Source organism: Diospyros lotus, chromosome 7 (genome assembly GCF_014633365.1).
Source record: "Diospyros lotus cultivar Yz01 chromosome 7, ASM1463336v1, whole genome shotgun sequence".
Taxonomy (NCBI): Eukaryota; Viridiplantae; Streptophyta; class Magnoliopsida; order Ericales; family Ebenaceae; genus Diospyros; species Diospyros lotus.
The window spans coordinates 23,038,504-23,158,665 of record NC_068344.1 but is presented as its reverse complement, the minus strand read 5'-3'; the positions used below and the strand labels follow the sequence as shown (position 1 = coordinate 23,158,665).

General features: G+C 34.7%; 3 protein-coding genes and 1 non-coding gene across 8 annotated transcripts; 2 read left to right on the top strand and 2 right to left on the bottom strand.

Moving 5' to 3' along the window:
• Positions 1 to 9,673: 9,673 nt before the first annotated feature.
• LOC127806382 (protein IQ-DOMAIN 2-like) lies at positions 9,674 to 15,890 on the bottom strand. Of its 2 annotated transcripts, none has more exons than XM_052343626.1 (6): positions 15,689 to 15,890; positions 15,156 to 15,236; positions 14,083 to 15,072; positions 13,269 to 13,496; positions 12,763 to 12,882; positions 9,674 to 10,484 (listed from the first exon to the last, which is right to left on the bottom strand). In XM_052343626.1, exons 2-6 carry the CDS (start codon positions 15,219 to 15,221, stop codon positions 9,858 to 9,860), a joined length of 2,031 nt encoding a protein of 676 aa, XP_052199586.1. In that variant the 5' UTR covers positions 15,222 to 15,236; positions 15,689 to 15,890; the 3' UTR covers positions 9,674 to 9,857. The 2 variants fall into 2 exon arrangements, with proteins under 2 accessions (XP_052199586.1, XP_052199587.1); XM_052343627.1 differs by having other exon boundaries at positions 14,083 to 15,069; positions 15,689 to 15,888.
• Positions 15,891 to 33,567: 17,677 nt separating this feature from the next.
• On the top strand, positions 33,568 to 68,114 carry LOC127806381 (protein REBELOTE). 4 transcript variants are annotated; one of them, XM_052343623.1, is made up of 14 exons: positions 33,568 to 33,898; positions 34,155 to 34,280; positions 39,861 to 39,921; positions 40,434 to 40,542; positions 40,638 to 40,692; positions 40,805 to 40,899; positions 53,336 to 53,404; positions 54,782 to 55,312; positions 62,597 to 62,899; positions 63,032 to 63,355; positions 63,482 to 63,688; positions 65,454 to 65,543; positions 65,669 to 65,766; positions 67,645 to 68,114. In XM_052343623.1, the coding sequence occupies exons 2-13, from the start codon at positions 34,172 to 34,174 to the stop codon at positions 65,762 to 65,764; spliced, it is 2,049 nt and encodes a 682-aa protein (XP_052199583.1). In that variant the 5' UTR covers positions 33,568 to 33,898; positions 34,155 to 34,171; the 3' UTR covers positions 65,765 to 65,766; positions 67,645 to 68,114. The 4 variants fall into 4 exon arrangements, with proteins under 4 accessions (XP_052199583.1, XP_052199582.1, XP_052199584.1 ...); XM_052343622.1 differs by having other exon boundaries at positions 34,143 to 34,280; XM_052343624.1 differs by lacking the exon at positions 33,568 to 33,898 and having other exon boundaries at positions 34,181 to 34,308.
• A 1,121-nt stretch (positions 68,115 to 69,235) lies between these two features.
• Positions 69,236 to 69,342, bottom strand: LOC127807035 (small nucleolar RNA R71). The gene has a single exon (XR_008024572.1). It is a non-coding gene; the product is annotated as a small nucleolar RNA R71 (small nucleolar RNA).
• A 22,114-nt stretch (positions 69,343 to 91,456) lies between these two features.
• On the top strand, positions 91,457 to 118,487 carry LOC127805507 (uncharacterized). Its single transcript, XM_052342268.1, has 2 exons — positions 91,457 to 91,977; positions 117,907 to 118,487. The coding sequence occupies exons 1-2, from the start codon at positions 91,663 to 91,665 to the stop codon at positions 118,315 to 118,317; spliced, it is 726 nt and encodes a 241-aa protein (XP_052198228.1). The 5' UTR covers positions 91,457 to 91,662; the 3' UTR covers positions 118,318 to 118,487.
• Positions 118,488 to 120,162: the final 1,675 nt, after the last annotated feature.

Here is a 120,162-nt window from a genome sequence, read left to right as displayed (position 1 = left end):
AGAAGCTAAAGGGCTATAGATTGTACAGGAAAAAAATGTGTTGCACAATGTTGTGTATGAATCTTTGGAGAAGGCATAATTTGAAGAAAAGTGGGAGCAGTTCATTAATGAATTCAATCTTCATGAAAATGAGTGGTTAGATAATTTGTACAAAGAGAGACATAGTTGGATTCCTACATTTGTAAAGGACACATTTTGGGCTAGTATGTCAACCACCCAATGTAATGAAAGTATGAATGCATTCTTTGATAGCTACGTAAACTCAAAGGCAACATTAAAGCAATTTGTGGAGCAGTATAATAATGCTTTAAGAAGCAAGGTCAAAAAGGAAAACTGTGATGATTTCCAATCTTTTAATTCATAGATTCCTTATGTAACACATTTTGAAATAGAAATGTAATTTCAAAGTGTATACACTAATTCGAAGTTTAAAGAATTTCAAAAAGAGTTGACTGAAAAGTTATACTATAAAGTTTCATGTCTTGAAAAGAGAAATTGATTATTTGATGTGGTCGAGGATAGAATGGTTGAAGATAGACATAAAAAGTTTCATTTTACTGCTTATTGCGACAATGGGAAAAGTTAGGTTAAATGTGCTTGTCGATTGTTTAAATTTAGAGGGATTTTATGCAAGCATACTTTGTCAAATCTTATTAAACTAAACATTGAGAAAGTTCCTGAAAAGTATATATTTGCACGGTGGAGGAAGGATTTGAAAAGGTCTCACACAAAGGTGAATGTTGTTTATGATGATTGGAAATGTGACATTGAGTCTCAACGCTATCACAAGTTTAAAAAAAAATTAGATGATGTTGTTGAGTTGGATGTCATTTATGATAAGAACTATGCATTATTCTCAAACATGATGGATGAGTTTCAATCAAAATTAAACAAAAATGAATCAATCTTGAGGAGTTGTTCTTTGACAAATACTAATGCCACTAGTGACCTTTGTAAGGCTTATAGTGAAAACAATGGACTTCATAGTCCTCTAGCTATTTGAAAACAATGGACTTATTAGCTTTTTATAACTTGAATTAGGTCATGGTAATTGAATCAAGTTACATATATATATAACTTATTAGCTTTTTATACTCTACTTGTACCAATGTATTTTTATTTTTGCAAATGGGAGGACAAGCAAACAAGAAGTTTGCTTGTTTAATTGAATCAAGTTACATATATAAGTAGTTTTTTATTTATATATCAGATTTTTTCTCTGTAAAGTATATATAGAAGTCTTTTAGTATATACCAGTTATATTTGTGATGATGAGAACCAAAAAAATGAAATATTGAAACAAAGATGAATCCACCTTGTTCAATGCCAATGAAACAACTCTAAGGCCACACTTTAGCTATCACTTCCCTTTGTTTGTTTCAAGTCTTTTTCCAATTAATGGCAGATGCAATATTGTTAGTTTACATAGATGTTATCGTATGTGAAGCGCAATAAAATTTAATTTACAGATATTATGATTTTCAAAAATTATGATTTACAAAAATTGAAAGTAAAAACAAAAGAGTACATCTTGATGAAATTCAATTTTACCGTTAAATTCATCAACATATAATCCTTCAAGTGTAGAATGTCAAGTCGGTCCATCCGAAATTAATTAGATCCAATAATCTCAAAAGAAGAAGTAGAAATTTTCTCAAAATTTCTAACTCGCTTTTAGATTCACACACACACACTTCTCCGAGAGTTTTCTCAACTCTCAAGTGTTCCAATAAGATTTAAATGAATGGTTAATTAAATTATTTATAAAGTTCCAACATAACCTTATTCCCTTAATGGGTTGGACTTCTTAAACCCATTTCATTTAATGCTATTGGACTAAACATAATCCAATGGAGTTTAATTATGTTAAGTCCAATCAAATAATGTCATTAGATCAAGTTTAATGTGCTAGCAAACAACCCAACCCAATTAATAATTATAATTATTTAATTATTCTTATTTATTTAATAAATAAATACATAATTATTAGTAATTTTAAAATTATTAATTTATCTTTCTTTTTTTTTTAAGTGATTTCTTTTGGGTAAGACTTTTTAGATTCACAAATAAATTGACAACGAAAATAATTAACTATTAATTATCGTAACTCATGAGTGACATAACAAGATGCATAATTACCCAATTTATTGTGAAGCGGGTATTGTGAACATTTTACTACGATGTCATGTAATACGGTGCTTCTATCATCTTATCCTGACAAAATATGAGATCATGGTCAGTAAGTCAAATCTCTCAATCTCGTCATATGACCAGATCCAAAATCAATATTAACTAATGTAACATAATCTTATGGAACACATTATATTGTCATATTACTTTGATCAAGGATTTATCATCAAATGATTATTGGATCGCATAGGATATTCTCCTCATATATATCGAGATGATAGATTCCATGTCTGACGCACACATATCTCATGGATCACCAAACTAGGCACATCGATATCTATGATCATTCATAACTAGAACAACCATATAATATCGTTAATATCATAATCTACTAATACATAGATATTTATATCATCTCAGGTCTAAGGACTAGTTGCACATCAGTAACTAACATTGAATCATTGACCCGTGTGAGATAAAACTCATATGATTCAATGTTAACAGTTCCATTCAGTGAACTTGTTCCTGTAATAAACACCCACTCATCTTGGGATGACATCACCTTACGGATGCCTCGCCACGGTACCCCTTTTCGTGAACACCCACTCATCTTTCTTCCATAACTCATACAAAATGGCACGAAACTCACCAATCTTATCTTTCAGTATCTCACACTAAATAAGGAGAAAGATAATGTGATAACCTTTATGAGTTGTTATTATCCAAATTAAGAACTCCATGGCCAACAACATATTTATAGTATAACGAATTGTGAATTATCCGTAACTCATATTCTTAACTCTTAATAATAATATCCACTCATTATGAATATATATTTTCAATTTAAATCATATTACAATTTAAATAAAAAATATAAACTTGTCATTTAAATAATATTTAAAGAATTACAAGATCGAGGTTACTTATATCACTAGAATTGATTTTTAGAACTCATATCTAACAAATATATAAGCAAAAAGAATGATGAAAGTGATGCTTTAGTTGATTCTACGCAACTTAATTCCACGGGAGAATGAATTGATTCAATGAAACCAAAACCATAATCTATGCCCGTCACAAGGGTCTTTCAACAGCCAAAACCTAATTTGTAAATTCTTGATCGAGCTGATGTCTGGATATTTGGCGCTCAAAATTACATAGGTTGAAGTATTATTAAATTTAAAAAAAAAAAAAACAGCCACATTTAGTCCATTAGTAGCCATATTTAAAAATTGCTTAGTAGCAGAACATGAACATGTACAGTGATTAAAAAAAAAAAAATGGCCTAAAGTCTAAATTACATACACAAAGCTTGCGAATCCACGCAACTCTCATCACATCTACAGCCACCAAGTCGTAAAACCATTCATCCACTTCTAAATGATTCCAATTCAATTTCTTGGCAAGTTGAATCCATGGGGTGGACCCACTCGGGCTGTCCGCTTCAAAATTGAAAATCCAAAGCATGAAAAGGATGCTGATGATGCCAGCTTCTCGACAATCTGTGACTGGCAATTCTTAGCCTTTGCTTGAAGTCAACTGAAATTTCTAATAAAATCTCGAAATTAAGAACTAAATTTCAAACTCAAAAAACATTGTTTTCAAGATTTTTTTCCTATTTTCCTTTTGTTAAAATAAGAACCCTAGATTTTTTTCCTATTTTCCTTTTGTTAAAATCTAAATTTTGATTAAAAAGAAAATTATACACTTCCCAAACGTAAAGAGAGCTATTCGTGAAGTTACAAGTTCAAAAAAGCTCTTATTTGAGGAGTTTTAGTTATCTAAAATTGTTCTTCATAATTGATTTTTAATTCTTAAAATATTTTAAATATTTTTAATGGCAACTTTATCAAACCCTTTTATTAATCTTTGGAAAATGTATTTGTTATCTTCGCAAAATTTTTCTTCACAAAAATTTAAGCCTTAGGTAAATTTTTATTAGGTTAAAAAAGTCCAAATATGTTTAATAATAAATTTAATAAAAAAAGTATATATTATAACAAACCTCACAATTATTTCTGTAATTTTCTCATAAAGATATGTAATGGTTTTTCTTTTTATAGAGAAGATTGTAAGTAAACAAATTCAGACAAATTATAAATAGAATGGATAGTCTGATGAATTTGAGCTTAAATTAAAAAACAAAAAATAGTTTATTGTCTCTTGTATACATAATAAAATGACTTATGAATTTTAAAGGGACGAGTTGTTTTACATCCTTTAGTGTAAAATATTTGTATTTAAAATGTTTTTTTATCCTTTTTATTAACCCAACACCAAAAACTAAGTAAATATTTTCCTAAAAAAAACATTTTAAATCTAAATAAACACAATCCTAATTTTTCATAACTATATATGTATTATTATCCATAAAACATATATGTATGTATATACATATAACTATGGACTACTAACTATCAAGACAAAATGTTGGCACGAGTGCTCCCATTTTTGTGTTGAAACCAAATAGATGGATGGCCTATTTATTATTTGCTTTTGAAACAATTAATGGGCAAAAGCTCCCTTGGGTGGCACCCTAAACCAAATGGAGATGGCCTATTTAATACTGGCCCTTAAAACAATTAAAAGTTATATTACAAGGTTAGACCGCCTCACAGAGAGGCTTACAGAACATGGTCGAAAATACCAAAATATCCTCACCCCAAATACAAATTTTCAATGGATGCCACTGCCAGCCCTCGTCTCTCTCTTCTCTCGCTTCTCCCATGGCTGCCCGACCGTCGCACCGCACCTCGCATTTTTGCACCGCCTTGCTGCCAACATCGTCGCCTCGCAGTTCCTGGCCGCTTGTCGCTGGATGCAACGGCGAGGCAATGAGAGGTGAGGCAGTGTGGCGATGCGAGGCGAGGCACGGCAATCGGTGGTCGCGTGGCCATGGAAGAAGGAGAAAAGCAGAGAAATGAAGGCTGGGTGGGGGCAACTTCATCTTTTTGCCCTCTTTCGATAACCCTATCGATCACCCTCTTTGACTCTCCAGATTTATCCAACAATTAATGGGAAAAAGCTTTCTTAAGTGTCCTTAAGTGACACCCAACTATTTGCTTCAATTGAACTTGTTACCATTGATTTTCTCTCAATTTTTTCCCGCCATCTCCACCTAGACCTAAATCCACCTCCTACATGCCTCTCTATCGTAGCCCACCTTCTTGCTTTAGCAATGGCTGTTGCCTCGTTTCTATCATCTTTTGTATATTTTTCAAAAAGCTCTACAAATTTCTTATATTTGGAGTTTGTCTAATATTGTTTAATTAATCTTAATTATCTTTTATGGGGTTCTTAATTAAGCTCTCAATATCACAACCAAAATTAATAATTTTTATACCATTAGAATCCCTTTTTTATTTATATATGCTTAATAACATATTTAAAACAATTGCTAAATATGTCTTTCTTATAATCCTCAAATAAAATGTGAGATGTTATAATTACAAAAACACCTTTATAGTTTCAGATAATAGTCACATTCCATTACATTTCAACCTTATGAAAATTTACCTAGACTTTTTTTACCAAACAAAGATTTACTTGAGATCTAGATTTTCGTGGAAATTTTTTTAATTAAATAATCAATACGCTTTCCGAATGAAGGAAAAAGTGTTGAAAGTCCCCAAAAAAAATAAAAAAAAAATCATTTATTGAGTTTTACTTATCTAACTCAATCCCCCATAGTTGGCCTTTGACAGCTAAAACTTCTCAAATGATTTTTTTAACTTAATTTTTTTTTGCCAATAGTCCTTTCTACCTGTGTTGAGTATTTTTACAAATATTCTTCATATGAAAAATTAATACAACACCATACTTTATCCCAAGGTATCCAAAGAGCAACAACTCATTTATCTGAGGAGAACACTCAGTTGGGAACTAAGGAATAAAGGTAATTTGGTTAAATTAGTGACAATTTTTTCACCCACCAAACAATGAAAAAGATTCAACGGAAATGTAAAAGTCATACCTAGTGAGTACTCTATTTGCATGCATCATTTAGGCAAATGTGAGGTTTTCATGTTTTACACTTATAAAAGAATTTAAGATTTTAGCCTAACCATGCACATCACATGTAACATCCTGTTTGAGCGATAGGAAGAACCGGAACAACTTACCCTGATGGGCCTACACGAACTTCCCAGGGGGGTCACCCATCCCTGAATTACCCCAGGTTAAGCATGCTTAACTTGTGAGTTCTTTGCCAACATTCAGCCCAAAAGGTATCTAACTGGTGTTGTTTCCTTCCTTACACTATCCTCGATATATACTAACTTCTCTGGATTCTCGGGATATTACATCACAACACTTAAACTTGTTGATTGACCAAATCAATTACATTAGAGGCAAGCACGTAACATCAGGGTTCAGACCTTGCATTCATTGTTTACAAACTTAAACTTAATTTACAACTATGACTAGAGTTTCGCAATCCCAAAATTTTTCACACAACTTAACGTTCATCTTCTGAACAAGTCATTTGCTCGACTCGTTGAAGCTTGACAATACCCATGAGTTAGCCTACTAGGTTTGTTGGTAACCACCTCATTGCCCTTTAAGATTCTTGCATTTGCTATTTAGAGAAAAAAAATAAAAAAGAAACAAACATGAGTACGTTTAGCTTAGTAAGACATACCAAAGGTGTACAGGCATAAAAGATGTGCAACAAAAATGCATCAATGGCAAGAAAAACATTTTCTTTCTACCACAAGCCATGTCCAATCTAGCAAGTGTAAACATACAATTCTTGAAATCAAGGTAAACATAGAGGCCAATGCACTTATATCCCAATCTTGGATATTCATACCCTTTCAAACCAAATATTTATGCAACAATAGCACGTATGCATGTCAAAATAGTTCAAATGCAAATGCAATACAGCACGCCAACTAGAGTTTACCCTCGATAGTCCTTACCTATCTCCTCAATCCCTTGTCATCTTGTATTTTTTTGTCAAGGTGGTTCTATGAAATAACACATATTAATATTAACGAAATAGGTCTCAATTTTGTTATTTATCTTGTCCACACAACTTGTGTCTTTAATCAAAACATTTCGAGTGGGTTTTCATGCCTCCACATTTCATAAATTTACATCAAACGCCTTGAATCATTCGAATTATTCACAAGATCCCAAATATTTTAACAATTTACCCTTTGACCTACTAGTTTTAAAAAAAAATCACTAATACTCGAATCTTTCATAAATTTACAAGTCCCATATGCAATTTATGTTAGTGGAGTATGTCATAATATTATATTTAGATGACGGCTAGTGGGTTTGTAATAAATACATTTATTATATCTTTGTATATATATTAATAAAATGCAAGTTTATTTTCATTTATAAATTCTCCAGTTTATTATATGAATAAGTCCTTATATCTTTTGTTTGAGATTTTTATTTTTAACATGTTAAGAATATGTAATGAAATTCTCTAGTGACAAGACTTCTTAAATGATTTATGGTCTTTAGATTAATTAGATGAGGACTCTAATTAGTCAAGTATGGACTAGAATAGAGTTTATCAAAAGTACTCTAGGTGTGGACAAATTAGGACTACCATAACATAAGATAGATTCGCTCTCGATACAAAAACAATTTTTGTATCAAACCTAACATCAAACTTCAAGTATTTATTTATTGCATTTCATATGATGAAATAACGTGTTGCTTAAATATATAAATTGTGTATGGTGTGTGAATTTATTATTTTCATTGTACATGTCTAATGCACATAAAATTTGTAATTCTACCCGTACCACCATACGTGAATAACTTCAATCTCACTAGGACCCATAACTTTCACAAATTTTAGTTTATGGGAAATCTTTCACAAGTTTTTGGGACTATATGGGAGGTTTTGAAGTTTAGTTTATTGCAATCAAACCCAAAACTTTCAAAAATGATAATTTTATTCTTAACCTCACACATTTTCTATTTAAACCTTAGTTTATAGTTCATTTTGACTTGGACTAACACATGCAAGGCCTCGCCAGCATACTAGAGATTCCATAGAATCATATTATAGCCTCAAATCGATGAAATCATGAAATAAGGCTTATCAAATCATCTTGGAAGGTAAAAGTATACTAGACAAACAAGTTGTCCAATTTTTGTTTTGATTTCTTCAACACCTCTTGCTCCTAAAACACATGTAAAACTAACCCAAGAATCTTAAAAGTGTAAGAAATAAAGTAAAAGAAAAATGCAGAAATTAAAAGTTTAAACTTACCAATGAAGCCTCCTAGCAATTTCTCTAACAAATTTAGTGACAAATTTAGTAACTTCCAACGATGCCTTTCTCTCTCATTCTTTTTTTCTCTAGGTCTTTCTTTTTCTTTCGTTATTTCTTCCTTTCTTTTATTTCTTTTCACATAAATTACCTAAAAGATTGCACAAGTTTTAGACACACACACATAATTTTTGAGTAACTATTCATTTACCCCACTTTTGAACTTATTTGGCTTAACTTCAAGAAACCTCGTATAAACCCCTCTTTGTTCTATATATTTCACTTGGACTCCCATTTTACTTCTAAAATTCCATAAATGTCTTTATTACATTTTCTAATATTTATTAATTTTATTATTTGGACCCTATACTTTACTTCTTTAAGTTCTTCAAGTCTTCGAGAATTCTAAAATTATTTTTGAGTTCACCTTCTACAGTCTATTCAAACTCTTTGAATTTCACCTTTTTACCTTCATGCCTCTATGATTGAGAGGAGACTATGGTACAGTGTATTACAGCTAGACTGTAGTTAGGTATTTTTTTAGGGTTTTAGGAATAAAAATCATCTAAATAAAATTCTATAATATTAACAACAAATTTAATAAAAAGTGAATACTACGTGGAACTCCAACTATGTTTCTATAATTATTGGTTTACGTTCCCATACAAAAAAGTAATTGTAATGCTTTAAATTGTTTCTAAGATCTATTTTTTTTTATCAATCTTTAATCAAATTCACATTGTATTAACAAGTATTTAGGGGTTATTTAGTTGTGAAATATTTTTTAGTTTTTATCTCTATTTTTTAATAAAATATTTGGTCTTTTTAGTTCTATAAAAAATTTAATTTTCTAATATTTCAAATTTATACTATGAATTTAAAAATATTTTGTACATTTTCTAAATATAAATGTTATTGATTATCGAAACACAAAATATTAGAGTTTATTTAGTTCTAAAATTAAGTTAAAAAATATTTTCTACCTCTTCTCAAATAATATGCAATTATTGTATCTCCTTTTTAACATTCAAACAATTCTATTGATTGATGATAAATAAATCATGTTTTGAACTATTTAATTAATTAATAAAATTATTTAAATATTAAAATTAAGATATAATAAATGATAAACAATGTACATTTGTTATTGTTTAACTATTACCTTCATAACAACAGTTAACATTATCTTAGATAAATAATAACTTTATTCACAATTTTTTTTTTTCTTTTTAAACACAAAGCATCATATTAATTTGCATCTTCAACAATAGACTTAGACCTAGAAGCTCTAAGTTCGCATCTCCATTCTTTTCATCAAAGAAAATATTTTGTGCTTTTGAGCATTATATTAATAAAATTTTGAATATTTCAAATCAATATAATATATTGAGATGTTTCAGTAATAATACAATATTTAAAAATAATAACTATCAATTCCGATGCTGCCCGAAAACACAAAATACTTTCTCCCTCCGTTATTAGCGTCCTCTTACGAACTCACATTGATATCCTTCGCAGAGCCAACCGCCAACTTAGCCGGACCAGAGTGCCTCCTCGTTCCGGCCACCGGAGGAGATGGAAAGGAGAACCGCTTCTTAGCCGATCCCTTTTCCGGCGTTCCACTGCCCAATTGGCCTGGCTGCTTCGATTTGCCTTTTACTGAAGGTGAATTTACTGGGCTCTCGCCGTTTCCCACCGATAAACCGGCAACGCTGTGCCTCCTGAGCTGATCGGACCGCGAACTACGGTTGCTCCTCGCTTCATCTTCTCCGCTAGAAACAGTACCCCTGGAGCTCGGCGACCTTGTTTTTTTAGCGATCGGAGATGGCGCCTTGGAGCGGGGAGCGGAAGCTGATTTCCGGGCCGGAATGCAGTTCGGTTTTGGCGATTTTGGAGAGAGTTTGTTGCCGAGGTTGAGTTCATGAAGAGAATTAGCCCTTTTGAGTCCGCCCGAAGATATGGTAGGGTTTCTAGTGTTAAATTCTGTGTTGTCTTCGGCTGTATTTTCCCATGGACGGGCATCCATCCATCGATCTAACCAGCTCCATCCCCATTGGGAACTGTTTATGTCCATTACTGGAGGATTTGCAGATTTCGAATTCTTCTTCTGTGCTTTCTGTTGCAGAAAATGTACACCATCCTTTTTAGAAATTTACCCAATTCAAAATTAGTTGACGGACACCATTCTGCCAAACTTTAGCGAGCTTTGCAAATTTATTCCAAACTTTAAATTTTATCGAATCGCTACCATAATTTTAAATTTTTGTTTCAATTTTGTTATGCGGTCTCTTGCGATTTTCAGCGAGAAATTTTAATTAGTTTTAAAGATTATTTCTTATTCTTAATTAGTTTCTTATTTAATTTGTAATCCTATTTTATAGTTAGTTGGAAATTGTTGTTAAGTTAGAAAACGTTAATCTTGGTGAATAAAAAAACCTTAATCTTGTTATACAAGGAAACTAATCTATAAATAGAATGGTTGATTTGTTAGTTAAGGTGAACAGATCACTTGTGAGAAATCAGGAATAGTTAGGAATTGGGTGTAATTGGGACTTAGCTTTAGAGAAATAATATTGGGCTTTGTAGTTGTAATTTTTTTTACTATATAGTAATATTTTTTCTCTGTTGTCTTGATGACCGTGATTTTTTCCTATTAGGGTATTTCACGTAAATTTTCTTGTATTTGATTGTGATTGGATCATCTTGTGTTTTTTCTCATCTTATTTTTTTCCTTCAACAAGTAATATCAAAGTTTTGGTTATCGATCGCCTAGTACGCAAAGGATATACCAAGTATGATGAAGTTTGATTTTGAAAAATTCAATGGCAAGATCAATTTTGGCTTGTGGCAAATACAAGTCAAGGATATCTTGATCCAATGCGAGTTACACAAGGTATTGAAAGGCAAACCAACTCCTGAAGGCTCTAGAAAATCTGGTATAGCAAGTTTGGCAAATGGCTCCAAAGATTGTGACGCTAGAAATTCGTCTTTCAATTTTGTGGGAGATGAAAATATTCTCTAAAGAGATGGATACATCCTCATAGCATGCTGCTAGACCACCAAAGTTTCCATGAAAGAGGATGTGATACTTCTAGTGGATTCACAAAGTTTTCACGCGGGCATTAGCTTGAAGGTGATGCAAGGTGTGTGGTGGAAAGGATGTCGATGGCTGAAGAGCTCCCAAGGAAACCAACCATTGGGGTTGCACCATAGTTTTTCAGTAAGGTATTTTTCAACATTATGCTGTGAAAATCGTAGAGCAGTATGTGCCTAAGTGGTTGTACCTTTTATGGTGAGATACGGTGATCTTAGTGATTGAGATCATGATGATTATCGATAATAAAAAGTCATGGTTGTCGTCGGAGAATGGATGTATGTTTTTAGGAATTCTCGCTGAGGTGGTGGATTGTTAAGATTTTCAGCGAGAAATCCTAATTAGTCTTGAAGATTATTTCTTATTCCTAATTAGTTTCTTGTTTAGTTTGTAATCTTATTTTATAGTCAATTGAAAATTGTTGTTAGATAAGGAAACCTTAGTCTTGGTGGACAAAGAAACCTTAACCTTGTTGAACAAGAAAACTAGTTTATAAATAGGATGGTTGGCTTGTTAGTCACGATAAGCAAATCACTTGTAAGAGACCAATGAGAGTTAGGAATTGGGTGTAATTGAGACTTGGGTTTAGAGAGAAAATATTGAGCTTTATAGTTGTAAACTTTACTATATAGTGATATTTTTTCTCTATCGTCTTGACGGCCGTGATTTTTCCCTACTAAGGTTTTCCATGTAAAATCTCTTGTGTTTGATTATGATTGGATCATCTTGTGTTTTTTCTCATCTTATTTTTTTCCTTTAACATTGTCAACCAACATTAGAAAAAATATAACATGCATGTTTATTTGAAACAGATTCATTAATGACAGAATTTGAAGAATGCATTTTTTTTAAACATTGGCTTGACGACAAAGCCACTTGCCCTAATTTGATTAGGATAAAGTATAGTATATGAGCAATGATGATGGATTGACGGCAAAATATAATTGAAACAAAGATTAAAGTTTTAGTAGTTATTATCTTTTAAGGGTAGCTAAGGTGGTGACCCATCATCTCTTGTGGTAACCATGAAGTTATAGGTTTGAATCTTCTTATGACCTTCAGTACGTGAATATTTTTTATATTTTTTTGTACTGAAAGAAAACAGTTTTGGTAGTTATTTGATAAAATTTAAACTTTGAAATAAATTTAAAAAAGGGGTCAAAGTTAGGTGAATTTTCAAGTCATTTACCCTATTCTGAGAGCAATTTTCATCTTCATGATGATTGGCAGACAAGATAGTGGGAAGAAGGGCAATTACATTGAATTACTGAGAAAGGTTCATAAAGAAAGAGTAGAATACCTGGCTTAGGGATGCATATGCCAGCGCCTTTTCCCTTCTCATGGCAGCCTCCTTCCTGTGCTGTAGCTTAGCTTTGATCTGCTCCTTAGATTGTGTGCTATCATTCCAAGTTCCTCCCAACTGTTACAAAATTACCCACTTTATGAGCATACAGATTACAGATTTCCTAGCTGACTGTTAGAAGAAACAAGGGGCTCAAAACCTACACAAAAATAATAAAATACACCTGAGGGATAATATAATCAAGAGTTGAACTCAAAATATTCTGGAGAGAGATCAATCTAATTCGAAATTGATATGATTCTAGTATTAACAGTGACAAACATTTATATTATCCTTTTGTGTTATCATTTCAATTCACAATTTGACCTCAATTTTCACAAACATTTGAGGATATTCTATATCTGTTCACCAACAAACTAGGAACACTTCTACTGAAAATGTTTACGACAACGTTGTCAAGGAAACAAACAAAATCACAGATTAGTGTTTTAAAGAGAACTCACAGGTTCTCTTGACTTCTCAAGCTCTTTCTCATGTTTCTGTTGGATCTGTCGCTGGAGAGCCTGGTTCTCCTCTGACATTCTGATCCTCCTGGCACGAATCTGGGACTGCACACGGGTTAGATTTTGCATGCATCGCAAGGCATTTGCAGCCTGACGTTTGACGGAGTGCCCCTGTGTCAAAGACTTCAACCTTGCCAGCCCTCTCAAGAGCCTCACTTTCTTCCTTGCCTAGGAATAATGGGACACAATTCCCTGTCAGTAAGCATTAAACAGTAATCATGTTTGTTCTTAACACAACGTCAATTCATATGACTTGCATTCAGATCTTATGCAGGGAGTTAATGATTATGAGTCATCGTTTACTCCTTTTTTAGCTGACCATTCTTTTGAAGTTAATAAAATTGTAATTGATGATTTTGTATTTATTAGTAAAATTTTAAGACGTCAAAGCAAGAAACTGAACAAAAATAATTAATTTACAGGTTACAACATGAATTAGATGTAGTCAGAGCAAGATGTTAACAATCTAGTGAGAAAAAAAGTTCAGTACAAAAAAAGGCAAATGAAAAACCAAATTCAACTAGTCATTATGAATTGAGATTTGGACATGATGGCTTGGGGCATTTGTTTTCATCTATGTACTAGTGTGGACAAGTCTCCAAAGCTAAAAAGGTAAATTCAAGTACCAAAAATTGCATATTGTGCTGGGACAGAAGTTTTCAAGTCTAGTGACAGGAACAGAAGAGAACAGTCAACTTACACAAACATAGGTATTTCAAGAAATAGCTTTTCTTAAAAAGGGTGAGATTAATACCAAATATCCTTGGAATACTGCCTGAATCTTGATTGCTGCTGATTCCTCCTTTGATTTACCCGAGTAACTAGCTACTGTTATGACTCGAACAACCTCTGCATCTGTCTGACCACAAGCAACTGCTGTCTCTGCAGCTACGCCAGTAGCCAAGACAAGAGAACAAGCAGGCTCGATCTGCTCATTTTCATCTTCTATTGAGTTTGCATCACCAATAGAAAAATCATGCTTGTTCAACTCATTTTCATCTTCTTTAGATTTTACATCGACGTCACAAAAGCCATGCTTGCCTTGCTCATTGTCATCCACCCTAGATTCTACATTGGTAACAGGATAAACATGCCTGGTCTGCTCTTTTTCTCCTTCTGTAGATTCTGCATTGGCAACAAGATAAGCAAGCTTGCCCTCCCCATTTTCATCTACCATAGGTTCCACATTGGCAACAGAATAAGCATGACTACTCCCCCCACTTTCATCTATTGTAGGTTCCACATTGGCAACAGGATAAGTATGCTTGCTCTTGTCATTTTCATCATCCATGGATTTCATGTCTGCTATGTAACAAGCATACTTGCTCTGATCATTTTCATCTACTTTAGATTCTGAATTGGCAACATAATCAACATCCTTGCCCTCCTCATTTTTATTGGATGTAGATTTTGCATAAAAAATGGAACAACCATGCTTGCAGTGCTCATTTTCATCTTCTGCAAATTTTGCATCAGCAATAGAACAGGCATATTTTTCATCTTCTGTAAATTTTACATCAGCAATAGAACAGGCATACTTGCAGTGCTCATGTTCATCAATTGCAGATTTTACATTTGCAATAGAACAAGCATGCTTGCTCTGCTCATTATCGTCTTCTACAAGTTTTTCGTCCTGTGTGGGAGGAATTTCTGGAACAGGCACGGCAATCTCGGCAGGTGAAGAGGCTGAATCGAGGCTCGTGTTTCTCCCAAACCATTTTCTGTTTGATCCACCATTGCTCTGCTAAATAAATTGCATAATGTTCAAATACAATTCCACATAAAGGTATCAAAAGATATGAAAGTTGAAATCATCTAAAACCTTACTTTCTTCTCGGGATCAGAAGTGAGAGCTTTCTTCACTGCAACAATCCAACTCCCTCTCTTCCCCATTCCCAATCAAGTCATCTTGGAAAACACGAAATTTTTTTGACGAATTAGATTCCTAGACTGTATATACAAACAAAGTTTGCCATGTGTACTGCAAGCTAAATCTTAAATCTGTAGCAATAAAAACTCCTAATGGAGAATTAAAATTCAAAAATTAGATCCACAAATGGTGAAAATCAATTGTTCCTTTGGTTGACGCTTTCGAGTAAAAAAAAAAATCGATAGAGAACTAATAACTATAACCAATCAGACAATCAAAGAAAATGCAATTAAACCAAATCAATTTCCATATGCCAAATTGCAAGATAATCAAAATAAAAATGGCGCCAACATCAGAATTCACGCGCCAATTATCCAGCCTTTGTTCAATTAACAGACGTAGCATTATATTCGTAGATAAAGAGACACAGAACAAGAACGAGAAGAAAGGTTCACGCAATTGTCGGGAAAGTGATCCAAAGATTTGGTACCTGCAAACCGCAGAATATTTCTGCAAATTTGGGTTCCCGTTCTTCCTCCCCCGCTCTCTCCCTCCCTCCCTCCCTCTTCCCCTCTCTCTCCTACACAAACCACCACCGCCACAAGAATATCAAAGAGAAAAGGTGTCCAAAAGAGAGAGACATAGAAAGAGATGGAGATCTTTTTTAGGGTCAAGAACAGAGAGAGGAGCCTGAGCCTGAGCCTAAGCCTGAGCGAACAAAAATGTACGGTGCTGGTAAGTACCATTCGGTAACGATAACCGTTAGTTTTCTTTCCTCGGTAACAATAGAAAACTCAGATGATAAGGATAAAGTATTTTGTGGTTGCAATATAAATGTTTTATTCCAAAAAGAAATTTATCTCATTTTCTAAGTGTTTAATTTTCCTTATAAAATATTTTACATGTATATATTTAGATATACTAGAGAGGTGATCCATGTTACTCAAGTATAAAATAAATAAATAAATAATTATGATGTATGACCTAGCCTATTTTTTAAATTTTTAAATAAATATATTTATTTATAGTTACAATTTATTTAAAAATATATCTTTCATTTAACAAGTTAATAGGCTAGGTCATACATCACAATTATTGGAGTTATTATTATTTCAAATCCCTCTTTCTCTATGATTGATGAGTATTTGTACTCAAGTGTCAATATATCTTTGTCTCGTGTGATTCGAACTTGACTTGTACTATAAATGTATTTGTATAAATGATGTTAGATTATTATTTATTTTCACTTGTCCTTATTGTATTGGAGATGATGATGCAGAGGGGATCACCATTCTTCTGTCTCGGACCAAGTATCTACAAACGGAGGCGGAAACTCATTCTCTCGTGATCATTCCGATGCTCAAGTCAATTCACAGAGTTATGAAAATTGGAGTATTTAGTAGAAGCTATAGAAGAAGATCCACTCTACTTGTCTTGGTCATTTGAATTTATAGGGTAATTCTCTCCATTCTTATCAAGATAAGACATCTCCTTTCGAACTTTCGGGATAAGGATTTCGCTCCTTGTGGAGCTATGATCTTTGTGAAGTGGATATAGCAATCGGTTTTTGAGGGGCTTAAGATAATCCTTGCCCCCCATGAACTTCGGAGTGGTGGTTGAAATCATGGAATTCGAAAAATCCTCGTTGAGCAAAGGTAGGATTGTTAATTATTCTGTCAAAACAAGTCAGCCACGTGTCCCTCCCATATTTGGGCTAAATGGCAACTTCAACTTGATTTTCTGTCAAACACGCATCCTTGTTGTCATTGGCTGATTTGCAGGGGTATTGGGATAATTACGCGCTCGAGGGCATTTCTCTCGTCAGGAGATTATCTAAGATAGTGGCGATGACCATTTTTCTAATTTCAATGTCAAGGGATTATTTTACAATTGACAAGGTGATTACAAGATTACTTATATGAGTTATATAAAATTAAAATATATCATTTTATGAGATTGATAAGATATTTTGAGGTCTAAGACATTCAATATGAAATGTTTGTTACTTAAGCGCCAGTATTTGAGGGACTTTCCCCTTTCAATATAATAAAGATTATTATATCGTAAGATTTCCGGTATGGAGTCAAGTGAATCTAAATTCATCAATTATGTTTATTTTGAGTCTAATTTGGTGGTCAGGTAAGTGAAATGCTCTTCATGTTAGATATTTAGTTAGTTTATTAGTGTGCATAATTTGAGAGCAATTACATACATTCAAAATTTATTCAATCAACTTCAAAATAGTGATTGTGAATTCCTCAACATAAAAATAAATCAATTTAAAGAGAATTCATGTTAAATTTGGCATGTTCTATAATATGTGATCAGAAAGGTTAAACTTACTTACAGTACTATTTTTTTATTTTTATTTTGTGTGAATTGATATTTAATATAATTATGACTTTTGAATGGACAAAAATAAAGTCAAACAAATTAACATCTAATAATTAATCAAAAATTGTTTACTTTGTTAAGAGAATAGAAATAAATAATTTATTTTATTTAAATCTTAAAAAAAAAAAGATCTAAATATTTCTCGTAAATTTATTTTAATCCAACATATTCCTTGAATAAAATTATTTCAAAAGTTTAATTTTACTTTCAACTATGTGGCAATCATTCCGAAATATGTTATGGGAGTTGAACTCGAAATAAGATAAACTTTAAATTGAACGTCTAACATCAATAGTAGAAAAAAATAAATTAATGCATATCTAAATTTCAAAACAATTTTTTGATAAAATTATTAATGAATTGGATATTACTGAAACACTATTCATTCTCCCTATAAACTACGGACTAGACCCACATGAACAAACGGGTTGGGCCAAGTAAGTTCGAGTCAAAACCCGTGCTCTGGCCTCTCAGTTAACAACAACTGATATATAATCACACTGTTCAAAATTCGAATGCGCAACCTTAATATACCTAGCATCTAAATCCTATGCGAAGAACCACTTAGACTACCCCCAAACAATTCTAAAATATTTCTAACAAAATTTGAATCAATTTATCTCAACCTGTTAAATTCAATTCCATTAAAACTGTTTATTAAATAAAACGGGGCTAGACAAATCTATTAAATTAAAAGATTAGGCCACACCTATTACCCATTGCCGGACCCTAACTCTCAAACCCATTACCCAACTGTTCTCTCAATGTTCAACCTTCTCAAACGCCAACCGCCCCCTGGTATCTCTGTCACCGCCTTGGCCACCGTCTCCTGATTTCTTAACAATTTTATCCATAGCGAGCGACAACCACCATCATCTTCCCCTCTCGATTCTTTGCTCAACTTGGTGTCACAGTCCCCGACATCACGAACCTCCGCCTGCCACTGTACCATTCCCTATCTCTGACATCCGAGGTTTGCAGCTTCCTTTGCTTTTCATACACACACACACACACACTTTTTTGCTATTACAGCCCTCTAACAGTGTTTAATTTTCATTTACCATTGAGTGATGATGTGCCCTATGCTTCTTTTACATTGTGTTTTTTCATGTGATTCCAAAAAATTGTAAACCCAATATCCTATATTCAAGTTGTTTCACAGGAATACATTATTAAAGGATGTTCAGCTTGGTTATTTGGCCGCTTATAAACTATCCCTTTTAACTTATATGCTACATAGTTTATTTAATTACATGTTTATTAAAAATTAAATAGCTTAAATGCAATTGACCTTAAACACTGTTTCAACAACATTTTAGAAAATATACCCTTAACTTTTCTCAAAACGTTGTTGAAAGCTTATTTTATTAACCAAGTTAATTACAATTTTGCCCAAAAAACTCATCTATTTTCAACTCTTAGCCCTTAAACATTACTCTCTCATCCCTTTGCCCCTCATCATCGCAGCTTCTTCCATTGTCGACCTTCATTATCGCAGTTTCCATCTCCGATTGCCGCCTCTATTGCTACTTCCTTCATCATCTGTTGTTGTCGCCTCCTCCATCGTCTGTCATTGTCGCCTTCATCGTCGCCCGCTGCCTCCTTCATCTTCCACTGCTCGCTTCCTCCTCTATCTCTATATATATATTTAACACATATATTTTAATGTCTATTGTATTAATATATTAAATATTTTTATAAACTAAACTTAAATTTAAACATAAAGCATTATATTAATATATTTTTTAATAATTGTGTATAATTTATTAACATGTAATTATAACAATTTTATCAGTTGGACATCAATTTATAATTTATTTTATTAAAAATTAACATTTTTTATGAATTTTATTTGTATTATTCACCAACATATATATTTTAGTCTATTTGTTAAGTGTTTGGGGTATTATTGTAAACTTTTTGTGGCGGGAATGTTTTTGATTTAGTATTTTTGTTTAGATCATTATTAAGTTTGTGGTGGATTTTTATAGTTTTTTAAATGGATCGGGTCTGGTTTTGGGCTAAACCTATATCTATACGCATAACAGTAAGACCTGACCCATTTTTAAATGGGTCTGGGTTGGGTTTGATGGGTTTTGTTATGACTTAGGGATATGTTAGTGAATGTAATGTCAGAACAACTTGTATTAACTGCAAGTGGTTAATTAGCTGAGGGGTTAAGTAGTTAGGGGGTTAGAACTGTACAATAAGTTGTTAGGTTACTATTATGTGGATATAGGCTCTATATATAGAGACCTATTGTTGTGAGAATAAGACCATTGAATGATAGTGAAATTTCTTTCCTATATTCTATCTCTCTTATTTATCTTTCTTTGATCTTGTTTTTTCTCTCTCTCTCATTTTATATATTTTCTTCCTAAAATTCAATTCTTCTTTATTGAATTTAATTTGAATTTCTTCAATTGTCCAACCCACAATTTGAGGGCTTAACAAGTGATATCAGAGCCAATGTTTATTGACTGTGGTAGTACTTCTGACAATTCCAACGACAAAGAATTCAATGGAGAACCCAAAATTCAGACAAAGAATTTGAGAGCTTGACAAGTAAGTTCGAGTCGAAACCTGTACTCTGCCCTTTCAATTAACAACAACTGATACATAGTCGCACTGTTTAGAATTCAAACATGCAACCTTGATATACCCAACATCTAAATCCTATGCAAATAATCACTTGCGCTATCCCAAACAGTTATAAAATATTTCCAACAAAATTTGAATCGATTTATCTCAACTTGTTAAATTCAACTCCATTAAAACTATTTATTAAATAAAACGAGTCTAGACAAATCTATTAAATTAAAAGATTGGGCCACACCCATTTCCTATTGTCGAACCCTAACTCTCAAACCCATTGCCGAACTACTCTCTCAACTTTCGACCTTCTCAAACAGCAACCGCCCTGGTATCTCTGCGACCGTTGGCCACCAACCGCCTTGGTCACCGCCTCCTGGTTTCTTAACAATTTTATCCACTGCGAGCGACAACCACTGTCATCTTCCCCTCTTCGTTCTTTGCTCAACCTGGCGTCATCGTCTCCGACCTCACAAACATCTACCGACCATTACACCGTTCCACATATTCGACATCCAAGGTTTGTAGCTTTCTTTGCTTTTAATATATGTACATAATGTATTGTTTTTCTAATTTATGATTATTTGTACATAGTCTATATATATATATATATTAAGGGTTTCTGATTTATGATATTTTTATACAGTACATATATATATACATATTTTTATGATATTTTTACACAGTACATATATATATACACATATTGAGGATTTTCAATATGTATATATATATGTATAATGTGCTGTTTTTCTGGCTATCACAGCCATATGATGATGTTCAATTTCCATTTAGCGTTGAGGTGATGATGTGCCCTGTGCTTCTCTTACATTATGTTCTTTCATGTGATTCCACAAAATTGTAAGCCCAATATCCCATATTCAACTTGTTTCACAGTAATACATGATTAAGTGTTTGTGGTATTATTGTAAAATTTTTGCTGTGAGAATGTTTTTGATTTAGAGTTTGTTTGGTTTACCTTTTTTTTTTTTTTTTTGTAGGCTTATAACCTTTATACTTATAAATTGTGTAAAACTTTTAAGTTGAGTGGCATTTAAATTGATAACGTATTTGAATAAATGTGTTTTAAATTGTTATTTATATATTTATTAGTGTATGCCTGTGCTTAAAGACACGATATAAATAATATTAAGATTAAAATATAATTATAATTTATACGTATTATGTCAAAATTTGTGAAAAACTTGTAACAATTTTTCATGTAATAAATGCTCTACAAAACTTAAATAAGAAATAAACGTATAAGATTTATAATGCTCACAAATATTGCAAATTAAAATATAAGACTAAGTAAAAAAAAAATTGTAAACATTGAATAAAAAATAGAAATGAAAAAAAATTACTAATCTATTTAATAAAACACATCGGTAAGTACTCTACCAGCTTGTATTTTACATACCAGCCTGTATTCTACAATTCCAAACAAATCAAATATAAAAAAAATTAAATATCAAATAATGTACAACAGTTAGTACTCTACAATCTAAAAGAAATTAAAATTAAAATACATACCAATTAGTACTACTGATATCAAATTATAACTACATAAGAAAAATAAATATTATATTGTCATACACCAAAAGAGTGAGTTAAAACTTTATAAAAAATCGGTTAAAGTTTTCTAAAATATGTATGATTTACAAAAGATGTGTCAATAACATATCTTCAAACATGTTTTCCCAAATTTTCTCCTCATTACATCCTAAAAAGTCTTTGTATCAACTTGTATGTATACCAAATGAGGAACATACACAACAATATGGTAATTTGTGAAAATGAACACACATGGTTGCGGTCATGGTGGTCGCGACCATCAACAGGGGAACCTTGATTCGGGGTCGGAGAACCTTGGGTTCTCGACCGTGAGTGATTGGGAACCCTTGTGTTCCCCGACCCTCACAAGTCGGAGAACCTTGGGTTCCCTAACCATGTACGGTTGGGGAAGCCTTGGGTTCTCGACCATGAGTGGTTGGGAACCCTTGTGTTAGGGTCGAGGAATTGACGTCAAGAATTTTTTGATTTTTATATTATTTTAATTATAAAAGATAATACAAATAAATCAATTTTACATTTCTTTAAATATAAAAAATTCAACACCTAATAAAATAAAATATTAAATTTTGAATATCGTTTCCTACTTTGATATCATTATTTGAATAAAGACTTAAAAACTGCATGTGATCATTATCAAATAAAAAAAAATTATTTATTTTTTTGGGATTGAATCATTCATGATTTTAAAAAAAACAATTCTAAATATTAAATTCTTAAATTATACATATTCAAAAAAATTAAAACTTACACTACTGGTTTTTTTATTTAAAAATATTCAAATGTTGTAGTCGAATTAATTTTTTTTTTAAATTAAGTATTGATATTTAAAATTAAGTATTAATTTTTTAAAAATTGAATTTAAAAAAATAAAATTTTAAAAAGAATTGAAACCCCGACAGTAGCTAGTCAGGGGCTCCAAGGGTCCTCGACCGCGCTTTCCCAAAATTATAATTAATGTCTCTTTTTCCAAACCCTGTCGATACTCAAATTATAGTGATCCGATCAGCGACAGATTGTTTAACTGCCAATGCAGTTATACACAAAACCCAAAGCACACACAACCCTTCATAGTGAGTACGACATCATTCCCAAGGAAATAAAGGTAATAGAAAGCCCTGTGGCGGTTAAAAATAAATATCACCAGGGGTCACATATTTATTTTAAGTCCACAGTCCATAGACTCAACAACAACTCGAATATTAAAAAATAGTTACCACACGTATTTATATAATTAATGCGTAGAACCGAATTATGGTAAGGGAATGATTAAAATATGTAAAATGACATAGACTTGGATAGGGGTTGAAGAACACGATAAGAGGGTTAGAAACTTGTCTTGAAACGATTTCTCAACTTGCACGCACTCTCGCTAGCTTAAAGCCTTCTTGGCTACCACCATGCGCCCATATTTCATTTTTGAGCCTCTGACACGGTCCTCAAGCGCCAAATTAATTTTTAAAATTTTCTACATTTTTTTATGAAATTTTTTGGTTTTTTTTTTCTCATTTTTCATTTTTTTTATTCTTCAAATATTCTTTATTTCTTTTCTTTTTTTTCTTTCTTTTTATTTTTGCTTCATTTCTTTTCTTCTTAACGCGCACAACCTTCTTATGTGCAAAACCGCTGCTAGTTAGCGCTGCTTGGGCCACCACTGTAGCTAGCTTGCTTACGCCAGCCGCCTCAGATTGTCGCTGCTGGTTCAGCCATTGCTAGCCACCGACGCTTCTGGCCGCTTCGCCATGACTATCTTTCATCGCCATTGAGACCCTGACCAGTCTCCATAACCAGCTACCGCTGCTGCACGGCTATCCCTACTGCTGGCTGCTGCTTCACTGCACAACCGTGGCCGATCGGCCGCCATCGGCCACCCCCAGCAGGCCACTACCGCTACTTCAGGCTAGCTAAACAGTGTATGTGAATATGTATATATATATGTGTGTGTGTGTGTGTGTGTGTGTGTATGTATGTGTGTGTTTGTGAGTGGGAAGATTATTAATTTCAGCCATTGGAATGTCTCTCTTATACATTTGATACATTTCAAAAACTCTCTTACCTTATTATATAAATGTTTTTGGTTTAAAAAAATTGATGAATTATTAGAATTTAACAAAAAGACGAAAATTGATATCTTGCTGAATAATACAAATTCAATTCATAAAAATATTAATTTTTAATAAAAATAAATTATAAATTGATGTCAAACTGATAAAATAATTATAATTACATGATGATAAATTACACACAATTATTAGGAAATATATTAATACAATATATATTAAATATATATATATACACACACAGAGATGGGAGGAAGATGTCGACGATGTCGAGGCCCACTCTTGGATTACCTGCTAGCATAGGAAATCCATGAGAAAGTTCATTCAAGATGGATACAGATACAAGACATCAATAAAAAAAATTGTCAAAAATTATTTTCATCTCCATATTTGCTTACTATCAAAAGGAGTCATAACACATATTACATCATTCGTCTAGGGCTTACCATTCATACACTATCAAAATGAAAGGCTCCAATACTACAAATACAAAAAGAAGCCCTCTATCGAAGCCCTCCAAATTACACCCTTAGATATTTGAGGCCGGGACATCTTTGTACACATCTAACTAGAACTCGCCCCACTTACTTATCTTCCACTTACCTGGAATGACAAAAAAAATCGGGGTAAGCCACAAGGTTCGGCAAGCATATAACAAAAGGGAAGTATCAACAAGTTCATATATGAAGGCATGAACAACTCGAAGCCAAAAGGAAATCATTACTCGACATATAACACTGACTGGTGGCTGCACTCTCACCCTACAATTAAAACACAATAAAAAAAAATACAATAAAACTTTTATATTTTTTTCTTTATTTTGGTGAGGTTTAAACTCATCAGTATATGAGTGCAGTTGTAGTCCAAATTTAAATTTGTATTTTCTGGATGAGTCCAGCTCGTCCACTGAGAGATTTATTTATACAAAAAAAAAAATGTCACACACACGCACACTCATTTGGATGAATTGGCAACAAGATTTTTTTATGGATTTTTAGATAATAGATACTAGGAAATAAAGCAAGACAGAAGTTGAAATAAACGTTAAATGTGATAATATGAAATTGGATAGCACTTGAGTTAAGACAATTTCAGCACCAACCCGTTGATCCCCAATTTTTTGCAGAAAAGATTAGCAACATTAATTTAATTTCAGATATGAATGTTTGTTATTAAATACAATTAGAAATGATGATAGTTCTAGTTTAATCAATCCCCATACATGATATGCGGGATTCTAATTTAAGCAACTACCATAAATCCAATTGTAATTAATACACAAACAACTAAATTAATCATCCGAGTTTGGGTATGATAGCGTTTCTAGTTCTAGTAACTTTCATGCGTGACATGAAAGCTCTAAAATAATCTTACGCTCCAATCCAAACCTAGTGATTTCTCAATAATTAATACACACTCATATTGAAATTTAAATTAATGTCACTCATTTAAAACGCCGCTTTCTTTGGGAATCATTGATGTTGGACATTGTCTTTGCTTTAACCCAATATTGGATTTAGCTATTCATCTTCATTTGAAAGTTAATTGACAGGAATTTAAATGGCGTAATTTAAATAACAAAATTTAAATGACAGAAATAAAAATAGCAGAAATTAACCGGTCATTTAGGCGGTGGATAATAAAGTAACAATAAATGACATAAAAATTCAAGAGAAGAAAGAAAGAAAGAAAGAAAGATCACAAGAGAAGACAATAGAGAAAAGAAGAGAGAACAAGAGGTTTTTTCAAAGAAAAATCTAAAAAAATAACTAAATTTTGATTCAAGAATAATAATCACCCTTACAATTGCAATCAAGTGAATTATTTATAGACCACAAGATGCAATACAAATCATACAATTTCAATTATTCAACTAGACATAATTATATCTAATGGGCACTCACACACCTAAAGTTAAATAGATTTTAGCTAAAATACACATCTAAAGTTAAATAGATTTTAGTTAAAAGACACACCTAAGGAAGCACTCATAAAATAAATATTTAAAAAGAAAAATAAAAATAAAAAAATAGATTTTTACAAGTTGGGTTTTCGGCCTTCTTTATGTTGGATTTGGGCCTTCCTTGGGATTAAAATGCTTGGGCTTCTTTGGAATTAAAATGCTTGGGCTTTCTTTGGTTGGACTCCATTGAATAGTTGACCCAATTACACTAGATTTTGAGTAGTAACGTTGGCCATCTGATTGACTCTTTAACATCTTCAATTACTCGGTAAATGTCAATTTCTTTATCATCCTGACAATAGTACATAATGTGCATAATTATTCAAATTAAACATTAATATAAAATAAAAATAGGGATATAATTTATTAAGATTTAAAAAAATTAACTCCTCATCAACTGGGTTCATGCATTCTACACTTAACAACAACCTCACAGAAATACCATTTCTTATTTTTGTTTATCAAACATATTTTTCAAGGTAAGCCATAAGGCTCAACAAGTGTATTAAAACAATAAAAACTGAATATGACTAGATTTCCCTGAACATCATTTATATCATGCCACATATGGACACATACCAGCCTCAAAAGCATAGATGACACAGAATCCATGCCATGTAATTATATCTCACATTACCCAGCCATAACATCAATGTATGGATGCACACATATGGTCATTGGGGCCTACATAAGAAAATGCACATAATGGCGCCCAAGACCTTGTAAACAAACCTTTTGTAGCCAATGGTAGACTACCAAAATAAGAATGTGAGCCCAAGGCTCTTATCTCACATCCATCACCATCGTCATCATATGCCACATCACTCGTAATCTCATCAATGTCACAAGCTGTTGTGGGCCTCCACTCATAGTCTTACGTATCACAAGATCCAATTGCTGCGGACCTCCACCCACAGTCTTACGCATCACAGGATCTAGTTGTTGTAGGCATCCACCCACAATCTTATGCACCACAAGCATAAGCCAATTTCCACCACCATCACCACCGCGTGCAAATGAACCATACAATGCAACATATAAGAAATGCAATGGCTCTTACAGCATTAACGTGACGACCAGGCCCTCATAAGCCAAGCATCAGGCCATGCTACGCCCACGTAAGAATCCACACACACGAATGCTCTAATGCATATGCTTGTCTAACATACACAAGTCAGCACTCACAAGCCAACCGTGTCATGCCAATGCTCATGCTCCTGTCACATACAAAGCATGACCCCCCAATGAATGCAACCCATGATCCAACATCACTAAGTGAGGCAATATAGAAACACAATGCCATGCAACACAACCATAAGCAATGCTATGATAAATGGCATTCACACATCCTTACTTTGATTTCCCATTAGAGCTCTTGGCTCTTCCACACATTTCACATTGCACAAATTTCACCACATCAATGGAGGGCAATTATCCATATAATAATAGTCATGCAACACACATAAGTTACCATGGACACGCCAACCAAGAACATTTCCAATTAACTTCCCAAATGATTATCATGTTTCCTCATGCAACTCATTTACGCTATTATCACATGAATCCCATGTATATACGTATAGGTGTCTTCAACCACATACTATCATTTTAGAGGATTTATGGATATGAAAGGAAGCATTTAAAAATAATTTACTTTAACAATCTTACTTGATATGGATTAAGACAAGCCTTAATCAACTCAAATCATATCCAAAATACATGATATCATATATAAAATTGAATCTCTCGAAGTCTAGTTTATGATGCTTTAAACGGATTGCAATTCCGAGTTCTACATCAAAACTTATGACCAAAATAGTGAAGCACGCGTAATGCAGTCAAGTTGCGGCTGAGTTGACTCGGCGGAAATCCGAGCTGACTCGCCCAAAATTGAGTCGACTTGGGCCGAGTTGACTTGATCTCCTGGACGAGTCGACTTGGCCGAGAACGAAGAAAAATGGCCAAAAACCCACCAAAAACCCACAAAATGGACTCCAAACACCCAAAAACTCTCATTCTAACTTCCCAACCCACAAATGTCATTCCATGAACAAAATATGGGATGAAATATACCCCATGAAGACTCTCAAAGAGACCCAAAACCATCTCAAACTAAGAAATTAATATAACACTTACAACCAAAAGAGAGTAACCATTATACCAAGAATGATTTCAACACAGTGGAAAAGACAACATCTTGTATCAGATGGAAAAATAGAGAAAAAAACTTGCACAAAATAAGATTTAAAGTGCAAGTTGAACTTACCTTTGATGATGAAAATTGAAGAGACGAAGAAGAATAAACCCCTTCCAACTACATCCTTCAAGCCTCTAGTAACAAAAAGAAGAAGACTGGAGAAGAAGGAGAAAGAGAGCCACGAGAGAGAGAGAGGAACATGAGGGTTTGGGGGGAAAGTGTTAGACATGGAGGTGCTATGGCACACACCAAGAGGGGGGGTGAATTGGTATATTAAAAATAATTTTGAAACCTTATGAATGAATAATGAATTAAGTAAGAACAAAAATGCCAACTGAGACAAATAAAAACATAAAGCATTGGAGACCAAGATTTATAGTGGTTCGGCTTTACAAGCCTAGTCCACTACCTTAGCTACCCATTAAGAATTTTGAAAATAATTCACTAAAACCCCTTACTTAAACTAAGTAGGTCCTCTAGTCTGTGACTAGAAAAATTACCAAGCCTCCCACTCAAAATGGGCCATCTAGCTACACAAGCTAGGAAAATAAAAATGATACAATGAAATAGAGAAGTTAAGAGTTAACATTCTTAGTTATAAGTTTTCTCACAATGAACACAAGGCTTATTAATGAATTTACAATGATAGAATGAAGCCTTGAAGAGGAAAATACAACAATGAATGCATAGACTCTTGTAAAGCTCGAATAAAATGATTTGTAATATTTAGATCATCTCGTTTCCGTCCATTAGCTTTCTCTTGATCATCCTTGATGTGTATATATAAGCATCCCAAGAGCCTTGCCCGAAACTAACCGTTAAGATTTGAAAAACTAACTGTTGGAAGCTTTCTGCGAAAAGAGATGGTCAACAGAAGATAATGGATAGTCGACTATATTTTTAAATAAAACAAAGGCATAGTCGATAGACAAGAAAGCATAGTCGACTATTGTCCAACAAAAACTATTGATAGTCGACAGATACATTCACATAGTTAACAGATCAAAAAATACAAAAAAAAATTATAACATTATATACATACATAATCGACAAAACAAAATACATAGTCGACTATCCTTGCATAATAGTCGACAGAACATCAAGTATAGTCGACTATCGTGGCACATAGTTGACTATTGATAGGCATAGTCGACTGCACTAACACACATAGTCGACTATTCATTTGAAAAAATAAACGCTTAATAGATAACATGTAAAAGAATACTTAACAAGTAAATGTTCTCATTTTGTTTAATTTATATTTTACCTTCCATTTACTATAATACATAAATGTAAATAAGAAAATACCCCATATTTGGATTTAATAAAAATATCCAAAAAATCAAAATCCATAACGATAAAAAAATAGAATTTTGGTTTTAGTACAAATTCAGGATTTAACAAGTTTACCACTCTCAAAAAACATACATTCTATTTATTGAAAAATTCATTAAAAATCATTTTATCACCAATGGATATTAGATATCAAAATACCGGAAGATAGTTTCCTAAAAAGAAAACATTTTCATATATGTCTCCTTATATGGTGCTAACCTTCCAGACTTAGAAAAATATGACTTTGAAATCTCGATATTTGAAATTCATTTGATTTACATTCTCACAAAGTAATACTTGATATTGAAATTAATTTATGTTGAAAACCACTACCTTGATTCATGACTTAGGGATTTAATAAAATATTATTTTTCATCATCAAAACTAAGTATACAAAAATAAAACAACATTCTCCCCTTTTTGAGAATGACAAAACTTAAAATCAATTTCAACAAATCTCTCCCCCTTTTTGTCTTAAATCAAAAAGATAAGGCTTTTAAAAAAAATAGACTCCTCCTTCCTTAAACCAGAAGATAATCTCTCTCCCCCTTTTTAACTCTCCCCCAACGATAGTTTGAAAAACTTCATTTTTAAATAAAAACATTTCAAACGATTTCACAAATCACAAGACTTTTTTAATGTTTCTTTTATAAAACTAGAGATAGCTCTCCCTTAAGATGGCATAATTAATATCATATAAGATTTTTGAGCACATGCCATATACAAAAACCTTATTCATGAGATGCCAAAATTGAAAAAAAATCATACCATATTGCATATTTATGATCATATTAGAGTCGATCTATATCTTTTCTAGAAATCACTCATATTTGAACAATCAATATGCTTGATCAAATGCATAGCCATTCATCATGAAGAGGCATATACATCAAATGAGCAATATAATAGTGAAATATATCATTTCAAGCGAATATAAAGACTCTCTTTGAAAAAACTCTCTCTTAAACTCACACGGAAGGTTTTAACCATAGAGACATTTTTCATAAAAAATAGTAATTGTCTCAATTCAAAAGATTTTCACAAACATATCAATGGCCATAAATTTGATGAATAAACCACATGAACTTACTTTTCATATATTCAAAAATAAGTGGTCATCCAAAAGTATAACTCTAAACAAGTTATGACAGATTTCATATAAGAGACATTAAAGATAGGCTTTAAGAACATATATTTGTCTTTTTATGATTATAGCCATACTTGTAATCACATGGGATCATTACATATAGATGTCTTCAAGAAGCAAGATGATCATTTAATTAGTTAAAAAGAAAAAAAAACGTAATTTCTTACTCAAGTATTCACTCGCCATATAACAATAAGCAAGCTATTTCATACAAGAACAAAATTATTCATGACATGAATACAAGATGCCATCAAAATATACCATTTATCAACTTTTAAAGATCTAAGAGTTTGACGGCGTAGCTCTTTGATTTAACCAATGATAGATTTGAGAGAAATGAAAGGTCTAATCTTCTCTAAATTTGATATAGAGATTTCGAAACTTCTTCAAATAAACACTCCAAGATGATATTCTATTTTTGAGCATGATCCTTTGAATTTTTGCTACGACTATAGCACTTGTATTATCATATTTGATTAGAATATTGTGGGGTTTTATGTCATAGTCTTGATGTTCCATCCATAGGATTTGAGCAACTACACATTCACCTTTAGTGAAAGAGAATGGAATGGAATTTTACTTCCTTCTAAACAATGACACTAGGAAATTTTTTATAAATTTGCATGAGCCACTAATATTCTTTCTAGCTATTTTGCCTCCAAGATGGGATTTCTTAGAATTGGATTGAAATCTAGCATATAGGTAAACACTAAATACAATGTTCATCCTATTAGGTATAAAATATAGCAATAGTCCAATCATATTTCTGTATAGCTCATTTTCCACCATTTGACATTTTTCATATTTGTCTAGGCTTGATGTACTACTAATCTAGATTTAATTCTAATTTTGTTTATAAGCACCATTTTGGTTACTATGATTAGGTGATCCTTAGGTCTTGGAACCAATTGCATACATCACTTCTTTCAAATTTATTTAGCTCTTACTGCATAGCCATAAACCAATTTTCATCCATTAAAACTTCTTTAATATTTGTGGGTTCTATTTGAGAAAGGACAAGCTACATATTTTCTCTATTGAAAATGATGATTTTCTCTTTTCATGAGCTACATTTTCTTCATTAAGCATTTAAACATAATATCATTTGGTAGATTTGATTCTTTTGATCTAATGAGAATTTTTTCAAATCTTTATCCTAATTCTTTATCACCACTTTGCTTGGGTTTTGGAACTTCAACTCTCACATAATTAACTATAATTATAATAAATTTTTCTATAGAGTTCTTTTATTAAATACTCTTTCTACTTTACTTTGAATAAAATACCCTAAGAAAATTTCTTCATCAAATTAGAATAATTCACACAAAGTCTTTACTACTGTTAAGGATAAAACATGTACTACTAAAAATATGAAGATATAAAATTTTGTTTTCCTATCTTTATATAACTCATAGGGGTTTTCTTTAAAATAGGCTTTATAGAAATCATATTCAACAGATAACATGAGGTGTTAATGGCTTAGACCAAAAAGAAATTTTGTCACATAGCACAATTCTAGCCATTTCTTGTAAAGATTTATTTTTTCTTTTCAATTACCTTATTTTGTTCTAGCACTAGAAAATTATAATCAATACCATTTTCCTCACAATAGTGTTTGAATTGTTCATTTCAAAATATCTCCCATGATCACTTGAAATTTTTGAAATATATATATATTCATTAATCAAAAGATTTCAAATTTGTCTAAACGTTCGACTCTTAGAAGCAAGAAATATTAACCAAATGATCATAGAATAATCATTTGCAATGATGAGACCATAATGCTTTTCACTTAGTCTTTAGATTCTCATAGGACCAAAAATATCTAAATAAAATAAAGTTAGATACCTAACAAAATAAGCTATGTAGCTTTTAAGTTAAAAGAGTAACTTATAAGCGATATAATTGATAAGCCAAACAGTTTTTATTTATTATCAAGTTTGTGGTGGATTTTTATAGTTTTTTTAAATGAATTGGGTTTGGTTTTGGGTAGGGGTGGCAAAACGGGTTGGCGGGTCATAATTGTGTCGTGTCGAGATACACATATAACACAATTATGACAAACATGAACACGATATGATTAACTAATCGTGTCAAAACCCTCAACTCTAATATGAACATGTTTATTAAATGAGTTATATGACATGACACGCGTAACCCATTTAACAAACAAGTTAAACAAATTACACATGACACGATATGATAACCCACTTGTTAAATAGATATGACATGACACGTTAACACGAATAAAAACCTATTAACACGAATAAAAAATGTTTAACCAGTTAAAATAGAAAGATTCTCGATAATCAACACATAATAAAAGTCATATAACATGTAAAATAAAATACAATAATCCCAACAATTTATATATTAAATCTACTAATTATAAATATTAAATTATAATTATCAAAATTTTAAAAACATAATAATTTTTTTTATATTATAATTATTTTTAATTTATTTTTGTAAATTGGTCTTAAACATGTTATTTCGTATATATTCGTGTTAATGTGTTTAGATCAACCCACTAACATTTTTAATTAAATGTGTCATTTTGTATATAATTGTGTTAACATGTTCTGGTCAACCTGTTTAATTAAACGGATTATTACGTGTCTAAACGGGTTAACTCTCATAAGACACGAAAATAACCGTGTTATAAACGGGTTGACCTGTTTATGACTCGAACCTGATTAGCCCCAACCCTAACCTGCTTAACTCTATGTCGTTTCATGTCGTTTAATCAAGTCGTGTAAAAAATTGCTAACCCTAGTTTTAGGCCATACCTATACTTATATTTATAGAAGTAAAACCTAACCTAATTTTAAATGGGTCTGGGTTGGGTTTGATAGGTTTAACTCAGACCCAACTTATTGACAGGACTAGATGCAGATAATTGGAGTCCATGTTGTATGGAAACAGAAATAGAAAACGTTTTTAATATGAAACGAAAATATGGAAATGGTAGTTTTCAAAAAAGTTAGGGAACTGAAATTTAGGGTAAACTGTAATTTTAAAAAATATAAGAGTGTATGTAAAATTAATTTATAATTTATATACTATAAATAATATTAACTGGTAAACCTAGCTTAGAATTGAATCTCAGTGTTCACTGTTCTCTGCCCAGAGCAGAGAGACCCACGCCGCCGCTCGCCTCTCGCCGCCGACCTGTCTCGCCGTCGACGGTGACCGCCGCTGCTTCCTCCGTCTCTGCCACCGTCGCCGCCTCTCGCCGTCGACGCGCCTCTTGCCGTCTCCCTCGCCGCCGATCTCTCCTCTCTCACCGTCGACGCTTCTCCGCCACCGTCGCTCGCCTCTCGCCCTCGCCGCCGACCGCCGCTGCACACTCCATCTCTCGCCTCTCCGCCGACCGCCACCGCCTCGCCTCTCGGTGGCCCAAGTTGCGGATCTGGCGACCATTGTCTTCCCCGCTGCAGGTGACCATTGTCTTCCCCACTGCAGGCGACCGTGGTCGCCGGAAACGCGTTTCCAGCGGGAAACTCGTTTCCCACAATTTTCTGTAAATTGCGAAACCGCCCCGAAGCGTTTCGCAATTTACAGAAACGGCTCGGAAACGCCGAAACGGCGCCTCCGAGCCGTTTCCGTGCTTCATAGATTGGAGTATGCTTACTGTAAAAATGTGTATCAATTCATGGTTGTTCGATATTTGATTTTGTTCAGGATTGTTGCCAGCAAATTACTGCTAAGCAATGGGGAAGCTTGGGAAGAAGGCAAGGAAGTTTGCGAAGAAGAATCTTCAGTCCGTGCTCAGAAAGAAACGGAAGACAAATGCTTTGTTCAAAAAGAAATCTTATTCCAGTTCGTGCTTCTCTGCTTTCAATACAATGTATTTATGTAATACATATTTTGGGTGATTATTTTCGTTTAAACTGCGGTAGTTGATACATACTTGCATTTTTATCTAATATATTGATACATATGTCTGTATGTAATTCATACAGTTGGAGTTGGGGGGCAAAATTTTCTAGTTTGACTTGCAATAATTTAGCATAAGCTTAATAGTTTGATGCATTTGGAGCGTTTTTATTGAAAACTCTGTCAAAGATATAATTAGCCTGAATATTTACTTCATATAATATGTGGGGTTGTTGAAGATGGAATAAGTGTACATCATCAATACTTATAAAGGGAGAGTGCGCTTTGGTGCTACCATTCTTTTGCAGCTGTCACATTTTTGAAGTTCAAAAAAGATATCCGTTGTTCCTTTTTGATTATAAATTTATAATCTCAGTAATCCTTCATTTTACAAACTGTAAGGACCATTTTGGAAAACAGAAAACTCTCTCTTAATACTCATGTCCTAAAAGTTTTTTACAGGCTGTTTCTACCTTTATTTTACTTTTGTTGTAGATGTGGTCTTTCAGCCTTCTACTTCTTCATCTTCATCCCATCCTTCCCTTGGCTTGCTGTTACAGCAGGTTCCTTCTACCTTTTGCCAGGTCCTTCAGGACTTTTCAATTAACTGCTTTTAGTCCCCTATATTTGTTGTCCGCATTAAAATAGTGTTTTTTTCCTTTCCTTTGATTCATTTTGTTCAACCTTGATTTCATAGTCTGTTTATCTATATGTCTTGGTAAGTTATTTGGGCTTTAATACTTTAATACTTTGGTTTGCCTATTTAATTAAGGGTACTGCAGGTCAAACTTTGAGTAACCAATCATTATTCTATAAAGTTGTTTATTTGTTACTTGGTTGCATGCATTGGGACCTAGTATTGCATTACTCACTCATGGAGATCTAATAATATTAAGTTCACCTCCTGAATGCCATGGATCAGCCCAAAAGGATCTGACATTTGATAGTCCCTCCTGCATACTCCTTTCATCCTCATAAAAAGGTAAATACATTCTAGTAAAATTTCAAGTGGGCCTGTCTTCAGCAAGCCTCAACTTACAAAAGGTTGATAAACAACCTTCCTTTTCCTCTAATTTCTATAGGGTTCCCTTTTTCTACATTAATTTTCTGAAAACTGGACTGGGCTGGCCAGTCCGACTGTAAAAAGGAAACCAGCTGGCAGTCTGGTCTGGTCACTGACACAAACCGGCTGGTTTTTTGTTGAACTGGCCTAAAAACTGCCCAGTTTTCCAATAAAATAATAAAAATAAGACCACACAAATACAGCTGATCTGAAGCTTTTCTCAAACCATTTTCCACTGCCAAAATGTTTACCAACCAACTACCAACAACAAAAGAACTAAAGAAATTGAGAGAAAAAACCAAAGGAGAGAGAGGAGAAGAGGGTTATAGAAAGGATCTGAAAACTGAGATGCTCTTCACCACAGCAATGGCAGCAGCGTGAACTTGGTCTTGGCAAGTTGTTCTTTACAGTTTGTCTCTTCCTATGGTCTTCATATTAGTCAATGCAAACCCTTCCTTGAACAGAGAGCAGAGGGGTGGGTTTGAACCTTGAACATTCTAGAACATTGGTATAATTGTGTATATCTTCACGTTTGGGGGGAGAGAGAGACATAATTCTTTTGGGCTGCTTTTTCTATTTTGCAGAATGAAACCTTGTAGTAATAAATTAGAGAGAGAGAGAGAGAGAAGGGGGACGATTTCTGAAGGTTCTTGGACCGTGGAAAATTTTGTGTTTTAAGTTATAACTTTTTGTTACATGTTTTTTATTTGTTCTTATAATGTTATAACTGTGTGATATAATTTCATTTTATTTTTATTTAAATTTGTGTTATTATAGTATTTGGTGTTATTTTTCTTTTTTTTTTTGAGATGTTAGTTTTAATTATTATTTATTTTATAAAATTACATCCCCGTCCAAGCTCAGTCTGATCATTGACCCTTGACCCTCTCCCCTTTTTGGTTTGATGCTTGATCCTATTTTTAAAACATTGCTTGATACCTCCTGCTGCCACTCTAGCAGAAATGAAAGTCCAGTCCTGCCACTGACAGTACCAGAGACTTCTGAGACACTGGATAATCCTGTACTTTGGTCTTCTGAAGGCAAACAAATCTGCTTTTTGCTTTCTCAAAAGTGACTTAACTACTTGTTTTTGTTTTGGTTGTTGACACATCTAATGGTCCAAGACATCAATTTCAATCTTACTATACATAGGGAATAAAGTCTTTTCTATACATAGGGAATAAAGTCACTCCCTACGTCTACTGAAGGGGGATTCTGCATTAGGTCTGTTGGTTACTGCTACACAAAAGGCTTTTATGTGCTGTTCAGTTGTGAAAAACTACTCCAGTTTTCCAGAAAATTACTCCACAGAAAACAGAAAATTAGAGAACTTGCTCAAATACAAAAATTTTCCAAATGAAAGATGGAGATTCTGAAAATGTGGTTTCCAAAATTGAACTAAACTTGGAAAACGACTAAAATGAGTTTTCTATATTTTCCTTGTTAATTTAGAGATTTGGAAAACTGCGTTTTTCAAAAATTTTTCACAAATCATCTTCATCTCATTCTCTAACACAAGTTAGATAAAAAAAAATAAAAACATCTCTCTATTTTTGAATATATGTTTATAATTTTGTGAAGTGAAAATCAGTTTCTATAATTCTAATATTTTAACGCATTCTCCAAATTTTCTATAGAAAATGAAAATTAGAGATTTTATAGTAAACCGGAGATAGAAAACTGGAAATCATTTTCTACAGCTAAACAGCCTCTCAAGTTCTCGGTTGGTTCTAAAGTTCCTTGGAGTTAACATTTTCTTTGCCTTCTTCTCACTTTTAAACTTTAACCTACTATCTATTTGCAAATAGTTTCATCACTTCTAATTCTCATCCACGTAAAGGCAATTCCATAATTCAATGTAATTCTTTGATTCTTCTAGCTGCCCTTGTTGAAGTTTGCTTTCCATTCTCATACTCCAAGGATAAACAATCCGCCCTACGAATTTCATTACTGACAGTTAAATATAGGCTACTTATTTAGACTTAACACAGCCAAAAGAAGACAAGCTAATGACCTAACTAATGGTTCATTCGAAGAGATTAAAATGACCTCCACTTTTCCAGCAAGAAGACCATGACCCTTCTAGTACCTGTCTGGTGGACACTCTGGAAAAGAAACTTGCTCCCCTCCCCTCCTCCATGTAAGCCTGCCAACCTCATTCAAACTAGAGTCCTCACCAAGATGAGGAAGGTAACAACCAACCAAAATGGCTTGTTTTCTCAAACTTTTCAGACTCACCTCATTACCCCAAAGAGAACAGGAAGGAAAAAGACAGCTAGGATTGGCTGAAAGAAAAAAACACTCCAGGTTGTCAATAACAGAAAGGAAAGGCTACTTACCTCATTCCAGCTCTGATCTGATATATTGGCCAGCCGAAATGCACAAAAGAGGTTGTGTGGTTATGAAAAGTCTAGCACTAGGCCTGAAGTGCCTTTGTTCAGCGACCCAACCTCATGCATATCTGGGAATTCTATGCAGCTTCTGCAGTCTCTCCCGTCAAAGTTTCTCTTGTGAGAGGTTAACCTTGTAGCCTGCTGTCACTGTAATGGTAGCCAGTTTGTTACCCACCAATTCAAGTATCTAGCAGATACTGTGAAGGTCCCTGAACTGGTTGTGAAAGAAATGCTCAGGTTAGAAGGAGGCCTTAATGAAGCTAAGTTTTGCCCATTACTATATTATCGGCCCATTACTATTATTATTGGCACGTTTAGAATTAGAGAAGCCCTCATGTGTGTCATCAAAAAACCATTACTCAAATGTCACACTGCGCTTGCATGCTCAGGCAGCTTCTGGTGGCAATAAGAAAAAGTAAAAACAGCTCCATTTATGTTTTGAAAAAAGAGAAACACTTTGGATGATACCTTCTAGTTTTGATTCACCAAAGCTTGAACCAACATTGTGTTTGGCACCTCCATTGCCAAAACTTCCAGCTAGCTGGTCAATCAAGCCTCCAAAATAGTCTTATTACTGGTACCTGATAAAACCAACAATCAAGCCTCCAGGCAACTAGAGGGTTGCATTGCGTGAATAAATGGCCTACTGCTGACAGCATGTGAAGGTTTTCCCTGGGAGGAGGAGGCCCCTCATCATCAGGCCCAACCATCGGTGGAATCAGACTCAGGTATCTTTCACGGTCTAGGGAACTAGGCTTGACACCCTTACCTTCATAAAGGCTCCACCATTATTACTTGGGGGTTTGCTTGCCCAGATCTATCCACTTCCTTGAAGAAATCCAAATCGCTACCTTTGGATTGGGATAAATCTCCAATAGTGGGTCTGTGAGCCCTTGTAGGTTCATTGTGCCAAAGAGCAATATCAATTCTGACACCCCTGCTTCTCTTGATTATGCAAACGGTATTCTTCTGTTCATAAAATTCCCAACAAGTTGAAAGATTGCCCCCTAGTTGCAGAATCTTCCTTTCTTCTTTCATCTCTTTCCCTATGTTAATTGAAGGATATGGACCTCCCCCCTTCCCTCTCTCTCTCTCTCTGTTTCTCTCTGTGGAAGCCCTAATTCTGTCCCCATTGGTGTTATGTGGAGACAGATGCCGATAATCACACTGTGAGCAACATTCTTTACAAATTATTGTAGGCATGACGATTTATAATTGGATTGTCAGGCTTTAATGCTTGATTGTTTCACACATGTTCATATAGTTTATCCCTTGTGTGTTCATTTAGATTCAGATTAAAAAGGCATTTTCCTGACGATGCCTATACTAAAAAACATTTTACTTAAAACAAGTAGCATCCTTGATTGGTTTTAAAATGTTTGGGACGTGTAGTGTGGAGACTTGCCCTTTGTGTCACCCTGAGTTCCAATGGCATAAACTGTTAGGAAACACTCTCATCACTGTGTATCAAGTCCTCTAACACTCTCCTTCACATTTGATCTCAACTTGCATGTGATCTAGAGAGGCAAATAGCAGATCTAAATAGTGTGCACCAACACATGTAAAAATAGTGTAGAATATTGAACATACTGGGAAATAAACAGTTCACAGCAATTTTCTCTGAGATCTCTTTACCTAGAGATGTGGTACATTGTTAAGTCACCATCAGTTCCAAAAAGTTTAAAATGCTAGGAAAGGGACTCAACTAATCATCAAAATTCCAATGCATGAAATGTTGGGGGGAGCAAAATTTTGGTTACACCAAACCGTAGCTACCTCTGGCAAATTGAACCACATGGACCTACGAATAGATAATTGAATACCTAGATATTTGACACTTTCCTTGTCTGGACTGCAGCCATCTGGATTATTTTGTTAAAAGATTTTACAGTTAGGATGGTTATCAAAATTTTCATTTTACTTTTTCCTCTGCAATTTCATGCCCTTGTTTGATATTCAAGCAGTAATTGATTATTTGAGCTTGACAGTTATTGGCATCCTCTTCTTTATAAAGTTTTATAACTCGGTTCAAATTTTATTAGCTAGAGTTCAATTTTTTTGCTGCAGAAGGCCAGCAGGATGCTATTGAAGACCAAATTGGGAATATGACGAGGCTCCCAGGTGGAAGGTATGAGGTGAACCAAAACATCATTTTGTGTCCTATCTGTTAAAAGTTAAAGCCACTTGAAGTTGTTCCTTCTCTTTATAGATTTTCAATATGTCCTGTTTTCCTTTCTGTTTAAGATGGTTACTTCCTCATTTAAAATCCCATTTGAGTTTACTGATTAGTCGTCTATGAAATCATGCCTACCACCGGTTCACTAGAAAATAAATGCTCACTCAGCATCACTTTACTAGGCATCCCCTTGTGAGAGAATATAAGAATGTAATGTATAATTCCTCGTTTTCTCTGTAAGTTTCTGTGTTTGGTTGGCAAGGAGGTTTTAAAATGGTATTGTTTGATAGTAGAAATTTAGAGTCAAAATAAATACTTATATCATTGCCAAACTTCTTCTTTTTAATACTATCATCATTGTTGTTGTGCATATGACATGCCATCTGAGGCTTTAGAGGACTGTTTAACCATAATGTATATACTGGTCTTAAGTTAGTTCTTAAGAAAATCATTATTCTTCCCAGGGAACCTGCAGATGAAGTGTCTGAGGATGTTTCTCTTGATGTGATATTCAATGAAGATGACAGTGATGTGGCTGAAGATGCTTCAGACAGTGATGGGTTTCTCTATGAGGTTTGAACTGTATTTTGCTTGAATATCACATATTTTATATTGCCTTTCCCCTTCTATTAGGGTTTTTTGCATTGATTATATGCTTCTGCAAGCAGGAGTCCAGCTGCCCACCTGTTGCAGAAAGTAAAAGTGAGATCAATTTAGAAGATGGTAAATTTTTTTCCGGTGTTTTGAACTCTTTATTAAGCTTTTCCTTTCCTTCCATCTATCAATTGATCTGCTGCTCCTTTTTCATCTGAATTGATCAGTATTTATTTTGCAGACAACAGTGGTATTATTGGCATGTCAATGCACAACAGTAAAATTTATGAGGAGCTTGCTGCTAAAAAGAAAACATTGGATAAATTAAAGAAGAAGGTAAATCTTGCTTTGTCAATTTATGTACTGTTGAAGGATGGTATTTCTGTACTTATATCTTCTCCTCAAAATCACATGTGATGCTTTCTAATCCTTGCTGAGAATTCTGGATGAATTTGTCTGTTCAAGGATGCACCAATAAAGTGAATCAAGTGAAAGCCACATTAACTTCACTGTGACACCGTACAAGTTGACCCAGAAAAATGTTAAAAAGGCCCTAGCCCTTGGTTTATCATGACTCTTGACAAATAGTGGTTGACACGGTGTTGATTATCCACACACACAAACATGATTATCAAACAAATATCAAAGACTATCTTTCTTTTGTGATACTCAATAAATTATCAGGATGTGTGCCCACTTATTTGAATTTGTGGTAATTGTATGGAATTAGGATGCTTTGTTGGTATTGTTATGGAGTGTTGAACCTAAAGCTTATTGGTGCACAGTGTTTTTCCAGGATTTGTATCAGAAGGTGGGTGTGAATAACTTAAAGCTCCTTATGCCTTGAATGATCACTCATTATGTGGACTTGATTATTCCTCTAACGAGCAGCCAGTTGTCATGACTAATTAAGAGCATTTAGGTTATGTTTTGTTCACATTCGTATGTGTTTAAATTTTTAGGATATCTAGGATGTTTCCCCAATGATGTTCAAGGATTCATATGTTATAAACTTAAATTGACTTGAGGTGAGAATGTCATAACATGATTGAACAAATAACTTGCATACTTAGGCTAGAATTGATTTGAGTTTGATTTTGAAGAGTATTAACTTGTGTTGGTAGACCGAAAACATTTTGGGTGAGCTTTTGAGCTTTTTGAGATTGAAACATACATGACAATCTCATGTAAAATTGCTATAAATCTTGCTTCTAATACTAGTCAAAGTTACTGATTCAGGTGTACACATAAAGATGAAAATGGCATGTAGGATTGATAGCCACTTGACTTAAAAAGCCAACCTTACATAATTGACTTTAGTATACCTATTTTGAGCTTATGGTCATTTTCTTTGCTCAACAACCCTTATTTATCAACCGTAAACCGTTTTCATTTGTTATCCTTATGTTTTACCTACCTTTGGATTAGTAGAGCATTTGGAATTATTTTATGGTTTTTAAAAAGGACGATGAATTGAATGAGTGTGGAGATGCTATTGTTGATTTGATATGGTTGTGTTATTGATGAAGTGGAATGTATTTGGGGAATGATTATGATATTATATCTAAAAAAAAAAAAAGACATACAAAAATACATATAAAAAAAATTATGTGAAAAAAAGAAAAGAAAAAGTGCAAGGACATAACTTATGACTTTTGAATTGAATAAAGGAAGGAATAAGGAAGAAAGATGAAGTGGAGTGTTTGGATATTGGTTGTGGTTTTGGGTCCTTAATGCTTAATTATTAACCCAAGCTATTTCTAAATGCTCTATTAATTTCTTAGGCCTTAACTTTTTTCCCTTTATATCCTACCTTTACCTTAGCCCCGTTACAACCTTATTAAAGACCATTTGATTTGTGTATGGCATGTGATTTTGGTAATAAAGATTGAATGAACAAGCCAGTTTATAGTAGCAATTGAGCATGGATTGAATTTTGAGTGAAATCTTTCCAACCTTTAAACACTTGAGTGACGTGTGAGGGTCTACCATACTTGTTGATTGCTTTTTGAATGAAAATCTCTTGTTTATTTTAGTTTGAGTTTGATAAGTGTGTTTAGTTCATGATGTGTTATAATGTTTGATTTTTTGGGTTGTCTTTGATTATGATATGTGATGTTTTTGTGTCATTGGGGGAATTAGTGTGTGTCATGTTTTATAATTTTGCCCAAGGATGTGCAAAAGCTAACTGTGGGGGAATTTGATAAATTCATAATTTTATAATTTTATTCTCCTTGCATTTAGTCTATTTAACATGTTTTATGTTTTATAACGCTTATTTGTGATAATCTTTTATGCACAAGACATTAGTGATAAAGTTTTAGTAAGTTATGTTTAAAAGCCAAAAATTCCAGCATTTTTAATAATGACGTTCTAAGCTTCTTGCAGGTTTTTGATTTGAAAGAAATTCTAGGATGAAAAAGTGTTATTCGGTGAACTTGAAGTAGATGTTCTAATCTTTCCATAACGGTATTATGGGCCAAAATCCAATTTTGTTTGAGTTTTCAAACGTTACTTTCAAAAATAGTGCAAAAAATCGAAACTACAAGGCAGAATTCTTGCTTGAACTAGAAATTTAAAAAGCACGTATCTAAGGCTTCTGATGTCCAATTGAGGTGATTCAAAAATTCAAATTCATTTACAAATCTCAATCTACAATTCTTATTGAGGGACCAATGTCAAGAAAAAAATTTTTCCTATCCGAAAATGGTCTGGAATATATGCTGGAATTCAGGAGCTGTAAAATCAAATTATTTCTGCATGGCCTGTAAAGTCTTGTTCCAACTTCTTGAAGAAGTTAAACATTATGTGCCAAGCAGCTAAAACATGTGCTCAGCTGGAATTCTAGGAAAGACTTTGAGTTAGGTAGCCTAATTAAGTTAGGTTGCCTAATTTGATAAAGTTAGGTAGCCTAATTAAGTTTGACGACCTAATTGGATTGAAAATTGGAGCCATGCACTATGAAAGGGAGATGGATTGAGAAGAAGAGATATGTAGAGAGAAAGGAAGATAGATATAGATTTTTGCACTTCTTTCATCATGTCTGGTTAAGATCTGTAAGTCGATTCAAGAAAATTTCAATACGGTTTGCAAGTTTGTGAGATCTTGTTCTTAATCTTATTTATTTTTCTATTCAAATATCTGTGCTCCTTTATATTTCATGTTAATGATTGCGTGATTTAATTAATTAAAAAATGCCTATTAATTGATTCAATTATGTGGTCTATAGCTAAACTGAATCCATAATCCGTAATTGTTATGATGTTCAGTTGAAGTAGCAATTAAGAAAAACAATTATGATCCAAGTTTTTGTTGCTTACTTAAGAGAAACATAGAATGAATTAAATAATTTGACGCTTGTCAATTATTATTCATCTTTAACTCCTTAGCTCGTAATGACATCGATAAATTCATAAGGATTACTTAATACCAATCGGTTTATTGATAAGGATTAATTAAGGTGTTGGGCTGAGATTAATTAAATTAGAGAAGGTAAAGCTTGTCTCGCTTGTTGACAATCTTTGGTTAAATATTTGATTATAGAAAAATATATTTATTAGAAATCAGTGATCAATTTGCAACCGTGAGTAATTTTTCTTGAATTGATATTGTCTTCAATTAAAGTTTGTTACTCAATTCAGTTTCTTTTGAATTATTTTATAACATTAAAATCCCCCCCCATTTTCCTTTTTTGAATTAATTGTGATATTAGGTTGGGACATCTTAGTAACTCCGAAGGGAACGTGAGCTATATATTTTATCGATGCATAAGTTCAAATGAAATAAGGCAAGCATTAAAAAAGATGAAAAATCACGAAGGCAGTGGAACCGGATAATTTACCAATAGAAGCGTGGAAATGCATGGGAGAAAAGGGTATTTCCTGGCTAACGAAATTATTTAACGCGATCCTTAAATCAAAAAAGATGTCAGATGAGTGGAGGAAGAGTATTTTGGTTCCTATATACAAGAACAAATGAGATGTTCAAAACTGCAAAAATTACAGATGAATTAAGTTAATGAGTCATACCATGAAACACTAAGAGAGAATAATAGAGCAGATACTTAGAAAAGAAACAGATGTCTCGGAAAATCAGTTTGGTTTCATATCTGGTAGGTCAACAATGGAAGCTATATACCTACTGAGGCGCTTAATAGAAAGATATCGGGATCATCGGAAGGACCTACATATGGTGTTTATAGATCTAGAAAAGGCTTATGATAGGGTCCCTAGAGAAGTATTATGGAGGGTTTTAGAGAAGAAAGGAGTCCGAATAGTCTATATACAAGCTCTTAAGGACATGTATCACGGTGCAGAGACAAGGGTCAGAACATGCGGAGGGGATGCTGAATCGTTTAAAATTATAATGAGACTGCACCAAAGTTTTGCATTAAGTCCATACTTATTTGTTTTAGTAATGGATGAACTCACTAAACACATTCAGATAAAGGTGCCATGGTGTATGCTATTTGCAGATGATGACATAGTGTTGGTGGATGAAACAAAAGAGGGAGTGAATACTAAGCTTGAGTTGTGGAAAAACAGAATATATGGAATATAAATTTAGTAAGAATGCAAGAGTAGAGAATGTTATAATAAAAATTGGAAGACCAAATCTTACAAAGAAAAGACCATTTTTGATATTTGGGATTAGTGATTAAAAAAGATGGAGAAATTCACGAGGATGTTACGCATAGAATTAAGGCAGGTTGGCTAAAATGGAGAAATGCATCGGGGGGTGTTATGTGATGGTAAAATTCCATTAAAACTGAAAGGAAAATTTTATAGAATAGCCATATGAGCAGTTTTGTTGTATGGCTCAGAATGTTGGGCAGTCAAATACCAGCATGAGCAAAAGACGAGCGTAGCGGAGATGAGGATTCTAAGATGGATGTGCGGTCATACAGGAAAAGATAAAATTAGAAATGAGATTATTCGTAATAAGGTAGGAATAGTGCCAATCGAGGAGAAGATGAGAGAGACTAGACTAAGATGGTTTGATCATGTGAGAAGGAGATCAAGAGACACTCTTGTGAGGAGAGTTGATGAAATGGAACAACTAGTAATAAAAAAAGGTAGAGGCAAACCCAAGAAAACTTTGGGAGAGACATTAAAGTTTGATATAAAGTGTATGGGCCTAAATGAAGATATGACAAAAGACAAAAGACAAAAATACATGGAAGTTTAGAATTTATGTAACCGACTCCACATAGTGAGATAAAGACTAAATATATTGTTGTTGCTGTTATGTTTCTCTTAAGCAAGCAACAAAAACTGAGATCATAATTGTTTTGCTTAATTGCTACTTCAATTGAACATCATAACAATTACGAATTATGGATTTAGTTTAGCTATAGACCACATAATTTAATCAATTAATAGGCATTTTTTATTTAATTAAATCATGCAATCATTAACATGAAATATAAAGAATCACAGATATTTGAATAGAAAAATAAATAAGATTAAGAATAAGATCTTGCAAACCGTATTGAAATTTCCTTGAATCGACTTACAGATCTTAAACCAAACATGATGAAAGAAGTGCAAAAATCTATATCTATCTTCCTTTCTCTCTACATATCTCTTCTTCTCAATCCATCTCCCTTTTACAGTGCATGGCTACAATTTTCAATCCAATTAGGTTGTCAAACTTAATTATGCTACCTAACTTTATCAAATTAGGCTACCTAACTCAAAGTCTTTCCTAGAATTCCAGCTGAGCACATGTTTTAGCTGCTTGGCACATAGTATTTAACTTCTTCAAGAAGTTGGAACAAGACTTTACAGGCCATGCAGAAATAATTTGATTTTATAGCTCCTGAATTCCAGCATATATTCCAGATCGTTTTCGGATAGGAAAACAATTTTTCTTGACTTTGGTCCCTTCATAAGAATTGTAGATGAATTTGAACTTTTGAATCACCTCAATTGGACATTGGAACCCTTAGATACACGCTTTTTAAGTTTCTGGTTCGAGCAGGAATTTTGCCTTGTAGTTTCGGTTTTCTGCACTGTTTTTGAAAGTAACGTTTGAAAACTCAAGCGAAATTGGATTTTGGCCCATAATACCGTTCTGGAAAGATCAGAACGTCTACTTCAAGTTCACTAAAGAACACTTTTTCATTCTAGAATTTCTTTCAAAACAAAAACCTGCAAGAAGCTTAGAATGTCATTATTAAAAATGCTGGAATTCTTGGCTTTTAAACATAACTTACTAAAACTTTATCACTAATGTCTTGTACATAAAAGATTATCACAAATAAGCATTATAAGACATAAAACATATTAAATAGATTAAATGTAAGGAGAATAAAATTATGAGTTTATCAATGACCTCAAGGGCATTAGTTGTAATTTCCCTTCGTGTGTAGTGTGTATTGGAGTTGTTAGTTGGTTGATAACTGAATGGGTGTAAACAGCTTATAAATAGGTTGTAGGTTAGAGAATAAGGGATATGAATTGATTGAATAAACCATTCTGTTTCCTCTTCACTCTTATCTCCCCCTCTGCTCGTCTGACCCTTCCCCTTTCCTTCTCAATTTCTCCCTATCTGTTCTGTTTTCGCCCTCCATTCTGTCTTTTCTTCTTCAAATCCCCCCAAAATCCCATTCTAAACCCTAGGGTTGTGTCACCAAGTTCATCTATGGTCTGATGACTAATTTTACTCTAATATATATGTTTTGTGTGCCCACCGATAATGCTTTAGATATTGATAGGAAACAAACTGTAAACTTCTATTGCTTTCACCTGCCTAGACTGGAATCATGTTTGTAGCAGCTTAGGAACATCTTTTATGGAACAGGAAATGGATATTTGAATAGTGCAAAACTATCTCTGTTTAATGGGTTAAACTTTATGATGCTCACACGACAACTAATCAATATAAAATTTGTGCATTATGCATTAATCGTCTTTTGCTTCCTGATGAGTTCTAAGATGTTCTGGATCAGCAAATTGCCTATGCTTTTGTTGGACGAGATCAGTTTTCTGTTAGAAGTATAAGTGGAGAAGGACTCTAGAAGCATGATAATACAGGTTGGAACTCAAGATTATCTTCAAATTATTTAAATTTATGTTTGTTAGTTGTAGATAATTGTTGTAATCTTTTGTATTTTACAGCTTCTTTATCTCCTAAGTTTTAGGAGATAGTTATCCCTATTTTTTAGGAGTAGAGTACCCAATCCTTTCCTACTTTCTAGGAAAGTGATATAGCAGTAGTTTGTATATATATATTTCTGTTACTCTCGGATTTAATTTAAGCAAGCTATTGGATTATTTCAAAGTCTTGTTTCATGGTATCAGAGCATTGTTCGATCAAGAAGAATGACAGTGACTTCTCTCGGTTTCATTCATGGCCGACGCCACTGTCAACCCAACCCTAACCGAAGCCTTAGCCGTTTCATGTCCAAGTGCTTCTCTTTCATCTCCGTCTCCCTCACACCTCTCTACAACACCTATTGATAACCATCCCCTACAAATTACTCAACACAAACTTAATGGGAGTAATTTTAGGGAATGGTCTCAATCGATGATGTTAGTGATAAAAGGCAAAGGAAAATCCTGGTATTTAACCGGATCCCTTCTTGCTCCGCTTGCTACAGCAGCCAATTGTGGCCTTTGGGAGGCAGAAAATTCTACCATCATGGCTTGGTTAATCAACTCCATGGAGCCAAAAATAGGGAGAACATACCTGTTTTACAAAACGACCAAAGAAGTTTGAGAATCAGTCCAAGAGATGTATTCAGATTTAGAAGATTTCTCTCAATGTTTTGAAGTCTGATCAGCCATCAGGAACACTAAACAAGGTATGAACAGTGTGACCGAGTACTTTAATGTTTTGGTTGGATTATGGCATGAGATGGATATGTTCTATGCAATAACATGGGAGTCTCCAACTGATAGCACACAATATAATAAAATGATATAAAGAGAGCGAATTTTTGACTTCCTATATGGTCTTAACCCTGGTTTGGATGAAGTTTGGGGTAGGATTTTGGGTACAAAGTCTCTTCTATCACTCAAGGAAGTTTTTTCAGAGGTAAGAAGGGAAGAAAGCAAGAGAAAAGTGATGCTCCAAAACTTGTCAGATTCAGTCTTACCTCACCAGCATTCGGCTCTTGCCTTTGTTAAACAAGGGGATGTTTTTGCAAAAGAGTCCAGCAAGGGAGAAGTTATGGTGTGACCATTGCAAGTGGCCCAACCATACTAAGGAAAATTGCTGGAAAATCCATGGCAAACCAGTAAATTGGAAGCCACGATCGAGGAGATATAATCCGAAAGTAGTAGCCTATAATGCTGAGGCTTCAACAGAAAATAAGTCCAATCTGAATCTATAAGAAGAGCAAGTTCAAGCCTTGTATAGGCTTTCTAAACCAAGGTACAGACCAGTCCGTGCAAACTAATCCTCAGCCCTCTGCTTCTCTAGCACTGTAAGGCAATTTCCAGCCCTACTCCTTGGTTTCTAAATGTCTTTCTAAGAATATATGGGTGATTGACATGGGAGCATCAGGCCATATGACAAATTCAACATGGTCTTTGACTAATTATACCTTATGTGACTCATCTCTCAATATATCTATGGCTGATGGAACCACTTCACCGATTTTGGGTATGGGGACTGCATATATTTCTAATCTAAAGCTGAATTCTGTGTTACATGTTCCTAGACTGCAACATAATTTATTATCAGTGAGATGGATCACTAAAGATATGAACTGCATTGTAATGTTCTACCCTTCTTATTGTGTTTTTTAGGATCGAGGCTCGGAGAGGATGATTGGCAATGCTAAAGTAATGGATGGCCTTTATTGTCTTGTAGTAGATCTTTTTTTTCCCTTCTAGTTTTTCTTCTAATAAAGTTGTTCTAAGTGTAAAAACCAATACCAATGTCATGTTATGGTATAAATGCTTAGGACATCCTATCTTTTCTTACCTTAGATCTTTATATCCTGATATGTTTGGTAATAAATAACAGTTTCTTTCATGTAAACAGTGTACTCTTGCTAAGCAACCTAGATCTCATCATCCTACTCAAATGTATAAGCCTTCTACTCTCTTCCAATTAATTCATAGTGATATTTGGGGACCCTCTAAATGCCCTAACATCATTGGTTCTAGATGGTTTATTACATTTTTCGATGATCATTCTAAGGCTTGTTGGGTGTACTTGATGAAGGAAAAATCTGAAGCTGGTAACATATTCAAACGATTCCACAAATTAATTTTGAATATGTTCCAAACTTCCATCAAAATAATTTGCACTAATAATGGCCGAGAATATTTTTCAAATGATCTCTCTCATTACTTGGCCGAGCATAGTATTTTTATTTTTCACCAAAGCTCTTGCCCATATATACACCCCAACAAAATAGAGTAGCTGAACGAAAAAATCGACACCTGCTAGAAGTGGCTAGAGCTATGATGATCACTATGAATGTGCCTCATTCTTATTGGGGAGAAGCAATCCTCACTATTGCCTACCTAATTAACCATCTCCCATCCAAAACCTTGCAATTCCAAACTCCTCTCAGCATTCTATGTACTATGTATCCAACCATTTCTACCATCTTGTCTATTGCTCCTAAGGTTTTTGGCTGCATCGTCTATGTTTACAACAATGCCCCTTCTCGGACCAAGTTGGATCCTAAAGCCACCAAGTGCATTTTTGTGGGATATTCCCCCTCCCAAAAGGGTTACAAATGCTATTGTCCTACCAATCACAAATTTTTGGTTTCCACCGATGTGACATTCTATGAAGATCTTCCCTATTATTCCCTCACAAGCCACCAAAACAGTTCCAATGAGCCTATTTCTCCCATATTTTCCTTCGATCCAAATCTACCAGCGTGTTCTCAAGAGGGAGAATTCTTAGTGCCTCATGACAACATATTGTTTGGTGCTAGAAATTCTGAACCTACTGGAAATTTTGAACCTGACACCAAAAATCCTTCAAATTCGGAGTCCTCTCATCATTCTGAGCAGGAAAAACCTAGTCCTATAGCAGCCAAAAATCCTCCTCTATTTGTCTACTCAAGAAAATCTAAAGGTCATACAGAATTGAAGCAAAACCAGCCATCTCCAGAGACCGATCCTTCAACAAAAAAGGGTAGCAATGAGGGGACAACTGCACTAGAAAGTGACAGCAATACTAAAGAAGAAGATGGCTTAGATTGGGTTGTTCCAATAGCATTGAGAAAATGGGTAAGATCATGTGTTAATACCCAATATCTAATCATCTAACCCATGTGAAATTGGCTCCACAGTTCAGAGGGTATTTGGCCCAGATTGACCGCATTAATATTCCCAAAAATATTCAGGCTGCTATCGAAGATCCTAAGTGGAGAATGGCTGTAATGGAAGAAATGAATACATTAGTGGGAAATAAGACATGGGAGATAGTTTCATTACCTCCTAACAAGAAAGTGGTTGGATGTAGGTGGGTATTTACAGTCAAACACAGGGCTGATGGGAGCATTGGGCGATACAAAGCTAGGTTGGTTGCACAAGGTTTTACCCAAATCTTTGGAATCGACTATGAGCAGACATTTGCCTTGGTTGCCAAACTAAATTCCATTCGAGTACTATTATCTATTGCTGTGAATTTTGATTGGCCTCTCTTCCAATTCGACTTTAAGAATGCTTTTCTTAATAGTGATTTGGAAGAAGAGATTTATATGAGGGTTCCCCTTGGTTTTGAGCAAAAGGTTGGAAGTGGCAGTGTGTGTAAGCTGAAAAAGTCACTCTATAGTTTAAAATAGTCACCAAGGGCTTGGTTTCACAAATTCAGCATGACCCTCAGACAACTAGGGTATAGACAAGGCCAATCCAAGCATACTTTGTTCATTAAACTCAACAAAAATGGAAAAAGGGCTATATTGATTGTTTAAATTGATGATATTATTGTAACAGGTGATGATTTGCAATAAATTGATAATCTAAAGCAATAATTGAAGGCTAAGTTTGAAGTTAAAGACCTAGGAACTATGAGATATTTCCTAGGCATAGAGGTAGTTCGAAGCAAAGAGAGTTTGTCCATCTCACAACGGAAGTATACCTTGGATTTGCTGAAAGATACTGGAATGACAGCTTGCAAACCAGCTGGAACACCCTTGGAAAAGGGTCGGAAACTTGAAGAAAAAGGTGATGATGCTCCCGTGAACAAAGAAAAGTATCAAAGGTTAGTAGGGAGGTTGATTTACTTGTCATTAACTAGGCTAGACATAGTCTATTCAGTGAGTGTAATTAGCCAATATATGCATTCACCCACAGAAACACATATGAGGGCAGTTCAACATATTCTAAGATACCTAAAGGGAACTCCTGGAAAAGGATTAATGTTCAAGAAAGTTGAAAACAGGAACATTGAAGGCTATGTAGATGCAGACTGAGCTGGTTTTGGAGAAGAGAGTCGTTCAACTTCAGGGTATTGCACTAAGGTATTTGGGAATATTGTTACATGGAGAAGCAATAAGCAGTCAGTTGTGGCTCGTAGCAGTGCTGAAGCCGAGTTTCGAGCAATTGCTCATGGGATATGTGAAGTAATCTGGTTGGAAAAGCTCATGGAGGACTTGAAGATTCCCGTATCTTAACCAACAAAAGTATTTAGTGATAGCAAATCAGCTATCAGCATTGTTAAAAATCCAGTGCAACATGACCGGATGAAGCATGTGAGGATTGATAGGAATTTTATAAAAAGAGTAATTGAGGAAGAAGGAATAATCTTGACCTATATACCGTCTAATGATCAAGTGGTTGATGTTTTAACAAAGGCAATTGCAAGACTAGTTTTTGAGGCTCTAATTAGCAAGCTGGGAATGACTTCCATCTATTTTCCAGCTTGAAGGGGAGTGTTGGACGAGATCAGTTTTCTGTTAGAAGTATAAGTGGAGAAGGACTCTAGAAGCATGATAATACACGTTGGAACTCAAGATTATCTTCAGATTATTTAAATTTATGTTTGTTAGTAGTAGATAATTGTTGTAATCTTATGTATTTTATAGCTTCTTTATCTCCTAAGTTTTAGGTGATAGTTATCCCTATTTTTTAGGAGTAGAGTACCCAATCTTTTCCTACTTCTTAGGAAAGTGATATAGCAGTAGTTTGTATATATATATTTCTGCTACTCTTGGATTTAATTTAAGCAAGCAAGCTTTGGATTGTTGGTCTCTAAAATGCCTCTGTTTTAAGAACTGCTATGCATTTATCTTGTCAAATATAACTTTGCGATGTGTAGTTCAACCTATTAATGAAATAATCAGCATGGGTCAACTTCTCATGTCAAATCTATTGATACGCATCAGGGACTGATATAAGGAGGTTGTGTGTCAGCTTCTTATTCTTTATTTTTGGCTAGGTGTGTGTTAACTTTTGAAGTACATAGGATTAATGTTGTTCGTTCAAACTACAAGGTGAAAAAAATACCTTAAATTAAACTGAAAATTCACTCATAATATTTCCCTCAAGTTTTAGTTGAGACCATTTTGCTTACTCTCTGTTTTTATTTGATAGATAGAAAAAGAACTGCAACAAGGGCGGAAACCCTCACAACCAGGCCTACTGTGACAACCAATTTACTTAATTTTTTTGAATTAGGAATATAGTTGTGCAAAAAGGTGATGGATCTTAAGGACTGTTATAATCCTTTCTCATGTTCTCATTAGTTGGTTGATTGTCTTTTAATTATTTCCTTTTGATATCGTTATTGCCCTATTATTATGGCTAACAAAAAGTTGCTTTTTATTTATTAAAGTAATTCTAATTGGAAATTTCAGGATCCAGAGTTCGATAAGTTTTTAGCAAGCTACAAGAAGGGCCTTGAGATGTCCCAAGATGAACACATGGTAAGCTACCTATTGGATCTGCACATTCTATTTAGGTAATGTTTGTCAACCAAGATATGTGCTAGAAAAAATGGGATATGAAAAACATTCCGGACAAAAGTGTTTTCCATTGTGTTTGTTAAATTTATCTGACAACCCTTGGAAAAGAAGTTATGTGACTTCTTATCTAGAATTGTTTAGATAAATTTATCTCTCCCCCCCCTTCAGATAAATTTATCTTGGATCTTACAAATAAGAAAAAATGACCTATATGTTCCCCAATGCACTTTAAAAAATTTAATAAATAATTTTATAAAAATCTTGCAATGCTTCATAACCTTATCTTGATAATTCCATATCTTAGTCCGGGAAGTATTCCAACATTTTCTTGCTCATTTTAACAAACGATACCTTAAGGCAAACCATACAAAAATTGGCAGTAGTGAATTATAGCAATTGCTTAATGTTAATATTAAATGGTCTGCAGCAGTATCAATTAAGTATCATACAGAAAGCAGCAGTAGTGAATTATAGGAATGAAATATTGCTCTATATGTTTTTGAACCTAAAGCCCTAGCTGGGATGTCATGTAATTCTACATAGCATTCTGTGCCTCCCTTCTAGTCTTGTTTTGTCTTTCTCCTCTTTTCCATGTCGCCATGATTCTCAAGTGACCACACCAATTATAAAATTCGTAGACCAGCAGTTTCATATACCCACAACTTGAAACAGATACCAAAGCCAAATGAGAGGCCAAGTGGTTATGGTTACCTTTTAATGTAAAATTATTCTGGGAAAAAAATGACCTTATAGGCTAAGTGTGCGAAGCTTAGTCTTGGAGCTTTTTTTAGTGCTAAGTAGCTGCCATGCTCATGACATGACAGCATATATTCACTCTAGTGTAGTGTCAGGCTGACTTGAACCCCACTGGGCCTGGTCCAAGCTCCCTCTTAATCTCCACTGCTCGCCCTATCACATGTTTCTGCATAATGATAGATGTCTTTAGTAACCTGTATATAAACAATCTGAACTCTCTTTTTTTCTAAAGCTCTCAATGAGACTTCTCTGGGAACTCTATCATAAGTTTTTTCAAGTCTCCAAACATCATCATATCTAATCCCTCTATTTGTCACTAGATGTTACCATCAAATGTCTTAATGAGACCAATAATGAAAAATCTGTGCTTAGAAGAATGAGATTTTTTTGCAATACAGTATGTCAAAGTTGTTAAGAACCTTGTCTTCTTCACCATGCATCACAAGATAAAAATGAACCCTAATATTTTCTTTCTCACAAGTTTGTTTAATAAACAAAGATATAATCTCTAAACTTACTGTAATATATTACTTAGTTTTCTAGTGATAAGTTGTGATTTCAGTATGGGCATCTGTCTGACAGGATTCTGATGAAGATGAAACTGGTGATCATGGCATGCAGCTCATGGATGAAGATAGCTCTGTTATGAACAAAGGCAATGTTTTGACAAATTCTATCATCAATTCTTGGTCCCAGCTGGTTAAGGAGGAGCATAATGAGTTTGCTCTTACCAGTCTTTTAAATGCATATCGTGCTGCATGCCATTATGGAGCTGAATCAATTAGCGTCCCCTATGCTGCATCATGCCAAAGAATTCAGAACAGCGAGACTTTCTGCAGCATTTTATTGTTCATGCTTAATGAGGCTGACAATGTGTTCCGAAGTCTTCTGAAAATACATTCTTCTAGTTTCAAGAAAGAGATCCTTTTGGATTTGAAGAACACTTCTAAGTGGAAAAGTTTACAGCCACTTGTCAAGTCTTACCTGAGGAGTACATTATTTCTCTTGAATCAGGTCACTGATTTGGAGATATTGGTTTTCTCCTTAAATCGACTGAGAGCTTCAATAATATTTTTTGCTCCTTTTCAATCTTTACTTCACAGGCTTATCAAGGTATTTTAATCTTACTTGTGAGTAAACAGCACTGTCATATTAGCAGAGTTTGAATGTCTAATCTATCTTTTCTTCAGGACATTTGGTTTTGTTACAAATTTTTGCATCATCTGGTCTCTCATTTTTGTTCTGCACATGTATGCATTGCTAGTTTTGGTTCCAATTACTTGTCAGACTTGGATCTGACAGTAGGGTTCCTTTTGTAAATGGGAAGGAGATATTGTAGGAGGGAAAGATTGAGAGAAAGAGAGAGAGAAATCAAGAATTAGAACAGAAGAGAGAGAGAGAGAGAAATCAAGAATTAGAACGGAAGAGAGAGAGAGCGAATTGAGAAAGGGAGGGAAAGGAATTTGTGGAATAATCCTCACATAATTCCCCATCTTCTACCAGCTGGTATTTATAGGGGAATTACAAGTTGGCGCAGCAGTAACTAACTGCCCAGCGCGCGCCCACTTGAAGGAATTTGAATTATTCCTTTACATAGTTATTACAATACTGCCATCTACTGCTCTAATTACCCCCACACCCTTGGTCTATGACAATTTTTCCCCCCTTAAAATATTTCTTGTCCCTAAGAAATTAAAGGAGGCTGGAACTTCTTGGAAATCGTTGTAGGAGGTCGGGAAGATACTCCCATGTCGTGTTGTCTGGATGGAGGTGTGACCATTGTAGCAGGACTTGAGTCAATGGAGCAGTTTGGTTGTATATCACGCGTTTGTCCAACACTGCCAAGGGTTCACCTGTCTCTGCTATGGCTTCCAGTGGGGCTGGCAGCGTTCTATTGGTGAGCTCCGTAGGGCCGATCGATTTCTTTAAGAGCGAAACATGGAATACGGGGTGCATACCCACTCCGTCTGGGAGTTGTAGGCGGTAAGCTATTGGTCCCACCATAGCTAGAATTTTGAATGGCCCGTAGAACTTGGGGCTGAGCTTAGATATGGGCCCTTCGCAAAACAAATGCTGTTGGAACCTTTTGACTTTCAAATAAACCTCCTCTCCTTCTTCAAACTGCCTTTCTGTTCTATACTTATCTGCCAGCTGCTTCATTCGTTGACTAGCTAAGGTCAGTTCGTGCTTAATGATGTGGAGAGCTTCTTGCCGGTCCTTCAGGTACAGGTTAGCAGACGTTTCGGTGGGGGAGTACTGCATTACCGCCGGAATAATGGGGGGTAAATACCCAAACAGAGCTTCAAAAGGGGTACGTTTGTGTGTGGTATGGTAGTTGGTGTTATACCACCATTGTGCCAAAGCCACCCACTGACTCCAGCTTCTGGGTTTGGAGATACATAGGCATCTTAGATAGGTTTTGAGGCACTGATTAACTCTTTCCGTCTGCCCATCCGTTTCGGGATGGTATGCTGAAGAGAGGTGCAGCTTGATGCCTAGCCCTTGGAATAAGGTCTTCCAGAATTGGCTGGTAAAGACCTTGTCACAATCGGATACAACCGCCTTAGGTAAGCCATGAATCTTAAAGACTGTATCCATCAACTTCCTAGCTACTTCAGCCACTGTGAACGGATGAGCCAATGTGAGGAAATGACTGAATTTGCTTAGTTTGTCTACCACCACCAAAAGAGTGTCGGCTCCCTCAGATTTTGGTAACCCTTTCACAAAGTCCATTGAAATCAATTCCCAAGCTTGCGAAGGTATTTCCAACGGTTGTAGGAGGCCCGGGTAGGGTATTTGCTCATGTTTGCACCTTTGACATGTACTGTATGCCAGGACTAATCGGTTCACATCTCTTTTTAATCCCTTCCAGTAGAAGAGTTGTCTGACCCGCTGGTAAGTGACGTTGAGTTCGGAATGACCCCCAATGGGAGAGTCATGTAGGCTCTGTAGGATCTTCTGTTTCAGCTGGTTGTCATCCCCAATAATGACCCTGTTGTGGAACCTTAACAGTCCTCCTTTTAACTGATAGTTTGGGTCAGCAGTGGTACTTATTGCTATCTTGGTGATTAAATCTCGAATCCAAGGAGTTTGATCATAGCTGTGGGCTATATCCTGCACTCAGTCCGGAACTAATGTTGAAATGGCAAGGCAAGATGCTAAGCCATCCCTCCTAGATAGGGCATCGACTGCTTTGTTCTCTTTTCCTTGTCGATAGAGGATAACGAAGTCAAAGCCCATGAGCTTAGTGATTCCCCTTCTTTGTAATTGATTATGCACTCTTTGGTGGGTTAAGAATTTGAGGCTCTCGTGGTCGGTCTTAATGGTGAATTTCTTGCCCTCTAAATAGTATCTCCATTTTTCCACCACCATTAGAACTGCCAGTAGCTCTTTGTCATAGATGTTGAGTCCTAGGTGGCGTGGAGCCAATGATTGGCTTAGATACGCCACAGGGCGCCCTTCTGGGCTGAGCATAGCCCCTATTCTAGTATCACATGCATCCGTTTCTAGGACAAACTCCTTGGAGAAATTCGGGAGGGCTAAAGTTGGGGCCTGAGTCATGGCTGCCTTGAGAGATTCAAATGATTTCTATGCTTCTGGACCCCAATTGAAACTGTTCTTCTTCAAGAGATGTGTCAGCACCTTGCTAATCACCCCATTGCCTCTTATAAACCTTCTATAATATCTAGTCAGGCCTAGGAAACCCCGCAGCTCCTTCAGTGTTCTTGGCCGTGGCCAACTCTTCATCGCTTTAGTTTTGTGTGGATCGGTGCTCACTCCTTGTCCGGATATAATATGGCCCAAGTACTCCACCTTTTCTTCTGCAAATGAACATTTAGACCTTCTTCACATATAGTTTATGGAATCTAAGGATCTGAAATGCCAGCTTGAGGTGGGTTAGGTGTTAGGCTAGGGTGGAGCTGTATATGAGGATATCGTCAAAGAATACCAAGACAAATTTGCGCAAGTATGGAGCAAAAATGTGATTCATCAATGCTTGGAACGTAGCGGGAGCATTGGTTAGGCCAAAGGGCATTACCAAGAATTCGTAATGTCCTTGATGGGTTCTAAAAGCAGTCTTTGGATAGTCAAGGGGGTTCATGCGAATTTGATGGTATCTGGAGGTTAAATCTAGTTTAGAAAAAATGGATGCTTCGGTTAATTCGTCCAACAGGTCTTCAATATTAGGAATAGGGAATTGGTTCTTGATGGTTAGTGAGTTAAGTTGCTTATAGTCCACACAAAACCTCCACGACCCATCTTTCTTCTTAACTAGGAGGATTGGTGAAGCATAGGGGCTTTGGCTTGGTTGTACAAGGTTTTTGGTCAGCATTTCTCGTATAAGTTTCTCTATTTCTGCCTTTTGTATGGGAGAGTATCGATAGGCTTTCAAATTAATCGGTTCACTGTTGGGTTTGAGGTGGATGGAGTGATCAAGGATTCGGTGGGGTGGAAGGGACTGGGGAACGGCAAACAGATCCTCAAATTCCATTAATAAATCATGAATAGGTCTAAGAGAATGTACCTGGCCGTTCATGGTTAATGACTTGTCTCTATAAGGGGCATGTTATTGATCTCCAGCAAGCCTTCCTCCAACCTCCATTGCATAAATGGAGTGTAGTTATCCCAGGGTGGTACTCCCCTGATCCAGCAACTTTTGAATTCTCTTGCCAGACACCACCTTACATTCTCCCACTTCTTGACTGCCATGGAGGGTTACTTGTTGGCCTTCCCAGTTAAATGTGATCTCCAATGTATTGAAATCAAACACCAATGGACTTACGGTCTTCATTCAATCTACCCCTAACACCACATGACACCCTCCCAGTTTGAGTATTCTTAGATCAGTCGAGAACTCTTGCCCACTGATTAACCACTTGAATTCCTTGCACCTTAGTTGGCTTACCATCTTAGCTCCATTGGCTATCAGTACTAATAGGGGAGGTGTTTCTTGAAGATTGCACTGCAGGCTGTGGGCAGTTGTTTCATCAAGGAAGCTATGGGTGCTGCCACTGTTAATCAGCACCACTAGACTTCTTTTGCGGACCATCCCTTTCACCTTAATGACTCTACTAGCTGCCTGACCTTGAAGAGCATGCATGGAGATTTCACCTCCTTCATTCCCTTCAAGCTTCTCATCCTCCTCCTTTGTCCTTGTTTCCTCGTCCTCTCCTTCCTCCTATCCTTCCATAGTTAGGAGAAGTTTCTTACACTGATGGCCCTGCCCATACTTCTCTCCACAACGAAAACATAGGCCTAATTGTCTCTTTTGATCTATCGATAGATTCTTGGGCTGTAAGATAGGCTGACTGGTCTTTCCCATGGATCCTCCCCTCTGCCATTGGGAAGTATTACCCTTGGGATACGCCCCAAGGTTGTGCTCCTCTCGGTTGTTTTTGGATGATAGCCTATGCCTCCTCGCAAAGGTTTCCATCAATAGCTCGTGTAGGCGAGCTTGTTCAGCTACTTGGGCCACTGTGGTGGGAAACAACATCTTAACTGTAGGCCTAATTAACTCCTCCAACCCATTGATAAAACTTGAAACAAAATACTCCTCATCTAGATATGGATGAGACAATGAGAGTAAGGCCCTTAACTCAAATCTAGTTTGATATTCCTTCACCGTGCCCTTTTGTTTCAATTTGTTAAACTCCTCTATGACATCAGATCGGTTTTTCTCCCCAAATCTTCAGCACAATTAGCTAACGAACTCCAGCCAACTCAAATCCCCTCTCCTGTGGCTCCAAGTTTGGAACCAAGCATCCGCCACGTCATCTAAGTATGATGCAGCCAAACATACCTTATCTCCTTCGGCGACGCGATGCTAGTAGAATAACTGTTCACATCTGCGTACCCACCACCTCGGCTTATCCCGATCAAAAACTAGGATCTCCATTCGTGGACCCGGATGGGGTGGATTGGTCCCTTCTTGGTTCCGGTAATTCATACCTTCTCGAATTCAGCTGGATCTCCACCACCTCTTGGATCTGGGTGTCGCGGACGGTATGCTGGTGAAGTCAGGATGGGTGCGGATGGCGGTCTTGGGGGAAAATCCGTTGGCAAACTGACGTTTGGCTGCCTCACAAACATGCTCAAAGTTGCCGTCAATTGCTGACTGAGTCCTGCGAATTCTTCTCGAATGCCATTCACTGCGCGATCCAGCGATTCCGTGTATTCGGATCTACTCCTGTGGATCTCCTCCTGCGTGTGCCTCATTCCCAACTCCATCGTCTCCAACCTCTCATCCACCTGTTCCTGATGGTGTCGCAATCCAATTTCGATTGCATCCAATCTGTTCTCCAACTGTTTAGCGTGCGTTCCATCAGCCATTACCAACTCCAGGTCTTGGCTCTGATACCAAATGTCAGACTTGGATCTGGCAGTAGGGTTCCTTTCGTAAATGGGAAGGAGATATTGTAGGAGGGAAAGATTGAGAGAAAGAGAGAGAGAGATCAAGAATTAGAACGGAAGAGAGAGAGAGAGCGAGAGCGAATTGAGAAAGGGAGGGAAAGGAATTTGTGGAATAATCCTCACATAATTCCCCATCCTCTACCAACTGGTATTTATAGGTGAATTACAAGTTGGCGTGGCAGTAACTAACTGCCCAGCGCGCACCCGCTTGAAGGAATTTGAATTATTCCTTTACATAGTTATTACAATACTCCATCTACTGCTCTAATTACCCCCACACCCTTGGTCTATGACATTACTGTCCTTTATTATCTGATTTTACACATTTTGCAGTTGTTTCAGAATATAAGGGTACTTGCCTTGTGTAGGTATTATCCTATACTGTATGGTGAAGAAAAAAAAGATAGAATGTCATGGTGCACATGCTATAGAAGCATGCTTATTCCACATTGGCATCTTTAAGAAGAAGAATTACATTAGATAGAGTTTATATAATATATATATATATATATGCTTACATCTTTCAATAAATCTATCTTTCAAGTTTCTTTACAATAATGTATAAAAAGTCGATTCATGCAATTGTGGAAGTCACGAGTAACTAATTGAAATGAAATACTTTAAACTTCAATTTCTCCATGGATTGCAATAGGACCAATGTTTTGTGGTCTTGCTACCTGTTTATGTCCCGTAGTCATTCCAAACCAGCCCAGCAGTTTTACTTTTATACCGCCCTCAGCATTCCCCTCTCTAATGAAGAAATGGGATGGGATATTAAACCAAGTGTTCCTCTGCATGAGCTTATGCAAATAGGGAAGCTCAAAGATCAGCACTTTTTAGTCTATACCTTTCCTTTCAGGGGGAAAATATTAATGTCTTTTGTTCTTTTCTGAATCCCTTAAAGTTTGTGCTCCTGGAGCATATGCTGAAGGCTTTGCCTGATTTTGTTTGTGCATGATGAAAAACTGATGACCACCTAGTGGGTTAAGGCTTGTGATGTTATTGTATAATGGAAAACTGATGCAGTTTTATTCTTCATATGAGTACAAAAAATTTTCCAAGTTTCATTTATATACTGATTAGGAGTGAATATCCTATAGTTGAGAAAAGAGAAAAAAATTCTATAGTGAAAGACAATCTTTTTGTCCTGAATCATATTCTAATTAATGCATGAATGATATAAAAGCATCCCTTGATTGTAAATTTGGCTAGTTCCAGAGTTGGGGGTTATTGGGGGTTATCAAGTGGAAGTTAAGATTAAAAGGGTACCTGGGAAACTTTGAATGTTAAAGTATCTCACACCATGAAATAATAAAGTCATGAGGTCTAGCTGTGTAACTTCATTCGACTAGCTGAGAAGAGTGAGAGGATGATTTGTGATATTCAGGATTTTTATAACTTTGAAGTAATTGGATGTTCGCCATTCGGGATATGTAAAGTGTAGAAGCAATTTGCGAATTATCAAAACATATCATTACAGAACAGGGTTTGCTTGTTTAATTGAAGTATTGAATATATTTTAGTGTTTGAAGAAAATCCAGATAGTTGCTGCTAGATTTTAGTGCAAAGTTGCTGCTAGATTTTAGCACAAGCTATGTCTGGACTCTGGTAATTATCCTTTCAATATCTGTTTGGATCACTTCATCCTTGAATTTTTGTTTAGTATTGTTTTTTGGCTGCTTCTATATAATAAACATATTTAATACTGGATTTGTATGTACTTTATCAAGAATGTGATATTAATCAAATGCCACATTGCTTATCCGAAGAGAATTTGTTTGTTTAGCTCTATCTATAGAGATGGGGGAGAGAGAGGGTGGGGTGATGGGAGAAAGAGGGGAGTTATTAGTTTCAATTGCACATCCGGCAAACTAAGTAATTTCTTACTAATCCCTATAGTAAAGAAAATCTCAACCATAAACTTTTGGACTTCCTGCTACCCTTTGCCAATAATGTGGTTGGTAAAACAATATTGTTATGATGCAGGTTTCTGTTCATCTGTGGGCTACTGGTCAAGGTGTTCTATCTTCATGTTCCTTCCTTGTCTTACGGGATCTGGCTGTCGCATTTAGCTTGGAATGCTTTGACATCTGCTTTACAAAGACATATAAAGCCTACATTTCTCGGTGCAAAGTTGTAGACTCTGTCAATTCTAGACATATACAGTTCTTGAGGAACTCTTTGGTTGAGCTATGCTCCCTAGATGTGCATAAATCATGTAATAAAGCTTTTGTGTCTATTCAGCATCTGGCCAAGATATTGAAGCAGGGTCTAAGAACAAAGAAAAAGGTTTGCAGTAAACATATCTGTTGTTTTTTTTTTATGCGTTGCTTTTTTGGTTTAATGCTTGTAGTAATCTGTTTGTCCAATCATGTTATGAGGTGTTTTTCTCGTGCGCTTATCTTTTCCTATTATTGGCAGGATGCACTCAAGAAGATATGCAGTTGGCAATGTGCAAATTGTATTGATCTCTGGGTTACATTTATTGCTGCCAATATATGTGATTATGACCTCCATCATGTATTTTATGCGATTGTTCAACTTATAAATGGAGTAGCTTGCCTGTTTCCTGGACCAAGATATTTCCCTTTAAGAATAAAGTGCATTCAGTGGCTAAATCTTCTCTCCAGTTCGAGTGGAATCTTCATCCCTGTTGCATCATTTGTGTTAGATGTGTTAGAATATAAAACGGGCAAGGATGGTGGAAAACAAGGAAAATCCTTCAACTTTTCATCAGTTTTAAAGGTCTCAAAATTCATTGAGCATAGTTCTTGATTGTCCGTCTCCTTCACTTTAAGAATCACTTATAGAAATGCACAATTATCTTGATTAGATGACTATAATTAGTTAATTTGAGTTGATATGGTGCAGCTGCCAAAACATTTGTTAAAATCTCAAGACTTCCAAAAGGAATGTGTTACATCTGCTGTTGAACTACTCTCTGTGCACTTCTCTCAGTGGAGCTGCCATATCTCTTTTCCCGAGTTAGCTACTGTCCCAATAATCCGCCTGAGAAAGTTTCATGAAACAGCAAGAACTGAAAGTTTGAAGCGAGGGGTGAAGCGCCTGATTGATCAGGTATGTACTCTTGAACAGATTTTAATTAATGAACCGGTTCCTTCATATTTCCATTCCTGGGGGCATCCTGAGGCAGCTTAACTATATAAGCAAATTTTCTCATCACTGACTCTCTATGTAGCATTCATGTAAGGATTTAAAGCATCAATTCCTGGTTTGTAGGCTTGCAAAGCTAAAACTCCTTGTAGTGTATATTGCAAAAGAGAGTACGTCAAAACCCTCCGAATAAAAATGCGAGCCTTATTATATCTTGAGGTGGCACAGCAGAAGCTTATGAGTCTGTTAATAAGCTATGGAGATTATGAATCTCCCTGACTAGCTTGTTCTGTTTTACTGAGCTACATTGTAGTTATTGATTGGGAGCTTGTTACAGGTGTTAATAAGCTATGGAGATTATGAACCTCCCTGACTAGCTTGTTCTTACTGAGCTACATTGTAGTTATTGATTGGGAGCTTGTTACAGGTTGTGGTCTGTTGAAGCCAGTCCTAGAATCCAACTCCTACCACCAAGAGTTGCAGTAAACTAGCTCAGTGCAATCCTTTGGTTATTTCTGAGCTCAGTTTGATGAGTAACTCGGCTTTATTTTAATCAACCTACTAGTCCAGATGTGTTTGGCCTGAAATGATGCAATCAGATTATTTCTCAGTGGCTAGTCTTACAGTTACCCAATGTTATGAAACTCGAATCAGGGTATCAAACTGGAAATGGGAGTGTCAAAGACTTGGACTGCGGTTGAACTAAGATTTAATTTTTCTAAATAAATAAATACATAATAATTAGAACTTAGATATGACAAATAATAATAGTAAAATTCATCATAGAATACTATAATAGTCTTAAAAATGTATTAAGTAATATTATACTACAATTAGAAAAAGTCCATACAACAATAGTAACACAAGTTTAGGAAGAAAATAAAATAATATCAAAGATCAAATGTCCATATTACAAGTCAACAATTACAAAAATTTTATATGCATCAACAGTCCTAATTCCATATCATTATAAATTTATTCATTCTGTTGTCCTGTATTTTAAATAAGATTTGAACCACAGAACTTATTAAGAGTTGTGACATAAATTCCTTTGAAGATCTTTTTTTTTTTTTTTTTTGTGAACTATTCCTTTAAGATCTTACAAATCATAGTTATCTTCGCCATTTACAAATAAAATAGAGAGATAAAAAAAGGTTGGTTGGAAGGGACTGGTCCATTGGTTACTTGGAACCAGACTGTTCCCTGCTCCAACTGAACTGGTTGGTCCAGTCTGTTTCTCTTAACATTGGCTTTACCTAATTCTGGGCTCTAATTTACAATAGAAGTTCAACAAATTATATTTTGGCAGTTTTTTTTATGTTAATGCATGTTTTTTGTTATGCTATTAAATGGCATTAAATGCTTTGTGCGAGTGAAATATGAGTTAGGAGAAAACACATACTTGATAGCCTACAAGATTACAGATATTGTTGATTTTGTTTTCCTGTTGAACCTGGTTCTGCTATGATTCTCTTAACATTGATCTTACCAAATTCTGGGTGTAACTGGCAACAGAAGTTAAACAAATTAGATTTTGGCAGCTTCTTGATTGTTGTTAATGCATGTTTGTTTTTTATCCTATTAAAATGGATTGAAATGCTTTGTGCGAGTGAAAAATGAATTAGGAGAAAACACATACTTGATAGCCTACTAGATTTGACACATCTGTTGATTTGGTTTTCAATAGTTTAATGATTGTTAGTTTTGTAACAATTTTGTGGTGCTGCAGGTGGAGCAGAATGTTGAGTTCGTGCAGAGAAAAAGAGATGAGGTGGCCTTTTCACCAAAGGATCAGCAATCTGTTGAATTATTTCTTCAGGTCTGGCCTTTTTTTTTCCTTTATTTTCTTTATTTTTCTTTGTTTTTTTGACTCTAGCTAATGATTCTCTCTTGGGATTTAACAACTTTAACATTTGCTGAGTTCAATAAATGGTGTATGCACAGCTTGAAAAGTGCAGTCTCAATGCCCCATTTATGCAGTATTATAGAAGTGTCATCCAAAAGGCAGCTTCAAAGAACCTGGGCTCCAATTCCATTTGAAGGTTCTTTGTTTTGTTACTATTGTTTTCTACTCTTTTATTATTTCCTTTTCACTTGATTGAAGATCTCTTTGAAATCAACTATGTGATACACAATCATAGCAATTATCTTTCATTCACCACCACCTTATGAAACTTCTTTTTATGAACATGGTGTTAGAACTTTATTTTATTATTCCTTAGCTAGAGGGCAACAATAAGGCCATCCGGAGTAAAATTCTTCCAAATTGTTCTTTTGCATGGATTTGTATTGGCAATGTGACTTAGATGTCAGTTGACATTATAAATTTCATGATGCTGATGACGATGATGCTGATGCCCTATCCTTTGCTGCCTTAAAGCGTTTGCCATGAGAACTATCCTGATTAGTATTCTAAAACGTGCTAGGCACTAGTCGGGTGCTAGATTGGGGCCTAGCGCCTAGACTGTCTAGGAAAACTGTTTTTTTTTTTTTTTTTTTGATGTAATTTGATGTTATTTTTAAAATAAATCAAAGTTAGAAAGACAAGTGAAATAATGGAATTAGGATTGAGAAAATAAACTATTGTAGATCAATTCTGGGTTCAAGAAGGCAGAAGCAGCAATAATGCAACATAAACCTACAATGCATTATGTGTAAACTGTGTCAGCTCACAAGTTTGTCCAACAACTAAAAGGCAACAAAGTAAAATTATTTAAATAAAATTCATATTATCCCAAATGCACATACATACCATATCTGAAGAATCTAACTATCTAATTTGACTTCTTCCTCTCCATATTCTTCCAACACATGATTTTCATCGGACTCAAAATCAAATTCATTGATTTTTTGCTCTTCTTTTTCTTCTGATTGAAAATCATTTTCATGAAGCTCATCTCGTTTGCTTCACCAACCACTTCCCAAGTGAGCCCTGTACCAGGCTCAACTTCATATGGTAAGAGATGGCGGCTGTAGCGGCAACGGCGAAGGGGGAAGACTGGAAGAGTGAGGAGAATTAGAGATTTAGGATTTTTTTTGAGCACTGTTGAAGTATCACGCAAAGGGGGGAGAGGGGGGAGGGGGGGGGGGGGGGGTGGATTTCTTTGGGGATTTTACTGATTAGGCCAAATGGCGTCATTTTGTGCTTTGGCCAAAACGACTTCGTTTTGGCTAGTGAATCGCAAAAAAAGTTAGGCGGCGCCGCCAATTGGCATGAATTCGCAGTGGCCAGGCGGCGCCTAACGCCTCAGCGGCCGCCTAGGCAACTTTTCTGAACACTGGTCCTGATGCCTTAATCATGATTCAGGTCTTTCCTGCCATGCCAACCAAGAAATGAACGATGGGCTGATTGTTGTAACTGAATATTCATCCCTCGCTCCCTTGGATGTTGCATTTTGTTTAACATATTTGGGGCAGAATTGCTGTTAAACTTGAAGAACCTGTTCTAGTGTCTGCTAATCGTTGGTGCTGAGTATGTTTGGAAGTATAGCCAATTTTAGTGGGAAAAAAACTTGTAATTGGGAAGCTACTGTTTAAAGGTACTACTGATGTAGACAATATGTTACAACACCTATTCCAAATGATGCTTCAAGAAAGACAATTGCTTATACTAGGACACAATTTGAAAAGTGCCATGTAGTTCAAATTGGAGTTGACCCCCTTTCCACCATGAAGGGGATTATTAGCTTGGGCTTATCGACTTCTACTAATTGCAGAAGAGAATATTGTTGGATTGAGATGATATACTTATTCTTGCATATCCAAATGGAGTTAAAAGAGGATATTGCCATCGATAAAGATGGTTGAAAGTCTTGAATTCATGTAGCTAACCCTACTTAGAAGGATGGAGACTTGTGATTTTTGTTCTTTTATGGAAATGATGAACTTGAATGTTTTGTCTTAAAAATTCCTTTTTTCAGGTTGATGTCAGATTTTGCGACTTCTCAAACATTTTGCCAAGAAAAAGAAAAGTGAATTTCAAGGCTGGAGGTGATCAAGAGTGCAAGAAGCAGAAACCGAGTTGGAGAGGCTCTAAAATCTGAAAATGAAAATCTCTAGCGCTTTTACTGGGATTTTCCGAATGGAAAACCAAATATTGCAGATGCACCCAATTGAAGACAACGTTCCATCAAATATGCCCTTGTTCCAGGGCTAATAATGAAAAGTTGATTTTGTTGTATCTGCCCAATTTTGACCCGGAAGTCTACTTTAGTTGTGTAACATTTCAAGGGTAGTATTTGTAATTTTGATTTTATTTTTTATTTTTTTAATTTCTATTAGCACTATTTGTTTTGTAACTAAAAGTTGGTAAGATATTTTTCTCTTTTTGTCTTGTAGCTAAAGTGGTTATAACATTTATCTTATAGCTAAAATGGTTGCTCTGAGCCTATATATTAAGCCTAATGTTGGATTTCATGATTGGAAGTGATAAATATTTTGTAATTTTTCATAATTCTGTCTTTCTGTGATCTCTTTCTCTCTAGAGTATTATTTTCTTCTTGTTTCTGTTCTTTCCATCTGATATCTCCCTTTCAATTGTTCTATTAATTTTTTCAAATTCTTTTTCACGCCATAGCTCGTCCTTAGGGGTGTGACAACTGCTATTAGTGCCTATTGTCCTCGGTTGTAAATTCAATTGTTCTTTGGAAGTTGTAAGTGAGTTGGTTGATTTTTTTTCTATACATGATTTTATGTAACTCATGACTAACATACAAGTAAGATGGTGAGTATATTTAGACAATTGATTATTTAAAGAAATTAATCCTTAAATTGTGCAATCAGAAAAAAATTAAACAACTAAAATTCAATTGATTAATAAGTAGGGTTTTCTAAATTCACTAGAAAATCCACTTTATTGAATTATTTTAATTTTAAATGGTTAGGTTAGGAATTATGTCAATTAATTATTTTAATTTATTTATTAGCATATATTTAGATTTAAAAGATTATTCAATTAATTTAACTCACTATGTATATGTATGGAGAACATATTAAGTATATATATTCAACATAAAAATATTTATCACAAATATAATTAAAGATTGTACATGTAATTAAGTGAATATCTTCTCTAATTAATACATGTTATTTTGTTGAAGATTCTATTCCTTATTTAGTTATGTCTAGTATTATAAGAAATCTCAAATAATGTAATTGGTGAGTATGTAGTACCTTTGATCAATAGGATAACAAGAAGTATTTTGAGGCCACCTATTCAAGCCAACAATTTTGAATCAAACTGATTATAATACAAATGATCCAGTAAATGGTGCAATTTTTTGGGTTGCCTAGTGATGATCCAAATACACACGTTGCCAACTTTTGGAGATATGTGACACTTTCAAGCATAATGATGTTACTGATGTTGCCATTCATTTGTGGTTGTTTCCTTTCTCACTAAAGGATAAGGCTAAGGCTTGGCTTAATTCACTGCCCATTGGATCTATAACAACTTGGTTCATGATGGCGCAAAAATTCTTAAGTAAATTCTTCCCCCCATGTAAGACTACAAAGCTTCGGAATGACATCACAAATTTTATGCAGTTTGATATGGAATCTTTGTATGAAGCTTGGGAGATGTACAAGGAATTGCTTCGGAGATGCCCACACCATGGTTTGCCAATATGGTTGCAAGTTCAGACATTTTATAATGGTCTTAATGCCACTACCCGTACCGTGATTGATGCAGCAGCTGGTGGCACCATTATGAGTAAGATGCCTGAGGCAGCTTATGAATTGTTGGAAAAGATGGTTGCTAACAATTATTAGCGGACTACTGAGAGGTTACAACAGAAAAGAATTGCTGGGATCCATGAGGTAGATCCATCCACAGCTTTATCAGCACAGATTCAAGCACTTAACCGAAAGATGGATTCTTTGAATGTTGCAGCAACGCAATCACAAATCCTTTGTGAGTTATGTGGGGGAACACATCATAGTACTGAGTTCCAAAAGGTAATCTTTTTGTTCCATCTTATATGGCTGAATTTATAAGTTATGTAGGGGAACTCCAATTGGCCACAGTATAATCCTTATGCACCTACATACAACCCTACGTGGAGGAATCGCCCCTATTTCTCTTTGGCGCAACAATATTAACAATTCGGCGAGGACACTTCCTAGATTTAATCAGCCATAAGAGAAGAAGTCTAGTCTAGAAGAAATGATGGCCAAGTTTATAGCTAGCACTGAAGCCAGAATGCAAAATCAACACGCTAACATTCGTAATTTAGAGACACAAGTTGGTCAGCTTGCCAACTTACTGTCAGCTAGACAACAAGGGGCTTTGCCAAGTAACACAGAAATAAATCCAAGAGAGGTAAAAGCAATAACCCTCAGGAGTGGAGAACAACTTGAGGAACCACAAGTTCACCAAGGAATCGAGGAACAACAACTTGAGGAACCAATGTTAGATACGCAAAAGCAAGATCAAGGCATAACACAGAAAAATCAAGACGACCATGCCGAGAACTCATCTCAACAAGCCATTTTGCAAAATAAGCTTCTACCAAAACTAAAGGATCCGTGGAGTTTTTATGTTCCTTGTTTTTGATGTGCCTAAAATGCAATGGCAAGTGCACCAGTCGATCAAATAATAAAGTGAATGAGTAAAGTATCGTTCCCACGGGGACTGCCGAAACAAGTATCAAAACGGAGCAACCCTATTCTTTATCTAGAAAAATCGAATTAAAGATAATATCAACAAACTACAAAATAAAGTAAGAAGAATACGGCGTATCGAAAATAGCAAAATAAAGAGCAATCGAGCAGGTTAAAACAGAGAGATAAGATAGCTAAGGTATTCGATTCACCTACGATAATGTTGTAATCCTTACCAAATAAGCTAATTAGATGGATTTTACTTACATGTGACGGCGTAATTTCATAACTTATTTATTATCCTTTGCTCCAAGTATAATAAAATTATCGCTAATTACTAATTCTACACTTGGTCCATGTAAAATCAATTAATTAACGACGCATTAAGTTTTGTAAAATTCACTAACTCAAATTACTAATTCAAGCAAATCGCAAAGATGAATATTCATACTTGGTCCGTTTCAATATCCAATACAAGTTATGTGATATGCAAAGCTTAACATAGAATTACTTGGCATGTATATCTATGTTCATAAAATCATTTAACAGGTGATCAGACTATCAAAGTAGTAATAGCTATATCACATAATCACATAAAATAAACATCAATCAAATTAACCCACAATAATATTAATCACAACATTATCTCGCGATTATCACGTTACCTTAGCTAACAAGAAATTTAGTCAATCATAATAATAGAAATCATCATAATTAAACTCCAAAAAAACATAATTAAAATTCAAGAACAAAAAAATTAAAAAAATTAATTCAAAATTAAAATCTCCAATCTTCTTCACTATTTAATTGGTCGCGGCACTACAAAAAAACGGGTTTATTGCGGCAGTTTTCAAAATTGCCGCAAAACATGGTATTTTGCGGCACTTTATTCAACATTTTGGGACGGTTTTGAAAAATCGTCGTCAAATTAATTAATTTAAAATTATAAAATTAAATTTAGCAGCGATTTTAAACAACCGTCGCAAAATTCAGAAGTAAAAAAATAAAAAATTAAATTTAGCGGCCGTTTTGACAAAATCGCCGACAAATTCATAAATCAAAAAATCAAAAAAATTGAATTTAGCGACCGCCAAAAATTAATTAATAATAAAATTAAAAAATAAATTTTGCTGCGGTTTTGATTAAAACCGTCACCCAATTTATTAATAAAAAAATTCAAAAAAATTGAATTTAATAGCGATTTTGTCAAAACCATCGCAAAATTCATTAATAATAAAATTAAAAAATAAATTTTGCAGTGGTTTAATCAACCGTCGCAAAATTCAGAAATTAAAAAATAAAAATTAAATTTGGCGATGGTTTGGTCAAAATCGCCGCCAAATTCAGCAATTAAAAAAATCAAAAAATAAATTTTAAAAAAATTTAATAATTTAAAAATTAAATTAAATTTTACAATATAATCTAATTTTTTTTATTTTTTTAATCAATTAATTTATTTATATCAATTAATTTATTTAATTTAATTCAATTAAATTAAATAATTTATTTATTTTAAATTTATCAATTAATTTATTTAATATATAAAATGTAAATTTATCAATTAAAATTTTAATTTATCAATTAATTTTTTTCCCTCTCAAATTTATAAAATGTAAAATTTTAAAATATTAATTTATAAAATGTAAATTTTTTATCTATAGATATAGAAATTAAATTCTAAATATATAAATTATTATATTTCATGTGCATAAAATATAAAATAAAATATATATACATGTAAACTAATTTATATAAAAATTTATAAATTTAAATATATATTAAATGTATAATAATTAACTATTTTTAATAGTTATTAAATATATACAAAATGAAAAAAAAGAGAGGAGAGAGAGAAAGGGGCACTTTCAAATTTTAAAAAGAAGTAGTATATGAATTATTTTTTTTAATGTGAAAAAGTATATTAAAACTGAATTGAATAATATTTAAAGAATATATAAATACTATTCTTATATTGAAAAAATGATATAAATATTTTTAGATTGAGGATAGAGTCAAGAAAAACACATCAAATCTCAAAAAACTTGTTATATCACACAATTTTATAATAACTTTTTGAATTAAAAATAACAATACATCTAATATGATCAGAATGTACATTTCTCTATATAATATACAAGAATCTCTCTATATATAGTATACATCAAACATGACTTTGATTAATAATATATTTAGTATTATCTTTATCTACATTGTGTTTGATTAATCAATAAATGCAATGCATTGTGTTCTGTTTGATTTATTAAGCATTACAATGTTTGATTAATCATAAATATATGAATTAACTTAAATTCATAATTCATATGGTCGAGACATGAAATTTAAAAAAACACCAACAGTGTCAATGGTTGAGATCAAATACTCAATATATTCTCCCAAAAACCATCTCATCCCCCATCACCTCACAGGTATCATAACCACTGTCAGAGAAACAGGCGGCGAGACAGACAGTCGGTCACTTCCCCAAATCCATGGCATGGTCACTTCATTTTCGGTTTTTTCTTTTAACTCCCTCTTCACTTCAAACGTCTCTTGCCACAATCATAGCCACAGCCATCGAATTCTCTATAGGCAACAATTAGATGGTTTGCAATAGTGTAAGTTTTAAAAAAACTCAATTGGGCTTAATCCAAAAGAACCCGACCAGGCTTAATCCGTGAATTAAGCCCGATCGAGTTACTTCGCTTATTCATTTGTTGTGTCTTGGAGGTTATAAAATCAAATTAGGAATTAGCTTATTCATTTGTTATATTTTCTTAAAAAAATAAATAAATTAATAAATAGATGATATTTTAAAAAATTAAAAATCTAATATTACATCGTAATGCCAAATTTGATGTTTACTTTAGGAGTATTCATTCGATTTAAACTAGTCCAATTTGATCTTAACTAGTCCAAACTATTTTATTTTTTTTGGAAAATATTTCCCTTAGGTTGCCGAGTTGTTAGTTGGTAAGAGAATTGCCTTCACTTGCTTTCGTTACTTGAAAGTTTAATTATGTTGTCTTAGCATAGTATTCTTTAAGAAATTAGAAGTTTTATGGTTGTGACAATATGTTCCAATTATTCAAATACAATCACTGCATCAATAAGCATGGTGTAAGCTACTAAGTAATTTGCATACATGGAACATATAGATATAGATTTCCAGATATAGATATATAGCAGACTTATGTTTACACGGACAAAGTTATTAACATTGAGACAATTTTATTTATCATGTCATGCCACCTTCTATGCCTAATTCCACTAGAGGAAAGTCTCTTAAGAGGCAATCCTAATGAGATTTGTTCTTTTATCTCTATCCATATTCTTATCCGTTACTAAATTTGTTGTTGGTAAGATTTAACAATAACTTCTTCTTTTTTTATAGAGCATATCAGCAACTTGTTCTATATATGTTATACTTTGGATTATCTATAAATGTACACGAGAGAATCTCTCTAACTCTTGAAATACCGTGTTAATGCAGTTGTATATTCTTGATTGTATTATGAATTGATATGAACTGCATTTAAGTGATTGGTGGGTCCATTGTGGGCTTTGTGAATTTATTTGGGATAAATGATTTGCTTTAGTGATGTCTAAATTTAAAAGGAGTATTGAAATTTTGTAGAATTCGAAAACAAGTATGAGAAAGCAAAGAAAAATTAGGTCTCAAATGTCGGAGGCAATATGCTTGCTTGTAGTTCTATTCCCATGTCAGAGTATAAGAAAAAATTGGTAATATTTAATATTTTTTATCATTTTTATTTTACTTAATTATTTTTTAAGAAATAACAATTTTTGTATGAACATTTTTTTTTCCTTGCTGTCGAAGCAATTTGTAAGTATATATTACTTATGTCTTTTTATATTATTCTATTATGGTTAACAGACTTTTTGATAATACAACTTATTTCATGTATTTATGATGCTTACAAGCTAATTTTCAGACGCGATAACAGCAGGCATCATCACACCATTAAAGGTAGGTTGCCACCATCGTCGAGCTTTGGTAGAACAGATTCAAGAAACTATTAAGACAGCTATGAAATCCTTTCACAATCACCTATCAGCCATTCAAGGTAAATTGCCTCATCTGTCGCCGTCTTTATCATCACCACCCCTAGATCTTTCGGATTATTAAGAGGATTCGTTATTTGTATGGATGATAGAATTTATTATGCATTTTACTATTTATAAATGTGTAATTAGTATAGATAGATTTTACAATGTATTTTTAATATTTATGGATGATGTGTATTACTTTATGGATTTATTGTATTGTATGAATGATTTTTTTTAGTTCGTATATTGTGTTTATTAGGTTGAATTTTGAAATTTTTTAAAAATTATTATTTTTTAATTATATTTATATTTGAGACAGATTTAGAGATGAAAAAATCCATCACAAAATCTCTATTAAATTACGGGAAAATCATTTTGTGAAAAAATTCGTCTCAAATTTGAGACGGATTTAGAGACGGAAATAGCAGCGGTTTCAAAACTACTGCAAAAAACTACCAAAATTGTCGTTAAATTATTTTTATAATTAAATTTAATATTAAATTAAATAATTTAATATTAAATTCAATTAATTTTAGCGGCGGTTTCCAAACCACCGTTAAAAATATCACTTAGCGGTGGTTATACCAGTAGTTGTTAAAAATCATCGTTAAATACTGTGCGATGGCTGTATCTGCGATGGAAAAACCGCCACTAAATACAAAAAGAATTACTGCTAAATGTCAATTTTTTTGTAAAAACCGCCACTAAATACAAAAAGAATTACTGCTAAATGTCAATTTTTTTGTAATGCAGTTTGTTGCTGCGCTGCTTCCAATTCCTCCAATTGTTCTGTCCGCTGCTTCACCAATGTGCGGCAAGCCTCTGTTATCAAACTCCTTAATTACCTTCGGCCCGTGCGTCGCCCAGCCTTCTCCAATCTCTGTGCGCCGCTGCCCAACTCCCCTCTTACTATTTCATCACATTATTATATATATATAAATGTATGTGCAGCTCTACCCTAACCCACACATTCACGCCACCTTCATTCATAAATTAATATAATATATATATTTATATATATATATATATATATCACACATAGGACACACAGCCCATGTTCACGTTATATAAATAGTATAATATATAATATACTACTAATTATATTAACTTTAATTATATTATAATACTTATTAATTATAATATTTATTTTTTATTTAAATTATAATATTAATTTATAGTATTAATTTTAAAATTAATTTTATAATTTTTTTTCTTTCTTTTTATTTTTATTTTTTATTTTATTTTCTTTTAAACCAAATACCAAACAGTATTTTTATAAAATAACAAGAAATACTAAAACTTAAATATATGCAAAGAAAACTCAAAATATTAGACAATTCTAAATCAAACATATATAAAATATTAAAAATATTATTTAATTATGATCAATAAATATGTGAATAAATTTTTACATGAAACTCTTGTTTTGATGAAGTAAACAATTCCATTAGAGGCATGCATTATGCAATTTGGTCGCACTAAATTTGAAAATGAAAATCTTAAAGAGTGCGTCGGCCACTTGGAGGTATATCTACCATTTAAAAGGACAAGACCACCATTTCGCCACAAAATCAATTAAGCTCCACAAGAAAGTTAAGCTAAAGACTATAAATTAGAACTACTATTCAGTTTGTTTATTTTTCATATTTTTCTTTTTATTTGCTTTTTTTTTTTTTTTTTTTGCGTTATGTCTGTGTTTGTTCTTTGCCAAGTCCAGGTCTCCCACTACTTTGGGGATAGCAAGCTTACTGCTACTAAGAGTGTGAAATTTGAGAATCTACGCCAACCCGAACCACTATTGAATCTTGGCCAACCATTAGGGGAGTATTCATTTTATTTCCCTTCTTTTCTTACTTTTAAACATTAAGGATAATGTTTAATTTAAGTGTGCGGGTGAGAAGTCCAATATTTCCCATATCTTGTTTGATTGCTTGAAAAAAAGAAAAAAGAATAATTTACATGAAAGATGAATTTTGTTTTAAACAAATATTTTATTTTCATGTATAAGCCGAATTCATGTTTGCTATATTAAAATTGGTTTAATGCATAGTTAATTCAATATTGAGAATTGTTTTATTTGATTATTGATTCTAAATTTAACAGTATTAAAGAAAATGAATTGATTATGTCGAATTATCATATTTGTTGAAATATATACTTCTTGACTAAAATCATGAGATTTTGTTATTATGCATGATTGATTATGTGAGAATAATATTGTGAAAATAATATTGTGATTATTTCTCAAAACTAAGCCTAACTAGAATTCAAGTAAAAAAAGATGATGAAAAAAAGAAAAAAGAAAAAAAATATGTTATTGTTATATATCTACTTCTACTTTTGAGCTGTTTAGTAGTAATTGGGGGTTGACAATATGATTCTGGTCATTATTCACGTCAAACGATAGTTCAAAATATGAGTATACATATGCATCCTAAACAATTATTTAAGGGAATAATTAGGTGTTTTCATCACAAAATATTGACATTCGTGTCAAAATCCAAGTAATGTCTAGGATAGAAAAAAAAAAACTCATCCTTATTACTCCTTATATTTGTAGTAGTGAAGAAAAGTGATTATAAGAAAACTATTGCATGATTTAATTGTGTTAATTGTAAGATTTCATAAATCAATTTTAAAGCATGGATGGAAGCAAAAGTGGTGATTTTGCAAGATTAAGTCTTTCAATTTCTAATGTTGGACCTAGAATTGATATGATAATATGAATGGTAACAAAATTTTGTGATTAATTATGCGTTGATACGTTGTTGGCGGAAAAATGAAATGTTTATTTTTAATTTCTTCTTTGCTTTGCTTAAGGACAAGCAAAATATTAAGTGTGGGGGTATTTAATAGGATTTAATTGTATATATATTTTTATTTAATTTTCATCCAAGACATTACTTATTTCTTCTTCCTTAGATTGTGTCTCCTTAATACGATCCATCTTACTTTGGATCGATTCTCTAGGCTCCTAATCTTGATCGACAAACTAGTGGCACACTTCGCATCCTAAACCATTAGAACTTGGACCCCATACAAGGTACAAACCCTACTGTGTTGCCCCAGATCTTCAACATCTGATCGTCTCCCATATAGTCTGCTATGATGTCTCGGTCGATGGGTCTCCTATACATTATCGTAAACCATCCCTCAGCTCTCTACATATGGGTCCCTAGATCCAGATCCATCACTACGAACATCGAACCAGTAGTGCTGCCATGCTACTAGGTTTCCTTGTCCTGTCTCTGCGAGTCATATTGGTTGCACCACTATAGCCTAATTGACGTAATTCACACATCATCATTTTGACCATCTTCGGTATCTCGCTTGATCCAATCCCTTGGATTTCTTATCTTATTTTTTGAGCCACTAAATGAACCTCAAAAATACTTATCATCTAATCCTAACTCATCGTCTAGGCTATGTCATATCAGACTAATCATTTGATTATCTTTGATAACCATAAGTTATCTTATCTTTCATTATAAAGATTTCGACTAATGACCTCAAATCAATAGTCTCTAAATCTCCTGAATCCATAGTCATGATTATTGAGTCAACCTTACACCTGAATCATATGAACGAATCCTAACTTTAATGGTTAAGTCAATCCGACCAATTGTTCTATTACTTAACAAGGTTAGATCTTCAAATCAATAACCTCTAAGAGTTCAACTACCAATCCACAGATCTCTAAATAGGGATTTCTTTCTCTACGACCCATCAGTCTCTTTTCCCTTTAAGTCTCCACATGGGGTTCCTACTAATTGGTCCAAACAATATCGGATCCCTTTAAGTCCCCAAGTTGTTATTCCTTAAATCTCCAATTAGGGTTTAGCTATGAAAATCCTCAATTGAAATAATAGTTAATCTCAAAGTCAGACTTTTCTAAGTCTCTAAATAAAAATTTGCTCTGATACCAACTGTAATGCCCCGCTTTTTCGGCATTAAATAACTCATGGAATTTCGAGGATATATATATATATATATATTTTCAACATAACTTAATATAAATCATTCACCGACAATTCCGTTCTATTTTTTCAGCATACCAAAATACGAATCAATAAGCTAAAACAAGTAATCATCATAAATGCAGAAGCAATAATTGATACCTAATATGGTACATACCGAATTCACTTTATTTATAACATGGGAAATCATACCATAGTTTAACGTCATGTCATCAATATTTAAATACATGGAGACTAATTTATCAGAGATAACAACTAAATACCTCAAATAATAATGCATAACTTACTTACATCTTACAAGACTAATCCTCAACAGAACATAAGACTAAAGAATATCCATCTCTTCATGATGAATCAATATAGCGAAACCACATGCTGAATCCATCAGACATGTTACCTCGTGCGATCACAACTCAACCACTTCCTTACCTATACTGCAAGTTTCAACTGGAACGCTTGAATGTTTCAGCGACATAACCCAATTAGAAGATGAATCTTCTAGTGAGGGTTTAAAAACAGATACATAAATGCATGATACAAATACACGAACAACATATGTCCTAGTGTAACTTCTCTGACCCACCAATCCAACATGGAACCCTGGGCAGAATCCGACCTACTTTCAGGATAATTCTAACGTTGTTCCATCAATTGTTCTTGGGGAACTACGGCTACACTATCATGGTGATATCCCAATCACATACACGAGTATCAATATGTCAATAATATTGTGTCACGTAAAAATCACGACTTTCCATGCAATAGTATAAGAGCAAATATGACAAAATGATCATAACTTTCATAAGTATCATGCATAATATAAGCAATCATATCATATACAAGCTTTTGGAGAGAACCACTCAGCTGATGCCCAAAACTCAGTACGCCTTGAAAAATATGCATCGCATCGATTTACGTGCCCGGCCTCAATTTTTATGCCAAGCTCAAAATTCGCACAAGTTACTTCACCTTAAGCCTCAAAGCACCTTAATCATCATATTTTTTTAAATAAGTATCAAAACCTATTTTTTCTCATAATTTCTTCATATTTCTCTTTTTTTTTTCTTCCATTTTCCTCTTTAATATTCCAAATAAATACCTCATTAACTAATTTCTCCAATCTTTTTCCACAACAATTTATAATATTCTAAGAACTTTGAAAGAAAAATTCAGAATTTACCCTGAATCTTCGTTTGCAAGCATAAAGAGGCTGGTCGACGTTGCAGAAATCGAGAAACTGGAACTGCAAACACGAAAACTTTTTGCACAACCCTTTAGATCTCATTTTTCTTTTTTTTTTTTCTAACATTTTATGCAGAATTTTTCAAGCCCGAACGTGCCCTCACGCGCCCATTTTTTTTTCTCCACAAGCCCCCATACGTTGGGGCTGGTTGGCGCGTGCACTGCACGCGTCGGTCGTCTTTTTCCTCCAGCACGCCGACAACTGCATTCCGCTATGGTTTTTGGCTTTATCTCCTTTGTTCGAGCTCTGTTTCACCTTTCGTTTGAACCTATGCCTTCCTTTCTTCATACTTTACATTATTATAACTTCAAATCGCTCGATTGGAGCCATTTTTTGACTGCTTAAACCTATTTTTTGGTGAAACCCATTTTTTCGACGAAGTTTTATATCTGTATCATCTCTCAACAAAAATTGCTCAAATTTTTCAGAAATGATCATCTAGACATGGGGAAAAAAAGCCCCTTATCTGATTCCTCAATTTTTCCTTGAACTCTCAGATCTGAGAGTTTAATTTTTGTCTTTTCTCGACGATCTCCAAACACTTATATTTATAAGAGATTTCGAGCCTTCAAATGCTCATGGCTAGTTAATTCAACCTCCCTGAGGCTTCTACCTGCCCCAGATTAGTCCAAAAACACTACCAAACACGGAGCATCAAAATTTTGGCCAAGATACGACCGAAAATCATGCAAAATTGGTCACCCTCGTGGCCAATGTCGGCCTATGCTCGACCCAAGAGCATGCTAGACCACTTTCCTCGAGTCTTTCTCCACCGAATTTGGTGATGGAAGGTGGTGGTGGAAGCTTGGTCGGCCATGGCAGATTTGCTTTTGTGCAATTTTGCAAAATTACACTTTGACCCCAGCCTCTTTTCATTTTGCACTTTGGTCATTTCTTTGAAGCCTCTGAGCTTCCCAATAGTGCCATTACGACCTACAAGTTTTATAATTTCCATTTCATCTCCAAAAAATTCCAAAAAAAATGCCATTTTGACCTCCCTCAAGCAAAATTAAGAAATTACACTTAGACCCGAATCTACGTTTTGACCGTAATCACTTTTGTTTCTTCCCAAAACTACTGAAGGGTTGTTCTGCATACTAAATATGAACTTTCTTGGGGTTCCGTTGACATCCCGGAGGTTTCTTACGATAATTCGATTTTTTAGCCTAAATCATAGTTGTATTTTAGCTATTCTGAACATTGTTTCTGATCCAATTTCTTTCGATGCTATAAATCACGTCTCGAAATGGTCGTTAATACCATATCATTTTTCTTAGAAAATTTGATTCTAGGGCACTCTCTACGGTAAATTCGGTCACTCATAAATGTATCAAAAATTACATTTACAGCCCTGATCTTTTGAAAATTTCATTTTCACCTCAAGATAAATTACTCTTGAGCCATTTGCAAATTCTCGAGTATTACAGAAATGGGTCGATCAGTGAGCATGCTATAAGGCGATGTGAACGAATGGTCGTTTGCGATAGGCAACAGTTAATCGAAGTTGACGTGAATGGCCAAGATGTCGCAACTGGAGTAAGTGACGTGGTTTGGTTGGGTGACTAAAGGTTGATGTGGATGACCAAGAGGTCATGACTAGAATGGGCGACGTAATTTGGTCAGGCAACTATAGTGGGTGACTGGAGGTTAACGCGAACAACAAGGAGGTCGTAACTGGTGTAGGAGTTTCGAGTGATCGTGATTGTGCAGTGGGTTTCTAGTGATTGCGGTTTGGTCGGGCGAGGAAGTGGGTGTCGCAGCTAAGTCAATTGTAGTGGGTTTCTCATGGTGGTACAATGGGTGTTGCAACCCGTGTCAAACACATTTGGTGATCAACCATTATCAAATAAGGAAGGATTTGAGGTAAGGATGGCTGAAAGCATAAGGACCAAACAATTGGAGTCGAGGTTGGACGCCTTGGAAGCAAGCCTCTAATAGAACCATGAGCAGGTAAACGAGAGGCTAGAGACGGTGGAAGTTGGGGTTCGACACACCCAGGAGGAAGTTAGCCTCATCCAAGTAGATGTGTTGATGATAGAGAGGAAAATTTGAGAAGAGATTTAGAGTTTGAGCCAGTAGCTAAGTGTTGCCCTTGCCATCTTTTCCAGACAACCCAACGCGAGCTTGCCATTGGATTTCCCTCCTCGAGCCATGGCAGCACCAATCTTTCCTGGACTGAGAGCTCGACTAGAAATGGATGAGAGGACGGAGTATGCTACTGAAGGGTTTCGTCAAGAATCCCTAGCAAACCAGAATAATCCAATTACATCGAGACTCAAAATCCTGATGTTTGAAGGGGATAAACCCTGGTGGTGGGTTAGACGATGTGAGCTTTTTTTTTACCACTACCAAATAGTCGAAGAGAACAAGGTAAACATGGAAGATGCTTATCTAAATGATGTGGCAGATTCATGGTTTCAAGGGTGGAGCGAACATAGAGCATAATGAATGTGGCCTAAATTCGTAGAGGAATTTTGCGCTTGTTTCAAGGAGCGGAACCTAACTGATGTGGTGAAGAATTCAACAAACTGAAGCAGGGAGGAATAGTAGAAGGATATCAAGTAAGGTTTGAGGCTCTTAGATCTATAATAAGACAAGCTCACCCAACTCTAGATGAAAATTATTTCGTGTCTAGCTTTCTCAGTGGACTAAGTGATAGTCAAAATGCTACAACCTAGTTCGATAAGACAAGTAAAGAAAATGACCTGTTTGCATGAGTTATCATTGGAAATGTTTGTTAAGAAGCACGAGACTGTAACAAAAGGGTATCTTCAAAACAATAAGGAGGTGGAAGAAAATACGGCCTTAGATCGGACTCAAGGAAAAAAGCATCCTCAAGCAACCAAATCTCTTATTATGGAGTCTCGGAGAAGATTTAGACTATGATTTAAATGCGAGGACAAATTCAGTCTTGACCACCAATGCAGAAGGCAGTTGCTGCATGTTGAGGGTTTAGAGGAAGATGATTAAGAAATAAGGCCAATTGGAGTTGGATAAAGGAACAATAAGATCGACAGTAATAAGTTCTTTGGGGATAAGAAACATTTCAATGGGGGAAAATTTGTCACATTTTAAAGGTAATATTTGTAATTTTAGTTTTATTTTCTATTTTTTAATTTCTGTAAGGTATTTATCTTATACCTAGAGATTGTTAGGATATTTTCCTTTTCCTTTTCCTTTTTGTCCTATAGCTAAGGCGATTACAAACTTTGTCTTGTAGCTAAAGTGGTTGCATCTATGAACCTATATATTGAGGCACGGCCTAACGTTGGATTTCATAAATGGAATCGATGAATATTCTGTAATTCTCCTTAATCTTCTTCTTCTTTCTGTGATCTCTTCTTCATTTCTTTTGAATACGCTCATCTTTTTGTTGTTTCTCTTCCTTTCATATGATATCTCCCTTTAAATTTTTTTATTAATCTTTCCAAATTCCTTTTCACACCATAGCTCAACTCTATGGGTGTGACAAGATGTTAAATTAACGAACAAATAATCCCTTATTGATACATATACTGAACTTCCTTTGCATGCATAAAGTTATAAACTTATAGCATTGTTTTTTCTTCTTTTTGTTTTTTAAATTGTTATATGTTTAGGATAATTTTCACACATCATCCCTAAGGTTCAATAAAATTTCATGAACTATTCTTATATTTTCAAAAATGACACAGCTTCCCTTGGACTATTTCACCATTGTATTTAAGTTATATCTCTCTTCTCTAGTCTCATTTTTCCTCCATCTCTCTATCTCTATCATCTTCACCACCTTGCCAATGGCCCGATCCTACATGGAATGTCTATTGTTTATATTCTCTCTTTTTCTCTCCTTAACTCTCTTATTGTTTTTTTTCTTTTCCATTCTTCTTAGTTCGCAAAAGCCATTTGGAACCATGCCTTATTTGTGATGTGATTGCCCATTTTGACATGGTTGTAGTGTGACAAAATAAGGAAAAAGAGATACACGAAAGAGAGAAAGAGGACGACAATAGGGATTCGACTTTAAATGAGTCTCCTTTCTTCTCTTTTGGTTCGAATCTTTCTTGCTATCTTTACTTCTGCGTAGGAAGTTAGCATCCCAAACGGATGGATTTGTGTTTTCTAATCGAATAATAGTCAAGGAAATTGCTAATATTTTGGAAAAAAAAATAAAGATTTAACCATATAGTTAACTTGCCTTTTGATTTCATTACAACATTTTTGGCATAGCATTTGAGATGATGTTTCCCCGGTGAAAAAGAAACGCAAGCCTCTTTTGTGGTCATAGGCATTGACTTCTTTTTTTTCTTTTTTCGCCAATTAAAATTGGCTCACATCTCACTAATGAAGACCAATAATGTAATATCCCAAAAATAATAGGGATAATTATATAATTAAAATAATAATAAACTAATAAATTAAATTAATTAAATTAATGTTTTAAATTTGAGGCGGTGCGCGTGTGTTAGTGTGCTGTGCATCAAAAGAAATTGAAGCTTCTTGAAGCTTCTGGCTGAGTGAAGAAGAAACAGAGAGTGAGCAGAGGAGTAGAGAGTGAGAGGTGGAGATTGGGAGAAGGCAAGAGAGCTGATGCGAGTGAGAGAGCTCGGCCAAGAGGGAGCGATCGAGACCGAGAGAGAGAGAGAGAGAGAGAGAGAAGGAGAGAGAGATGAGTTGCAGGGAGGCCATGGAAGCTGCCGAGTGAAGCTCGGCCATGGCCGCCCAGCGAAGCACAGTAGCCGAGAGGGGGCGACGCAAGCAGCAGCGGCGAAGCGAGGCAGCAGCAACGGTGGTGCGCGGCCGTGGGAAGCGAAGCTGGAGGCAGCGGCAGTTGGTGGCGACGAGCTGGTGCGGCGGCCATGGCCGCGACTGACGCAGGGGAGGCGGCGCACGGAAGAAAAGAAGAAGAAAGAAGAAAGGAAGAAGAGGAAGAAAAGAAGAAAGAGAAGAGGGAAGGAAAGAAGAAGAAAAGAAGGAGAAGAAGAAGGCGGCAGCCGCGGGAAGAAGAAGAGAAGAAGAAGAAGAAGAAGGAGAAGAAGAAGAAGAAGAAGATGAGAAGAAAAAAAGAAAAGGAAAGAAAAGAAAATAAGTGAAATAAAATGATTTTGGAATTTTTCAGCGTGGGAAGTGATCAGGTACGTGGGTAAAAATTAATAGAAGCATGTTATGTTTAAATTATAAATTTTACGCAATTAAAATTAATTAATTTGAGTCCCGGTGGTGTTATTTGCCAGGAAATGATTTAATTTACCTCGGGAGCTTGAGAGAGGTCGGAATTAGCTAATTTCAGGCAAGTTCCAATCCCTTTCCTCGTATTCTTTAATTCCCGTGAGAAACCCTGTGATTTCTCGTATTTTATACCCTCCCTTCGTCTGTTTCGGCTTGTTTATTAATTATGAAATTTTGAGTCATCCGATTTAAATTTAATTTATTAAGCTGGCTTCGAGGATTTTATTAACATGATTTAATTTAAAATAAATATGAGACTCGTTGAGATTTTAATTGTGGTGCGCTTACGTGGGATTTTAAACGGCTAAACTAATTATATTACACGGTAGATTTATTTAATTAAAGCCGCAATTTTATTTATTGCCAGCGAACGTTTTATTTCGCAGCGGGTGCGTAAGAAAAGCAAGGAACGGCCGTGTAAAGGCAAGCTCTTAACCCCCTCTTCTTGATCTTTAATTCCCGTGAAACACCCCGTGTTTTCCTGTACTTTATTCTCTCCCTTACTTTAATTCGGCTCCTAACCTTATTTGTTAAATTATTATTCATTTGTTCTAATTTAAATTAAATTCGAGGCTTCTATAATTTTATCCGTTGTGAGCCTACGGGGGTTTGTACCGCCCCCATTCCTTTCGGGAATGATGCTGAACCAGTTTGGGGACTAGGTTCCTAGACGTGAGGGTTTAATTACGATTTTATTGGATTTACTTACAGTTTTTCTCAAATTTATTTATGGTTCGGTTAGAGCTATTGAGCAGTGGGGCAAGGGTCGGTTGTTGGTGACGTTGGGGTAGACTATGGTACGGCCCTGATGTGGACCGTCGGGTGGACACCCCTAGTCACTGGCCGTTGACCGGTGCCGGGCACTGCTGACTAGCTCTGCCGGTATGTGATTTACTGCATGATTAGATACATTGTATTACTATTCATGATTTGATATGCACATGGGTACGGGATGCATATTGGGATATCCATTTATTAAGAATGCTTGGACACAGACATTCTAGTTTGGTTAGGTTGCATCCAGCGCGAGCATATGCATGGCGTGTGGTTTACTATGTGGGCGGAGCATGGCCTGATGCCTGGATGTATGGGCGCCTTGTATCACGTTGATGCTCACTACGCCATTGCATTTCTATGTGCATTGCATGGATACTGGTAGTATTTAGTTCTCGGACGGGAGTACCGTTCCGAGGGAGCCTATGGCTCGGTTGTCGGGAGTACCGACGGATACAGGTGACGGGAGTACCGGCCTGGGACAGCGCGCGCAGGTTTGTGGAGACATTTGTTGCCTTTCAGGGCAACGGCAGGTTGGTATGGGACTTGGGTGCCAAGTGTCTTATGTGGGCCCCAAGGACCGGTATGTGCTTTTATTATGCTATTGAGCTATTGTGTTGTAACGTCTCATGGCTTGTGTGTACCTGGGGATTTATTCTGGGGTGAGACTTCTGGTTTTGTGTAGCTTTATGCCTTTTCTTCCTTATGCTTGCTGAGTCTCTCGACTCACCTTGCTTTCCATCATTCCAGGTAGTGGCGGTGTGGGCCATAGGAAGGGAGTCAGCTTTAACTGCAGAGTCGATGTGGTGTACAGGCAGTCTCGTCAATCCCTATCCACTCTGATGTCTAGGTAGAATTTACTCTATTATTTCGTACTGTGCCAGGTCTTTTCTCGAGTCTTGTTTATGTCGGCACAGGAGTTTGTGTTTATTTATTTATCCTGTGACCGCTGTGTTAGCGGGGTACCCATAGTGCATGCATGTCTTGAGCTTTGCTTCCGCTGTTCTTATTTTTTGTGTATGCATGCCGGGGTGGTCTTTGTCTGGTGTCTCATTCTTTTCTCCTCCCGTAGGCGCTCCCGTTCGGGTAGTCCGGGTGGCTGGGATATTCGGGCGAGGGTGCTTACAAATAATATTTTTTTTCCTAATAAGCTCTGCGTAATTCACTTTTTACGTATATATATTTAAAATAATTTATTTAAATGAAATGCGTCTCATTTAAAATAAACCATTTCATTTAAAGAGGTCGTAGGTGTAGTTGGAATTTTCATCTGGTTGGTTGATGTATTAATATGATGATGATGATGATGGAAGCTTCTGAAAGCTTTTGCTTGTCAAGAAAGGAAAAGTAGACTTTTGATTTGGGTCTGGATCTGGATCTGGATCTGTATCTAGAGTTGAAGAAATAAAAATTGATTAGGATATAAAATTAAGAGTAAGGTAGGGATTAGGAAATATCCATTAGGTTCCATTCCAAGTTTCAAAAATCATGAAAATTGCTTTTGGTTTTTTGTTTTTCTTCGATGGAAAACATTTGGAAAAGGATGCTACAACAGACCAAATTATAAAGATTATTCTCTTAAAAAAAAAATGATAATAGTTAGAATTTTGAATGAGAAATCTTAATTAGTCTTGAAGATTATTTCTTATTTTTAATTGATTTTTTGTTTAATTTGTAATCCTGTTTTATAGTTAGTTGGAAATTATTATTATTAGGTAAGAGAACCTTAATCTTGGTAGATAAAGAAACATTAAATTGTTGAACAAGAAAATTAGTCTATAAATAGGATGGTTGACTTGTTAGTCACAATAAGCAAATCACTTGTGAGAAATCAGCGAAAGTTAAGAATTAAGTATAATTGAGATTTGGATTTAGAGAAAAAATATTAGGTTTTGTAATTGTAAATTTTACTACATAGTGATATTTTTCCTTTGTCGTCCTGACGATCGTGATTTTTTTCTTTTAGGATTTTTCATGTAAAATTTATTGTGTTTGAATGTGATTAGATCATCTTGCATTTTTTGTTATCTTATTTTTTTCCCTTTCAACAATAATAAAGAGAGATTTTAACACAGGTGATATGGTAGAGCAAATTAGGGATGATATGATCTCATATTACTAATTTTATATTTGTTATGCTCCGATGCATCATGCAACATAAGTTGATCAATCAATTACGGAGCTATATTTACAGTAAGAAAAATAATATATTTAAAAGACAAGGCTTTACACTTTATGAAAACAAAGTAAGTCATTTTTATATAAAGTAAAAGTCATTTTTATATAATTTAATAAAAATATATTTATAATTTTATTAATTAATCCATTGAAGGGTGGTTCGCCTAATTTAAGTCAAAATTGAATGGGTGGTGTTTTATAAGTTGGACGGTGTTTTGGGCAGACTCATTCAACTGGGTCCGGCTTCTGGATCCGGGTCCCACATGGCCCATTACATGTCATTTCGTGCTCACCCGCTCTTTGACAATTTCAACGCTGTTTTTAATTTTTGTTACCAGAAAATAACTCAATTTTCATTTGCGTTATTAAGAAAATACTAAATAATAGTTTAATATTCATTCAACCAATTAAACACTCCACAACCAAACAGCATCCCAATCTTTAGTTTCTTTTTTTTTAATCAATACAAAATAATTTTTATTTATATTTAGTAATTTTTATATATGACTAGTTGTTAATAAAATGCACATTTTTTTTATTAAACATGATGTCAGTTATATTTTCAAAAATATTAAAAATTAATGACATTATCAAACACAATAATTTAATTTTTATTTCTAATAGAAAGTGAAGAAAAAAATAATACATAAAAATTGTCGGAAAATATAATTTAATATGTACAAGCTATAAAAATATAATTTATAATACGTACAATTGACTTTTGTTATAAAATATTAATAATTTATATTAATTCTACAATATATAATTAATTGTAGATAGTTATATAATAATAGCTTACAAAAAATAAAATCTATTCTTCATTTCAATTATTATAAACAATTGTTAAAATTATTATTATTATTATTATCTCATTGTTGTTAAATTTTGTCAATTATGATCTAACTCTAACTTCAAATCATTATCACATACCAAACAATTATTATTCTATCTACAATTACCCCCCAAAAAATCAACTTTTTTGATAAATTTATATTAAGAAGGATGATATATAATTATAGATTGTCATATAATAATAATGGCAAAGATAATTTTTAGAAATATTTATTTTTTTGGTCTGTTGGAAATTAATTTTTTTGTGTTGACTATATATATATATATATTAGTATTTTTATGTTGTATAATTTATGTTACAGAATAACAAGTGGGAGACTATATATAGTTTTAACATTAAAATTAATTTTCAAATATGGTTAACAATTAATTAATGTTACACTTGTCGTTCCAATATAGACTCAATCACAAAATAGAACCCAACTAACCAACCTAATTGAATTTGGATATATTTGATTGAATATTGGCATATATATTAATTAATATTTAAAAAAATTGTTTTTAAATAAATGTTAAAAAATAGTAAGCACAGACAACATAGAGAAACATAAAAAAATATTAAGAGTCTGTTTAGCATCGATGTAGTTTTTAAACACAACTGCTTTTTGATCAATATTTTGAGATGTTTTTAACATCAAAAACTCAAGTTAAGTTGCTCAAGCAAAAGGCAAAGATCTCATGCATTAATTGGAGTTTTGTCGTTAATTAAAACTCTGTATATATTTTATTAAAATAAAATATATATATATATTTATATATATATTTCTTAGACCCCCGGCAGTCCTTTACATTAGCATGCATCAGCTCGGTTGAGAGCTTCTATCTCTTCCTCTTGAATAATGTTATTGGTATATCTTTGTGTATACATTGAACTACACAAAGGTGTATCAATAATAAAAATGTTTCTCATGAGACGTATAGAGGCGCGTGACGCGCATGAAGACGAGGTGTATTTTAGTCATAATACCTCTTTGTGTAGCTCAAGATGTACATCTAGTATGATTTCTTCCTCTTTTGACTGATTTATTTACTATCTAATTGACTAATTTTCTAGATTTTCAGGTATTGATTGGTTTGGAAGGTTGCATATACGTCCCAACCCAAACCCTTGGGTCATCCCTTGTCCTCCTTCAAAATGCAAAATTAATTAAATTAAGTAATGTTATTTATTTATATTGAAAATTTATTTTCAATATAATTAATTAGTACTTTTTTATTAAAAAATGAGGAGATGTACATGTAAATATGGACATCTACATTTCTTCAGTTTTTAATAAGAGAATGTTAATTAGATTGGAGATTCAATCTAAATAAATAGTATTACTCAATTAAATTAGGTGAAGAGATTAATGAACACATTATCTATAAAATTAAGGTATGTTGCTCAAAATAGAAAGGAGATTTATTATTATTTGTATTAATAAATCGCAGTAGAACACAATTAAAATGATTTAAGTTATACAATATCAAGAATCAGATAAGCAAATGGGATTGAGCAAGCATTTAGAGAAGAAGGAAATATAAATAAAGATTTGTAGTTGTTAGAATACAATAATTTATTTTTAATCATAGGAGAATACAATGCGTGTGGTTGATCACGAGAATCTCGAGAGTGTAGAGTCTTATGAGTCTCAGGGTTTCTAGGAGTTTTGAGAGTATTGTCACCAAGTGTCTTAAGAGTTCAAAGAGTCTTGTGTAGGTTGAGTGACAAGAAACTCTTAGGATCTTCTGAACATGTGACTTGATGAACGAGAAACTCCTTTAGATCTGGTGAGAGACTTTTTGATGATTGAGTGACCTTTGATAGCTAAGAGAGTCTTAATGATCGATAAACCTATAAGATGAACGCACGGTTAGGGGAGCAAGTGGGTGTCCCTGCGCAAACCCTCCAATACTTAAGTCAGTTCTCGGGAGTAAAAGCGTACAAATTTACTTAGAGTACCAGAGTGCCAGAGAAAGCGTACCTGAGGTCAGAGGCGTGGCGTCCTCTTTATAGAGGAGAGAGAATGGGACACGTGGTGGCCATCTCGAGGGTCTTACGGCCCATCCTGAGAGTTTTGCAACCGTCTTGAAAGTTTTGGGACCCACCTCGAAAGTTTCACAACCATGATGGTGTGTCCGATGGATGAAATGTGAGTGAGTGACACCTACTCAATCATTTGACCGAGTGGCCTGGCTTTTGCATGCCTTCGAGGGTAGAAGAGATAGATGGATGAAGACCTCCTACTCATTCGATCATATACTCGGCCATATGATCGAGAGAGTCATGTTCTTGTGGGGGAGAAATGCCCCCAACTCACTCGGTCAAATGACGGAGTGATTCACACCCACTCGGTCTCGGTCATATGATCGAGTGGGTCTTCACTCGCTTGGTGTTGAATATCTCCCTTGCCTTTTCATCCCGATTAAAACTCATTTTTACTCCATTACTTGGATGTGCTTCCTAATCGAATGCATGTGTAATTTTTAGGGTATATCAAGGCTGAAAGAGTCAGACATACTTATGATATTTGTTTAAAAAATTATGAATGATTATATATGTATATATTAATTACTAATACTTAAATATATATGATAGACGTGCCATTACTCTCAATTCATTGACCAGTGGCCGCAATTCTTCTAGTAACGTACGCTTCCTTCACCAAAAATAGATTTCCCGCGTCTCCTTCTCCTCCAACTCCTTCCTCCGGAGTACTCCGTCAAAATATGGGTCCGTCGTCACATCAACTTCTCCATCCACAATTCAAAGCCAAAATAAAAAAATCTTCCCATCTAGAAGCCTTCTAGTAGAGCCCATTTTGAAGCTTCACTGTCGAAGGAGCCTTCTGCCTTCCTCTTCCTCTCTCTCTCTCTCTCTCTCTCTCTCTCTATATATATATATATATATATGACTGTGCAGCCACATTTCCATCGCAAATCTCATGATCATTACTTCACTTTCTTAGTATCTCTCTTCAAAAACTCAGATTATATATATATATATATATTGGCTTTTCGATTGCTCTCACAGGCTGATCAAGGTAATCGAAGCATCTATGGAAGATCAGACGCAGAAGACAGATTCTGAAAACTACTCTCATGACTTTGGAGACACAGATGACGCTCTCTCTCTGTGCGACCTCCCAATCCCCGGCTACGGATACCAGGACTCCTCTCGTCACGGCACTCCCCGTCCAAGCGTTTCCTCCGATCAAGAACTCTTCGAGTTCTTCCCCGATTTCAGATCCGTACTGAGCCGAAGCAACAGCCACTTCTTCTCCCCCAACAAGTTCTCCGAGGATGAGACCGATCAAGTGAACGAGTTCCAGAAGCGAGACTACTTCTCCGTCAAATCGGCGTCGTTTCACAAGGTTTCCAGTTACGATGAAGATCTGAGGGGAGAGGAGAGGGAGCCGCGGTCTAGCTCGCTCCAGTTGGCGAAATCCGATCCCTTCCACTCGAAGAAGTACAATCCGGTTCCGAAGGTCAACATCACAGCACTCACGGCGATGTCGGCGAAGTCGCGGAGGAGAATGTTCATGTTCGGGCCGGTCAAGTTCAAGCCGGAGATGGACGTGACGGCAATCAGGAGGAGGCAGGGCCGCCATCCTCTTCAGATTCCTCCGATGCCGGAGGAGAGCGAGATCGCGGAGGAGAGATGCGGACGGCGGAACAGCAGCTGCGGGGAGGGTGTACCGGGGAGGCCACCGCTGGCGTGTAGGTCTCACATCGCAGCCGTGTTGGTTAGGTCCTTCGGTTGCATGTCAGCGTCAATGGTTTGACGATTCGTCCCGTCCAATAATGCTTTTGTTTGTGAGGAGGCGTGTGGTTGGGCTGTACCTTTGTTTCGTGCATGTCTCTTACGAATACTGTAATTACTTTGTGGTGTGAAAATATATTTATAAAAGTTCCGTAAAAAATATATATATTATTCCTATGATACAACAAATGACATTTTTTATAGTTATATAACTTATTTTGATGTTTAAAAAATTATATATATTTTTAAAAATATATATATATATATATTCTTTTATAATTAGGCTTTGCTAGTTATATAAGAATATAATTTACTAATTGACGGAAGGGATCGCGTTGGTTAGCAAGGAAATCTTTTGTCCTACCTACCTTATAATAATTCAAACACTTTTGGCTGGAAATTGTCTTGGCCTAAAATCATATAACTCATTTGAAAATTTAAACATGTATAATAAATTTATATTAAGTAATTTATTTATAAACAATTAAAAAATATCATGTCCTCCGCTTAACAACATCATAGAATTGAATATTATTAAGTGTTCTGGGGCAGGAGGTTTTGTCATACAACTTCAATGTGTCAAGAATGTGGAATCCTTCTGACAAGAAACAAACATAATGAACTTTGAAAAGGGGTAACTCGGAGTATAGAAAGATACTAATGATAGAGGAGCAAGAGTATGGGTGGTCTAGAGCCATTGTTGACGGCTAACATCTGCGTCTTCGTCAACCCACTCATTGTGCTACTCGTGCTATTGGTTGCTGGTTAACTCAGCAAATTGGTCCTGGAGCTATCGAATGATTCGAATGAAGGTCTCCATCATTGCCGGATTCTCCAGTTGATGTTTGTTTGTTTTTGATCTTCCTGATTTGGGGCCATATTGTTGTAATATTTGGTTTTGACCATGGATAGTTTGCATAGAAGACTATAGCGATTCGACGTGTGAGATAGGTAAGTTTTTACGGTGGGTGCTAAATGTTCTTTCTGACCCAACGAGGTTGATTGGACTAGTTGTGATGGCAGTGGAATGCCACGATCCAGCGACGATCTCGTGGTGGGGTGGTTAACACCTGCAAACACTTAACTTGGTAAATTGATTTTGTTAAAAAAAAAAAAAAGTACCTCATAAAATATGAATACACCAACTCTCTATAGTTATGATCCAATTCTACCAAGGAATCATTATCACAAACCAAATAATTGTCATTTACTAAAAAATCAACTTGATAAATTTAACATTTCTCTTTCAAGTGATTTTTTGAAAAACAAACCAAGTTTGCTATGGGACACAAATTAGCCTTATCCTAGTAATTTTCTGGTAATATCCTTCACATTTTGAAAGAACTTGTCATATCTTGTGTCAAACAATTCTGTTACTAGACCGCCTGAGCCCAATCTTAGCCCATTTCTCACGGTCCAATCTCGGCCTATTCCTTATGGTCCAATCTGGCCCATTTCTCATGGCCCAATCTAGACCCCATCTTAGCCTTGCACTAACCTGCAACAACATCATTGCAGTCTCTATTGGGTATTCGTCCGCCCCAAATCTCATCCTCATTAATGGCGGATCCCATCCACATTAATGAGAGTCACGTCAACATCATGCTATCACTTGGGAACCCTCACCGGGGCCAGATACTTAGTCCCATCACTTGCAAACGCATAATGCATGCATGTAAGATGATGTCTCATCCTCCTATATCAACTAGCTCCTTTTAGAACTAAAGTATGTTCTGCTCTCTGACCTACCGATATACTGCCATTTCTTTACTCTCTCACTCACTCGAGCGTCGAAGTGTTTGCAGGTGCCAGCTGCCCCCTGGATAGACTTGTCGTCGGAGCCCGCTCCCTACTGTTGCAATCCTCTCTTCGACCCGCTCCCTTTGGCCAGGAAAGAACAGTTACGATTGTTGAAATTACTCATGGATTTTTTATTTTAAATTTAGAAATTGCTTTAGTTTAGAAATCTATCTATTTAATTATGTATTTCTTTTTATTTATTTTTCCCTAGATTGATACTTTTCTTACAATTAGAATTCTGTTCATATTTAGTATAGATTGATACTTTCCTTATAATTAGATTTTTTTTCTATATTTAGAGTAGTTTTTTTTTTTTTATAATGTATAGCTCTCTTGCCAATAAATGAGAAAGAAATTTTACTAAGAAATTCTTTATGTTATCAAAGCCTTTCTTTTCTTCTGGGCTTCTTTTTGTTGGCCTTAATTGCCCTACATTCCCTCTACTTGTAATAGAATTAAACCGTCGAAACCTTCCTCAAGGGCCGAGAGAAGATGGATCACCTAACTGGCACTGGCACTGGCACTAGCCCAAGCATCGAATACTCAGGATTCAAGACATGGGATGAAGAGGATTCTACGATTATTTAATGGCTATGAAACTCCATAAAACTAGAAGTTAGCTAAAATATGATATTCCTCTCAACTGCAAGAGTCATATGAGAAACACTGCAACAAGCCTACTCTAAGAAGAAAGATATTACTCTAGTTTAGAGTTAAAAGTTTTAAGTAACTTCCACTAAACAAGAAAGCATGTCTATCACTAACTATTATAATAAAATGATAGGTTTATGGTTGGAAATTGATCACTGTTGAGACTTAAAATAATGTAAGACTAAGTCTAGCTAAGATTTCACACCTACATATAATTATGATCTAACTCTTAACTTCCAATCATCATCACATTCCAAACAATTATGATTCTATCTACAATTACCAAAAAAATCATTTTTTTTTTTATAAATTTAACATATATGCATAATGTTATAATCCCATATCACTTAGATTTTGGTGTAGAAACTATTGTGGGGAGAGAGAGAGAGAGAGGGGTTACGACGATGATGTGACAGAAGGATGGTATGGAGGAGATGTTGGACATATAATAAAGAGAGGTACGCGTGGCAATTAAGTGAAAGAATTGAGTTGTTCTACAGGGTCAGACAGCCTTACCGGCAACCTTACTGAATGGGGTAAAATGACGAAATTGTCCTTGCTCATTTTACAAATTTGTAAAGTGAAAATGCAACTGTTATATGTATTTCCCGTATCACCCCGCATGGGCCAGACTCGGTCCGATAGACCGGCCCAATCACCCAAGGCCAAGAAGGCCCGGACGACCTCGTCAAGTAAGGTCCAGCCTCCACCAAAGATCCGGAACTCGTAAAGTGAGCATATGGCGAGCTCCCGGTAATCCCCCAACGAGCTCGGAGCAATCGACTAACAAGCTCCTGAAATATCCTTCAGATCGCTAGCCCATCCAGGTCGCTGGCCTAAAACCTCCAGCTCGCATGAGCGGCAAAGCTGCTGAGAAGTCAGAGGTAGGGTCCGATCACTTTATCTGTAACAGCCCATGCCCCTCGTAATGAGGATCCCACTCCCGGTCTTGCGAAGGCGGTAAGAACTGTTTGTCCCCCATTATACAAACACTGTATTTTTATATATTATCTAGATTGTAAAAGCCCCTCAAGATAAATGAGAATAAAAGAGACCATGAGGGGCAAGGAGGACAAGAAAAAATAATAATCAGATACCGCCACTCTGGGAGAATAATCGGATGGCGGCCGTGGACTAGGCATCGTTCTGGCCGAACCACGTAAAAGATTCTGGTGTACACGCTTGGAACTTTAGGGGGGGAGGGGTTTTCTTCCTTCCTTCTCGGTATTTTTGGATTGACTCACCGCGGCCCAAAATGAATCACGGTCGGCCGAAATCAAACGTCGACAGCAACGATGATCGACTAGACAAAGTGGTGATGGCAACGAGGTGATGGAGACAAGGCGAGGCGGTGGCAGCATGGTAGTAAGACAAGGCGAAGGCAACAACCATGGGAAGAGAGACGAGGGAGCAGGGCGGTGGCTCACTTTGCAAATTTGCAAAGTGAATGGGATAGTTTCATCATTTTATCCCCATTCAGTAAGCCAGTTGGTAAGACTATCTAGCTCTCAAGACTTTTTCAAAAGAGTTATGGCCACCTAACTTCCCACATTGACAATTGATGGTATGGTAAACTTAAACGAGGACTAACAACATTTCATAATTAAAATGAAACTAGTTAGTAGAGTATTTTTTTAATAATTTACTTGATTTATTAATATTAAGAAGGATGATATATATAATTATAGATAGTTATATAATAACGGCAAAGATAATTTTTAGAAATATTTATTTTTCTGGTCTGTTGGAAATTTTTTGTTATGACTATATATATATATATTACTATTGTTATGTTTATAATAATAATTTATGTTACAGAATAACAAGAGGGAGGGAGACTATATATATATAGTTTTAACATTAAAATTAATTTTCAAATATGGATGGTTAACAACGTTACTCGTGTCGTTCCAATATAGACGATCAATCACAAAATAGAACCCAACTAACCAACCTAATTGAAATAATTAAGCCACTTTTTTAAATAATTATTTAATATTATACTTCTTTAGCTATTTTATAGATATGCAGCATAATAATAATAATAAAATATCAATCAAGTATATATATAGAATGTGTTTTAACGAATACAAGCATAATTAACATTACATTTAGATATCAAATATTATATACTTTATAAATATTATTTTTAGAATACAACACAATAAAATATAATACACCAAATATTAAACAGGCGCTATAAAAACAATGGACTTACACAAATCGTATTTGTAAACTCGACCATCTAATTCATATATATGATCATATATATGTCAATCAAATTTAAAAATAGAACCAAAATAGAAGTAGACGAAAAAAAAAAAAAAAAAATTGGACTTGAGCCAACCAACCACACCGATCATGAAAGGATCATTTTCATATTGATTGTCACTAACATTAATACTAGTGATCTTTCCATCAACTTTTATACCCGTTCGTTTATCACCAAGATCAAACCATTTACACTTAAATAGAACACACTTCATTTCCTTGATGTAATCTAACTCAATAATTTCAGAAACTACACCATAAAAGTCAATAAAATCATCCTTATGGTTTCTTTCAACGACGACCCCACTATTTTAACTTCTAAGGCGACTGTCTATGTCTTTTGTATGAAATCTAACTCCATTAACAATGCATCATGTATACTTTTTTCCAGAAATGTGAAGCCCACATGCTAAGGAACACAATGCTTCAGTTGCTTCAAGAGATTTACGATTATACAATTAAACTATCTGCAACATAAAAAATGCAAAAAAAAAAAAAAACCAATCAACCATGAACTTTAGACATTCTTATAACATTGAGAATGTGAGTCACTTACTCGTTTTCTAAACCATAGAGGAAAAGTTTCGTTATGCCTTTGTTCCAAGTTTGTTATACTTTCCTTTTTAAGTTCCTCTTTGTACTCCCTAAATAAGAAAAACATGATTATTGTTGACTATTAGTTGGAGACTGAAGCAAACTAGAACATATGGATATACACTTACTCAACATATGGGTATATTTCCTCGCAATTGTTCAAAATGTACCAATGATCCATCTCAAGCTCCTCATGAGTTAACTCCACATATTTGCATACTCCAAGTGGTCTAAATTTTTGTGAAAATACTGACTGATGAGGGAATATTTACAGAGGGCAATTTTACTGTACTACCCCTGGGAGGTTACCATTAACTCGGAGCCATGTATGCCAGTAAAGACCAATATGCGATCGCCACGTGTCAAGACTTAGGAGCTCCGCTTATCTTTATAATCTTTATTATGATTTTGAACTGGAAAGAGATAAAGAAGAAGATTAAGTCAACCAATGATATCTTTAAATATCCCAAGAATTATCTCTATTAGGGAATATTATCTTTTCTCCCCATGGAAAGGGGATCAACCTCTCCTTTTGAAATATATCTTATCTCCTAAGGGAAAGGCCACGGGACATCTATAAATAGAGGGCAACCTCTACAGGTAGGAGGAGCTGACTCCTAAGGGACTCATATATTATTTTTCCATTACTATTATACTCCTCAAAAACCCTATGAACTGACTTGAGCGTCGGAGGGATCATAGGGAGCAAGTCCCCACCCTTTTTGCAGGTACTTGGTTCGAGACAGAAGAAGGTGATCGGCTCCGCATCATCACTGACAATCCACCATTTTGGTCAATATCAAAGTTACACTCTTCTCTATTAAATTGTGTTTCAATTTTACGTAAATACATTATACAAAATGTCAAACATTCACTTGACACATGTTTCTACAATCGAACCTTCAGGCCAAGCTTTATTGCGCACATAATGCTTTAAAGTACCCAAAAAACCTATAGAAGAATATACGTAAATCAAAAGTTAAGTTTATATATTAGTTACCAGTAAATATTATCATTACAACAAATTTTAGTTTTCTCTATGAAATTTTTTTTAGTTAAAAATTCAATTTTCGTAACAAAAATCAATCAGCTACAAAATTTTATTCATAGCGTGAATCATAACCAAAGTCTCGTAACTAATAGTATTTAGCTACGATTTAAGGTTTCATAGAGAATAATACATTTTTCGCTACAGTCAGGTAAACGTAGAAAAAGCATTAGTTTTATACTACGATATATATTGTAGCTAATTATACCGATTTTCGTAGGTGATGATGTTAATTTTCATAACAAATAACATAGCTTTTACTATGAATGTCAAATCATAGAGAAAACACTTATTTTTAACTACAACAAATTGTAGTTAATCGCGCCAATTTTTGTAGTAAATTGATTTTCATATACCAATTTTCGTAATAAATTTTCGTAGCAAATTAATTTTCACATACCAATTTTCGTAGCAACTTGATATTCACATACCAATTTTTGTAGCAAATTAATTTTCTCTACCAATATTTTTGTAATCAAAAATTAAATTTTCATAGTTAATTCTATATACAACTAATAAACTATTATGATATCACTAAATTCAATTTCGTAGCCCAAAATAAAAAATAAAAATCTCTATTTTTGGGAATAATATTTTTTTCTAAACCTACACCAACCCTTACAATTTAGATAAAATTTAAAATACAATACATAACTTCAAAATCTTTCAATTAAACACATAAAATTAAATTAAATTAATGCCAGCCACAATCTTCAACTATTTTGAATGTGACTAGTACATAAAACCAATACATGTAATATTGATAGCAACATTAAATTCTAAAATGAAAATAGTTAAAAATTAGACACTTTAAAAATTTATCTCCAAACGTCTTTCTTTCTTACTTTCTTTTTTTGCTGCTTACGCTTTCTTCCTCTACTACTTATGCACAGCAAGAACCTGGAAAATAAAAGTCAACACAAATCAAAAAAATAAATAAATAAAATGCATTTGTACTGAGAGATTAGTTTAGTAATTCTAATAGAATTAAGATCCCAAAGCAGGAAACTTGAAAAATTTTAGTCCAGAATATTTTAGAGTTGTAGATCAGAAGTAAAAGCCAAAAATAACTTCATCTATTGGGTACATCACATCAAAGGTCACAAAACTTTGGTGTCTTTTGTAATTTGATCACTAAATTTCAATTCTTTGCGAAGTGATTATAAAACTTTAAAATATTTTGCAATATGGTCAGTAAAGTGATTTTTCAACAATTTGTCGCCAAAATTGCTAATGTGGCAATGGCCATATCATCGCCATGTCAGCGCCACATTATCGCCATGTCAACAATTTCGGCTAGGAGCCATCAAAAAATTACTTTAGTGACCACATTACAAAACATTTTAAAATTTTGTTATTACTTTGCAAGAAATTGAAATTTAGTGATCAAATTGAAAAGAAGACCAAATTTTCATACTTTTTGAAATAATTATTTAATATTATACTTCTTTAGCTATTTTATAGATATGCAGCATAATAATAATAATAAAATATCGACCAAGTATATATATAGAATGTGTTTTAACGAATACAAGCATAATTAACATTACATTTAGATATCAAATATTATATACTTTATAAATATTATTTTTAGAATACAACACGATAAAATATAATACACCAAATATTAAACAGGCACTATAAAAACAATGGACTTACACAAATCGTATTTGTAAACTCGACCATCTAATTCATATATGATCATATGTCAATTAAATTGAAAAATAGAACCAAAATTGAAGTAGATAACTTGAGCCATCCAAGACAGTCCGTCCTCAGGGCAAATTTTTTCAAAGTGTATTTTTTTATATAAATTAAATAAAAAAATAAAAATTATCAACTAATTAATTTTATTAAAATTATAAGAATTTATAGAAGATAAGAAAGAATATTTTGGGGTCTCATTAATCTTCCTTTTATTCTTGACAATTAATTGAAACTGTAAGCACCCCCGCCCGGATATCCACAACCACCCGGACTACCCGAACGGGAGCACCTACGGAAGAGAAAAAGAATGAAACACAAGACCAAAACCACCCTGTCATGCATACACAAAAGTAAGAACAACGGAAGCGAAGCTAAACACATGCATGTACTACGGGTATCTCGCTAGCCCAGCGGTCACATGATAAATAAATAAACATAGACTCTTGTACCGACATACACGAGACTCGAGAAAAGACCTGGCACAGTACAAAATAATAGAGTAAACCCTACTCAGACATCAAAGTTGATAGGGATTGACAAGACTGCATGTACACCATACCGACTCTACCGCTAGAAGATGACTCCTTGCGATGGCCCACGTTGCCACTACCTGGAATAATGGAAACAAAGTGAGTCGAGAGACTCAACAAGCATAAGGAAAGAAATGCTGAAGGTTGAACATATCCAGAAAACTCTCTCTAGAATACACCCCCATGTACACACAAGCCATGAGACGTTACAACACAATAGTATAGTATAATAAAAGCACATACTGGTCATTGGGGCTCACACAAGACATACAACACCTAAGTCCCATACGAATCTGTCGCTGTCCTGGACGGTATCAAATACCTCCAGCAAATCTGTGCGCGTCATCCCGGGTCGGTACTCCCGTCACCCGTCCATGTCGGTACTCCCGACACCTGAGCCATAGGCTCCCTCAGAACGGTACTCCCGTCCGAGAACTAATATCTACCGGTAACCATGCAATGCACATAATAATGCAATGGCGTAGTGAGCATCAACGTGATACACCGGCGCCCATACATCCAGGCATCAGGTTATGCTCCGCCCACATAGTAAACCACACGCGATGCATATGCTTATGCCAGATGCAACCTAACCAAACTAGAATGTCTGTGTCCAGGCATATTCAATAAATGAATACCCTAACATGCAACCCGCACCCATGTGCATATCAAATCATGAACAATAATATAATAAATCTAAACGTGCAGTAAATCACATACTGGTAGAGCTAGTTAGCAGTGCCCGGCACCGGTCAACGTCCAATGACTAAGAGTGTCCACCCGACGGTCCACTTCAGGGCCGTACAATAGTATACCCAATGTCACCAACAACCGACCCCTGCCCTACTGCTCGATAACTCTAACCGAACTATAAATAAATCCGAGAAAAACTGTAAATAAACCCGATAAAATCGTAAATAAACCCGCACGTCTAGGAACCTAGTTCCCAGGCTGGTTCAACATTATTTCCAAAAGGAGTGGGGGCGATACAAACCCCCGTAAGCAATCAACGAATAAAATTCTAGAAGTCTCAGATTTATTTAAATTAAAATAAATGAATAATAATTCAAGAAATAAGGCTAGGTGCCGAATTAGAGTAAGGGAGATGATAAAATATGAGAAATTACGAAATCTCTCACGCGAATTAAAGAACACGAGGAGAGGGTTAGGAACTTGTCTTTACACGGCCTTTTCTTGCACTCCTGCTGCGAAGTAAAACGTTTCCTAGCAATTAATAAAATTATGTCTTACATTAATTAAATCTAACCGTGTAATATAAATAATTTAATCGTCTATAATCTCACGTAAGCGCACTGCAAATAAAATCCCAATAAATCTCATATTTATTTTAAATTAAATCACGCCAATAAAATCATTAATTTATATAATTAATACGCGAAATCGAAATGAATTGAGGGAAGACAAGGGGTTCCCCCAATGGAAAGAGATCGCAAGGGTAGAGGAGAACTTGCCTGGATTTAGTTATTTACAGCGTTTCCAAGCTTGAATATCACCAAATTAATACACGCTGTAAAATAGAATAACTTCCAAAATTAATAAAATTGGACTCAAAATTAAATTCCAACTGTACAGATTAATTAACACGCATTTGTACCTGGCTAATTAAAACTTGATTAAACGCTTAAGTTGCGTTCTCTTTACTATTTTCAAGTTATTTTTAGTTTTCAATTTTCTAAAATAATGAAAACGCGTTCTTTTTGCTATTTTTAAAAATATATTTTTGAAAATAAAAAATATATATATAAAGAAAATTCAAAACAACAAAAAGTTATTTTGAATGTTTTCATCCAAAACAAGCTCTAAACTCAAAATATATTTATTTATTTATTGATTTATATTTTATTATTGTAATGGAAAAAAATATTACAAAATTCATTAACTTTAAAATGTATATATTTTTTAATAATATATTAACATTAAATATTTATAATTTATTGAATAATCAAATTTATTGAATAAAATATTATTAAAAAAATATTTTCAAAATTTGAAAGAAAACGCGTTTTCTAATTTCTTATTTTGAGAAATAATTTTTTAAAATGACAAAGAGAACACTTTTTTAATTTTTTAAAAATAAACTATCAAAATAAAAAATTAAAAATAAATTCAAAACTCAAAACTAAAAAATAAAGAGAATGAATCTTTAATTTCTCCCAAAATTCCCTCTCATGCGCCTTCTTCTCTCTGTTTTTCTTTCTCTGCTCCCTGCCAAATTCCTTGGCCGAATGCCTTTAAAATCGGGCTTTAAAAAGCCAAAAGAGAGAGGCCACCAGCGGCTGCCGCGTTGCAGCACCGGCACACCTCCTTTAATTGCCCATATGCCCGATTTTCTATTTCCTTCTTATTTCCCGGACATTTTCAAAATTCCACCAATTTAATTTATTCTCCTATTTCATAAATACTCCCAATTAAATTAATTAAACCTAAATTTCCTATTTCCTCAAAATTACATAATTAAACATTTTTCTTAATTCACCAAATACCCAAATAAATTAATATTTCCTTTTAACCCACACATATTCAATAATTACCACAAATACATTAATTAATAATTATCAACCAAATAATTTAATTAATTAACTTTAATTCCTTATTTTCCTCAAACCACGTAAATAAATACCTCCTATTAAATTCTCAAATATTCAATAATGTCCTCAAACACCGGTTGAATAATTATTATTTATTTTCAAATTTTGAGATATTGCAGAAACAAAAACAATCATCACATGTACCTACGCATATATACAAAGACTTTAAAAAAAACTTGGGCTCCCCTTAGTTGTGGGCCCTAGGCTGTAGCCCTAGCCCAATGTCAGCTCTACCAACCACACCAATTTATTTAGCTTTGTTGGGTTGAGAGCTTCTCTCTCTTCCTCTTTTGACTGATTTATTTACTATCTAGTTGGCTTGTTTTCTAGGTTTTTAGGTATTGGTTGGTTTAGAAGGTTGCATACGTCACTACAAAAAATATGACATTTGGTTAAATTTTGTTTTTTGCTACGTTTATAAAAACGTAGCTAATAGTCCACATTTTGCTACATTTTTAAGTTGACGTAGTTAAATCTTTCAAATATTGGATGCAAAATTTTATGTGATGAAAAGTTTTTATTAGCTACGTTTTAAAACGTCGTTGATACCTAAATGAGAAGGCAACGTTTGGAAAATCGTAGGTAATTCTAGAACAACCAAGAAAAAACGTAGCTAATTCTATCATTAGTATTAGCTAAGATTCTTGAAACGTAGCCTATAATTTCATATGAATTATCTGCGGTTTAATTCTTTTTTTAACTACATTTTAGAAAACGTAACTATAGTCATGTCGATTAATTTTCTTTTTTTTTTACTACGTTTTCGAAAACGTAGCTAATAGTCAGTTTATTGTATTTTTTTTTTTTTAGAGGAAATATGGGTAGGGGCATTGAAAATAAATGCAAACTTTGCTCATTTTTTTTAGCTATATATTTTTTAAAACGTGGCCAACAGTTAACATGTAGCTATGTTTTTTTGCGTAATGTAGCGAATAGTTCTATTATTTTCTTATTTTTAATTTTTTTAGAAAAGATGGGCGGGATAATTGAAATTAAAATGTTAATGTAGCTATGTTTTGAAACGTAATCTATACTTTCATAACTAATAGTTCAAATTTTGCTACGTTTTTAAGTTAACCTAGTTAAATCTTTCAAATATTAGAGACAACTTTATGTGATGAAAAGTTTTTATTAGCTACGTTTTAAAATGTCGGCAATACCTAAATGATAAGGTAACATTTAGAAAATCGTAGGTAATTGAAAGTAAAAAAATTCCAATGAAGAGAACGAAGAGCATTATAGTGAAGGAAAATAATACCTGTCTTTAAAAATAAATGACATAAGAAAGAGATGACAAATTCAGCATATCTTCTATCAACAACATTCAGCTATCATCTTTCTAACAAATAAATAACATAATCACCAATGTTAGGGGTAAACAATGAATGAAAAAATGTTTAAATACGATGCGCTAACAGGCTACAGATTCTAAATAGGCTAGACCTTACAGAATAGGCTCAAAATAAAAGCATAACCTAAACGTAAAATAAAGAAATCGTAAAAAATTATAAAAGGCAATTTCAAATGTATAAAACACGATAATAATAGCAGGAAAGCTATTAGGTCAATTTGGCTCGTTGAGCTACCCCAAAAGAATATATTATGGGCTGAAGACGGATACCGTATGCGAATTCTATGCCCATAAAACCAAGTATCGATCACCTTCAATATAGATTTGTAGAAAATTATTTAAATGAAAAATAATACTATTAAAAATAAATACACTATTAAAAATATTTAATAAGTTAATTTTAAAAATATTTTTTTAATAGAAAATAATATTATTAATTAATTAAAAAATAATTAAAGAGGTGGGAGATGCCCCGCCTCTTTCCCTTGGCATATTCCCTTCATCTTCCTTTTTCCCTCTGTTGAATCTCCTTTGCCGCCTCCTAGATTAGCTCGATTGTAGCCTCCTTACCTCTTCTGTTGCATCCTCCACCGCTTGTCTCAACCGCCTTTGTTGGTAAGTTTATGAACAAAAACCTATATATGTATGTTGTGTGGGCTTTGCTTAGATCCCCCAAACTCTCTGTCTCTAGATCCGCCCAGATCAACGCCCAAATCCCCAAACACATCGCCTAGATCCCCCAAACTCTCTATCTCTAGATCCGTCTAGATCAACACCCAAATCACCATAACCCATCGCCTAAATCCCCCAAACTCTCTGTCTCTAGATCCGCCCAGATCAGCGCCCCCAAACTCTCTGTCTCTAGATCCGCCCAGATCAGCGCCCAAATCCCCCAAACCAATTGCCTAGATCCTCCAAACTCTCTGTCTCTAGATCTACCCAGATCAGCGCCCAAATTCGCCAAACTGAAAGGGAACTTAACTTGTCCAGAGTGATAATTGGTCTGCTTAAGCCAGTGTGGTCTAAGTTCTAAGGCTACTGTTGGAATCTACCATGACAATATAATGATAGTAGTTACATTCTTTGTCCGGAGTCATGATGACGGATTTGGTCATCATGATTTCAGATATGACAATCCACAATTAGAATATATGAGTTGAAACTAAAAGATGTGGCTAAAGCTACATCACACTCACTCAAATCACAGCTATATACAAGACAATATTAAGGTGTTATGTTATCTCAGATTGTCAGCGGATGTGTATCCCTTCTTATAAGGTTCACATGTGAATGACAATCTTTGTACCTTGATTAGAAAGCTAATGTCATGTGGCATGCAAGAAGGAGATACCTGCATATATCAAGTCACTTTGTCATACAGCCTTGAAAGCATATGGAATCATAAGTGATCAAATTTATAATTATGATAACATAATGGAAGAGATACCAACACCTATCAAGTCACTTCGTCATTGGGTTTGCCAAAAATTAATCGACGTGACTATAGCTACATTTTCTAAAATGTAGCTAAAAGAAAAATCAAACCGCAGATAATTCATATGAAAGTATAGGCTACGTTTCAAGAATCGTAACTAATACTAATGATAGAATTAGCTACGTTTTTGGTTGGTCGCTCTAGAATTACCTTCGATTTTCCAAACGTTGCCTTATCATTTAGGCATCGGCGACATTTTAAAACATAGCTAATAAAAACTTTTCATCACATAAAGTTTTGCATCCAATATTTGAAAGATTTAGCTACGTTAACTTAAAAACGTAGCAAAATGTGGGCTATAGCTACGTTTTCATAAACATAGCAAAAAAAAAAAAATGTAGCCAAATGTCATATTTTTTAGTGCATTGTGGGAGAGACTTACTTCCTTGTAGGTGAGCCAAGCGGGAGGCTGGCCATATCGGCTCGGCTCGCCCATTTACCATCTTCACTCAGAGCTGAACATTTGATGCAATTCATGCGAGACTTTACCTTCTAATCTTACTGCTATCTTCCAGCAATATTTTTGCCTTCTAAATAGTTACATTGATTCAAATTTTGATACTTTATGTAAATTTTAAGTACTTTATCACTGCACTTGCAATGTGGGGTAATTTTGCTATAATATTTACAGTTGACTCAATATGTAGAAGGCATGGAGATGTTTATGAAATTTGTGAAAGATCATATATGTTCAGAATGTGATATTCGATGTCCATGTGTGGATTGTCTAAATGTTTACAATCAAAGTCAACCTGTGGTGTACAATCACCTACTAATCTGAGGCATAGACAAGTTTTACACTCGATGGATTTATCATGGTGAGCGCTCTGAGTGTAGAAGTGCAAGTATGTCTCATGTTGGCAATGTTGGGATTACATAGATCTTATCATATGCGCAGCGAAAATTAAAATTTAGTTTGCAGGTATCCCGTTTTTCAGAAATTATGGTTTAACTAATTGGAAACAAAAACGAAATGTTACCTCTTTTGATGAAATCCGATTTCACCGTTAGATTTCCCGCCGTTTAATCCTCCAAGTGTAGGAGGCTGAGTCGGTCCACCCGAAATCACTTCTATCCAAGAATTTCAAAGAGACTGATAAATAAAGAAATTTTTCACAAAAATTTCTAACTTACCTCTTTGGATTCAAGAACACTTCTTCAAAACTCTCTTAACTTTCAAGTGATTCAAGAAGACTCAAGTGAAGTAAAATGAAGAGATGGGGAGCTTATATATACATTAAATGGATTGGGCTTCTCAAGCCCATTCCATTTAATGTAATTGGGCCAAGCCCAAATCATTTAAGTTAACTTGAATCCAATAGTGCTATTGGGCCAAGCCTAATGTGCTAACAAATGGCCCAACCCAATTCATGATTAAACAATTATATTCATAATATAATTATTTAATTATTCTTATTTATCTTATAAATAAATGCACTATTATTAGTAATTATAAAATTACTAATTTATCTATTTACTCCTTGAAAGTGATTTCTTTTTGGGTGGAACTTTCTGGATTCACAAATAAATTGGTAATAAGAATAATCAACAATTAATTCTTGTAAATCACGAGTGACATCTAACAATATGTCATGATTACCCAATTTATTGTGAAGCGAGTATCGTGAACATTTTACTACGTTATCATGCAATACAGTCTCTCTATCATCCTATATGCCGACAAGATATGAGATCATGGTCAGTAGGTTGAATCTCTTAATCTCGTCATATCACCAAATCTAAAATCAATCTTGACTAATTATGACACAACCCGTATGGAACAAATTCCATCATCATATTACCTCGGCCAAGGATTTTTCGTCAAGTGATTATTGGATCACATAAGATATCTTCCTCATAAATCTCGAGGTAATAGATTCCATGTCTGATGCACACATACCTCATGTATCACTGAATCAGGCACATAGATACGTATGATTATCCTTGATTAGAACAACCACATAATATCGCTGATATTCTAATCCACCAATACACAGATATCCATGTCATCTTAGGTCTAAGGACTAGTTGCAAAAATCGCAGCTAACATTAAATCATTGACCCGTGAGAAATAACCCATGTGATTTAATGTTAACAGTCCCATTCAGTGAACTCGTTCTTGTAACGAGCACCCACTTATCTTCCTTTTATATCTCATACAGAATGGCACGAGACTTACCAACCTTATCTTTCAGTATCTCATACTGAATAAGGAAGAAGACGATGTGCTGGCCTTTACGAGTTGCTATTATCCAGATTAGGAATTCTCCGACTAGGAACATGTTTATAGTATAACGAACTGTGGATTATCTGTAACTCGTATTCTTAACGCTTAAGAATGGTATCCACTCCTTATTATTCTAATGGATGTATGTTTTATAATTTAAACCATATTGCAATTTAAATAAAACATAAATTTGCTATTTAAATAATATTTAAAGAATTACAAGATCGAGTCCCTTTGTGTCACTAGAATTGGTCTTTAGGGCTCATATCTAACAGGCAATGGAGTAGATGATGATGGTGTCTGCAATGATGAGGAAGATTAGGACATTCATGAAATGTTAGGTGATTTTAGAAATTACACGGAGACCATAAATGAAAATAATAATGTTAATGATAATATTCCTTAAGTTTCACAATCAAGTTTTGAGAAGATCTTAAAAGAAGCTCAAGAAGAATTATATTTGGGTGGTTCAAAATTATCTCTTTTATCTTTTGTTGTGAAGTTGCTCCATTTGAAGGTGTATAATAGATGGACCAACAAATCTGTTGACATGTTGTTGGAATTGTTGAAAGAAGTACTTCCTAGTAGAGGCGGTTGCAGAGGGGGCAGCGGCGGCCGTCGGAAGTGGTGGCGACGTCGGAAGGTGGGGGCGGTTGGTGGTTGTTCGCGCGCAGGGTCGGTAAAAGGAAGGAAGAAGAAAAAGAAGAAGGAGAAGAAAGAAGAAATAAGGAAAAAAAAGAAAAAGAAAAAAAAATGTAGAAATTTTTTTTTTATGGAAAAATGTGTTTTATTATTCCGGAGATTGTGGCAAAAAGAAAAAATTTATCCGGACAAGCGAAAGTTGAGTTCAGGGCTTTTCGGGTAATTATAGTTTCGATCCTATATTTCGAAACATGGAACAACATAGGGTTCAAAATGAAATTTTTGCGAATCAGATTTCGAAATGGAAGGCTAAGATGTTTTAAAATAAGATGTTTTGGCAAGCTGTTGTCAGAAGGTCGTGGTTGGACACTTCGGAAATAGTTGTACCTATAATAGGACTCGTGAGAAGAGTCTAATGAGAATGACCTGCCAGATGCAGTAAGAGCTCGTGATAGCTCAAAGGATCGGATTGCGTGTTAGTGCAACATGAGCAAATGATTACATGTGGATTACACCAAGGCACAAAGAAAACTACTCGATATATGACTTGGAACTGACAGATAGGGTATGTGCTCTTAAGGTTATGAAGACACTACCAAAATGATGGGACAGTTGATGTGCTTACAAACCACGAGGAGCCTGAGGTACGGGTTCTCACAGAAGAAGTTAAACGAGTGGTAGCGATGGTGGATAGAGTTTCTTGAGGATTACGACTGCACTACTTTGTATCACCTGGTGTGTGGCCGTAAGGTGCCGACGCAAGACCTGGGTGGATAGTTGTGAGTGTCAGATGTTAGAAGCTTGTTGGCCTGCTGGCTATGAGCATAGTGCCAAATGGATCGTTTGTCTTTATCGCTGGCTTAACAGTTTAGCTGGATCTGGTGAACGAGATACGAAAAGCATGTGTGATTGATGAGTGTTATTGTCTATAATTGATGATTATGGTCAACCCAAGGGTTGTGATTTTTGAAATACGAGTGGACATTCTCAAAAGTTTTGGGGTAGGATGTGCGTGCTTAAAATGATTGAAAGATGTGTGCTCATCTGAGAAGAGCCACAACAGGAAAATGATGTGAATAACACGATATGCTTGTAAGCATTGGACGTGTAAGGAACACAAATCGAGGTGTTTTTTGAGGATCAAATAGATGGTTGATTTGAGATATTCAAGTAATGAGCTATGTATTGTCTTAGTTACCTTAACGGTCAGATAAAAATTTCGAGGCTGAAATTTCTTAAAGGAATGGTGAATGTAATACCCGAGAAATTCTAAAGCACTCAAGGGTAATTTATCTTGGGGGCAAAAATAAAATTTAAGGATAAATAGAGGGTATAAGGGTAATTTATTACCGTATGAATGACTGAATCGACTGTCGGGAGTGCCCTGGAGTCGAGATGCCAAAGGAAAATGACGTGACATTAACGACCCGAGATAGGATTTATGGTGTTGAAAGAAATCGGATCGAGAATAGTTTTCGGTACAGCAAAAATGCAGCTGCCAATTAGGCTGCAAAATCGAATCTTTATAGACTACTTCCCAGAAGCCAACGGAAGCTTGAGGGGCTTCGATTTTTCATAAGGAACAACCCTTTAGTGGTTTCAAGAAGAAACGAAAAGATTAAAGGCCAAAAGGAAGATTCGGGCCTAAGTGTAATTTTTTGAAATTGCCAGAAGGGGGTCAAAACGACGACTTCTTGGAATCCTCAGGGGTCAAATTGATGTTTTAGGACTTGAGGGTCTTGAAACCAATTATGAAAAATTCAGGGGCTAAGTAAAAAAGGGCAAAAAGTTAAAGCCCAAAAGTTAAGGGGCCAAATTGTAAAAAGCCAAAAGTTAGCCAATGACCAGCACATGGCTAGTCGGCCATGGCCGATTTTGGCCACAGGGATGGCACGAGGGATGGTCAGGGAGCATCTTTTGTAAAAGTTTGGGTCGACAACAACCCATGTCGAAAATGAACCAAAAATTCGATCAGATTATCGCGAGCTTGCAACTCGCTTTTGTGGTCGGTAAAGGTCGATTGGAGGTCGATCTGGGGTAGGTAAGCCTTCCTAAGGCAATGGGTTGAGTGGCCAAAGGGGTTTCGAGGCTCGGGTTTTGCTATAAATAGCAATAGCTTGGCTAAAAGTTTTAAGAAAATGAAGCTTCAAATCGAGGTCGAAATCAAACGATTGAGCCTCCAAAATAAAGGGCTTTTGTTTCCCAGGGGCTAAGGATCATTTCTGGAGAAAATGAGGCGTTTTAGTGTTGGTTTTATGGCCGTTCGAGGCTTCGCCAGAGATGGAGGCGGGCGGCAGATCCGAGAGTTTGGTCGGCCAAACGGAGGTCTTCTTAAACTCCTTTCGAGCCAAGAATGGTACCATGTTGATCGACTTGAAGAAGGGGTTCGAACGACATCAAAATCCCATATCGCTGGAGAAGACGACGGGCGCGTTCCTATCACGCGTTGCCTCTCATGCGCGCCTACTCGCCTTAGCACGTTCAAGCGCGTGCGGGGCGTGGGTAGTTCGAAAATTTTGAACTTTTTTTTGAAAAATGGAGAAAATATTTTATGGAGGTCTGTGCAAAACGCAGCATCCGGGTAAGTCCAGTATTTTTATAGAGAAAATATTCATTATAGGTTATGTGAAAACGCAACATCCGGCTAAATCCAGTATTTTTCCCTTGAAGTTTATAACCTATAATGAATTATTGTGAAATTAGATTTGAGAAAATAGTCTCGAGGTATTTATTGAAATTTTTGAAAAGGAAAAATGAGAGAAAATGAAGGAAAAATAAAATAAATGGAATATTGAGGATATTTAGTGATTAAATATCATTTTTATGATTGAGGTGATTGAGACGATGTGATTGGTGCAACTTTTGAGAGTTGGCACGAGATTTGAGGTTGAGCACGTATATCGAGGCGATGCGCGCTTTTCGAGATGTCTTGATCTTTGGGAAAAGGGTGAGTTTTTCTATCCTAACTATGGTTTTGTGAGTGATTTTCTCGCAAGGACTTATATTCATGATATGTTTGTTATATATGCATGTTGTTATGAATGCAATATTCATTTTGTCATATTGCATGGAAAGTCGTGATAATTGCATGTTATGATGTTATTGTCATATTGATGTTTGTGCATGGGAATGGGGTGTTGCCCCCAGAGTGTAGCCGTAATTCCCCTAGGACAATGATGGAATAACGTTAGGCTTATCCTGCAGAGGTTCGAGATTTGCCTAGGATTCCGTGCCGAGTTGGTGGGCTTGGAAAGTTACATTAGGGGCAAATGTTGTTCATGTTATCGCATCATGTATTCATATATATGTTTTGGACCCTCATTAGAAGTTTCATCTTCTAATGGGTTATGCCATTGGAACATTCAACGTTCTAGTTTAGACTTGCAGCTTAGGCAAGGAGCAGGTTGAGACATGACGGCACGTGATGGCGAGGCCGATGGATTCAGCGAGCTGACTCGGATATGTTTTAGCTTATGCTTTATTAATGATTAGTCTTGTTATAATATTATGGAATCTCCATGTATCTATGTATTTCAATATTGAGGATATGATATTAACTATGGTATGGATTCTTATGTTATAAATAAAGTGAATTGATTATGTACCATATCAAGTTTTGATTATTGCTTCCGCATTTTTAATGATTTGTTGGGGGTTTTGCTTGTAATTCGGTACTTAAGGTTTAAGTTATATACCGAGAAAGAAAGAAAAAAATAATTTATGCATATTTTGGGTCCCAGCATAGTGACACGCTGTAAGAGAAAAACGAGTGTTACAGTAAGAGTCAAGCCAAGGTTACACAATCAAACAATCTGCAACTTGAAAATACTAAACCAACTAGACATGTGGGGACATCAACATAGTTGCAGCAAAAACAATCCATTGAAGCAAGTAGTGAAGGTTAGCAATTTTTGCCTTTTATTTAAGTTTTTTCTAATCAATAGTTCTTTTTTTTTTAACCAATAAAAAAGTATTATTCATTTTTATATTTCATCTAATATATGTCTTCTTTTCTTTTTTTTTTTAAATCAAGCATCTAATGTTACTAACAAACGAAGTAGAGGTAAGACACGAGGTCATGATTTACAAAGAATGAATGCAACAATGAATTGAAAGTTAGATATACATATTGATTCAAATCAAGGTCGTCCATTAGACAAAGTCCAATTTGTAAAGTTATCAAGTGAATTAGGAATTATTGTTTGAAATGATTTGCCATGTCCTATCCATGTAAAGGAATTCAAGAAAGATAATGAATTGGATCCTACATTTGATAAACTTGATGTAAGTTTTACTATCCTTAAGAATTATTTTCTTTTCAATTAGTTGTGCATAAGTCAACATATTTTCTTTGTTATAGATGAAACTCAATGTTGTAGATCTCAAAGTTGACCCACAAGTTACAAAACATGTTACTTCATTATTGAAAATGAGGACAAGAAATTAACATTACAAGTTGCACAAGTACTACAAATCTTTTCCTTCTAATGAGGAAGCAAGAAAACACAAGCCATCAACATTGATTGATGATAATTGGAAAAGTTTGTGTGATAATTGGTCTAAACCAGAAGTGTAGCTTTGAATATTTTGAGATTAAATGCTTAAAGTTATATGAATAAACAAGTGTTATTTGATGACAAATATTCAACTACTCAATTTTTTTTCTTTCGTTCTTAATTTAAGAACAGTGTGAAAAGGCAAAACAAAGTAGATCACATATGAAAACAACGTATTTCCAAGGTTCAAAATCATTTGTTGTCGTTCGAAATGAATATGTAAGATTTATTAGTGTTATTTCAAATTTATTAATATTGAACCATATTACCTTTTCATTATAACTTTATTTTTTTTTTAATCAACAGGGTCAAAAGGAATTAAATGGGGCATAGTGTGATAGGATCATGCTATATAAAATCACTCATTTTAAGGTGGGTAAGGGATGGTCTTCTCAAGAAACAGAAGAAAATTATGTAAGTTGAGATTACTTATTTTCTTATATTTTGATATTTGTGCTAGTTAAATTCTTTTATTATTTGTGCTTACAATTGTACAAAAATAATATGCAAGCGATAATGGAGAAATCAAAAGAAGAAGGTAAAGAACTTAGTGAGGATGAGATATGTGATCAAGTCCTTGGCACTCAGTCAGGTTATGTTAATGGACTAGGCTATGGTCCCAAGCCAAGTGCATCTACATCCACAAATCAAACATCTATTAGAAGATTGTAAGAGGAGAATAACAATTTAAAGATTGCATTAGAAGTTGAAATTGCCAAAAGTGAAAAAACACGTGCACAATTGGCAAAACATGATTTATTGTTCAGAAAACTGTTTGGAGACAAGTATGATGACTTCATTGAAGATGAATGGTAAGATTCTTAAAATTGTGAATTGTGTTGTGTTTTCCCATTTAGAAATTTAAAGTCACTTATTTCGATTTTTTTTTTCTTTTTTTTGCATAGGGTTGATGAAGATATAAGTATTTCATAGGAGTTGAATGAAGTTCATGCATCAAGTGGGTATACTTTTGGCAAATGATGTTATGCATCTGTGTTGACGTTGTTATCTTTGTTGATGACTTGAACATTGAGACGTTGAAATGGTCATTGGTGTGTTTTATTGACTTGAACATTTGTAAATATTAATGTGTTTATATTTTTCTTATTTTGTGCCTTTTTGTTTAAATTTCAATGAAATTCATGTTTATATTAATACAGGTTAAATATAATGACGAAAATATAGAATCGTTGCAAAACATGTCTTTCATTCAATTAACAACATAACTAAAAGGTCTTTCATGCCACAAAAGGGGAAACATAGCAAAAAAATTTATTAGCGACATTTGCTATGTTTTTTACTAGAACGTAGCTAAACATATTTTTCATGACGATTTTGAAAACGTAATTAAAAGTTTTAGACAATTTTGGCTGTAATTTTCTCTAGCTATGGATAATGGAAAAAAAAATGTAGCTAAATATTAATGTAATGTGACTGGGTTTTTGCTACATTTTTTGTGACATTTCAAAAATGTAGCTAAAAGTTCATGATGATTTTGAAAACATAGTTAAACTTTTTGCAATGTTCCAAAAAATTGTAGCTAAAAGTTCTAGCTACGTTTCAAAAAATCGTAAGTAAAAATTATTGCTATGCTTTCAAAATTGTAGTTAAAAGCTTTAGCTATGTTTCAAAAAATCGTAACTAAGAGTTATAGCTACATTTTCAAAATCGTAGCTAAAAGTTATAGCTACGTTTCCAAAATTGTAACTAAAAGTTATATCTACGTTTTCAAAATCGTAACTAAAAGTTATAGTTACGTTTCCAAAATCATAGATAAAAGTTATAGTTACGTTTCCAAAATCATAGCGAAAAGATTATATAAGGCGACGTTTTTTGACGTTTTACAAAAACGTCGCTAATGACTTCTATGTTTTTGGTGATATTTTAGAAACGTAGCTAAAATCTTTTAATGACATTTCTTGAACTTTTGGCTATGAAACTTTTAATAGCAAAAACTAAGGGCCTGTTCTCTTTGGCGTTTTCAGCCCATTTTGAGTTTTCAATTTTTCAAAACACTGAAAACACATTTACTTTGTTATTTTCAAAAACGCATTTTCCAAAACAACTAAAAAATTTGTAAAGAAAACCCAAAACAACATTTTGTTTTTTTGGGCGTTTTCAGTGAAAATACACTGAAAACTCAAAAACACGGAAAACACTCAAACCCCCCCCAACTCCCCAAATTCTCGACAGAATTGCTCTCTCTGCTCTCTCTTCTCTTTGCTCTCTCTCTCTCGCAAGCATCAACGACCTCACCATCTCCACTCTCCTTTTTGCTCTCTCTCTAGCAAGCATCAGCCGTCGACCGCCTCGCCATTTCTGTCGTTGCCACTCTCCTCTTTGCTCTCCCTCTCGCAAGTATCGGTCGTCGACCGCCTCGCCATCGACGTCGCTGCCACTCTCCTCTCTGCTCTCTCTCTCTCTCGCAAGCATTTGCCATCGACCTCGCCCGCCACCGCTGAAGCCATCATCGACCTCACCTGCCACCGCTAAAGCCGCCATCGACCTCGCTCGCCACCGCTAAAAATTGCCACCGTTGATCTTGCTGGTTCTATTGAAAGCTGCCACCATCGATCTTAGATCTACGGAGATTTGTCTGTTGGATCTTGTTGGTTTTGGGGTATGTTAACTCCCTTGGCGTGGAGCTTCTAATGGTAGGCTCTGATCGGTGGTCGCCAGCGACAGAATCGCCGATCGGAGATGATGCAGCGCTGGAGAATGGAAAAAGGAAAGGGAAGAAAAGGAAAGAAATAAAAAAGAAAAAAAAACATAAAATAATTTTTCAAAAATTACAAAGTAAACGCGTTTTCAATTTTTAGTTTTGAGAAACAATTTTTCAAAATGACAAAGAGAATGCATTTTCAGAAATCTCAAAACACAAAACTCAAAATGAATTCAAAACTCAAAACTTAAAAATAAAATACAAAGAGAACACTGCTTAATATTTCTTGTAGTGCGTGCCAACCCAAACCATCATGTTGGGTCATCCATCCACTGTAGTCCTCCTCTTCATTCAAAACGCAAAACTAACTAAATTAGATGGGGAGCATATTATCTATAAAATTAAGGTATGTTGCTCAGATTAGAATGGAGCTTTATTATTATTTGTATTAAATCTAAGCAGTAGAACACAATTAAAATGATTTAAGTTATATGATGTCAAGAATCAGATAAGCAAATGGGATATAACAAAGCATTTAGAGAGGAAGGAAATATAAATAAAGACTACAAGAGTCAATATGATTATATATGTATATTAATCACTAATACTTAAATATATATATACGATAGACATGCCATTACTCTCAATTCATTGACCAGTGGCAGCAATTCTTCTGGTGACGCTTCCTTCACCATAAATAGATTTCCCGCGTCTCCTTCTCCTCCGGAGTACTCCGTCAAAATATGGGTCCGTCGTCACATCAACTTCTCCATCCACAATTCAAAGCCAAAATAAAAAAATCTTCCCATCTAGAAGCCTTCTAGTAGAGCCCATTTTGAAGCTTCACTGTCGAAGGAGCCTTCTGCCTTCCTCTCTCTCTCTCTCTCTCTCTCTCTCTCTCTCTCTCTCTATATATATATATATATATATGACTGTGCAGCCACATTTCCATCGCAAATCTCATGATCATTACTTCACTTTCTTAGTATCTCTCTTCAAAAACTCAGATTATATATATATATATATATATATATTGGCTTTTCGATTGCTCTCACAGGCTGATCAAGGTAATCGAAGCATCTATGGAAGATCAGACGCAGAAGACAGATTCTGAAAACTACTCTCATGACTTTGGAGACACAGATGACGCTCTCTCTCTGTGCGACCTCCCAATCCCCGGCTACGGATACCAGGACTCCTCTCGTCACGGCACTCCCCGTCCAAGCGTTTCCTCCGATCAAGAACTCTTCGAGTTCTTCCCCGATTCCAGATCCGTACTGAGCCGAAGCAACAGCCACTTCTTCTCCGCCAACAAGTTCTCCGAGGATGAGACCGATCAAGTGAACGAGTTCCAGAAGCGAGACTACTTCTCCGTCAAATCGGCGTCGTTTCACAAGGTTTCCGGTTACGATGAAGATCTGAGGGGAGAGGAGAGGGAGCCGCGGTCTAGCTCGCTCCAGTTGGCGAAATCCGATCCCTTCCACTCGAAGAAGTACAATCCGGTTCCGAAGGTCAACATCACGGCACTCACGGCGATGTCGGCGAAGTCGCGGAGGAGAATGTTCATGTTCGGGCCGGTCAAGTTCAAGCCGGAGATGGACGTGACGGCAATCAGGAGGAGGCAGGGCCGCCATCCTCTTCAGATTCCTCCGATGCCGGAGGAGAGCGAGATCGCGGAGGAGAGATGCGGACGGCGGAACAGCAGCTGCGGCGAGGGTGTACCGGTGAGGCCGCCGCTGGCGTGTAGGTCTCACATCGCAGCCGCGTTGGCTAGGTCCTTCGGTTGCATGTCAGCGTCAATGGTTTGACGAAGGGGCGCCGTTCCGTTTCGTCCCGTCCAATAATGCTTTTCTTTGTGAGGAGGCGTGTGGTTGGGCTGTACCTTTGTTTCCTGCATGTCTCTTTCGAATACTGTAATTACTTTGTGGTGTGAAAATATATTTATAAAAGTTCCGTAAAAAAAAATATATTATTCATATGATACAAACAATTTACATTTTTTATAGTTATAACTTATTTTGATGTTTAAAAAATTATATAAGTTTTTTATATTCTTATATAATTAGACTTGAATATATTTTATTAATTGACGGAAGGGAACGTGTTTGGTAGCAAGGAAACCTTTTGGTCTAAAGACCTTATAATAATTCAAATAGTTTCGGCTGAAAATTCTCTTAGCCTAAAATCATATAATTTATTTAAAATTTTAAATATTATAATAAATTTATATTAAATAATTTATTTATAAACAATTAAAAAACATCATGCCCTCCCCTCTCATAATAAGAGAAGAACAAATTTGGTGAATTTTTTTGTATTAATAAAGTATAGGATAAAAAAAAGGTTAGAACATTTTCATACAATTAGGTAATTGGTATAAGTCAAGTTGGTAGATTCTTTGATTTGAATTATATATTAGTTCCAACATAATCAATCGTAACCAAGTTCATAAATTAATGAATTCATTCATAGGATAAAATCCAACCAATTCAATTAAAGGTGTGCTTCATAGGAGTGGATAATGGGATGAAATTCATTTTCTATCTAAATTTTAAAAATTCTATCAAATAATTTTTTTTTTTATAGAATTCTAATTCAATCTTAATTTAAAAAATTGAAAATTTTCTTTAAAATCAAGGAATTAAAATTTTTAGGGGTGGGGTGAGAATTAAAATTGAAATTAAAATTAAAATTTTGTCACATTTTCTGCCCAATCAAACACCCTAAGATGATTTTGCTTCAAGAAATTTGAAACAAAAAGACAAAAGCAAATATATAAGAGCTTGAAGTAAAACTTTGAGCAAGCTAACGAGTTGTTATTTTCTGAAGCTTTGCTAACAACGGCAGAAGAAGTTATTATAATAAGATTGCCATGATTAGGTAGCTGTAATCGTTTGACTACGCGTATACATGACCTAACGTCTCTTAAAATTGGCAATGGAAGCCCAAACCGCGTTCAAGAAACACCTCTAAATCCGTGCCCATGGCGCAGCTAAAAAGCATATTTAAGTGACTATAGAGACTTAAATTCTTCTAGAGATAGAGTTTTTGGGAAAGGATCGAGAGTTCTATTCGCATGACATGAATAAGAGTTTATAGAGAGGACAGTCACTTCTTAAAAGTCTACTTCTAGTGTGTATAAGTTATAATCGTTTATGAATTTACTTGAAGTAGACTTATAAAAACGAAGTTCGAAACTTGAGTCAAAAAAAAAAAAAACCTCTTAACCTTACCCTATTTCACATTCAAGAAAATTAAAAAAAAAAAAAGAGAAACATGTTTGATATTTTCTTTTTGATAGGATAATATAATTGGTCCTTGTGGTAAATAAAAATATGACATGCCACTAGGCATTGTTACTAGCTTTATTATTTATTATTTTTTATTTTTTATTAATGAAAATTCACAATCCCTATTTAAAGAGTAAATTAATTTATATTTATCATAATTTAACTAATATTCAATTTATTTGTCCATTATTTCTTTCTTTTGTACAAGTTAAATTTTATGAGCATCTAAATTTTCTATGATTTGAGTTATTTGTGTAGAGATTTTTTATTGTAGTTCGAAAATGAATCTATAGTTCCTTATGGTTTGATTTTTTAATTGAGATACCTTATTTTTTGTAGTTAACATTGTTAACTAAATCCTAA

Excerpts from the sequence above, each read along its gene's own strand:
- LOC127806382 (XM_052343626.1), bottom strand. The coding sequence starts at position 15,221 with ATGGGGAAGAGAGGGAGTTGGATTGTTGCAGTGAAGAAAGCTCTCACT. Across the intron at positions 12,883-13,268 it reads TTGAGAAGTCAAGAGAACCT|TTGGGAGGAACTTGGAATGA; the intron begins GTGAGTTCTCTT and ends ATTTTGTAACAG. Across the intron at positions 10,485-12,762 it reads CATATGCATCCCTAAGCCAG|AAAGCACAGAAGAAGAATTC; the intron begins GTATTCTACTCT and ends TTTCTGCAACAG.
- LOC127806381 (XM_052343623.1), top strand. The coding sequence starts at position 34,172 with ATGGGGAAGCTTGGGAAGAAGGCAAGGAAGTTTGCGAAGAAGAATCTT. Across the intron at positions 34,281-39,860 it reads CAAAAAGAAATCTTATTCCA|AAGGCCAGCAGGATGCTATT; the intron begins GTTCGTGCTTCT and ends TTTTTGCTGCAG. Across the intron at positions 55,313-62,596 it reads TACTTCACAGGCTTATCAAG|GTTTCTGTTCATCTGTGGGC; the intron begins GTATTTTAATCT and ends GTTATGATGCAG.
- LOC127805507 (XM_052342268.1), top strand. The coding sequence starts at position 91,663 with ATGGAAGATCAGACGCAGAAGACAGATTCTGAAAACTACTCTCATGAC. Across the intron at positions 91,978-117,906 it reads AATCGGCGTCGTTTCACAAG|GTTTCCGGTTACGATGAAGA; the intron begins GTTTCCAGTTAC and ends TCGTTTCACAAG.